This window comes from Passer domesticus, chromosome 9, assembly GCF_036417665.1.
Source record: "Passer domesticus isolate bPasDom1 chromosome 9, bPasDom1.hap1, whole genome shotgun sequence".
NCBI classification, from domain to species: Eukaryota; Metazoa; Chordata; class Aves; order Passeriformes; family Passeridae; genus Passer; species Passer domesticus.
In genome coordinates, this window is record NC_087482.1 from 35867134 (window position 1) to 36010958 (window position 143825).

The 143825-nt window shown below is 45.6% G+C and overlaps 5 long non-coding RNA genes and 1 other non-coding gene across 7 annotated transcripts; 5 read left to right on the forward strand and 1 right to left on the reverse strand.

Annotated features, from left to right (window-relative positions):
- Positions 1–19787: 19787 nt before the first annotated feature.
- Positions 19788–19870, forward strand: TRNAL-UAA (transfer RNA leucine (anticodon UAA)). The gene has a single exon. It is a non-coding gene; the product is annotated as a tRNA-Leu (tRNA).
- Positions 19871–24065: 4195 nt separating this feature from the next.
- LOC135308028 (uncharacterized) lies at positions 24066–46638 on the forward strand. Its single transcript, XR_010368589.1, has 5 exons — positions 24066–24289; positions 29833–30062; positions 34043–35063; positions 35217–35368; positions 45920–46638. It is a non-coding gene; the product is annotated as an uncharacterized LOC135308028 (long non-coding RNA).
- On the reverse strand, positions 45576–47200 carry LOC135308027 (uncharacterized). Its single transcript, XR_010368587.1, has 3 exons — positions 47146–47200; positions 46322–46640; positions 45576–45684 (listed from the first exon to the last, which is right to left on the reverse strand). It is a non-coding gene; the product is annotated as an uncharacterized LOC135308027 (long non-coding RNA).
- Positions 47201–59896: 12696 nt separating this feature from the next.
- LOC135308025 (uncharacterized) lies at positions 59897–64617 on the forward strand. Of its 2 annotated transcripts, XR_010368584.1 has the most exons (4): positions 59897–62955; positions 63671–63764; positions 64034–64177; positions 64276–64617. It is a non-coding gene; the product is annotated as an uncharacterized LOC135308025 (long non-coding RNA). The 2 variants fall into 2 exon arrangements; XR_010368585.1 differs by lacking the exon at positions 64034–64177 and having other exon boundaries at positions 64200–64617.
- A 4646-nt stretch (positions 64618–69263) lies between these two features.
- On the forward strand, positions 69264–71744 carry LOC135307370 (uncharacterized). Its single transcript, XR_010368073.1, has 3 exons — positions 69264–69439; positions 69848–70073; positions 71348–71744. It is a non-coding gene; the product is annotated as an uncharacterized LOC135307370 (long non-coding RNA).
- Positions 71745–128603: 56859 nt separating this feature from the next.
- On the forward strand, positions 128604–135402 carry LOC135308029 (uncharacterized). The gene is made up of 3 exons (XR_010368590.1): positions 128604–128633; positions 133324–133674; positions 134356–135402. It is a non-coding gene; the product is annotated as an uncharacterized LOC135308029 (long non-coding RNA).
- Positions 135403–143825: the final 8423 nt, after the last annotated feature.

The window sequence follows — 143825 nt, forward strand, 5'->3', positions numbered from 1 at the left end:
AATGCATAAAACAGAAGAGGGCAGGATCTCCCATTACCATGCACCTAAATATGGGGATGAGCCATTCAAAAGTGCACCCTGACCTTTTCTAGCTGCAATGTCCCAAGTGCTGGCTTCACTGTCTGTCTGTTCCCTTTATTCCCTTTTCTTTTCCTCTTCTCCTCTTCCCTTCCCTCAGCTTGAGTAGTGGTAATTTTAGGCTTTAGGTTAAAAATAATTAATGATGGTCCTGAAAGGAAAACTGAGTTCTATACAAAGATTAGAGTGGAGCTGGACCAACCACATGTCCATTCCTTGGCATGGAACCTGGATAACCTTGACACAGTTTAGGTACTCATGGGAAAGGGAGGGAGTAGACCAGTGTTCTCCTGAAGGAATATTCCATATAGGAGACCACACTGGGACTTCAAGTGGAGAAAGAAGGGCATTGAGATGAACATCTCCTGAAAGAGAATGCGTTGGGCCACTCTTCCACCAAGTGCTTTATTGATTATCTCCTTTTCACAGGAGAAATCAGTGATGTGGAGCTCAAGCATGTGCTCATTTCATGCTCCATGTAGCAGCTCCAGAGTGGAGAGGGACAGAGAGGAGGGGAGTTGATGCCACAAGCCTTGCTCTCATAACTCCAGAGCTTGCTCATGGGACAAGACTTCACTTAGTGCAGGGAGAAAAGCAAGCTGCCATGCCATGTCTCCATAGGAACAAAAACAATTGGAAAACATGGACTAAGCACTGTTCTTCAAGCAGAGCAGTTCATGCAAGGAGGTAAAGAATGCCGCTCAGGAAAGGCCTCCTGCCCTGCTCTTCTCCCACTGCTCAGCACATCATTGCCTGCACCTCTCTGTGGCTGCCAAATGTGACTGGATATGGCTGGGTCAGGGATGCCCTGATGCAGCAGGAAAGCTGATGGATGCTGCAGATGGCTGCAGTGGGGCTTGGAAATCCACAGCCTATGAATGGCCCTGGCACAATCCTTGATCCCTGGGAAAGCAGTGCTATTCCTGCTTCAAATCATGACCCTGCAGCTGCAGCTCTGATGGAGGACACACAGGGAGTTAACTAAAGAAATTGTGTGGACATGTACACTCATACCCCACACTTGGAAAGTTCAGATCAAAGGCATCTTCTGTGGAATTTCTCCTACCCACAATATTCTTGGAAATTGCCCCTCTGCCTGAAGAGTTTGCAAACAATAATGACTGGCCTTTGTTCAAAACACTAGCTGTAGCTGGTGGGAGATGGCTCACCACACGGCAGTCAGCGGAGCAGTCTATCATAATTCAGATGTGGTTCGATCAAATTCAAGGCACTATAAGATGTGGAACAGATTACAGGATGGATCATATAAGCCACAAACCACATTAAAAGCGTAGGGACAACAATAGATATTCTGCTCTCACACTTAAACATGATCCTGAATGAAAGGATTTCCCCTGCCTCCAGCCCTTGTTCCCCTAAAGCAGGATTTCTGTCTCCAGAAAATGCCATCCAGTTGCATGAAGAGCCTTGGGAACCGTGAGCATCTTTGCATAACAATGTCACGTCAAAGAAATTCCTGCCTGCTCCTTGTCTACCACCTGATGTATTGTGCCCCAAAATGGTTTTGACTACCTGCCACCTCAGCAACACCTGCTGGCTATGAAAGTAGCAATTGCAGAGGCAGCTGTGAAAATGAAAAGTAAAATGGGGTGGAGGAAGGAGGGGAAAAGCCAGCTCCATGGTGTGCTGAAGTGTTGGGACAATGGAGGGAAGAGGAAGGCCAGCTGGAAATGGGTTTTGTCCTCTGCTTTCCAAATGAGAGATGATGTCTCTCAAGTGCCTTACACATGAGCAGTGGTGTGGAAGGGCTTTCTAATAATTAGTGATTGAAAATCAGTTCATTAACAGTGATGGTCGGCATTTTTTAAGAGGGACGAATTGTTTTCCTCCAGAGAGCAGAGCCCTCTCTTGCTGCAGCCCTATCATTATCTATGGATGTGTGTATGTGTGTGTAGGGGCAGAAGGAAGAAAAATAGGGTGTTTTGGTACCCAGGGCCTGACGCTGAGGCTCCATTTTTTGTTCTGGCAGCACCCTCAACCCCACGGGTGCTGTGTGGAGTCCCTGGGAGATGGGGAATCAGGGCTCCCCTGCATGTCTAGAGCAGATGTAATTAAAGCCTTCCCTGCCTGCCACACAGCATATGGGACATGTTAGCAGAGTAATTAAATTTTGTGAAGTGAGTCTTTGCTGGAAAGCTGGAGGGTGGGTCGGTGGGACCAGGGAGAGCAGCAGTGCTGCCTCTCTCACCACCTCCGGCCCTCACTCCAAATTGCTCCTTGTGTGACAAGTTGAGGAAATAATTAAGTGGTGGCTCATTTGCATTATTTGTTGAGTTTGTATGTATTAAAAAATTCTGAGGAAACTGGTCAAGTTTTACAGATGTTGCAGATGAAACAGAGGCTATATTTGTGTGTATGTGTGAGTTCTAAGCAGAAAGGCAGAGGTGGGGACTGGAGAGCAGAAGTGGGAGAGAAGAGAATGGGGGAGAACAGAAAATCTGGTTCCTGCAGACATGGGTAAAATACATGCAGTGCACAGTAAATTTGCCAATTAGTGAAAAATTCCAGGAGGATGGAAACTGCTCATGAATTGGAGTCAGTGCATGTCTCTGGTGAGGGATGGAGTGAGGGGAATCACACAGGCTGGAAGTGCTGGTTTGCAGGTTTCAGAATAGGACACGTCTTTTCTTTACCAGGTGAAACTTTCTGAGGCAAGATCTTTACATGTTAAACTTACATTTTGATATAGTCTTTTTCATTTAAAATGAGAGCAGACCTCTTTTCTAGAAAAATAAATAGGTCAAGTAATAACTCACTTTAAACAAAATTCTTGTCAGGATTGAATGAGTCATTTGTAGTTGTCCCACATTGAATGTTGTTTTGTTTTACTTCCCCCCAAAGCTGAGATTTGAGGCAAATCATACTCAGTTTATGCATTACACTGTTTTCTTTGGTCCAAATCTTTTGGTTTCCCCTATTGAAGTTGGTATTCACCCCACATTGTGTTTGTGCAGCTCTTACAAAGGAGTGGTTCTCATAAACACTCAGCTTCCAGCAGTGATGATTGTGGCGCTTACTAATACATGGAATGGGTTTATCTCTTCCTGAGAACACATCTATAATGACTTACCCTTTTCTCTCTCTTCAGGATGCTCATAGAGCAAATTGTGGATTGGGAAGGCTGGAAAATGGTGACCAACCACTGACCTCTCTGCAATGATTGCTGGCTCCAAAGCTTTTGTTAGGGGCAGTGGTGAGGGAAGAGAGTAGGAAGAGGTTAGGTGTGACACTGTACCTGTGATGTGTTTTGGGTTTTGAAACACATCTGAGATGCACAAGGGAAGGGAGATGGGGTGGGATGGGGCTTTGTTTTGGGTAAACCCTCTTGTAGTGTCAAATCCTCAGAACTGCTGAGGCACAGAAAAATACATCCACAACAGCAATGTTTACTTGGTGTACTGGAAAAATTGCTCTACACAGGTGTCCACAGGACCTGACCACCTCAGCTAGCTGTGAGAGACAAACCCACACATACAGGCAAACCCATTCTTTTACCCTATTCTGAAAGTGGTGATGAGGCAGGAGCAAGGCTTTGGGTAAATGAGTGATGCTGAAAAGTGGGGTCACAGCAACTGTTTACCAGATGAACACTGTCTGGCTTCATATTTGTTTAGCATCTGCTTCAGCATCTGTATCACTCCTTTTCTGGAGAGCCCTTGCTCCAGGTGGAGGAGGTAACTGAGGGCATGAATCTCCTCATATCACTGCCAGTTCTCCCTGTCAAGGCATTTTTTTTCATTGAAAATGAGACAAGCTTGTATCAAAAATAGTCCTGAGCCAAAAAAAGCACCATTGGTAGTTTTGAATAGTGGAGAGTTCAGAAGGTTTCAGTGTTCTTTTCTCCTCATTTCCAGTTAGAAGTTATAGACTGGAGACTCCCCACAAGTCATTAAAGCTCCTACATTTAGCATCGATTCTTCCAAAATACTGTCTTCCCCAAAGGGTTTGTTCATCTTTTGGAAATGCTTCCCTTGGTAGTTTCTCTTGCCTCTCCTGGAAGTTGCTCCTTTATCTAATTGCTCAGCAAGAGCAGAGCTTTCCCTGCACCCCATCTCATCTTGGTGGGTTATGGTTTAAGATTGTCAGGCTTCTGAGTCTGCAGTAATAGTGGATACTTTGGAGATCTGCAGTCAATGGATCCAGATCTTGTGTGCTGCTCTGAACTTCCTGACCTCCAGACACTCACTAGTTCAGTGTGCTCAGGCATCCTTGGCCATCCTTGGGTACAAAAGGGCCAAAATATCATGGTCTCACCTGAGATCCATGGCAGCCTGCTGATCCCCAGTGCCTGCTGCAGGAGCGTGGTGTGAGCTGTGCCAGCCCAGCCTGACGTGTGCCCTGCATGCCACAGTGTGCCACAGCCAGAGCAGCTCTGCCATATGTTGGGAAAACCCAGGTGCAGGGCCTCACTCTGGGCTTGATGCCCCTCTGCAGTAGCACATGGGCGTATCTGGGAATGAGTTACAGCTGTCAGAGGGCTCCTGACTCTGTCAATAGACACAGTGAGTGGAAGACACCACCCTCTCTCCTCCTGATTCCCAACTCTATCAGAATTAAGGGGATCAGCAGCACTTGTGCATAGCAGCACCATGTCACCCCTATACTTGCTGGCTTTTTAGTAGTCCAGGGCAGGTCTATTTAGTGCAGCACCCATCCAGCAGCAGGGGCTGCAGGACCTTCCTAGCCCAAAGGAAGACTCCCTCACTTGAACTGCAGACCAGAAAGATGGAGAGAGTTTGTTTAATGAGCATGTGTCTCATTTGCTCAGGATGAAGCTGCAAATATCACCAGATTGTGGATAATTTCCCCACTGTGCCAAAAATGACAGGCAGCTGTTGACACATGAAGAAAAGATGGATGGGAAGGACATGATGTAGAGAGTCACCCTGTATAGGGTGATGTGGCACAGTCAAATGCCTCTCCTCCAAGGAGACCTGAGATGGTGCTGCTCAATATGTCCCCATCTACAAAGCTCCTGCTTTCTCCTTGTCTTGGCTTAGATGGTAGAAACTTCATGTACAATTTGCTTTGCAACATGCCAGCCTGGCAAGTGTAGTGAGAGAAATGGGGAGCGAAGAAGAAATATGTAACTAGGTCAGTCTCCTTCACATTACAGCTTCATCCTTTACCCAGGGAGGAGTTGTGGTCTTTGCCCGCCCCTCACTGTTCCCATTCAGTCACTTGATGGGGTTTCCAGCTACTTTGAGCCTCCAACCTTCAGATCAAGACTTTTTCTTTTTTTTTTTTTTTCCTTCCTTAACTTGGCTTTCACGTTCGACTTTGCTTCTTTCAACCTGTGTTCAGAGGCTCACAGTGGAAGAAACCTTTTGCTGTATTTAATTGTAAAAGTTCCTTCCCTATAAAAGTCTTGGCAAACTGGGCTGGCTCAGTGGTTAGTTCTTTGCTCTCCTCCTTGCAGGGGCAAAGTTCAGTTACTTAGCATCTGGCTGCTTGTTCCTTAATCCAAGAAGGAGTTTTTAATCACAGTAGGACTGGATGGTTTGGCTTATTCACAGTAGGGCTACAATGCCAATTGTCATTAGGTCTCTTGTTCAAATATGGCCTGGATTGCTAGCAAAGTTTTAACTGTTTTGTGGCCAGTGATGAGGAGTTGCTGGGTTCAGGCTATGTGCTGATGGATGGATGTGCCTGTTCAGTAAACATATCCACACAAGGAGCACCAGGGCATTTCCCATTGTTCTTTTTGTACAAACTCTTAATTTGTGCTATTTGCTAAAGACCAAGGAATGCATGGGGTAGACAAGGTCAAACCCTTGCAGATGTCCTTGACATCTGAGGGATACAGACAGGGACTGGTGTGTCCTTCCTGTGAATCCAGAGGCAGAGAGCACTCTGTCTCACTTATTCCTCTGCACACTCCCTTGTGGCCAGATGAGCAGAGCTGTCCTACTGCAAACCTTGCCATTGCCTTTGTGTAAAGCCCTCCCCCACAGAATTTTGGCTCCCTCACTGAGGCTACAAACTTCCCCTTCCTTGTGATAATCCTCACTGATGCCTTCCTCTGTTGTTTGTTGGTCCAAAGCTGGAGACAAGGCAGCCCAGCCAGACTGCCTTAATTGGCTTTGGAAACACTGCTGGCTTGGTATCATTAATACCATCACCAGTATGAAAGTAGAGATGGCACATATGGGCTGTTAGGAAGCATGTTAATTATGGAGAGGTGCTGCATTACTCACTGTGGGCTAGACCTGCCCTCTGGCAAGTGGCACTGTCATCACTCTGTCCTCCCTGCAAACGGGTGCCGCGGGCAGAGCGCATCCTTCCGCCGGTCCATATGGGCACCTGTGCCTGTGTGGGGAAGCTTTGTCCTTCTCTGGGGCTGCATCTGACAGCAAAAGGCAGTGATACTTTGAGTAAGGCACTGGAAATTATCAGGAAGAGGAGCTCTTCTTGTCAAATATTAGTGAGCATTTTAGAGGCAAAGCTGTTTTTTTCTTGTTCGTAATGATTCTAGTACAACTCAGGCTCAGACAGTATTTGCAAACCATGGGGAGAAAAAGATTTAAAAACAACAACAGAAGAGCATTAACAGGAAATAATCTCATCAGCCCCAACTCTCCAGCAGTGCTGAAGACAAGAAAATGATGCCTTTTTATTAGCCTTATTGTCTTTAATTAAAGCATTCAGCAGAACCTTCTGATAATGGACTGCAAGTGAGGTCGGCAGCATTTGTAATAACACAATGCAGAGTTCAATTAAGTTGCACTTTTGTAGCTTTTCATCTCCAGTTTAAACAAGCTCATGATATATACAGAATGATTACCTTTCTGAGCCAGAGGAAAAGAGGGGGGGCACAGGGGCTTGGGAGACAAATCACTTGTTGCTGTATAACTGATGTTATAAACCCCCTCCATTTCCCCACAGCATTTTCATGTGTTCACTCAGCTTGTAGGGCTGGTTGTAATTTGGCTGCTATACTGCAGCCATTAGGTATGGCTTTCTATACCACAGTTTCCTCTCTCTGTGGGTAACCACTGCAGGTTTCCTGAGCCTGAACCTCTAAAAAATATATTTTGGTGGTTGCAGTACCTAAAGAACTCCAAACAAACATGGGGATCAGAGATGGCAGAAGAAAAGGTCAGAGGTCCAGGTATAACCATGTGAGCTGAAAGACTGTGGATGATTGACAAGCAGTTGGTATTTGCTGCTCCTTCTTTTCCCTGCTCTTTTGAATTATTGGTCATAAAACACCCTGCAGTCACACTCTTGCTGTGTCAGAGAGAGAGAAGCCAAGAAAAGACCCACATGGCTAACACTTAACTTTATCTTCACCATTAAGTAATGCTAAATTAGAATGAAATCACTCTGGTAATACAGGTGACAGCTATATGGAGACCAAATGAATTCCCTATGATCGGGGCTGTTAAAGAGGAACATCGGCAGAATTCATGATGATGGGACACTTACTGTGCACATAACTCATATGCACACACAGGAAACTCATGGTGAATCTGGCTGGTGGTTTATGGCAGGCTTTATAAAAAAGAAAAAAAGTGGCTTTTAAAGCCTCTGCGGAGTTTCTCATGTCTCCAGCCCTGATTTGCAATAACTGAATTGCACTGCTAACCTGCTACGGTGGGGAGGAAGGGATGTGAAGGGGAAGCAGCAGAGACTTTATTGAGGCTTCTGGAAGAGATTCTGGATGCTTCCATCTCCCATGCAGAGGCTGCCTGGGCTGTGCAGCCTCGTGCTGCCACCCAGAGATAGTCCTTCATGGCCTGGTACAGGAGCCATCACCTGTGGGACTGTGCTCCATGGGTAGCAGTGGCAGCTCATAGCAGCCAACAGCTCCCAGTGTTGGCAAAGAGCTGAGTCTGACCTGGGATGCCTACAGATAGGGATTGCCATGAAGTTAGTGTGGGGCTGTTTCTGGGACAATTATGGCCCTTATTGATTGCTGTAGCTTTATATAAATGAGAGGATTGAACTGAGCTTGGTCTCCATCACAGCTGTCCCCACAGTCCATGTCACTTGCTGCTTCCATCACATGAAAAAAAGCAGCTTTTGGATAGGTGTCTATGCCCACAGAGCTTTAGCATGTGAGTTGTCCTTGCCAGGATGCTGGGGCCTGCCATGGTGGTATTAATTAGTCTTTATTTATGGCACAAGAAAGTCCCTTCCCTTGTGCTGACTCTTATGCTGTGGTACTCCATGCTTTGTCACACAGGGACAGTATCCTCTGCATACAGGCAAAAATTACAGCACAATATAATTATCTCTGCCTCCTTACATCCTGGTTATACCTGAATACAGTTATTTTTTGTGTTTTTACCATCTCTCACACTGTGCAGCTATGTACTGTTAAACAGCTGCTCAGCTCCACCCTAGAAAAATAGCTTCAATAAAGTGCATTTCCCATACAGGTCATATATTGGTTAATCCATTCTTTTGGGAGAACTTCCAGACAGGAAATGTGGAGGCAGAGGAAGTTGTCCCAGTAGAGCACAACAACGGTAAAATTAAATCCAACCCTGGCTCTCACTACCTGCCATTGTTACCGAAATTAAAAGAGAAAGCAAAAGGACTGAGCTGCACTGGGGCTGTGTCACTGCCACTGCTGAGTGCTCCATCTCATGGGGTAGCTGTTGGCAGTTTTCTCCAAGGAGAAGGTGAATCAAGTTTTATATGGCAACACCTTAACTTCTGTGATTCAACAACCGGTCTTTTTTTGCATTCTTTGGTTAAAACAGTAGAGCAGTGCCATACCTATGCTGTATTTAGTCAAGGCATGCTAGATGGATAAAGGGGGACACTAATGTGACCAGCCCCCTTCATTCATGATGTTAAATGAAACAGCAAAAGGGAAACAGGAAAACACATTGGAGTTATCTAGGAAAAGAGCTGACCTCTGGCAGATTTTAGAATCAAGCAGATACAAAAGGGGCTGTCTCTGACGGTTGCCCCTGACTCACACATTTCACCAGACCTGTTTGGGCCCATGGATATGACTTTGTGTGGTCATGGCAGGAATCACTTCAGTGCAGACCCAGTGTGTTGTGTGCTCCACATGGCTTTGCTGTTATTGCACCCTGACTGCTGCTGAGACAATTTCTTGCCTATTAAAATGCAGTTATGGCCTGGAAAGCGATAGTGTAAGAATGGCTTATCAGTGCTCCATAGCTATTTGCTCCAATCATCCGTACCAAAGGCCTGAGAATGCTCCCACAGAAGCCAATAAGACTTTTACCATTGACTTCAAAGGCAGCAGAGAGCAATTTAGCTGCTGCCACTAGACAAAGCAGGTTAGGCTACAGCTGGTACTTCCACAGCTAACTTGGCTCTGAAATCCTGACAATCTAAATGTATTTTTGCTACATGGGATGTTTAAAAATAGACAAGACAAAGTAGCGGGGAAAGCAGATTGCTGGGAATATTCCCTCCCTGGTAGGAGAAATGGACTAGCTGGAGCTAGCAGGGCTTTTCCATCTCCAATGTGTACGAGTGTATGATTTTTGTCAGCAAACTAAGCACTTCTGAGCCTAAGGCAGCACAGAAAGCCGCTAAAAGCAATTTAGAGGTGCTGGTATAATAATTTCTCAATCCAAGAGTAACTTCTGGTTTTGCATATATTGTAGGGCTCTGGAAGATTCCCCTGAATCCAGTAAAAAGCAGTGTCTTAAGTGGAGGTGATTCCATAGACAGGAAATGTAAGTTACAATATTGTGAAAGTCTTGAAAAGGCTGCTGTCCCTGCTGCCTCACAGGAGCAGGATATTGAATGCAAGATGTTGGAGAAGATCAAAGAGACAGCTACAGCTAATAAATCACCAATAATGGGTGACTTTGCCTGCCCACATATAAGCAGGCCAACAATGTTTAGTGAATCAATGTCTCAATACTTTAACTTATCCTCAGAACAGTTGCTTTGAAGGCATGAAAGACTACGGGTGTTTTGATTTTTTTTTAAATTTCATCTTAAGCATCATGGAGAATGTAGATCAGGTCAAATAGCTCCCTACATACAAGTGGTCATTGTCTAGCTGTTTGTCACCCTCATGGACTTCATCAAAACTTGGTCAGGGGCTCCAGTGTTTGGAAAGGAGAAGCTGAAAGAAACTGGAGAGTAAAAAAATGAAGCTCCAAAGTCAAACCCTTCAGATTATATATAAAGACAGTTTACTCAACCCATGTATGTACTGTGTGAATGGTAAAGGGAAGGGATGCATAAACTGGATAGGTACCATTTGCTACAAGTGGAGCCAGTTGGAGTATTCAGGAGAAAGGAGCACAGACCCGGCAGGGCTCTGCTTTCTGCACTCTCTCTCCAGTGTGGGATTATTCAGGAAGCAGAATGCCCTGGTTGAAAGCTGGAAGTGCCTCATCACTTCAGCAGGTGATTGCAGAGCAGCCCCTGCCCAGCCCTTCTCCTGCAGTCTGGGCTGGAGACTCACCCTTGTGGGAGACGGGCCAGAGCACCAGCTCAGCTCCTCAAAACGCTCTGCTGATGCACTGAAGTGGACTCAACACAAGTCTGAGTGTTTCATTAGCCAGGTTTTCCAGCTGGGAGGAGAGGCTCTGATTGCATTGACCTTAATGTGAAATTAGAGCTGTTTAAGCAGGTAACAGCCAGACAGCTGGGTGCAGCCATGCGCTGGAGGCGTTTGTCTCTATTTGCAGACAAGCTGTGCGTGTGTTTCCGTTTTGCTCAACTTTTGCTGCTTGTTTATTTAGTTAATAAGAGATAGCAATCTGCCTCATGGAGCCGTGCAAACAGCAGAGAAGAGTGCTGAAAGAAGGGCTTTTGTTCAACATTTGCTGGTCTTATGGCACCAGTTGTGTTTCACCTTCCAGGCAAGAGAGCTGGAGGGAGATACCTGCATCTAACAGAGGTTTTCTCCCTGGTGGATCATTTCCTGTCTTTTTCTATAACACTGGGTACAAGACTGCTGTGTTCCCATCCCTGTGCTGGGCTTAGTCACTAGTGTGAGACTGAGCAGTGTGTCACCATCTCCCTGCTTCTCACACCCAGCTCGATGTAATTGTACAGGAGTTGCCAAAATTTTGGGTGGCTGTCCCTCAACAGGAAGACAGAAGGAAGTGACCAGACCCTCCTGTCCATGTTAGTGCCTTAGAGAAAGAAAGCAAAAAGAAGGTAGCATGGACAGCTGCTACAAAACTTCTCCCTCATCCATCTCCACAGGAGGACTAATGTTGCATTTCAGGAAAATGCTCTGCCACTCTTGTCCTCTGTTTCTGCACCCAGCAGTCCTTTCTGAGTTTTTGAGTGCCAGTCTTACAGCCTCCTGCTTTTATCCATCAACCTTAAGTGTCCCAGATGCTGCTAAGGACTGAAACACAGCTGCTGCTTTCTTGAGTTACCAATCTTCCCTTTTGTTGGTGAGGTGTTCCTCAGCATCACCAGCTGTCCTGCCAAGGACTGGTGCTGCAGGTTTTTAGTAAACTAGAGATGGACTGAGATGCATGAACTCATTTTAGGGGATCATCAGGCAGGCAAGAGATTGACCCCTGTATTGTATGTTAAAGAACTGACTGTGCTTACTCACTCTGATGTAAGCTGTTGTCTCATCCCATGCCTCTGCTGCCCACGTTTCACAGTGTGTTCTTTGTGTCTGAATTGCTGGCCTAGGTGTATAATTTCTAGCACTGTTCCCAGAAACATTCTTTTTACAGAGCAGGTATTTGCACCTCTGTGTTCACTTTTCCCCGTGCCTTCACTGCTCATATCTGGACCATTTCTTTCCCCAGTGCTCTGAGTACTTTCCTGCAGTGTGAGGGGCTTGAATAGTAAGTGAAAGAGAGGGAATCTCCTTGGGAGCTCTCTGAAATTAACCAGGGAAGGCAGTGGCAAACATTTCCCAGCAGGCCTTGACCCAGAGACTGCTGGAGGCAGGAAAAGTCTCCAGAAAAGACTCTCTGCATTTTTCAGACTGGGTCCCAGCTGAGTAGAGAATGCATTAGGGAGCCCAGCCCCTCGTGCTGGGTGCTGTAGGGACACAGGGCTGGACAGAACGTGCACACACATACACACATTCCTCCTTGCATGTGTGCACATTAAATCAGATGCCTTTGAATCTTCAGTTAACTGTCTGTTCTGTATTGGCTGGTGCTCTTGGAACACAAATGAACACATACTACCTAGTTTATCCTGTGCTTAGCTGCTAATTAGGAGTTTTTTAGGACATACAATTGGAGGTGTTACCAATTAACTCAATTGTGGACCAAGACCAAAGCTGTTATTTGCCTTGTCATAGCTATTGAAAGCTAAATAAACAAATAGTAGTGTCTTTACAGTCTTTCCCCTGTGCTTTAGCACAGCTGTTCAGCAAAATAATAATAATTTTATTGTCTACTTTCCAAAACTTTATGTTTAAAGCAGATCATAAAAAATCTTCACATGGCTTACTTTGCCTAATTGTTACAAACTCAGGCTGTAAATCCCAGACGAAAGAATATATCTTACTTTCAAAACACCCAAACACAGAACAAAGTCCAACCAAAAGGAAGCAAATTAAGAATGAAATATGTTAGAATTTGTCTGACTGTTTATGATCAGAAGTTCTGAAAGAAGCCATTGGAGAGAAGTGCTTGATGTTCAGAGGGGCTATAGTATTCATTTCACTGTGGCTCTTCTGAAAACCTAGTGTAAAAAAAAAAATAGTTGCAGCAAATTAGCATAAATTTGAAAAACTACTTTTTTTCTATCTTTTTAACTCCAGAAGTTTCTTTTCCAGTTTCCCAGGAAGCCACCAGCCATGTGATTAGAGATAGCTTGCTTGTGTTGTACGCTCTCCTGGTGGCCAGTTCCTCTTGGAGATGTCCTTGCCCCTCCAAGGCCTCTGTTTCATTGGAGGAGCAAAGGCTGGGAAGAACAGGAGCCAGCTGATGGGAATGAAATGGATCAGGAAAAGCAAAATTAAGGGCGTCAAATGCCAGACAGAAGACTGACTATGGATCTGAAGCTGTTGAACTTCATAATTTTGCCCTCCTTCACCCCCATCCTTCTCTTTCAAAAGACTCTTTTCCTTTTACTTGGTAGCATGAGCATGAGTCACGAGGCAACAAATGGAAGCAGAAATGTTGTGGTCATGGTGGCCCCCAGCCGGCAGGGGTAAGCTCACAGAAGCAGGTGAGTGCTTAGCCTTCAGCAGTTCCCTTCAAAGGTCACATCTAATTAGGACAATCCTGGATTTTGACATTATTGATGCTTTTAGCAAGTTGGTCTCTTCCAAGGCGGCAAAGAAGTCCAGCTGGGAACCCATATGGAGAAAAATATATATATTCCATAAACTTGTTATCCCTAGAAAACTTCTTGTATATACTAGGTGTGAGCTCATTCTATACACCTACTCTTCTCCACAACCTGGTTTTAGACATTGCGTGACAGATAGCAGATATCTGTCAGCATTTTAATATTCCTACTTAGAATCCACTGTAAGGCAAGGGATGCTCTCTTTTAGAGCAAAATATTTTCCTGGTCTTCCCACAATCTTTTTGTCACCACAGCAGTCTCACTCATCGGTGATTTCCACATTGCTTTCATAGGTGGAAGATCTAATTCACTCTAATCTGATTATTTGCTGGAAAACACAATGCAGGTGCTTGGAGATTATCACCAGTGAGTTCCTTTAACACCCTGGCAGTGGCAATACTTGGGCATAGTCCAAGATTCAGTGTTGTGTCAGTTTGAGTTCTAACTTTAAAACAATTTAATTTAGCACAGCAGATATATGTCCAGTTACTTCAGCACAGATGGTAGGGAATAAGTTATAAAGGTATTGGAATGCTGCCTGGGGTAGGTACCCATATCCTCAGAAACACAGATTGGGTGAAGCAGACACATCTTTTCCTTCTTTCAGTTCTAATATAAGCAGAATAAGGTGGTCATGGGGGTGAATCCTGGCCCCAGGAATGCCTGATCCTTAGCTGAGGTGAAGCTACAGCTGTAGGTAGGCACATACTTTAGCCCACCAAGGGGTGGTAATTGGATGGCAAAACTGCATTTTAAGCCTAGTTCAAGGTTGCTCCTGGGGAGAGGCACTGCCAGCACTGCCTGAACAGGCGCCTGCATCTCATCCCACACAGGCATGAACTGATGTGCTCCAGGCTGAGCCTGCCCACACCCGAGGGCGGGTGTCCCAGCCCACCAGAGATGCTGTTACACTGCCAGCCGGGTGCTCTCTTCCACAAAACGGTATCCCCTCACTTCCTACATTCATCCACTTGTCAAGAGCAGGCTCATTTCAACACTGTGGATTCTAAATTTTCTCTGATGTAATTATTGTTTGACACTGCAGCCTTTCCAAGCACCTTACATAAGGAAAAAGGGAGAATTAAATATGAGAAGCCTAAAAATAAAACTATTAAAAGGAGGCAGAAGCTGTTTTGTGAGCAGCAGGAATGATGTGGTGCCTCTGGGAGATGGTATGTGGAGCCAAAGGAGATGTTCTGCTTTTAGGCAATCCCTTTTATTGTATTTCAGTGAAGTTCTGCACTTTTCTGAAGTTCTTAGGTGCAGAGCTTTTAGAAATGAGTCTGTTATTTCTCTTTGCTCTTGCAAAAACCATGACTTTCATGCCATTTCCCAAGTCAATCTTCTTGAACAGACTGCAGCCAAAATTTCCCTTCCCTAATTAACCCAGAATGGGTTTTGAAGAAGTTTTAGCCGCAGAGAACATCAAATTTAGCTCTTAGCCTGGAGCCAAGCTCTGGGCTAAAGAACACATGTCATTTTAGGAATTCATGCAGATGCACCTTGACATCTGGGATGTGATCTGTCGCCTGCACGCTTCCCTGCTGAGCTAACAAGCAGGAGTGGGCACTGCTGATGCTGCAGGTGCAGAGAAAAAGGTTTTTTCCCATTCATTCCAGCATTTTTGTCCAAGGTATGTGAATAATTGCAGGAGACCTCTTTGACAAATGTGAGTCTCTTCTACTGGTATTTGTCCACGTGTAACTCAGTCACTTCATTTTCCCCTCTGGGTTGATTCAGAGAGAGCTACTGCAGTATTTCCTAAGTTATGGTCCCAGAAGGGATGGAGTTCTCCACTGAGCTGTTGTTTACCAGAACTAACTCCTCTGTCATGTGAAAAGGCAGGCAAAAGTAAGTTACACATAATTTTTTATTGTGTGATTTTGCAATGCCCTTATAGAGCCTGGTTTACACACATCTGGTGATCAATACATGCTGAAATGCAGGCATGGAGAGTGGGGCTGGAAGGGATCGTGTGCCTCAAGTCAGGACTGGCTGAGTTTCTCTCTCTGCAGTGACTGTAGAAGAGCTGACTGACTGCATTGGGCAAGAGCAGACGAGCATGCAGCAAATGTCTTATTTACATCAGGCCCTTTTATGACTTCACGGTTTGGGCACTCAGCATCTGAGGCATCAGTACCACAGCACTGTGATCCTTGAAGTGTTCTTGAGCTTTCCCTTCTGCAAAGCTGTGACTCATTTTCTCTGCTTGGAGGACACATGGAACATTGACAGGAAGAAATGTGCCCATGATGGTATCTTTCACAAAATCTAATTCAGACTGAAAGAAGTTAAAGTCTTGATGCATCCTGTCCAGAACATCTTTAGGAATAATTGAATATGGGTGGTTGATGACTTTGAAATGCTGAACCACCACCACCACTACCACCACCACCACCACCATTCATTCCTGATATCTCCTTATGAGCCCACTCACAATCAAAGCAGAAACAATGATGCAAAGCCAGGTTACTTTGAACCCTCAAGATTATTTTTTTGAGAAAATGTCTGTTGTCCAAGAAATATTTATGGAAAATATCTGGGAGAATAATTTAGACTAGCCACACCTTGTGGAAAACTGTAAACATCTGAGACACAACTCTGGAGAAGGAGAAAGTAGGAAAATCTGTTATTGTGTGTGGCTTACTACTTTAGCTCTGGTATCTGCATTGCTTTTGGTTTGATGGGGGTTTTTCTGGTTTTTTGAAAGAACTTAAGAAAGAAGATGTATTTTCCCTCTGGGATAAATAACCTTCTGTCGTTGCACAACTCCACTGGTTTTTAATCAAGTCTGTGTGCCCAGAGTAAGTGGTCTTTGGTTTTCTGGCCAAACACCAGTATTTGCAAGCCACATGGAAAACCTTTCCTCGGGAGCTACACAGCACCATAAGGTTTGCAGTTCCACAGGGGCTGATTTGCGCCAACCAGCAGCAGGGCATCATGTCAAATTCTGCAGAGTATAAGCCTTTACCCACAGCAGTACAACATGAATTTTCTAGCCATCCTATAACAAAAACCCTCTGAATACAAAGAAAGGCTGGCTTGGTTTCCTGAATTGCCTCTCAAGAGGGAGGAAAGACAGGGAGCAAGAGTGATCTTCTGTGCTCACTTGCCTGTTTGTTCTTAAACCTACTGAGGCCCAGTTAAATAGTAATGCTGTTCAACTCTTCTTTTTGCCAATGAACTCCAGCTACTCTCAAAATGTGGTAGTTTCCAGACACAAGGGACATCAGTAGTATATTTTAAATCTGAGCTTCTCCATTAATTTCTACACAGACACAGCTATAAGCAACATGAAGTTTTCCCCCAAGCCTATGGCACAAGATGGAGCCAAGTTGTCATCTCATGCTTAACCTAAGATGACCCTTGCAGGGCTGCCAAAACTTCAGGTCACAGAGTTCCAAGGGGAGCGCAGTGCTGAGCAGCTTTCATAGCAGGAGAAGGGCACGAGAGGAGCACAGATGAGAACCCCATCCCACTTTTCCCCTTTTCCAACTAGTTTCTAAAGCAGTGACATTGAGAATATTTTTACCTCCACATTAACAAAATTGACCAGTTTCAGACTGAAATTCCTGAAAGTATTATTTTTTTACTCTTAAATTTAAGGCTTTGGATTTTTTTATTAATTACCAATCAACCACTCTTCAGCTGCATTATTAGCATGTGGGACAGAGTTGCCTCCAGAGGCTATTTAAATTAAACACAGACCTACTGAATAGATACCAAGTGCCAGAAGATCTCCTTTGGAGGGAAAAGAGAGGAGAAACAGCTTTCCAGTTAACACTGCCAATGTGTTTCTGAACCAAAGGATGACACCTTTCTGACTTCAGGACATTATTGTCTTTCTCTGGCAGAACATGTGTTCTGAAAGCCTATAGCCACTGTGTCATCTTCAAGCTGACATTTCGTGGGGATACTGCAAGCAAGGTACAGCCAGCCTGGCTTGGGATTGCACAGGAGACATCCAAGACAGTACATGTAATTCAGCTGATATTACAACCCTGCCAGAGGCAAGGCTGACTCCAGACCCAGCCAGGGCTCTGTGCAGGTTTGCAGGTGAAGCCAACCAGCCTTGTGGATGATGCACAGCCAGTGCAGACCCTGGGAAGCAGCTGAATTTTTAAATACAGGCAGGTTGTGCCTGTGACCCCCTTGGATATGTATCATGGTAAGTTTGAACCAGGCTGGGGGAGCTGAGCTGTCCCCACTCCTGCGCCTACTCCTGTAGGCTGTACATGGAGATTGTCTGAAGGTTGGGCAGCAGTGGTGCTAGAACAGGCTCATATCTCATTGTCCCATACCTTGTCCAACCCTCCCTGCACTAGCAGAAACACCAGCTAAAAAGAGGGCTCTGGAAAGGCTGAAAAGGCTCAGAGGCTTTGGAGGCAGGGCAATCAGTGCCCAGCAGCAGGTCTGTGCTCAGGCTGGTCCCTTCCCACAGTTTGACTGTGTGGCTGCCTCCCAGCTCAGCGCAATGGATCGGCTCAGCTCCTCAAATGGGTGCAGATGGGCTGCTGGCCAGGCACTGGAGGCTGTTTCAACACAAGGATTTATGGTGAGCTCAGGGAGGCTTGGAGGGGGTTGTGTCTGGGAGAGAGTGGCCCCTGGAGAGAGCAGCAGATGCATTGTGCAGCCCTGCTGTTCTGGGCCAGCATCTCCCTTCCCTGCCTGTGCTGGATGGATGCCACAGAGCAGGAAGCATCAGTCAAGCCTGCTCTCTCACACATCCATACCACTCCCTCCCTCCATGCATGCATTAAACCTTCGCTGGAGCAGAATTCCACCACTTTATTCATCCCTCGGGCTGCCAATTCAAGTAGCATTTCCCAGCCTGGACCCAAGGGGTTAAGGTGGGTTGTTAACTTCAAAGCTGGGCTCTTTGGGGATCTGAGCAGTGCGGGTTATGGACATCCTTGCGGGCAGGTCCCTTCTCTCCATGCTGTGAAGAGCAGATGTGGCGTAAAAATTTCCTTTTTGGGAGGGCATGATTAATCTTTGCTTCTTAGAGGATGACAAATATATTATATTCGCTGACATGCACACGCATTCTCCTCTGCTGACGGGTGACCCCTGTCTTAATGCCAAGCGTGTGAGATCCAGCTCTGTAAACGAAGAGGAGAGCTTTGCAAGCTCATTAATGCTTTGAAGTCGCTCATTAGGAGCAGATTCCTCGGGAGCTGGCGAGCACAACACCCTTTGTGAGCATGACTTCATTTGATATTAATGTGGGTGCTGCAGCTGGAGGCATCCAGGGATGCTGTGCTGTGATTCTGCACACACAGACCAGCACGGCAGATTGCTGTGGCTGTAATGAACAGGGTAAAAAGGGAAAGTTTCTGTCCCCTCGTGTGAGTTTTCCTCCTGCTGTCAGCATATGAATAGGTTGACCGAGTCCTCCACCGAGCTGAGGACGTGCAGCATTCCCTCATGAGATGTCTGGAATACTGATGCCTTTTTCCTAGTACCTGTGAACTATCTCTGGAGGCCAGGGCGACCCCTCCAGACTGAGGAGCTCTGTGCCACCCTCCTTTGAGGCCGGGAAATATCCTTTTTCAGTGCCTCTCACCTTTCCATCAGCCAATCAGAAGCCCTCCAAGTTGATCAGCTACCCCAGAGTGCAGCAATGAGTGGTCCCTGTGGAAGAAAGGAGGAAATTGCTCTCACCCTGAAGCAGGACAGGACCAGGAAAGCCTGGCTGAGAGTATCTCCAGCAGACAGAATGCTCTGGTGAAAGGGCTGGCAGGGTTTCTCTGAGATAACATCCTTGTGTGAAGGTGCTGGCCTGAGAAGATTGAGGATGGCTGAATTCAGAAACAGAAATTATCAGGCTTCTGTGGCATAAGGGCTAAAGACTTCCTTCATGTGGGCATCTTAAGGGTTGTGGGTTTGAATCCCATGAGGTTCAATAGTGGTCTTTGGGTTTTTTTCTTCTCCCTAGATGATAGAAACAAAGCTGCACCTCATCCCAAAAATAAAGACCTACCTATACCACTGTCTGTCCCAGCTAAATGCACTAGCAGGGTACCTTATGCAGACAGGAGGGGGTAAGGAGTGGCACCTGGGGTGCAGAGCCAGGGCTTTAACTGTGTGCTGTGTCTGGCTGAGAGCTGCCAGGCTGTCCGAGCTGCTCCCTTCCCCTGAGGATCCAGTGGGGTCAGGAGGGACCTCCCAGAGATGTCCCTCCTGCTCCAGGGTCCCAGTTGGCATCACCACCAGTGATTGTGGTTCTTGCATGAGGATCTAGGGTGGCACACAGGGGCTGTGGCACTCTTCATGGCCCATGAGACCTACTCTCTCCTGATGAGATGCTCAATCAGTTGCTGGAGACATTAAAGAAGGCAGTGAGGAGGGAATGGTGCCACTGGGCTTGGGAAGTGTCCTGGGTTGGGACCCCAAGGGCTTGGTGAGTTGCAAGCCCTCAGAGAGAAGCTGGTGGGCCAGGAGAGAGTCCAGAGCCCACCAGGATGGCCGAGTGGTGAAGGCGTTGGACTTAAGATCCAATGGGTGCATGCCCGCGTGGGTTCGAACCCCACTTCTGGTAGGAGACTCCTTTTCCTCCGGGTCCAAAGTTCCCAGCCCAGCTTTTGGAGCATCACTTCAGAGCAGGGAGGGGGTCTCTGGCACTGTGCCTGGGGAGCTGAGGCCATGACTGGGCCTCCCTGCCATCCAGGCTGAATATGTACAGAGACACAAGCCAGTCCCTCTAGCACACAGGCTGTGGATCTCCTCTTCCAGGCAGGGAGTGCTGAGACAGTCATAGGCTTGAATCCCACATGCTCCCAAAATAGTGACTTGTTTTTCCCATGGCAGAAATAGAAAAACCTGACTACCCAGGACGGGGGGGAAAAAAGGTGTTGAGCACGAAATATTTTGGGTAAGTCACAAGGGGAAACCAGTGCGAACAAGTGGGTTCAGGGAAACAGGTTTGGGGTTTCTGGAGTCAGTTCCTTTTATCAGCCCTGCCCCATGACCCCAGACCCATTGCAGACTCACCCAAAGCAACATTTGGCACTCTCTGAGGGGATTTGGCAGTGTCACAACCCCCTGGAAGAAGCCAGCATGGCAGGACAGTGTTCCTCATGCTGCTGCTTAGACTTGGGAAATGCACAAGGAGCTGAGAGCTGTTCCTCTGCTGCACAGGGTCACTATGCATGGTCTGTTTTGGGTCAGTGCCTCCAAATGCTCATGGGACTTTTGCTCCCTTCTTTGTGTGCATGGATGGGCAGCAGATATTTCCCCCAGCAGAGGGTTATGCTGCTGGACTCGCAGAGATGCTGTCAGGATTTTATTTGGCTGCTTTGCTCCAGCCCGAGGCCAATCGGAAATGTCCTACTGCTGGGACATGATTTGAAGTGATGGTGTTAATTTGGTTAATTAGGATTCCTGGGAAGCGTGCACTTCTTGCAAATCAGCTTACCATTGTAGTATCACTGCAAAGAGTTATTTGCTGGTGCATGGGGTTATGTATGAATTTATGATTATGATGTAGGACCATTAATTTCATGTTTGTGGCAGATGATACAGCTCAATTAAAAGTTGCACGTTGAGATCTTTGGCTCTCTCTGATATGTGAGAATCAGACAGTGGCCTCCAGGAAGCCTTAAAGGGCCTTATGAGTGGCCATATAACAAATGGGGCAAGACCCAGAGGAGAGGGCAGGGGAGGAATTACTCTGCTCCTTTCCCATTTGATTAGTGCTGGGATGGAAATTTTGTGCATATCTGCTATACTTGACTTGTTGCAACTAACCTCAGTCATTAAGTGACGCAAAGAATGACAAACACATCTCTGAGATATCCCAGGGGGTCTCAGCAGCACTGTGGGTCAAGTCCTTTGCCTCTGATGGCTTGGAGTCAGACTCCTGTCTAGTTCATGTGTCAAAGGCATTTGGTGGCTTCTGCTGAGTTCAAAACTGAAATCTCCTCATTTGAGCTTCTCTGTTGATCCATATTCTCAAAAAACTTGTGTTTTTACTGCCCAAGGGGTATGGGTTCTGTGTGTTTCAATCCCTCGAGGGTGCTTATCCACTTTACAAAAGCGTTGGGCAGACAGAGCATCATCTGGGGGCAGCAGGAGCTGAATTAACAGCCCTTGTATGGCACAGCCCACCAGAGTTGTAGGGATGGCTGGGGCCAGATGTTAATATGAGTCAGGACTGAGACCAAGTGACAAATCCCTGTAAGAGTCCAGGGCTGGAGATTTGGGGATTGCAACAGCAATGAGTGAAGTGACGAGGGTAGGGGAAGGCTGTGGGGACTGATAAGTGAACTGCCTTACATGAGGCCATAGCTTTCCCCCTTCTCACCCCATATCCTCCAAGGGTCTGACAGAGCTAAAAAAAGAGCAGCTTGTTCAAAAGCCATTTCCATGTATCATATTTATTGAGACAGTTACTGCAGGTTAAATATCAATAGTTTTTTGCAAATATATTTATTATAGATTAACTATGCAGTATCCGCATCAGTTATGTTGTGGTTAAAAGTAAGCCTCAGTGAAAGGTTTTTAATAATGAATTTGTGTTGAAGTAGTGTATAATAAGTATCTTTAGCAATCTTATTCTCAATTTCATATGACAGTTTTATGTTCAATAAATACCCAGAGATTATTAAAAACATATTTATCAAAGATTAACAGTGATGAAACAGATACAAATCTAAGCTGTTAAGCTCAATATGCATACTTATAATAATCAATTCCTATATTAAACCACAATAATAACCTTGTTTAATCTAAATGAAATGGTTTTTTTGTATCTTTGTAAGTCTGTCTTTTGCTGTGTGGTTCTCCTTGAAGGTGTCAGGTAGACCCTGGGATGTTTGGACATCAAATAAATCAAATACTTAGGTAAAAGCAAAACAGTCTTAGAATGAGGCAGGCTATTTCAGGAACAGGGAGCCAGATCTTCAAAGGATGTGGGTCAAAGCCAGTCCACAGACACCAGAGCAGCTGTCTAGCTTGCCTCCAATCCATATCCCTGAGAAATCCCTATATTCAATCTAACCTAGAGCTGACACCACCACCTGCAACCACAGCATTTCCAGCACTGGGAGTCCAGAGCAGCAACCCTCCACTTTACAAGCACAGATGCACCCACACTGTTTTGGATACTGAAAGCTGCCTTGCATCCTGTTGTTACCTAGCACTTGGAGGCAGAGTGCTAAAATGAGCTAACTGTTTGGGGGATAAACAAAACATTGTTTTAGTCCTGTATTGCTGCTGTTCTAATTGCTGGCTGCTGAGTATTGAGAGCTGGTACCTGTGCCTCTTCCTGTGCCTCTGCCTCCCCTGCCTGCACCTGCCTGCAGGTGCTGTTAGCTCTGTCCAGATGCTCACTGACTCTGAAAAGTGTCATGGGCTGTCTGGGTGCATTGTGGAGTATTGGTGGCCTTTGGACCACAGGAGGGTTTAGATTCCTGAGTCCTTCTGACAGCTGGCTGTAAACTCCACAAGGCATCTCCCAGCTGGTCTGGATCCAGTGTCCATCCCAACATGTGGTGGTGGTTTGATCTTATGTGTGAACTTGCACCTCTACATCCTCATCTGCCAAATCCAGATGAGGAAGTGAATCACAGGAACCCAAATTTGAGGGTAACACTGTGTCTAAAATGTGAGCTGTGCTATGACACAAGAGTGTAGTGGTGTTGTCCTTACATATTGAAAGGTATCTGTCTCTTCCAATTACAGAATCTCAGAAAACAATCTGAGAGGGATGGACAACTTCCCCACTGCTGCTCAGCAGTATCTCAAGTACAGAGTGATTTTCCATCACTGAATTGTCTGTTGATTTCTTTTCTTTAGGAGTTTGAAAACCAGGCTCAGGCACTGCTTTAAGAGAAGCTACTTCTCCATGTTAGATGGATGGAGCAGTTCTGTAGGATCAGCTGCGTGCATGGGGCTGCCAGGAAGCTCTTCAAAGGCAGAGCAGAGTCAGGAGATGATGAAGGCAGCTGGGCAGCCTTTTGGAGATGGACAGACCTGTTGGAGAGGGGGTGGCTGAGAAGAAGCAGGGAGCTTCTGGCCTGTATCAGACACTTGTTGTATGGAGAGTTGTGTGCTATGTGTATACCTCTCTCTCTATCTCCTGGCATGGGAGTCCCATCTGTGCTTGTGGCACCAGTGTATGGAGCATGTGTCTGACTTTGAGGGATGTGTGTGACTCGAAAGATGGCTCATATGACCAGGGAAGATCTTTCTGTGCTTATCTGGGCAAGGACAGTGCTGGCTCCATGGGATGCTGTAGGGATCTATCATCATGTTTTGTCAAGGTCTGGTCTGCATGATGCTTCCACTGACATCTGTGTCAGGAATCTCTGGCTTCACTTTTTGGCCCATCTGTGAAATGTGACCTGAACAGCTTAGAGGCTTTTTGTGTGCCCTGTGCAATATCTGTGAACATCAGAATAGTTATTTCTGGTTATATCCCAAATTAATTTGTCTCCTGCATTTGTTCCTCATCCAAACACTCCCAGTGGAGGATGCTGAGCTGGTAGGGCAGAGTTTCACATCTTAGCAATGGGCTGCAATTACAGAGGTGGCCAGAGAAAAAAGACAAGCAGGCATGCACCACTGCCTTTAATAGAAGGCAATGATTCTTGTGGGCTCCAGAGTAACATGAGAGATATGGTTTTAATAAATTAGCAGCCTACACGTAACAATCTCAAGCAATTAAACACTGGAATGAAGGTGTGCACTATGAATGTACTCTGGAGTTGACAAGAGGGTGGCAAAGACAGTTTTTGAGCAGTGGAGAAGACAAAAATATAACAAAAAATTCCCCGGAGAGCATAGGAGAGCTCTTCTCCCCCTCTCATTTCTATTGTGCATGCATGTGGAAGCCTCATCTTGCTCCCCATCACCTCTCCTCCTCCACTGGTTCCCAGGGACCTGATTTGGAGCCTCCCTGAGCTCATTCAAGTCTCTATCATCATTATCATCCTTGTGCCTGCTCTCACCCATGCAGGTAAGGAAATTCCCTTGATGGGGAGGGGATGGTTGGTGAGAAACATGGGAAGTAACTGGGAGTAGTGAAGATAGCGATGAGCTGAGGAGGGGAACAAACAAATATGAAATAAAACTGTTAATCTCCTTGTCTAATATTAATAGCCTGTATGAAATACTCTTTGCCATAGAATTGAATTTATTTCCATTTAAAGGCTGTTCTTCTCAATCAATGCTGCTAATAAATAGCTGCTGATGGCCATGACCCCCTGGGCTGAGGGAAGAATTTATCTTCTGAACCAATTAAAGGAATTGAACAATTCCTTTTTAATAATACTATGGGTTTTTAATAGAAGAAAAAAACCAAACCAAACCACCCACCTCTCCTCCCAGGAGAGGGAAAGAAATTCTTCCCCTGAGCCTTGCAGGAAAGGGTCAGGCAGGCTTTGCCAGGGTCAGGATTAGATGCTTTAACTTGTCTTGTGAAATTGGAAGAGGAAATAGAGTGTTTCCTGTGAAAGCACAAGAATGCTTTTCTTTTTCTGGTGTCTTTAAAAAAAAAATAAAAAAAAAAACAACCAGAAATCAAAAAGCATCATCGCAAATTATGTTCCCTTGTTTACAGAGCTGTAAAAGTCTTGGAGATGTTAGTGGGCTCCTCTAGCCTGGTGGGAGAGGAGGACAGGTGGGGCCAGCTGTGATACCTCTTGCATTGCTGTGATGGGCAGGACTGGGAATTATCTGGGTGCCCCATGGGCACAAGGGCAGCAGACCAGGGAAGCAGAACATTTCACCTCAGTTACTTCCACACTCATGGGGGTAAGACAGGCTCTTTCCATAGCTATTTCTGAGACCCACATAACTTTTTTTAATGCCAAAAAATCCTCACTTGTACATTTCCTCTCGTGGGATCATCCTGTGAGACACGTGGGTTCCCACAGCTGGTACTGGAGCCAGTGCTTGGTCAGGAGAGTGTTTGTGCCTTGTAAGACAGACAGGTGTGAAGCAGGTGGCAAGGGAAGCAGAACAGATACCTATTGAGTTTTCACAAAGCCACATAACCCCAAATGGCAGTGGGTCTTCTCTACTCCATCACTCTCCTGTCAATGAAATCTCATGACTCCTGTTGGCATCGGATGAGAGCATCTGTCAACCACACAAGTCTCCTTCGAACACTCCTGTGCTGTAGGGAAGTCTCTTATCTCCATGTTACAGATGGCAAACAGAAGCACAGAGAGGTTAATTGACTTTCCCAAAGTCAGCCCAGGAGGTCTATAAGTGACACCAGGTCCCTTGAATCCCTGTCCTCTGGCTTAATCATAAGACCATCCATCTTCATTCTCTTTCCCCTCAGGATTCCCCAGCATCTGTGACATCTTAGGCACTCATGTTGGTAAACTGCAGGTGGAGACAGAGCTGAGAGGTGGACATTTCCAGCAATGCTTTCCCAACCCCTTATCCCAACAGAGCATCAATTTTGACCTTGAAATCTTAGGGCTTTTTAAAACTCTAATCTGCTTTGGGAACTGTGAGACAAATGTGCTTGAGTGTTTGCTCTTTGGGACACCATTACAGAGAGTCTAAAGCAAAAGGATATTGCATCACTGCTTTGATAGAGAAAGGACCCCTTTCCTGGGTTTTAATGAACCCTCCACATCAAAAGGATAAACAGATTGAAACCACAGGTAGAAAACAAACAGTGATCTTTATTTGCAAGTGATCACCGGGTAATAGATCACTGAATGACTCTGGAGATTTGTCCTTGACAGCCATTCCCCATCTGTTTGAGCAAGTCTGTTCATGCTGGACCATTGAGAAGTGTGGCAGGGCCTGAACATTTCCATCATGTCTTCTGTTTCAGAAGTGTGAATGGAAGAGGTGGAGAGTTAGAGTGAGCCATTGAGGAACATGGAGCACGTGTTAAGTTCCCTTTGAGACTGGGAAGGCATCACAACTCTAAGTCAGCTTCTTTCAATTTGTAGCTTTTCTGCAACATCCCTGTAGTTTTTGCTCTCTCAGTTTCATTTTTTATTAATTACCCAGTGACAATTTTCCCAGAAGACTCTATTTTTCCATTAATTGTTAGCAAGACTACAGGGGAAATAAGCTGTTGGAGAGCTCACTTTAGGAACATCAAGTGGGAGCATTTTCTAATGCCTACATGTGTATCTTTTTGCCATTCTCCTTGCACAAGAGGCTAAATGACCTGCCTGGGATGCACAACAACTTTTTTTTTTTTTTTTTTTTTTGTTGCAGCATGGCACACTGAGCAAGGAAACTTAATTTAAGTGCTGGTTTGTTGGCCCTGGAGACCAACATACTGCTCGGGCAGAATCGATCAACAAGCTCTGTGTATGATTTATTATCATGTCCTGTGTGTAGAAGAATTCACAGACAGAAACCAGTGTCAGTGTACGACTGTGCTGCACTTGCATCAGTGTTTTCCACAGCTGAAGGTGTAGATATGGTTTGAAAAGCATTAATGCTGGGCTGAAATCTCAGGTCCAAGTGGAGACTGTTCCCAGTGCAGATGAATAATGAAGGTGTAGGAAGAGCATCTGCTTTTTCTCTCCTCCTAAGATCATGACTTTTATAGTTGTACCTTCCACAGTCCCCACAGAATACTGAGATTCATGGGAATGCCTTGAGAGAAAGCCAGGAAGCCCAGTGTTAAAATGGAAACCTCCTTGGTATGGCAAATCTGAGCACTACAGTCATTCAACTTCTGTTTGACAGAACAGAAGCTGATATTTTTATGATGGTGATCTGGGAACCTGCTCCTCCAGGTTACTGGAGGTTACTGAACACCACTGTTTCTAGGATGTCTCATATTTAAGTACTTCTGTATAATTAGAAGAGTGTTCTCCACACATGAACAAGCTTTGAAACAAGTCAAGAAGAGACTGAATTTCCTTCAGAAAAATCTGACAAGACTTTCAGTATCCTACATGTGCTCATAGGAGGTTTTGGTGAACACAGCCTTGCAGCTGTGTGGGGACATTGAGCAGAGCTCAGCATGACCCGCTGCCTTCAGAAATGGAACGAAAAATTGTGCAAGGATAATGGCTTTCTGGGATTTAATTTAAGAAATTTAAGTTGCATTGACGGTTGGTGCCATCCTTCCCATGGTAACTTGACATCCCTGCTGCAGCCCATGCCAGTGCATGGAGGGCTCCTCCTGGAGTGCTCTGCCCAGGTGCTGCATGGCAGTAGCACTTTATTTCACGTCACCTCATTGCTGTTTTACAACTCTGTTTCTATGGTTACCCACCACCCTCCAGAACCCACAGAAAGAGGCAGGATTACATTCCACAGCAGCAAGACCTGCCTTGTACAGTGATGGGTGTAATGTCTGATGAAGAGCTAACCCATAGCCAGGTCCTGGTTGTGAGGCTGCCGCCCTGGGAGCCCTTCCTTGGACTGGGAAGCGCCGGGGTTACGAGTCAGGGGTGGGCAAAGGGAGGAACCTTGTCCAGCCCCTGGTAATTGTCATGCTGCTCCCAACCACCCGAATACTGGTCTTCGTGCCAACAACCAGCTGGGATCTGGCACTAGCTGGAGGTCATTGCAAGGGTGGGATGGGGAGGAGTGGTTGCAGCAATAGGAGACTTTTTGCTAAGAAACACCCCATAATGGCTAACATGGACCTTTTTGGCCACAAAGGTTTTCTGGAATGAATTTACAAGCATGGCATGTAATTGGATTTGGCCTGTAAAAGCCTTTTCTTCACAGAATAATGGGTTGAATGCATTTCTGTTTCATGATCTGGCATAGCTTGTTTTAATGATGCTTGTGTGGGATATTCTAAGACATTTTTACAGAAGAACCAAGGATTTGAGCTGGATAACATGACCATGATGGAGAATGAAATTTGATGAGAATAATTATTTGACAGAACTCTTTACAGTACTTAGCTATCTGTCTAGTTGGACCAGATCATGCCCACAAATCCGTTACTGTAATGTGATATTTGCTTTTTGGTAAACCAGCCAAATATGTGTATGTGCAAGAACGCTACCCAAAAGAGTTGAAACAACTCACACAAAGAAGAGATGTGGAGGGTCTCAAAGTGAAGAAGACTAAAATCTTCTCTTGAGGAGAAAAGTGGATTTATTGTTGAAATACTTTTTAAAAATCAAGTTCCTTCTACTAGAAATAATCCTAAACCATAAGCTGCTTTCAAGGGGTCCCTTTCCCCTCCAACTATATCAGCAATTAACAGTTTTGGTAAGTTATTTTCCACAAGTTCCAGGTAAGGCTTGGGGGTCCTTGAAGTCCCAGTGGATGAAAAACTGGAGATCAATTTGAAGAAGTATATTATTGCAAATGAAATAGTATGCTTCCACAGAGGCAAATTGGGCCATGGGAAAGAAACAGCTCTTCCTTATTTGTTTCTGATTTGTCCTTGAAACAAATCACATTCTTGGGCCTGGCCACCATGATGTGACCAGCTAACAGGGGAGGAAGATAAAAGAACAGCAACCAGACCACCCCTCTGCCTTCTGATCACTAAATGATGAGATGTCTGGGAAAAATGATTTATGTGGGAAGGCTCAAACCACTAAACTAGGCTATGAGATGACAACGTGTAGTTCTGCATGTGGGAAAAAAAGGCCTAAAAATATCTGAAGGGTGTAAACATGACTGAGAGAGCTGTGGTATCAAAGGGACAGCACCGAGTACAGGACTCAGAGCTGGCAGCTTTCCTTGCTCTTCAGAGCAGTGGATGGAACATTACTGAGAGGCAGAGCATCATCACTTACTTCACTTCAGCCTGGCCCTCTGTGACTTGATTTGTCATTTCTGCTCCAGCCCTGTGTCTGCCATTAGCGCTTATCCCACAGAAATACTGCCTGGACACAAAACAAAGCAACAGAATATTTTCCCCTCCTCTTAAACCTGGTGACTCCCAACAACATGGGGCAAACCCCATCCTGCTGAAATAAAAAAAATCTTTCTCTATTGGGCTGTTAAAGCTGCTCTCACCTGTCAAATATAATCTGTCATTTTAGCATCTACCTTCCTTTTGAAATAATAATACAACATATGGATTATCACTACCAGACCTCAAGACTTTAAAGACATAGTTACATATTTCCTATGGCTCTCTTTAGATGTATGGTTGGATTCTCAGCTGATGGGAAGCCACACTGATTCATGGCAACTGAAGACTCAGCCTTTTGTGTTTTGTCTTGTCTTCTCATCTCACTGAACTTTCCAAGGATCTAAATTAATGCAAGGGAAATACGACCTTGCCTCAGTGAATTGTTTTGAGGGCTAATGTGCTGAGAGATTTATGGGCAAAGTGGGTTTTTTTTTTTTGACTCTTCCTTTAATAAAAAGTGCTTTCATTCAGCAGCTTTGATGGAAAGCCTGCAAGGACCCATGATAAGTATGTAACCGGAACAGACTCATATTAGCTATCACTGTTACAAATCTATTAGTCCCACACATTAGAGCATGTGCTGGGCCTGATGAGCTACACTAGTGGGAACAGGAGTAATTTTGTGAAATAGATGTAGCTTGCAAATCTTTTAGACTGTTATCCAATTCCTTTTGTTTCAGTTTAATTAGGATATAAAACATGGTCTTAAGAGCTCGGATGAGTGGAGGGAACTCCACGTGAAGGACAGGGAACCAGCTGCAGGGGATTCCCAGCTGCTCTGCTGCTGAGCCTGGCGGCTTTTGCCTGAAAGTTGGTTTTCCTGTTCTGCCAAGGACTGATGGAGGCAATGTTTCTTGAAGTGCTGCAGGAGGACAGAGCTGCTCTTACTCGAACCGATGATTCACACAAGGTGGGTTTGCCTTGGATTTTCTCACATCCCTTCCCTGTGCTGCCAGCACCCAGCATGCTGGGGGATGCTGGGCTGTCTCCCAGCGCTCAGAGCTGCTCTACTGTGGGGACACTGCACTCGTTGGGGCTGAGCCAGGCCCAACAGAGCTCCTGATGAGCCAGGCCCAGCAGAGCTATTGATAAGCCAGACCCAACCTCGTTCCTGATGAGCCGGGCCCAGCAGAACTCCCGATGAGCCAGGCCCAGCAGAGCTCCTCATAAGTCCGACCCAGCAAAGCTCCCGATGAGCCAGGCCCAGCCTCACATCAGGGTAGCACAGCAACAGCAGAGAGCAGCAACGAGGCAAATCAGCTGGTGGTTCTTTTCCAACCACGTATGCAAAGCACCTATAATGAGCAGAGACGAGCCCCTGAGACTGGTGATGCTGATGACAAATTAATATAAAATCAAACCATACACTTTACAGACAAGAGCATCCAGCCCTTCTCATAACTGATGCAGGACATGTTTCATCCAGAGCATATCTGCTAGCACTGGCGCACTTTCTGTTCTTGAATTCATCTGTTCTGTACATTTGGGGACTGGCATGATTAGCGTTTGCCTTTGTAGAATTCAGAACCTAATTCCTGTGAGTTTTCATGTCTTCCTTTTCCTTGTTTTTATTCTTGTTTGTCCATTTGTTAGTTTGTTTATCAACATATTTCCTGTTTGAAACAAAAATAGAAGAGATGGGCACTTGCTTTCTTCCTGGACAGATTCCTTTGTATACTGATTTATTTTGTTTTTTAAAGATGGACACCTGGTTTTCTTATAAATGAGTTTTGGCAGGCTGGGAAGCTTAGCGGGGAGGAGGGAGAAAAGGAAAAATGCATCTGTTTAGAACAAATGCAACACTGAAGGAAAGCTTTATAATATCATCTGAGATTGGCCTGATTGTCTGATGCTTTAAACATATGGTATGCTCCTATATATATTATGCATGAAAACTAGCTGCATGCACATAGCAGTCATTCTGCAATGCTTTACACAGTCTGCCAAATCCTGAACTTCTTATTCAAACCCAGCTCCCGGTGAAGACAATGAGCTTTTATCTAAGCCTCACTGCCTTTGGCATGCTCCATCCCTTCTCCCTTAATTCAATCTCAACTGCAAGAGGATTTCAACATTTCATCCTTTGGCACTGAGTGCTGACCTTCCTGCTCCCCAGGGCACGCAAATTTGGAGCTGGAAGGGTGTGGTGGTGTGGCAGTGAAGAAGTGCCACTGGGAAGGAAGAAAAAGCCTCATATGAGCTTGCTTAGCAGGCTCTGAGGCAGAGCTGACACACCTTTGTGTGTTCCTTGGCTCATGCCCATGTGTACATGGCATAGCCTGTCTTTGTCTAGGATCTCTAAAGCAGTTTTTCAGATCCACCTGGACAGGGAAGGCACTGGGATAGACTAGGCTAGGAGCTGAGGAAAAGCTGTAGCAAGTCCTGCTCTAACACAGATCTTTCCCTTCTACTTAGCTTCAATCTGGTTGAGCTTTCCTTTGTGGGGAGGAAAGTTGCTGTTCTGGGGGAAACTTCACATCAATCCTTGCACTGCTGGTTTTGCAAGAAATTGAACAAGGGAGGGATATCACAGTTATTGCATGTATTTCTTGGCTACCATCAGTGCTGTGCTTGGCCCTGTAAGTGATCATATTTTTGGGGGGTGGGGGAGAACATCTCCCTTTTCTTTTTATAAAGTCATTTTTAGGATTGAGAAGGGGAGAAGAAGGGGATTGTCTTGCCATGAAGCTCAGTATTATCATGTGTTTCCTTGCTGTGTTGAGGTGTTTACCCTTTAGTGGAGGTAACAGACCAGAGGAGCTGACTGGCAAGTGTCCATTTTACGACTTCATATTTCTTGTGCCTCTGTAAGTGGTGGCAATGCTGAAGTGCAAAGGATGGACTTGTCCAGGTGAAGAAAAGCAAAGAAGCTCCAAATTGGTTGGTCCCACACCACCTGTAGTTGAAGCAGAGCCTCCGGTTGCACAGCAAGATGTCATCATCCTGTCAAGATAGTTCCTGAAGGCCTGAGGCATCCAGAAATTATTGTGGAAGGTTTTGCAAGAGTCCCTCTGCCATTAGCTCTGCAACAGAAAATTTCCAGGAGTATGTTATCTTTGACAGGTGTAATTATGCCTAATGCAGTGTCAAAACTTTGCAGTTTTGAAGAACTTACTGTCAGTCTGAACCCTGTCCACCCACAGTTCCATCAGAGAGGGTCTGAAAATGGTCAATACTTCTTCTAAGTTGGCAATAGTTGGAAGCCTGCAGGAATTCTAGGAATTTAATTAGAGAGATTATCTTTCCCCTTTTTCCATTTTTAACACTGCACAAGAAAATCTGTTTTTTTCTGTCTTTGAATTTCATTTTCTTCTCCGCCCAAAATGTTATTGAAATCTCCTGGGCTCCATCATTTGATGAATTCCTGTCTTCTTCTTCCTGCCAATATACTCTGTGGCCCTGCTGCACTGTCACCAAAATCCTATGCAATTAGACCCCAAAGGATGATTCAAATTCAGATTTAATCTTGGGCAAAGAGAAGCCTTTAGATCAAACATCCCCACTACTGTGCAAAGCAAAGGCTCTGAATGCACCACCATGTAACAATCATTAGAGGAGCTGAAGATCTGAAATTTAACACTCACGTAGATGAGTGATGGATAAACATCACTTTCCTAAAAAAGCACTTTCTCAGGCTCTTTAATCCATCCAGAATTTAACAACTGGGTGCTGACTGAGGCACAGCTTGATTGGGGAGAGATGAAGGGACAGAGAGGAAGCTTAACACAGAGCCAGCTCAAAGTGAATGCCTTTAATGCTGCCAATCTCCAAAGCTTTGAAGAAGAAGCCCTTGTGTCCTCGGTGGTTCTCCGTGGCAACTTTTTGGCATTAAAGTTTGTGTGAGAGAATGATGAGTTTCCCATTATCACGTATGGAGATGTGATCCATTGTGCTGCTTCCCACGCTGTGGAGATTTAACATTCACCACACTTTGTCCTGCAGATATACTGTGATGTGTCCTTTACAAGCTACATTGAAATCTTGACTGACATTTCTTATCTGATGGGGGCTGCTTTTCCACTGGCTGCTTTTTAGAGTGATAAATGTCAGGAGTTTGGGAGTTTGCTTGTATCTAGGCTCTCCATCTGAGACTTTGGGCAGGTAATTATCCTGAGACCATGGGACTTTGTCATGAAATCCACTGCCATGCTCATACAGGGAATGGGTCAGCCAAGGGTCATGGATTTGGTGTATCTGGGAATTGGGAAGCATCCACAAAGATAAGGAGAGAAGGATAGAATCTGAGCAAAGATTTTCCCCAACCAAAGATGAAAGTAGATGTTTTCTGACATTGTGGAGTTGTCTGTCTTGATCATCTGGGAAGGCCATAAGTTAGGATTGACCCAGTAGCCTCCAGATTTGAGGCTTCAGTCAACCAAGCAAAGCAACTAACCCTTGCCTGCTGGTGTCACAGCTGGAGCAGAGTGATAAACCTCCTACGTGAGGGCACTGGTAAAGAAAGCAGAGATCTGTGGCAGTCAGGGGGCCCTAAACAGAAAGCTTTCTTCCCCTAGAAATCCTTAACACATTTTGTCCTGGTGGAAAGTACAAGAAAAAAAAAACATCTAGAGGCATGAAAATTTGTTCTGTCCCTTCCTTCTCCTTTCTTTTCCTCCTGGGTCCACTTTTTCCTTCAATTTCAGTATTTATCACCTGGAAGCTGAAAACAGGATTCACTGCAATCCAGGACCTTTCTAGTATAACATTTCTCATTGCTCACGAGGTCTGAGAAATTAGGGTTGACATTTATTGGAGGAAGGAAGAGATGGGTGTCACCTTGCTTATTCTTTTCTTTTCCCAGTGCCAGGATGTTCACACCAGTGTGGCTGGGATAACTACAGTCTCCAGCTGGAATTAATGTCAATCTGTTTTTTTCCCCTGAAAAAGCAGCACAACCAGTCTCGGTGAGCTCTTAGCATCCCCATACACCACAGAAGGAGGTCAGAGAAGTGTTTTCATCCCAGCCAGGTACAGTGACTCGTGAGGTAACTGTGAGAGGCTACCTGGCTCTGGCTGATGCTGCCAGAGGTGGGATGTGAGGTGAGCTGGGATGGCTGTGGGGTGGCACTAGATGATGGAGAGGCTGCCACATTGTTCCCCACTACTCTGGAGCCAAGTGCAATTTGCTTCCCTTAAGGCACCAGAGCTCTGCTGTGAGTTGTAGCTGTGATTAAAACATCCACTGCTGCTGTCCTCCTTCCCTCACTCAGATGCTTGTGGCCCTGCCTGCCCATTCCCCAGGAGTCATGGAGCTATGCTAAGGGAAACTGCCTTCCCCTTCCCCACCTCATAGCTGGGACAGTATTTTTGTGTGGGCTCACTGCCTTGTACCTGGGCAGCTTGACCAGTTTGGAGGGACAGGGTGGGGAATGCTGGCTCCTTGTTCAAATACCTGACTCAGTTCATTTAGATGCTTGGGGGTAACAGTTGCTTCATCTGGTTGGCTTTTTATTTTTCTGCTGTTTGTGCCTTTGTTTGCTTCCCCCTCCTTTCCCCTTAACATACCCTTTGAGCTGTTCTTTAATTGAAGTAAACGGAGCAGCTGCTATGGTGTGTGCTGTTTTTCCCATTTTCCCCCGTGAGTCACACATTTCCTTCCTTAATGTCTCTATCTTCAGTCGGTCTGTACTAATGAGGCCCCACATCTCAGCTGCTGAATGCTCAAGCTCATCTGCCTGGAATTTTCTAACTCATTTCAATTCATTTCCCACTTTCCCCTCTCATCCCTGCTGCCTTTCTCCCATTCCCATCCCACCTCTCTTTATCTCCTCTCCCTGACTTTGACTCTTCTCCCACTCTTCCCTCCATGTGTCCCACCAGCCTGCCTGCAGCCCCCTTGCTGCCTGCCGCCCTCCCAGATGGAGATGAGACCTGAGCATCATTGCAGATGCAGGATGGAAGTGCTGTGGAGGTACAGCAGGGAGTGGGCAGCATTGCCACAGATGCCAGGGCAAGGAGAGGCACCACAGCTCTCTCTGCTGCTGGAGAAGCCCCTCCTGGGGTTGTGGGAGTAAGGAAACACTAGGAATAGGCATTGACCTTTTTGTCTCTCCTTGCTCCACAGGGGAAGGAAATAAGAGTGCACAGTCCCATGCCAGAGACCCACTGGGGAAAGCTGCCCCTTGGCTCTGTGCCTTGCCTGGGTGTCAGCCCAAAGCACTCAGTGAGGAGCAAGCAAGAGCAGTGGCAACATCTCTGCTCTGCTTTGCTCAGAAGGTAATTCTTTGCACAGTTTTAGCTGCTCTGAGGGAAGAACAGCACAGTGCAGGAAGGGATTATCTGGTGTGTCCTGCATGCCCTGGAGGTCTGAGGCATAGAGATTTGAACCAAGAAGCTCGATCCTTAACAAAGTCAGGAATGTCCCATGGCACCATTGCTTGGTGCTCACTTTCACTGAAATGAAGGCATGTGCTGATGTCCGCTGAGTAGGGTGACAGTACTACTCCTGCTTGGGTTTTTTCCTCATTATGACTGTTTCTTGTGGGTTTTGTTGGGCAATTCTTACTTAAACTAAGTAATTCTTAATTAAACTAAGCCCTACTGTTCTCTGTTACATTTATATCCTTAGTTTTGCAGAAGACTGCAGAGACTTGCAGGGGCTGTCCTTTCTTCTCTTAAGCAGGTGTGGAACTGAGGCACAAAGAAGCAAGGACCCGATTTAAAATTTAGTCTCAGAGTTTATCACCTCTGAAATGTCAGCAGCCCTTGCCTAGAGGGGTCTTGGACACATCAGCACTGCAGTCTCAGTAATGTCAAGGAGGCCAGAGAGACCCACAGGAGCCTGAGGTTTTGATAGCAGTCCCCACAGCAAACCCCATTATCACAGCTGGATCAGACCCCTCCTTGGCTTTCACTCCTCTGTCTCTTCCACTGGGAACAGCTGTCTTTTCATTTTAGGAATATGCAGAACTGAGTCCTTGAGATTTACCTGCAGGAATCTGATTCCAGACCTTGAGCTTTGTAGGTTAATTACATCCTTACCACCAAACACCTGACTCCCCCAAAAGAAAAATCAGATTTAGATAATTTTAGAGCCATAATAGAGCAAATAAATGCAAATCTTTGCCAAGAATTAAAAAAAAAAAACAAACCACCATAATGGAGATCAGACACTGGCTTGTGTGCTCCTTGGAGAACCCATGGAAGAAGCCAGAGTTATGAGCTCTGGATGGCTGGAGGAATTTTGATCTTGCTTCAAATTTTGTTTTTCTGTTTTTGCTTTAAAATGCAGGTTCAAAGCAAAAAAAAAAAACCATGACAAAACAAAACACGCCAGTGCTTTCCTCTTTGGCTTCAGGGCCTCCTGTTGAGGTTCCCTCATCACCATAGAGATAATATTGCTTGTTAGGCCCAAGACTAGCAGTTGGAATTCAAGTGGAAAAAAGACCTAAACAAACCCATTATAAATCCCCAATTACTTTCAAACTGTCAGGCTTATTAAAAAATGTAAATATCCTTCTCATTCTTGCAGAGAGTGTATAAAAATGCATGAAGCTAAAACTCAGCTGAGCTGAAAGGAGTTGATTTGTGAAATAACTTTGCTGGGAAAATGGCAGTAGTTGCTCTTGGATGGCAGAGGGAGGAAAAAGTACACCTGCCTGAGCCACTGGTCCCAGTCATCCTTACTGTTGGTGTGTTGCTGGTGCTACCCTGCCCTAGACCACTGGGGTAATAAAACTTTTTGGGCTGTTTTTCAAGAAAAAGTCATGCAGATCCAACAGAGGGGATTTCTACCAGCTGATAATTGCTGCACCCCCACTGCACATGGCTGGAAATGCCAGTTTTCAGTATTTGCTACTCACTTCAATGGAACAGTTTGTCCATTAATGTTTTTATGCTTTTTCCTTTCTTCCCTTTTCGCAAATGGGAAGGGCACTTATCTTGTTCTCAAATTTGATCTTGCTCTAACTTCACAGGAGTTTCTCATGAGTCTGTCTTTAGTGCAAAGCCTTTCTTACCATGATCTACACCTGGATTCAACCAGGACTTGCTCCAGAGGCTGGGATTTCCCAGCAGTGCAGCAGAGCTGGTGTTAACACTGAAAAATGGTGAGGTTGTTTCTGGAGGGAACCAGACTTCCTTTTATTTTCTTCAATGTGAGTTACATTGAGGACTTCCTTCCCCACTGCTATCCTATTCAAGTTGACCAGGAAAATTTTCAGGAGGAATGTTATCAGATGAAGGAAGCTTAAGGTGTTAGTGCTAGGCAGAGTCAAGTGTTGTCATGCTGGTGGTAGGAAGTGTTGTCCAGTGCTCTTCAGTGCTGGCTGCAAACTGGGGAAAAAGAGCAATATTTCTTCCTCTGGTCTCAGAGCCAAACATCTGTGACATTGACAGAGGGTAAAAAGCTCCCTGAGGAGCCCTGAAAGGCAAACTGGTGTGTCATGGATGTACAACGTGTGGGCAGTGGAGTGGGATCCTGGTATGCACTGGAAGGGAAAAGAAACACAGCCCTTCAAAAGAAGAGAAGGAATTTAAACATCCATTATGACATTGCTAGTGCATATCAATACATGATACAGGACTGCCATATTTTATCCAATAACCTGCATATACCTCAGAGGTGTATGTATTAAAAGAGGAAATGGTTAGCTATTTAATTAAGGAAGCAAAATTGAATTGATAACATAAAAAAAAGGAGCATAATTGCTATTCTGATCAATCATCAGCGGGGACTAGCTTAAAATGCAGCTACTTTAAAATCTCACCAGAGACTGCTAACTTGGCACTTCTGCCAGTTCTCTCTGGAAAAGCCAGATAGTGGAATCCCCCTTTTCCACCCATTTGCAGGTGCTTTGGCACTAGTTATATTTTTTGTCTGGATGCTTACAAGAACCCGTGATTTTAATTTATGACTATTTGAAGGCATCCCCAGAGCCTTGGCAGCAGCGTTTTCACAGCAGGGCGTAGGGAGGGTGGAAGGGAGAACTCCTTTTTGAGGGAAGAGTGTTGTGGAAGATGCAAAGGCAAAGCCTGGCCTTCCCCTGCAGTTCTGTCTTCAGTCAGTTCCTGATGTGGAGCTGTTTATAAAATCCCAGTGAATGCCCTCTCAGCCTGGCAATCCTGCAGGGACCTGCCATCACCTCTGGCTTGACTGAGCATCTGAGAGGTTTTCTGCCTTGAGACTTTGGAAGACGTGTTTCCAGAGCCAAAGGACAACAAGAGTTGACTCCGTATTAATGCTGGACTTTAAATGTTTTGACTATAAAACTGAAACCCCATTACCTATTCCCTGCAGAGCTCCACTCTCTCCCTCTCTCTCCTTGCCTTCTCCTCTCCACACTGTAGCCTTTTGTATGTCTCAGGCATTAATCCCTCGCTGCTGGGTTGTGTAAATTAAAGAATAATAGAGCTGCAGAGGCATAAGCTCGCAATGATGGGGAATGTGTTTGTATGCTAAGAAGCAATTTCAGTGAAAATTAACTCAATTTCATCTGAAATAGTGAAGACCGGCATAAGCTGGCAGATCCCCGAGGATGGTAAAATTACTTTGTCAAAGCTCTGCTTGCTTAAATTAACCAAGCAAGCACTCCAGGTTATTGGCAAGATGCAGCTAGTAACTAGGTTTTAATAAACAAAAATAGCTTTTTGGATAAATAAGAAAAGTGCAAAGCATCTTATGTATTCTGCTGATGTGTTCATCTGTGTGTCCTCAGCAGCAAGACCTTCACATTCCTCCAGGAGCTTTCATCAAGTCTCTGTGTCTGGCTGGTCTGTCTTCAGAGCTTTTGAAAACAAGTATCAATCAGAAAATGCTTTTGGAGATGATCTTAGATAAGTCTTTTCCCAACAACTAACAGACTGAATGGCTCAGTCTGCAACACCAAAGTGTGGTAACAGCCACAGTTTCTAGAGACATTTTATTTTCAAATCAGAAGATAACTGTTGCTCGGTTTATGACTATTAAATTGCTCAAAATAAGATGTGGTGTCATAACAAAAATTGCTCTGCACTGTCTCTGATACAGCAGATTTTCCAGATGAATGCATTGCTGCCAAAGGCCAAGTCAGGGTGTGAGCTTTCTCCTCCAGCTGGGAGCTTGGGTCCAAGGGAAGTGAAAATTTCATCATGACAGCAAGAGTGGCTCAAGGACTTGCTCTGAGGGTTTGTGAATCAGTTTAGAACGTGCTGGTTTGTAAAGTGTTTTTTTTTTTTTTTTTTTTTTTTTTTTTTTTTGTAGTTTGTTTGTTTGTATTGCTGTTTAATTGTTTGTCTGAAGATCCTGTTCTGCAAACAGGATTTGTTGTTGGAGGTTGTGATCTTTATGAAGGACCCTCTGAAAATGCTTATTCTTTTGCCTCCCAGTCCACCACTTTCATGAAAGAAGATTGTTTCTTTTTGATCCCATTCCACCAGCTATTGTGATTTTGGTTTTTGTTCTAAGTTTTCATTAGAATTGTCATCAATTGGACAGAAGGATAAAGAACTTAGGAACCTCTCCATTGGAGGAGAATATGGAAAAGCTCAGAATTGCAAAAATACATAATCTCCATTGATTCTCTCTTCTCCAAATGAGCTCATCACTATTCAAAGAGCACTCCATATCTGAAGTCTTTGGGCATGTGTCATCAGTACCCTTATTGGAAGGACGGATTGCTCGTTTTTGCTTAGCCAAGTCATGATTTCTGGCACTGGGAGCTGCTTCCATTCCTGTCCCAAAGACCCCAGCAAATGGGACCATTAATGCTTTATCCAAGGAGAGTTGCAGAAGTGATCAGACCAGTCAAACTGGAACATGAGGTGGAACCTCAGTGCACAGGAACTGCAGTTCCCTGGTTGGTTGTTAACTCCCCTCCCTTCTTACCATAAATCTCAGTATCTGCAGCAGGGAAAGCAGCTGCATAAAAGATTTGCTGAGCCATCCACTCATTAAAGTGTTTCACTGGTAAAGAAATACTTTCTCTCACTGTTGCATATTTACAGTTTGGAGATTGCTTGTTAGGACAATCTGAGGTTGTATTTTTTAGCTGTGCTGCTTTCAGATGTCAGGAGGAGACACTTGGTTAATAAGCCACAGTTCCTTTCCATGAACTCTAGTGCCCAGACCTGGGAGATAGCTGGCAGCCCCTCTCCTCATAAACAAAAACACAGCCTAGGAAATATGGGACCAGCCCTGTGTAAAATTACCTCCCTTTGATAGGATTAATTGCAGAAATGCCACCAACCTGTCGTTAAATCCAACAAATGCATTTGGAGCAGGGAATAAATCGTGTGGGGAGGCAGTGGCTCATTTGGACAAACGCTCCCCGCTGAGACCTTTCATCACAGCACCGCTCCATTGACTTGTCCATCACTTGCGCTTCTTTTCCCCATTAATGCAGAGGCTGTGGTCAGAAAGGTGCCAGCTTTGAAACAACGGCCAGGGAATAAGAGTGATACCTTGCCCCCCCTGCACTATCAGCAGCCCGTCTGTCTGCTCTCGCAGAGCTGCTATCTGCTCCCTGCACGCTGCTCCCGTGTTCTATCTGCTCCCGCCGCTGATAAGACCCAGTTCATCCATTGTCAGCCCTGCTGAGCCAATCTAGCTGCATTCGAGCGAGCTGAATTTCGTTCTGCATCACGTATCAATGACAACTTCCAGGGACGGCCTTACTTTTAAAACCTGGCTGGTGAGGGTGCACGGAGCTCGAAGAGCAAAGCAGATCTTTAAACACAAAGGGAATTCAAAGCGGCTTAAAAAAGGCTTTGAAAATAGAGCAAATATGTTGTGGAAGCCATCAGGAGACACCAGGGTAGCCGCAGGCAGAGTGCTGCACTGTGCCACACCTGGAACAGGAGTGTTGGTGGGCAGGGAACACGGCAGTGTGCCTGCTATAAAAGCAGAAAAGGGATGATTTGTGACTAAGGAACAGCAGTGACACTGAGTGGCTGGAGACTGTTGCAAGTGATCTGAGCTCTGGGCTCTCTCTCCTGCAGTGTTCACAGTGGTCTGTGAGAGGAGGCTCTGAAAAGGCATGCCAAAGGTAGGGAATGTCAAAGGCATGTCAGACATGTCAAAGGCATGTCAGGAAGACAGGAAATCAACAGCATCCCACACCTAGAACTCTGTGCCTTCCGAAACCCCCCTGTGATGTGGGGTAGGAGCAGAAGGGACTTGCCTCTTGAGTTCTGAGCAGAGCTATGTTGCAGCCAAGGCCTCAAACTGCTACTGAGTAATTTGAATAATAAATAAAATGTAGCCTTCAACTATGCTTTTATTAACTTGATGACACATTTTAATATCAAATTACTTTGATGCTCTTGACTCAGAAGACTTTGAAGTGTCAAGATGCAGGGGAAAAGCCAATTGCATAGATGATTTGCCGAGTATGAAACTGCTCGAGTTCTAGTTTGTGTGTATTTCACCTTTAATGAACCTGACATTTTATGAGTCAGCACTGATGGGAAACGTGAAGGTTGTCTTTCAGGAACCCCTTACTCCTCGTCTCTGCCTGCCAAGATGTCACCTCCTTGCTCTTTGCTCTCTTAGGCTGCCATGCTTTTCTCCAACCCTTTTAACTTTCCCTACTCAAAAGATTAACCCTCCAGTCTTACACTGGAAAACTTACTTCAGCTGCAGAGAAACAGCAGTACAAGACAGATAAGAAAGTAATTGTACCCTGAGGAAGCACGAGGAGTGTCTGCATCATATACACTTGCTTTACAAAACAGCAGCTACTTATGCAAAGCAAGTGGCCTTTTAAAACCAAGACAGAGTACATAGAAAAGCCGTCATGGCAGATGCCTCATTAGACCTCTATCATGGCTACTTGGAGCAGTTTCTGTCTTATCCTTATTTTAGTTTTCCACTATGGGAAATGGTGTGTCTCACTGCTTGCCTGCACTGTGTTTCGGCCATAAACCTGGGTCAGGGCAGACAGACTGTGAAAATTCAGTGTGAGAATCCTGAGGGGAAGGGAAGGGAAAGGGGAGCTGGGGTGAAGCATCTTTGTGTGAGGAATTGGTGTCAGATCCAAAGTGGGATTTAGACCTGATCTAGGTTTTTTTCCCCCAAGACATCTCCCAGTGCTGCCCAGAAGAATCACATGCTTTGTTTCCATTCCCAAGGGTCTTAATATGGAAGGATTCAAACTATCACAAAAAGTGGCTTTTTAGGCACTCCTAGAGATCAGAAGTGCCTAGGCAGCAGCTTGTGTTGGTGTCCTTCAGCCTTACTCTGGAAGGGTTGTGATAGTGCAGAGAAAGATTGTGGATATGCAGAGAAAAAGATCAGAGGATGCCATGGAAGAAAATCCCATCAAAGTTTATTAACCACAGAGAGCAGCCATTATTTCAGGTGGGCAATACCTGACCTGAGGTCTGGCGGAGCAGGTAGCATACCCAGAAAAGCAGACTCAATATCCTCACCCTTTCTGTGCCCTTTCCTTGCTTCTTTCAGCAGCAGGGCAGCAGGCTGGATGGATGCTTGGCTTTGTTCACTGCAAAGCTCTCTTCTTTGAACCTCAAAGGTAAAAATAGCCAGAGATCTCTGACTCGGTTCACACAAGTGTCTTTGAGATGGGAAAAGCTTTCAATTGCTTCCAGCCCGGGGCCAGAGCAGTGCCAGTGACCATGAAGTAGAAGGCTCCACATCCCATATTAACCAGTCACTGCAGTCTTGTTCTCTCTTCTTTTCCTTGCCTCGACTTTGGTTTTTTTTAGCCTCTAATGAAGCACAAGTATCCGGAAGGAAGGCATGCCAGGGGTGACAGGGAAATGTCCTTCTGATCTCTCCTCTTGAAGGAAGATTTGGAACATTTTAATAAAGTGAATTAAGAACTTGGACACAAAAAGTAACCTGTTTCTCGGTGACTGGTGCTTTAATCTTCTCCCTGAGCAGCTGATAAAGGCTTTCCTTAAAGAAACCTCCGGAACACAAAAGGGAAAATAAAAGAATGGGAGAATAGACTGAGAAGTGCAAGATGTTTAAAGGCACCCCAAAAAATGAAGCTGCTTGGGTGTTAATTGTGTTCTCTTTTCCCAGAGCCTGTTTCTCTCTTTCGTTTCTGATTTTGGATCAATGCTAGAGGCTGCAAAGCTAAACCAAGGAAGGAAAAAGCCTTTGATTAGACAATCTGAGTGGTAAAAAAGGTATTGAACAGAAAGTGCAGTCAATGAGCTACTCAATACAACAATTAGAAGGTGAAACTTTTTCTTTCCCTTTCGTGACAAGAAACACCTCTGCTCTGCTGGAAGGAAGTGGGTGGGAGGAATTCTCCCCATTCTGGTCCCCAATTGTCTCCTGGACCTATTCCATTTCAAAGAAATATATGACCTATAAAACTGGCCCATTTTCATATCACCCAATACACTCTATAAAACTATCTGGCATTCAAGGGGACTCTCATGGTGTTTACAGTGACAAGATTACTGTTACAATATATTAATAAATATATGTAGGAAAAATGTTGCCTCTAGAAGCATTTCTGGAATATTTCTAATTATAGAATCTTTCCAACACTGCTGGCTACAGAAATGGTTACACAGCTGAAGCTTTGTCCAGACAGGGAACTGCACATGGAAATTACATGTGAATAAAATCTGAGAAAGCTGAGTGGATTGGTCTGACACACTAATGCAGTAATTTATGGATTTTTTTCCTTTCCCAATGGTCAGAATTACTACTATAAAACTGGGTATCTTAAAGGATAGTGTCCTTCCCCCAAGCATTTTGAAGCATGGGAGGATCTCAGGGTGCTGCAGTCAGCTCAGCATGTGTTATCCTGAATTCCTTCAAGCAGGTCCCTGGGAGCCAGTGGCACTTGGAAGAAAGTCCAGTTAAGCACCGTGTGGATCTTTGCAGAATCACAATTTCACCAAGGCCTCCAGCATTCAGAGCACTCTCAGTCTCTTGGGCTACATTTTCAGCTGAATTTGGTTCAAGGACATGGTGTCTCCTTCAGCCTGGATGGCATCTACTCCAACCCAAGCCAGACCCTGAGCTGCCTTTGCTGTGCCAGGGACAAAGGGGGTCATCAGAGGCTGTCTCAGAACATGGGCAAGCAGAAGGAATCTGTGACTCAATTCTTCTACCCATCAGGAAGCCTCAGATATCAAAGCCACATGAGTCCCAGGGGAGCCTTATTTATTCCTGATGCTTCAGTTTAAGCTTGTCTTTGAAGCCTAGATCTCACAGCAAAGAGGAACTGAAGGGCTTCTGCCTCTCTCTCCCTCACAGTTTCAGACACATCTACAGCCATTTTTAGCCACAGACCATACCAGTCAAATAAATCTTGGGTTCACATCACAGCAGCATCCAGTGCTGTAAGATAGAATCTCTCATTTTTGCCCCCTCACCTCTGAGAGGCTTCAGCTGGTCCCTCCAGTCCCTGAAGCAGTTTTGCTGTCTGGTTTTCCCTCCAACCACTGATTGCCCACAAACAGCTGGGGCAGGAAGGGTTAACCTCCAATTCCCTCACTCCTGACCACACAAAAAGTTACAAATCCTCCTCTATGCTGCTGCTGCTGCTCTTGATCTGCAGTGTAAAGGGAGAAAAAAACCCAACCAAACAAACCAGAGATTAAAAACCAGGTAGGGTTTATAGATCAGCTACAAAAGGAAAAACAGAAAGATAGAGCAGAGGGGCTGGGAGAGAGCAGCCCTCAGCTGGCACTACATAGGCTTTGCTGTTCACCTCTTTTACTACATTCTTTACTGTCCTAAAAATATGGCTAAACCTAAGCACCACCTAACAGCATCCTTACACCCCACAGAGCCCTGTGCCTCCTTTCTGGGAAGAACCAGACCTTCCTCTGCTGCCCATAAACTATCTCCTGTCCCACTGAGAGCTTTATAGGGCAACTACCAGCCCCACTGCCAAATAACACCTTCCTCACACAGCTCCTTTGGTGCTCTATTTACAACCACAGATTCACAAAACGCTCATTTTTCTTATGCCTTTTCCTCCTTTCTACTGACCCTGTCCCTCCCCATCTGCTAATATCCTCTCTCTCCGCACCTTGCTTTCTATTCACTGCTGCTCCCCAAATTGTGTTTTTCTTTGGGTGTTATTTTTTGTGATTGGCAAAAAAAAAATAGAATGGGTCCAGGAGCTTTGCGATTTTTGTTTTCAAGCACACATTTTGTTTTGATAAACTGCATTGTTTTGTCTATAGAAAAGTATTAACTGCTTACATCTATTTTCTCAAAGACCGCACATGAATATTAAAAGGGATTTATTCCTACAATGGCTTCGGGCAGTTGAGTAATCCATTATAGGCTGTCATATCACACTGTGGTAATGTGAAAAGCTGGGAGTCCCTCCAATAATATTTATTAGCAATACAGGCACATTTTCACTTTATATTTTTTTCTCCCCTTCCCGTGATAAGTTCACGTATAAAAATATTCATTAGTTTCTTTAAGCTGTTACTTGATTTTAATTATGATGGTGATAATGATGATTTAAAACAATAAGTGAATTTCACACAAGTGATACTGACCTGGTTTATTGCATTTATTTTAGCATGAACCAGAATGCTCAATTTAAGGCTTGCAGGCCACCTGGATGGCACATTTGGCCGGTGTTTCCCTCACAGGGTATCCTGTGGCCCTGCAATGCAGAAGCCCACAGGAGTGGGATGTAGGGCTGTAGAACCCACATCTGCTTTGAGCATAGGGCAAAGGGGGATAGGAGGGTGGGGAAAGGCTTTTCTCCTTCCCCCCAACACTGTAAAATGGTGATGAGTGAGAGCAGGGTGAGGCTCTAACCTCACCTTCTGCCTCCTGTCCTCACATGAGCTGCTCTGCAGTCATTTTATTTGCCTTTCTCTTGGCTTCTTCCACAGGAGATTTCAACCTTTCTCATATCTCCTCCCATCTGAGTCTGAGCTTTTCCTTGCTGTAATTCTTTGGCGACAGCACCTGGTCTTCAGCTATGAACCAGAGCTGGAGCTCAGCAGTTGTGTTATCTGCTGATATATACGTTCTGCACCCACGACCACTGAGACACCACAGAAACTCTGTTGTGTTCCCAGGCTGATCTCCCAGACAGGTGCTAAGCCACGAGGATGGGCTCCCCGAACTGCTTTGTTATTTCCCTGTGGGGCCAGCCAAGAGTCCAGCGAGCACAGCAACTGCAGTGACAGGGACTTTCTTTCCACTGGGACCCCAGCCAAGGCTGGCTCCTTATTTCACTAAGGCTGAGTTGCTGCCAGAGGCTAATGAATGGTGGTCAACAGTGAACTGACCTTCCTCTGAACTCACGATCCCAAGGTGAGCAGCTCCATTTATCCAGAGCCCAACACTGCCAATCAGCTTTTCTACATTCACCTTCAATGGGATCTGACGAGAAGGACAATCTGTGAGTGGTTTTGCTGATCTTGGATGGATGCAGCACATGGAGAAAACACTTGTCTCCATCTCTTGCTCCTGATTATACACATGACCCAAGGAGAGCATGACCTGCTGACAAACACATCCTGGAGATGGAGAATATGAGAAGTTCACATCATCCTATATGACAGTCTGCTGTTACACTGGACTAGGTGTCACGACCTTGGAAGCAGGCTGTAGGGAAAAAAGGTTTTGTCCAGAAAATTCTATCTTGATTGAACTGGGCTGTGAGGCTGAGGCAGTGGGGTAACCCACAAAAGCTTTGAAGAGTGAGGAACAGTAATGGGGTTGTGTAAAATGTTCTTTAGTCCCCATGGGTCACACTTGGCTTTGCAACACCTTCAGAGTCATTTTTACCAGGCATGTGTGTGGAGAGTGGCTCAAGAATGGGTGTGGTGGGAGTGGAAGGGGCTTAGGAGCATCACTGTTGGCTCCTGTCTTGCCCTTACTCCACCCTTCTCCTATAGTTCACCACTGTGTCTCCTGTCCCCTCAGTTATCACTGCCTGTTACGTGGATAAAAACTGCTTTGAGATTTTGCCAGAGTGAGTCAGCTTGTGTTTGCACATGGCCACATGTGGGACCAACATCTGCAAGTGGAGCTGGGCTTGTGTGTGGATGCAGATGGTCCGTGGTGTGAGTGGGAGGAAGGGAGTGTGCACTAAAACCACAGGGCTCACCTCCATGGCCCCTTTGCAGTTCATCCTGCAGCCAGAGCTCCCTGGCCTACACTTGTGACATAATGATTGTCTCCACAGCAACCAATTATGATTATATAAATAAACCCTCCACGATATTATTGCACTGCAGAGAGGGGAGATGGAAAGTGGTGAACAACAGGTTGGGGCTGGGGGGCAAGAAATAGTTGTATAGATAATCAAAGATAGCTCTAGCTGGTCATGAAGGTACTAATGAGCCTAAATTATATGCAAACAAATGGTATTTTCAAGATCCTTGTTTCTTACTAGAAATAATTAAGAAGAGCTCCTATTCAGTCTCCAGCTAGTTCTCCTGAGGATGCACATTATGGCACAAATAGCAGTGTACAAACTTGGACATCAAACCTAGATTTCTCTTTTCTTGATGGGCTAACAGCAAAATCTGCTGGAAACTGGTGGACAAGACACCTGTTCTAACTTTTGTGAAGATTTATTTATAAGAATGTCCTGGCTTTGGATGAGTGTCTTTGGCTCAATGTTGAAGTTTGATCATCTTACACAGACCGAGTAGTTTGGAAAGGAGTTGTCTTTGTTCCTCAGTTTATCCTTGAACATTTGTATATTGCTCTGTGGTGGGAAGGGGGTGCTGCAATGGGGCCTTTCTGTGGGGCATTGTGAGGATGAGGGTCATGGAGTCCCTGAAAGTGTCCTCGGGGGATACAGAAGAGAAGTGGAAACTTTCCTTGGGTTCTCATTCTTCCATGTGAAGTGAAATTCTGCATGTCCCTGATCTCAGCATCGTTTGCTCTTTGCCCATTGTATTGGTCTCCAGCCCTTCCCAGGTGAAGCCTCTCCACCTTGGCTGGCTGGTGGCAGCTGCATCCCTGCCTGACACTGAGTGGCTGCTGGAATCTCACTGGAATCAATATGCACATATCTTATACTTGGATGGTCGCAGAGGATTTCAGTCTCCTGCCCTCTCTGTAAAACCTGGCACAAATTTTTTTGGGTCCCCTCCCTCCCCAAGCATGGTGCTCAGCGAACTTCCCAAAGCTCCCAGACTGGGCTGGAAGTTGTGTTTTCCCTTCCTGTGATAATGATGCAATCCCACCATGAACAGGCCACACCAGTTCAGTTAGCTCAGCTTTAGTTTACTTGATCCCAACTGTGGGGGACCTTTTCCCCAAGACCTCAGGAACACTTTGAAACCTGAGGTCAGGGACCCTCACCCCACGCTGGGTGCCAGCCTGGGCACATTAGATATCACAAGGGCAGTAGCCAAGTGAGACAGCTCTTCCCCCAGCCAGCTGCAAAGGACTCATTAGCCAGCAGCTATTTAGGCAGTGCCACTGCAGCAACTCTCAGTCAGAAGAGGCTGATTTGTGGCTGCTCCCTGCTCACACTGAGACTGCACTGATCAGGAATATAAATACTGCTAATCCTCTGTGTTAATACCAGCAGCTTTGATCATCTTTCCCCATTATCACTCCCTTGCTGTTAATAAAAGTGATAACCATGGGGGAGAAGGGTAGGGGGACTGGACTAATCAGTTTGCACTTAGCAGTGCTGTAAGTAAACTGACAGGTCTGGAGACCAGGGAGCTGAGGGAACCCTGGAGATATGGTGTTAAATAAACACTTTTTTTTCATGCAGGATGGAAAAATGGGACATCCAAGGCTACTTGCCCTTAGTGACAGTGGTCCTGGACTATAAGGGGGAGCCCAAGACTAAATTTCTAGCAGGAACTTGCTACCAGGGCATGTTTCTCTTTCATCTGAAGCAGTTGGCTGGATGGCTTCCAAGTTTGACTTGGTGGGAAAGAGGCACTGTGTTCCAAAAGAGTAAAATATGTATTTATGGGTTTCTGCTCCTTCCATCTCCTTCAGATTCACAAATGCCCTGAGATCTCTTGTTCTGTTGTGTCTAGCTATTCTACTGGAGTCTCAACTACAAAAGTCATGCCCAAGTTTTGGAGAGACTTTTCTTGGGAGAGGACTGGAGACAATATATTTCCCTATGTGTATCCCTACTGATAGCTCAGGCAGACTGGGCAAAACAGATGGTGATTGGTAGTATTTGCTTATGATGGTTCCTGATGGCATTTTGAAGAAGAATGGGGAGGATAACTAATTTGCTCGCCAGAATCTTAGCTTTTGAACAAGATAATTGAGTCTCTTGCCTTCATACTGAAAAGATAAATGTGCCTTGAGAATGGCCAATTGTGTCTGATTGTGTCTGCAGAGAGCCTGAGAATAACGAAAAGCAGGTGCATCACTTGCACATTAGTTACCAACTTCCCTGATAAGCACTTAAGTGGTCACATTATTAACCAGCCACTGCAGGGCTAGAAGGGCAGGGACATCCCTGACACAGAAGTGCAAAGGATCTATAGGAAATGGCACCTCATTCAGGTTTTGAGTGCTCCACTTAGATCTGGATACTGAGCAGAACCTGGGAGAGTACCAACAACCTTTGGTTTTGGACTGGCTGTGGTTGATGGCAAAGCTGAGGGAGGAATACAGAGATCCCTGGACCTAGATGTGAGGGAATCGTGTCAGGTGTCTGAGGTACTGGGGCAGAGTGAGTGAAGAGTGGAGCAGGACAGCTCCTATGAGCCAAACACTTCCTCCACATTCCTCACTCACAGACCTCTTGTTTTCTTGAAGGGAAAAGTGGCTTCATTTGGTGTCACCTTTTCCCCAGCTAACTTTCCTGGTGCACCTTCTGACCTTTACTCCTGCAGAAATACTGAGCAAACAGTACCTGCCTTTGCAGAGTCTGTTCTCTTCTTGTTTTGCCTTCAGCTTGCCTGCTCTGCCCCCTCCAACCCCCACCCTTCCCACTGGAGTGCTGAAGAGTGGGATGGGGCAGGTGTAGCCCTTGTATTTTGCTTTGAGACTGCTCAGGCTGAGGTCCACCAGCAGGAACACAGCTTGCCTGGCCTGAACGGGGGCCAGGCAGCAGCTCTGCTCCGCCCCTGCAGAGGGAAGCTGTGAAAGAACAACATCCTGCAGTTTGAGGAAGCTGTGCCCACATCCATCTATCAGTGCAAGCCTCCACGGCTGGATCAAAGCACCAGCTGGAGCCTGCCCAGTGCTCGTTCCTGACTGCTGCTTGCTCAGCCCCATCCACCCAGAGCCCTTCCCCACTGTATTATTTTCACTCTCTCCCTTTTCTAGTGGCATCAAGCCCAGAGCTTTCACAGGAAAGGGCAAATGGGCTGGGACTCATTTTAGCAGCAAAAGGGAGCTAGCAAGAGATTCACAAACTTCTGGATGGGGCCAGAAGGTCTCTTTTTCTGCAGCAGCTGGTTGGAGATAGCAAGAGCAAGATTCGCCTGAACCTTTGATAATTAAACTCTCAGCTGCCGAAGAGCTGGCTGCCTGGCTGCCAGATAAATGCTGTTTCCCTTGAATTAGTGTGGAGCCAAAGTGACATCCAATGGCTGGTTAGGCTCATCAAACTGGCTGTTCTCTACAGCTATCCCAGGGGATGGAGCCCAGGCGGCCATTTGCCAATGGAAAAAGGTAACTACTAATTCCAGGCACGTATCATCCTGCTGAATTTATCACATCTGCAGTTCAGGTACTTTTAGACTTCCTGATGTCATAATACTCCTTTATACAAGAGCTTTCAGGGAAAGCTCCCAAATATGCATTAGACAGAGATGTAATAAGACAGGTCCTGTATATTAAAGAGCTACTGCCAGCTCAAATTCAGTCCCAAATTTAGGGTTGAAATGAATGAACTATTATAAAGCCTGACACCATCAGAAACATTCTTGTACTACTTATTTTTTGGACAGAAGTTGGAAGAAAAATTGTGGGGGTGCTATTTCTTTAGGGGAAAGCAAGTGCCACCTGCAGGGCCTGCAGACAGGGCTGTAAAGTGACAATCGAGGAGCCAAGCACTGATAAACATGAGCATAGTACTGAGCCTCATCCCCCACGCTGAGAGAAATGGAAAATGCAAACAAAGAGGTAGAGTGGAGAGCAAATTGGTTTTCAAAAACTCTTCCTGTTTCAGTCATCTCAGGTGCTGCTGGATGCAGAGTCCCAGAAGCATGGTGGTGGTTATTAAGTGGACAAGGTCCCCTGTGCTCCAGCTGCCTGTGTCAGGATAGCGAATTATTATTGCAAGGTCACCGATGCACTTTGTTATATGCTGGGCAGGGTCCTTGCTGGCTAAGAAAGAGCAGTTTTAAGTCACATGGACAAGGCTAAAGAGCTGTGCAAAAGCTGACACTGAAAAAACAGATATGGACATCAGCAGTGCAGAGATTTTTATGCCCACAGGATGATGGGAGGGGAACAGAGCTTTGTCTGTTCCATTTAGGAGATACCTTGAATGAATCTCCTTACTGAGCCCTGATGCTGTGAATCCTAAGAGGTCTCTGACATCAGCAAAGCTTGGTGGATGGGTGGGAAGGGCAGCAAGAACTGGGGAAGCTGAGCTGTGTGTGACACAGCTCCCACAACAAGTCCAGGGAGCAGGGAGAGGGCTCCATGTTTGGCATTAAACAATGGAGGAGCCAGGGTGGGCTGGCAGGAGATGGCTTCTCTCTGCTGTCATTGAACATCTACTCTCCAGGACTAAATTATCTGCTGGCATTTAAATAGTAAATATCAACAAATCACCTGGAAGTGTGCCTGTCCCAGGCCTGATGAATGTGTGCTGGTGAGGGCTGTGCTCAGGGCCACCTGCCCTGGCAGCTCCCACTGCTCAATCCCCCCACCACACACACACACAGAGCATGAAGGCTGCACGTGAACAGATTGTGAAGGCTACTTGCACTGATATTTTCTTTGAGAAAGAGTAGAGAAAAGCCCTCAGTCCAGGAAATTCAGCACTAAAACACCCATTTCAGCACAAACCACAAGCACCTTGGTACTGGGAACACATATTTGTCTGCAAAATCAAAACCTTTCAAAACCATGTGTCATTGACTGATCAGCCTGATTTGCTGGGCTTTCTGTTGTGAAGGCCAAGCTGGAGGTAAGAGTTTTGATTTCCTTTTTGAGCTGGGGAAGAGTTTCCTTCCCAGCAGTATTCTGCTTGGCCACCTGTACAAAGCCTTGCAGCTCAAAGCTATGCCACGAGAGCTGATTACACCTTGGCTGACCTCCCTTGACATTTAGTTGTTTAGTAGAGCCAGCTCTTTGTTTACAGTAGAGAGAACTTGTTTGTCTGACCCTATCAGGGATTGGAAGGGCAACTAATATTGACTAATGTCAAGTGGGTGTGCTGTACAAAAATGGGGTCCCCTGAGGCCCCCCCTGCCATTAGCAGTACTCACAACTGGGGCCAGCAAAGTTATAGGTTTTCATTAGCAAGAGTGTTTTTCTTAGTGAAGGACTTTGGTAGAAATCCAAACTAAAGTACAGAAGGTAAGGATGCTTGGCAGGGCTCTTAGAAGAGAAAAACTGGCAGCAGCTGGTATTCAACACACACCAAGAGCTTAAAATGGCCATTCCCTGGTTCCTGTATCTCATTTAATTCAGGCAGCTGTTGGGGGTACCAGCAGCACTGCAAATCAAAGGTATGACTGGCAGCTGTAGCACAATAGTTGCCATGTGCAGCATGAAAAATGAACGTGCTCATTGGATAACCAATCTCCTAAAAGAGCAGAAGCCCAGTCCTCTGTGGCCAGGGGAACCATGCTGAGCAACTGGCATATGAAGGCCGGCATCAGGCTCTGTTTTTGTTTAGCTAACTAATTTTAATCTCACAGCTGGGGATTCTTATTATAGCAGAAATCATTTCACATCTCTGTCACTGTATGGTTGGATGATGATCTGGTGTGTGGGATCTTATGTTTAGACCTCAGCTTCACTGCCTTTTCCTGGAGAGCTGAATTTCCTCTTGGTGAAAGTGTCATAGCTCCATGGAAATGCAAATGCTCTAAGGGCTGTGTTGATTTACTTCAGGCAAGTTGCTGGTTCAGTTTTCTATTTTATACTCTGGAGATATTTTTACTCTGTATCTCTGCTGTGGCCTCCAAGCAAATCCAGGTTTAAACTCCTCACGGCAGGGCTCTCCTAGTTACATCCCTTGATTGAAATCACAATTGCTTATGGTGCTACAGGGTTTTCCCATCATAGGTGATTTTGAGGGTAACTCCCCCAGAACATGGTGTGCAGTTGTGGGAAATCTTAGCTACCCCTTTTGGCTTTTATCAGTCCTTTTTCAAGTATATGATAGCTTTATTTTTCCAGGATAGAAAGACACCCATCTGATTTGTCTGGAAAAGCATTCAGCCAAGATAAAGCACAAAAAATACCCAGAAAAGTCTGACCTTCTCCTGGCCAGTTTCTTTCAGTTCCCTTGGTAACCATCACCTTGACATTGTGGTATTCAAAGGCAACTTCTTAACTTTCCAGAGAATATAACAAGGAGCTGCTCAGGCAGGGTCACCAGGAGCTGGGAAATGTGTTTCCTTTGCTCCCTGGAAAGAGGCAAGGTGTCAGGCAGGGAGGTGACTGGTAAGGGGCAGGCTGCTATTCCCTCCTCCAGGGACTGTGAGCTGGTTTTGGGGAGGGATGAGAGCAGATAAGGTGTTTTCTGCCTTCCCTCTCAATTCCTCTCTGACAGACCTGGCTGGGAGGATGAAATCTGGTTTGGGTCAGCTCTCTGGCACCTCTCAGTTGAGCACTCTGGGGGAAGCTTTACCCTTTGAGTGAAATGGTGTTCTGTCCCTGCAGTGGCTTCTTGCTGGGGATCATTTCTGCGTGGTGGTCACTCCCACACTGCTCTGCACCCAGGGCAGCACACAGACACTTCTTCTGGGGTGGGTGTTGTGGGAGAAGTGGTGCCGTCCATTGGGAAGCTTGGGAATCCAAAACGGCCTTTGAAGTCTGGCACTGCTCGTTGAACCATTTTGGATCAGTTTCCTCCCAGTTGTTGCTGTGCACCAAAGCATTGCAGTACAATCCCACACCCACTCAGCACCTCCAGGAAGACTTCCCAGGAGGACAATAATTTTCATGTGTGATTGCTTTGTTGTGTCAGTCTGGGAATACATGTGTAGCTCCAGCTCCCTTCATTTCCCTGCCTCAGGAGAGACCAAAGACAGGCCAGCATTGCTGAGTTTGCCAGTTCACAGAGAGGTCCTGTTGCATCCAGAGAGTATCCTGCCCACTCAGTGTGCAGAGTGGGTATCTTCCAGCTGCTTCAAGTGAGGGATGCAATGGGAACATCTTGTCTAGATGACAGTCAGGGATCCTGTTTGGCGTTGGAATACACTGGCAGCAGCCCACAGTTGCCAGTTCCTGCTGCCTTGTGTCCTCCATGCATATTTAAAGCACACGCCTGCACAAACCTCTACCCTTGTCACTGCAGATATACAATACATATAAAATATACTCCTGTATTTATTCATAGGTACATGCTCATTTATCAAAGAGACAATCTCTGTTGGCATCAATATAATAAAGGGTCTCTCAAAGCAGGACTGCCAGGAGCCCTTTTTCCCCAGGGAATGTAATGCTGCCATGAATATGACTACAAGTCAACATGGGATAATGCTGCATCAGAGGGCAATAATTCTGGGGACACAAAAGGTGTTGTAAGTGCAGGTTAAGGGACATGGAAAACAGTGGAAGTGCAGCGACCTTCACTTCTCCCTTGGGGGAGTTACATATTAGTCATTCTCTCTGTTTTGTACATGACCAGAGGCAGGTAGAGCACGGAGGAGATATTTGTCCTGCCTAGCAACAGCTATTGATAACCAAGGGAAATCAAACCTGTATTTGAACTGTTCCCGTGTGCTGGGCTCCATTTGTTGCACAAGCTTAGCACCTTTGGGAGCTGATCTGCTCAGAAGAACCAGCCAGACATGATCAAGCATCAAACTGAAAACTGTGTGATCAGGTTTGCTTGTACATATAAGTTTGTGCTGGATTCATTTTTGGTATCCTTTGGGTCCCATTGTTTTCTTTGGCTGGGGACTGTGAACACCCCTAGGGCTGAGGAGGATGGCAAACCAGTGCTGTGGTTGGTATTCTTCAAACAATAACTCTTCACACAAGGAGTCAGTGTGATCATGTGCATCAGCTGAGCATGAACTGCTTGATGCCAACTCCTGCATTTAAAGGAGGCCCCAGATTCCTGCTCAGCTACACAGAGACCCTTTATCTGTTCTCCAGCCATTTTAATGCTGTGGGTGATTTATGGTTTCATGCAGAAAAACACACAGAATGCCTGCATTCCCATGTCTGTGAGGAGGTCTGCTTCCCATTTGTCACTCGAATTCACCACTTGGAGTCTGTTTGGATGATTATGTCCTGACAATGAGGTATTGGCTGTGGTCTGGAATTGCTTCCCTGTATTTACACTATGGTCATAACCATAATTTTGTTCACAATTTCTTTTTGATTCCTCATTATATGACCAAGTGTTAGGTCTTAGTAAAAATGCTTACAGATCTTAACACTTCATAAACATGAATGGGAATGACAATTTGGATTATTTGGGTTGGTAAGGATGTACAATACCTCCCTTGTCCTTCCCCAAAGTTACTCTTTGAGACATGAAAACCTTTTCTTTCATCCCCAGCTATGTTTATACTGCCTTGTTGAAGCAAAGCTGTTTCTCTTAAGTGTTCAGTGGCCTTTGATGCTGGAGGATGTGAGAATCTTAGTCACTGGGGTATTCATCCTGACAGTGCCTTTGTGAGGTACAATGCCATTATTTCCCCCTATTTACAGAGGGAGAACAACACACCAATGGTTTCATGAGGCACTTGGGACAGTGTGGATTTAACCTGGTTACCTCTAGGTCATTGTGTTTTGCTGGCTGGATGTCTGTGAGGCATCTTGCTTTCCTGAGCATAACTGGTTCCATGACACAAGAAAGTGTTTTGGTGATGGTTCCTATGGTATCCTCCCATGGACCTGGCATGAATTATGAACTTCAGCTGACAGAAGACCATTTTAAGCTGCTGTCAGCTGGAAAAGCTTAGAAAAGCCTTCATATGGACTAGCCCACTTGCTGTGGGCAAGCCCTGGAGATGGAAGGAGTTTTTTCCCTTCCTTGTCATGGTGAGAAATGCATCACATCCTGGCAGAGCAGCAACATCCCAGTGCCAGCCAACCTCCACAGAGCAAATAGCATGTGGTGTCAGGGAATGCTTTCAAACAGCTGGCTGGCAGAAGAGAATTCATCCAGATGAGTCTGAACATTTATATGCACAGCTGATATTGCTGGAAAGCAGAACTGGCATGGGAATAGCTCACAAAGTGGGGATGCAGGGGAATCTTCAACTAAGGCTTTTATCTATCAAACAATTCAATCAGCTTGGGTGCAGCATGAAAGAGCAGCATGCACTGAAGCAGGGAGGGGAAAGGGGACTTCTTTTGCCTGTATTTATATACCTGAGAAGCTGCCCTAGCAATGAATAATTGCAAATAATAATCATAATATCAAAATCAGAAAGGGCAAAGAGAGAGCAGCTCCCTCCCTCCCCCTCTCTGGTGCTGCTGTTTGAGATGTCACTCGGGTATGAAGTTGAGCCTGCTTCCAGTGGAAGGAGGCTGGCAGTCAGTGTATCTTTATCACAATCTCTTTCATGCTCTGATGAGCTCTCTACCCCGTGCAGGAACAGCAGCAGCACAGACAGAGATGCCAACCTGTCTCTGAGCAAACAGAAAGACTTGGGCTGAAGCCTTGGCTAATTCGAAGAAGAACCCTTGTGTGCTTTTCCAAAGTTGGCTGCTGGCTATTTTTCATTCCCCCCCTGCTTTGTGCTGAGGCATGTGGTGGCCTGTGCCTTTCTCCAGCTAAAAGGTCATTGATTTTTCATGTGGAAGAATTATCAGGTTCATCATCTTCTGCAGATTATAATGAACAGTATCCTTTTTCTGCTTCCTGCAATCTCAGCACTGGTGTCTGAGCTTGGAAGGGAAGCTTGAAAGCACAGGGGTTTTTTAACACTGGAGAAACAGTGTCATGCTCTGGTGGAGTATTGCAGGGAGGTCTCTGGTCTGGTGCAGAAGTCAGAAATCTGTTGTGTTGATGTGCTGACCCTCTCTAACTCTGCATCTCTGGGCCAAGGGAATGGCCACTCAACCCAGCACACTTAAACTATTTCCTTTTCATTTTTGGCCAGATGAAAGGAGCAGCTCTGGGCAGAAACTCTGGACCTATCCCTTGTTGAACCACACTAAAGCAAAGTGTTGAATCACACTCTGAACTTTGTGATCACCAGGTTAATACATGCTCATTGCACCATTGGGAGATGCCCCTCCTTGGCAGGAGAGTCCTGGAGGAGGGTACAAGCTGTGGTTTCCAACCTGTGCTCTGAGACTTGCAGTGGGAACAGTGAGGGAAAAACCTCCCTTGAGCACAGCAGAGGCTTCAAAAGGAAGGATTACTGAGACAGTTCAGTGGCAAAGGGAATCCAGCTATGAGGAGAAGTCACATCCCAGAAGAATGAAACTGGACCTGTCCCTCTTCCCTCAACAAAATCTTTTCAGAATTTCACCCCATTTCATCAGTTTGAAATTTCTGCTCTGGTTTTGGAGGAACTGGAATCAAAGGCCATGACTTCAGGTGATGCATCATACATTGGGTCCTCAGTGGAGAAAGACTCATTTGTGAAACCAGTGAACTGAGAGCTGGGATGGAACTGCATAACTCCAAGACTTTTTTTTTTTTTTTCATCTGAAGACCCCTGTCCCCTCTTTTTTTTTTCCCACATCAGTGACTAGTCAACAATATGAGGAGAGATTAATTAGAAACTTCTGTAATGATTTTTTTATCTTTCATCCTCTCAGATTTCTGTCCCTGAATCTGTCCTGAAGTCCCCACATCCCTGGTGTTGAGCACGATGTGATCACTGCACAGAGCAGCTCTCTGAGCGGATTGCATTTAGGCTGAAACAGGATATGTGGAGGAAGGGAGGCAGGGCAATGGGGGAGCAGTGCCAAAGGAGACTTAGTTGACAAGGAGAAGCATGTGAAAGAAAACAAGGAGCACTTGGGACTTTGGATGAAAAGTAGTTCATCCCTTCTCATCCCATTAATAAGTTAATAACTTATCAGAGATTAACTTAACACCTTGAGGCACAGAAGACATTGCCTTGTTCTCACATTAGCTTGGCTCTATTGTAATTCCTTTATCTTACCTTTTTTTCCCCTCAGCTATTGCATACTCACCTGGGGCCACACTAATATAACAGCATAAGATTCAATTACAAAAGTCTACAATAAGAGTGCAAAATTCTCTTCCTGACATGCTGAATCAGTGCTCATAAGCATTAATTATTGAGTGGCTAGCAGAATTATTTTTTTTAAGTTGTAGTGGAAAAAAGAATAGACCTTATAGTATCTCCTCTGCACAGAGCAGCAATTCTCCCACTGGGATGTCCACGGCTTTGCCAGCTCTTGGGGCAAGGCACAGGCAGGAGGGACAGGGATGGGACTGGAGGAGCCAGAAAAAGATGAGAGGTTGAGAAGGAAAGGAGGGAATAATAGAAAAGAGTGCCAAGCTGGCACAGTCCCCTCCTGAGGAAGAAGAGCCCCAGGGATGTTGGGCGCTTTTTATTTCCCTTGCTCTAAGCACAAGGCTTTTTATCACAAAGGAAAGGAGGGAGACCATGTGGGGGGAAAGATAAAGGTCTGGCCACTGGGTTTCTGCTCTGCCTGCATGGGGAATATTCTTATCAGCTCATTTGATGTCTTCCTGAGAGCCTCAGCATTGTGTCCAGCACTCCAACATCCCTGTCCCTATCACCAGAGCTACCACCAGCTCCAGCTTATCTCTTTGTTACAGGAGCCTCCATCTCTAGAGTACCTAAGCACATTTTACATGGTATCAACACAGAGAACAAAGTAGCTCGTCCTTTCACTGCCAGCTTCAGAGAAGCTGGGGTTCGAGGGGACCATAGAGATTCAGCTCTTCTTGCTTATCAGCCAAGGTGCTTTCAGACTGGGACTTTGAGGCACAGCAATGGGAGATGCTTATACTGCTGCTCTTGATTTTGTGAACCAGGAGATGATGCCCGGATTCTGAGAGGTTAAAGCCCCTTCTTTTGTCCACAAAAAGTCATGGAGTGTAACATCTATAAATATGTCCTCATTTTCAGTTACAGATGGGTTAGATACACTAGAGCAAATGGAGTATTTTTGCTGCACAGATCCAATATTTGCTTCCAGATTTCTTGGAGCAAATATAAAGAAAAAGCAGAGCTCAGGGCATGGGCTTGCTTGGGATATCCCAGCAGAGAGAAAGGGCTGTCCAGTTATTTCAGCTGGAGCTACTCTTGGCTCACAGATGCCACTAGAGTTATGTTACAATGACAAACACCAGATGCAATTCCCTCATCCCTCTGTCATGCCTCTCCTTTTCTATATTTAAACGTACATATTCTGTGGGGATGAAGACTTGGCTTCGGAAAATGTGCAAAATTCTGCTGCCCCACAGGGTTTTAGTCTTGTGTTCAGATGCACCGTGACAAAATAAACACTGTGTGCGCGAGAGGGAGTGAAGAGGATGACATCAGGATTACAAGCAGTGTCAAAGGAGACAGACTTGCCTTTCACAGGCGATATTTGCATGTGTAACACAGGCTCCAAAGACTTCTATCGCCTCCCTCCTTTGCCAGCGTTGTGTGTTATGCATTAAACATATGGCTCCACTTAAACCAGGGGCCAGGCTCCCCGCGTGGGGCGAGCGCTCGCTGCGGTCGCCCCTCGTCCTCTGTGGATGGGGACGTTTGGCAGAGACGGCGTGGGAAGGGCTGATGGAATTCCATTAGTCAGCGACGGATCGGAGCCCGTAATCCAATCCTCCCCATGAGTGTCACACCCTGCGCTCCTGGAAAGGGAAGAGGAGGCAGAGGAGCAGCCGATCTGACAGACCTAGCGCTGGCACCATCACCTATCGCGTTTGCAGGGCGACCCCAGTGTCTGGGAAGAATGAAGAACTCCATGATATCAGAACTCCATGATATCAGAAGGCTAATTAATTACTTTATTATACTACATTATATTAAAGAGATTCATACTATACTATAACTATACTACATCATATTTACTTCTAACTAACTCCTGAAAAGCTCGTGACTGTCTGCCGACAGTCCCGACACACACACGTGGATCCAATTGGTCAATAAATCAAAACACCATCACCAGAATCCAGTCAAGCAACCCCTTCAGGTAAAGCATCTTCCAACAGATTCCACATGTTCACAAACACAGGAGCAAATGGGATAAGAATTGTTTTGATCATTCTTTTCTCTGCTTCTCTCACAGCTTCTGTCTGTTCAGAGGGCACGTGAATATCACAATCACCCATTCTGGGCTTTTTCCAAAGACAACAAAACACATGTTTAATCAGGAGTCAGAGATCTTAGAGGCCAAAGATCAGATTAAAGCTGCTTTTTCATGGGCAGAATAGACAAAAGTCTGTAATATCTTTAATTGGACTACAACATGAAATTGCATGTTACATGCTTGTGCTCACATCTGGAGGGATGTGATTTAGAATCATATAATCAAATGCACGGCGTGTTGGTAAAAGATAGCATGACATGCCTGCTTTCCATTCACACAGCAGCAGAGGCAGTGCAAAGGAACCTTCACCCTCCAACCCAGTGGAGATCAACACACACTGATGAGCTTGCTAAAATTTAATGATCTCATCTTTCCTGTGATCTCTGCTGATGCAGATGCAGTGCAATGTCTTATGGTTTGTTTTATTTTATTTTATTTTATTTTATTTTATTTTATTTTATTTTATTTTATTTTATTTTTTATCTATAAACTTATATTACATAGGATCTATCCAGTGATGGCTATTTCTCTTTGCACCTTGGGAGATGAACTAGATTTTGTCTGATAACTAAAAATGAAAGTCTCTGCATCTCATTTCTTATTCCCTGAGGCATTGATTTTGGTATTCTGTAAAGTTATGGATTTGAGTGGAGATTGCTCTGATGTCCTTACCCATTCCCCCAGCAGCAGACTCAGAGAAAACTGCAAGGTGCGACTGTTAGTGCAACAAATCAAAAATGCCTCTGCAAGCAAGTCATTGGAAGTACAAATGGCTCCCACCTCTCCCTTCCTCCTCCTTTTCTTCCTCTTCCCAGTTCCGGTCCCTCTCCCCTAAAAGAAGTTACAAGGCTTTGTGTTTAATTAAGACATATTGTCCAACCAATTGAGAAGCAGGAAATAGCAGGAGATGTTTTACAAATAGGAACAATTCTTGTTCATTATCCCTTAATTGAGGCAACAAAAAGGTGCTGGAAAACATCCATCAGATGCACATTCATGTACATCATCAGAGAGGATTGGATTTAGGAACTCACAAAAGCGACGTCAAATGTTCCAATCAAGAGTTATACAAGCAACAGGGAAACAAAGAATTGGAGACACAAATACATCAGAATTAGCCCAATTGCAGATTATATGCTTCTGGAAAACACATTCCCTGGCTCTCTTCCAGGATTTTCTTATTTCACACTCCTGTCATTTCTAGCTGTGTATGGAAGTCAGTGTCCTTTGTCCCTCCTCTGCTGGCCTTCTTCACATGAAGGTGTCATTCTGGAGGGTGTGAGAGACGCCCTTGTGAAGACACCAGAAACTGTCACCCCAGCTTGGACTCGGGATACTCTGAGGATGACACTTGGTGCAACTTCTCCATCCTCGTTCATTCACATTTTGAAGTTTGGCTGCTCTGCTAAGACACTATTCTTGAGCAGAAGAGATAAATAACACAAGAGATATAATAACAACCCTCCTGCTGAAGGAAATATTTTGTGCCTGGAAGGCCAGGAAATCCTGTTACTCATTTAAGTATGCCTTCTAAATCTTGCTTGGCCTGCTTCTGAGCTCATTTACACTCTAACACTGTGGACCAGCAGACCCAGCCTTTATTCCCACAGGTCTGTTAGACTCGAGTTCTCTGGCTTGTCATTTTTAAAAGGCGCTTTGAGTTTTAAATGAGGGACAAAATATGCCAAGGACCCTCAAGATACCTACTGAAATGTAAGCTCACCTCAATGCTTCCTGGAAAGAAAGCCATCACTAGGAAAAATGGCATCACACCTCACTGGACTATGGTAATAGACCCAAACATGACAGGGTATTGTTAAAAATGCTCCTGATCAGTACCCACATCTGTTGGGCTAATTATTCTCATTGTCTTGCCGTAGATGCTTATATGGTCTCCAGGGTAGCTGAGTGTTTCACAATCTTTAATCTAGGTCTCTTCACATGTTTCTGAGAGACACATCTCCACCATCACCTCCTCCTCTCCTTCATCCCCCTGGGATGGCTGAGGGACCTGGTGGTTGGTAGCCCATTCCAATTCTGTGCACTGTGGTGTTTGCCCTGGAACAGCATTCATCTCACCAACTTCATCTACCCCAGCTTAAGGCATGGAATTTAAGATCCCACCATGGATTGAAGGAGGTGGAAAGCACCAGAGGTCAATTATACTCATCTGAAGGTGGGGAGCCTTAAGTGGGCTAAATTCCTGTATGCTTATGGGGGGTGAACCCAGGGATAAGCACCCCAAGCTGGACCATGCTATGGAACCACTATGATGCAAAGGGAGTGTGGCCTTATGCTTTATGAAACCCTGTGTGGAGGCAGAACATCCCTCCAGCAACCTGGGGATGGCTGGGAAGAACCTGAACCCAAACCTGAAGATGCCCTTGAGAGAACTCCTTGAGCTTCAAAGCTGAAGAAGGAAGCCTGTCAGTCCACTGCTCTAAAGGACACCATACAATAGCCAGGGGAGGTCTTCCTCCTTAGGAGGGTGGAGCAGGATTCTGCCTATGTGCCCTGTTTCAGATGGGAGCCCTGTGGATTGTCTCTGTCTTTGCCTTCAGTGAGAAATTCTCCTTTGATGTTGCCTTGCACATCCTCCAGCAGATGCAATTCCTGTGTTGTTCTCCCCTGTCACCCCCACAAACCCTCTGTGCCTTTCTTTGAATCCCGGCTTCCGACCATGGAAAGTGTTTGCATTGTAGCTGGCATTTGTTGATTTTCTTTAGGTGGCTCAGGGCTGCAGGCATTCCTCATTACTTTTTTATCAGCCAATTTGAATACTCATTTAGCCTCTCTAAGCGTGTGGTGGTTTTTAATTCCTCCTTCAGAGGCATTTGTGTAGAGCCTGCTTGTTCTTGGTCCTCAGTAATAGCACAGGATCCCACCAAGGCAACTGAGGTGAGAGATGATAACTCATGGCACAAGAGCCATCAGTCTGGGCTCGTTCCATGCAGGTGACAAGGCTGAGGACTCTTTTTGTTTTGCCCTTTGTTTTCCTGTGCAGTGGGACTGCCAGAAATCACAGCAGTACAAGATGTAGTAGGCTGACACAGTATGTTGTACTGGACAAACAAGTCTCCAAAATACTTTGCAAAATTAAATAATTAAAGTGGCAAGACCATAAACAATATAAATTATGGAAGTGGTAGTGTGGTAATGAGTAATAATTTAAATCATTCAACTATAAGGCTAATAAGAGCTAGAAAAAAAATTACTATAACAATTACATATTTTAAAAAATGACCAGCAGAGAAATATTGTGTTTTGACATCCAGCTCCTGTGCACTGCTTTGGACCTGCTTTTTAGGTATGCTGAATATCCAGACCTAGACAACACAGACAGCAAATTTTTTTTTAAACTCAGATCAGGTAAGTAGGAAGGGAATAGATGGTGGGAAGAGAATTGGTCCTGTTATTTCTCAGGTTGCAAGGCCAAATAAAAAAACGTGACCCAGGGTCAAAGAGTCACTATGCAATATAACCACCTTTGAAGGCAGAGGGTTGGTTGGGATTCTTCATTCCCCCTGGAAGGCTCTGGAGCCATTGCTGGGGTGGCAAAGGAGGGAGCATAGGCACCATGTCTGTCTGAGCTGCCTGGCTGTGGACAGATACAAACCTTTGGTCTCTCTGCCTATTAGTCCAGCAGTTTGCTCAAGCCCTAAATCCAGTTCCACACAAGAAAGGTACATTCTGCTGCTTTTTCAAGTGTCTTGGATTCTATTGTGTACAAATTTCCAAATGAACTGCTTGAGTGTTGACTAATGCTGCAGCCTGCAGTCAAGGTAAGAGCCCATTTATTTATAGGCTCTTCAAGGACAAGGAGAAGCTGTATTTGTACAATCCTCCAGCACACAGCCTAACAAACAGTTACCTGCCTCAGCCACGTTTCAGGAGGACGATATATGAGACCCTCAAGGAAAATACACAGCTCAGCCATCGTCTGCTGGCAGGAAGGTCATGCGACGCCACCGGCTTCTGATGATGGCAGAACTGCAAATGTATAAAGAAGGATTTTTTCCCTGCACCATCAGTTTGATTGGATGTGTGTCCAGGAGGTTACTCAGGATATCTAGCTGGAACTGGCTGGGGGCAGACAGTCCTGGCTGCTGTGTGTGTGCAGCACCCACTCGTTTAAATGAGGCTGTGTGTTTGCAATCGATGGGACTGTCTGATCCCTGGATGCTGGGGAGCTCTCTTTTTCTATTTCCTGCTGATATTTACTTCAAAGGTGCATGACCACACAGATCACTTTAATAACAAGAGCCCAAAAGAAGAATTAATAAAACTCTGAGTGTGTTTTATCCCGAGATCTCTCAGTGCTTGACAAAGGAAAGGCACCATCAGTTCTTTTCATATGGGGGCAGAAAGAGGTGAAATGATTTATTTATCCACATTCATGCAGTGAATTGGTGGTAAAGCAGTGAGCTGGACCTCTCCAGCTGTGCTTTGAGGCTTCCTGTAATGTCCATTGGAACAGTCCTAAAGCATTTATCCTTCAAGAGTGCATCTTGCCCCTGCTGCTTTGTGCAGAAATTAGCCCAGTGAAAAAAAGTTCAGCTTTGCTGTGGCCTGGGCTAGAGCAGGAAAACAGCAGAGTTCTGGTGTCTTACATAGATGTAAATTCATGGTCAAAAAGGTAGAAAAGACACACAGAAAGGTCACTCATGAAATGGGCACAGGGGAGCATGAGATGTCTGGTGGATCTGTGAGGGAAATTATTCAAATTCACTCCTGCAGTGTTTAGAGGAGTTTGCACTGGCTTGCCCAGTGGATATGCCCTTGGTGACAGTCAGAAGCAAGGGCTTCTGCTCAGCTGGAGGGGCAGCTGGGTGCTCTCCTAGCCCCAGGGTCCTTGGAGGCTTCAAGCAGACGTGAGCAAAGAGCCTTTCTGGCACGTCTGTGTGTTTTTCTGCATTCACAACACACAGCGTGGCTGTCATTAAGGCTACAGGAAAACAGCACATCAGGGCACATCCAGAGGACAGAGATTGTTGACCACTTGAGCTGAACAGAGCAAAGGTCTGTAATGAAGCCCAGTGGGATGTGGTCCATCTGGCCTCTCAGCGTGTTCATCAAACCCTTGCTCTCCAGGGCAGCACTGAAAGCTGCCTGGGGCTTTGCCCAAGCAGCAGCCTGTGGGACAGAGAGATCCTGAGGGATGTCTGCCTGCACTGCCCTTTGGCTGCAGTGAACTGTGCATGTCTGGGGGGCTGGGAGCTCTGAGAGGGCACAGGGAGACAGGGAAAGGAAAGACCAGAATGTCCCTGTGCTCTGCATCATTTGGTGGGGATGCACGTGCATAGGGACAGCAGCTTTGCAGGTGCCCAGCAGACACTGGGAACCTGGGGTATTTGCCTGGAATATTTATCCTCTGCCAAATATTTAATTATGCAAGGAAACATATCACTTAGGCAGAGATGTCTTGGCTTCATTAAAGAAGCTGCAGAAATTATTGTGCTTTTCCCCTGGGCTCTGTGAAGGAAAATCCTGCTGATGGAGTCAATTGAATCTGGAGGGGCCACAGAGCTGTTGAGCCCCGGGTTAGCAGAGGATTTTGAGGCAGACATGCCCGTGCCTGGGCCTTAGAGCATCAGTGTAACCAAGCTCCCAGGCAGTTTTAACAGGTGCCGTGAGCTGATTACAGAATGTTCTCAAAGCAGCCCAGGGCCCTTGCTCCACGTGCCCACAAATTACATTCCTGCAGATGAGACAGCAATGAATTTGCCATTCATTAACAACAAATAATATCTCTCAATCCGTCTTGGGTAAGCGTCATTGTGGAATTACTCTTTCACTTTCATTTTACAGGGTTCCCTATGATAAATTTAGCTTGTAAAGGGTGATTAAGACACTTCATTATGTTTTAATGTGTCTTTAGGCCTATGTCTAACAGTAATGCTTATTCTGGATCTCCCTGGAATTAGCAGGCTGTTCTAGCCCAGAAAAGCCTGCATGTGGGGTATGACTTTAGCTGGGCACTGCACCATTGGTCCCTGCCTCATAGCAGGGAACTCCAGGAATCCCAAAATGTGTCTCCACTTCTGGAGACAGTCCAGGTCACATCAATCAGCTGTGGGTCTCACAGGAGTAGATTAGGTTGTTAATTTCTTACCCTTACCACCCAGTTTGTCCACCTCAGAGCACAGGTTTGCAGGCAATGGTAAGATCCCAACCAGCTCCGGCTGCCAAAACTTGAGTTTACCACCAGATTTGGATTTTCTCTCTAATAAGCAGCTCCTCAGAGCCTCGTGTGTTGAAGCTGGTTCAGCAAAGTGCGAGGGGGTATTTGTATTTGCATCCCAAAATGCAACCCAGAACCCTCCATCCCACACTGATAAACCCTGAAGGTGGCTAGCTCCTATTTTGTGCCTTACTCAGCTGAAAACTTTATCCAGTGACACGTAGGCACAGAAGCGCCCTGGTTTGGGAAGGCAGGCAATTATTTCCTGCCTGAAGGGAGAAAGTTCACACTGTGCTGTGCTTTGTGTTTTCTACAGAGCAGAGCAGAGCAGCTCTGATCGCTCCCAGGCTTCCTCAGCTGTTTGTCAGTCACCAGCTCTCTTCATGGGCTATGTGAGGAGCCCAAGCTCCTCATTAAGATGTTTTCAATTGCTCTCTGCAGCCCTGTGCATAGCATTGTGTAAAACCTAAATTAGGCAGTGTGAAAGACTCCCAGGAAGATGTCCATGCTTTCAGCATTGTATTTATATGAGAGGGAACATGGTCCGATCCCAGAAAAATCTTCTGCCCCATCACCTCAGGTGCCTTGCCCTTTTGCTGTCACCCTGTTTTGTGTGACTGGGCTTTGGGCTGTTACAAGGTAATGGAAGTTAAGTTATTTTCATTCTTGTTCTCTCACTTAACACCTCCATTACATACCTAAACTATTCTAGTTTCAGGCTCTTCTCTTTTAGAAATCTGAACACCTATTGATAAAACTTTTTACATGTTCTGAGAAATTTTATATGTTCCATCTTCTTTCCCTTTCTGTTGCTTTCTGTGCACACCTTATGAGGACTGAACATGTTAGTGTAGATAACAGCACTGGGAATTAAGTGCTTAGCTGGGAAACCTCTCCCATCCCTTCTCATACAGATTTAGTTTGGGGCAGGATGGCAATCTTTAACACAGGCAGACAAAATCTTGCTTGCTGGTTTTTAGGTGAGCATTAGAGCCTCGGGTCCTAAATCAGCCATGACATTCAGGCTGGTGAGGGCTGGGAGGCTGTATCCTGTGGGAAGGTTAGTGTTGGTATAATTCTTTCAGGCAGTTTGAGGTATTTGTGGCAGCCTTCCTCCCCCCTGTGTTGAATTGCTGCATGGTGTTGCCACATACCGTTAAGCAGTAGCATACTGGAAATGCAGCAGTGGACATTTCAGAGGCAGGCCACACCATGGGATATGTAAAGCTCCCCAGCTTCCTTCAGGATGAAGAGCTGCTCAGTGGCCTGTGTGTTAGTCCCTGGGACATGCAGTTTTATGGTCTCTGAGAAGAGCAGGGCAGCTGGCGCAGTCCCAGGGAGTGCCCTTCTGGTCTAGTTAGAGTCTGTGAGCATCAAATGCTCTCATTCATTCATTGGAGGGTGATAAACAGCCTGGGAAATGCCTGCCTCAGTCAGGTCACATCCTTGCTCTTTTATGAATGTGACATCCTTAAAAGCATAACTGCTAATGTCACGAGAGGCCCAGAGGAAATCCCAGCCTGGTCAGCTCGGCGCTGTTTCCTGAAAAGCAGCTGGGTGCAAAAGATGCTCAGGCTGCTTTTTTATAGGACTATTTCTGCAGAAAATAAGTGACTTAAACAGCCTTCTCTACTAAAAACAATAATCTGCACCATCTGGGACAAAGCTCTGCTCTTTAGGCATGGGTATAACGCATTCATGATTGCAGCAATGGAATTTTTTTTGCCATGTTTTTGTCACTGGCACAGCTGAGGCTACGGATCAAGCAAAAAAGCCACAGTTCTTATCACGTTGTCAGTCATCTTTGGGGTGGGAAGTAGAGGGTCCCTGCTGCAACAAAATGGGCAGAAATCTGCCTGATTCAGGCAAGTGAGGTGCTTTGTGCCCTGAGAGCCCCTGTTTGTGTGGCCCTCCACCAGTGGTACTCAGGCTCTCTGGTCTTCCAGGAAGCCAAACCCCCTCCAAAAGACCCTCTGACAAAAGGGAAAAACCTCAGTCCCCTTGCTGGCCTAGACCTTGCATTTAAGGCACTGTATGCTCCTGAATAAGGAGTGCTCAGGTGAATAAGAGAATCACACAGAACCACAGAATAACGAGGTTGGAAGAGACCTCTAAGATCATCGAGTCCAGCCTATGCCCTAACACCTCAACAAGATTACAGCACCAAGTGTCATGTCCAGGCTTTTTAATAAGGTGTGCTCAGTCTGTTTCCTACCTTACTTGCCCTTCTTTCTCATAAAAAAAAGACCCAGGAGCACATGCAGCTCCCAAGAGCCACGCTCACCAAGGCTGCTGGAAGCTCTGGAGCTGCACAGGTGCTGCAATGACAGAAGCTTGCAGTCTTGCAGGGATTTGCAGCTGGGGTCCCAAAGAGGGGCCAGAAGCCTCCTCAGTTCCGAGCTCTGGTGCTGTCACAGCCTTCCTTCCCCTTTGTGACACCGGCATGGCCAGGCTGTCACATCCCCTGGGGACGGTCCCAGCTGGGCGGGCACGCTCTGCCACGCCCGGTGACCTTGGGGAGGGCTCGTCCTGTCCCCAGAGTCCTGTGCAGCTGGGGATTGGCATCCCGAGCCATATGGACACCAGGAACGCTGCCTCTAATTGTAGCTCTCAACCTGCCAAAGTCCAAAACAGGGAGAGTAACGGGGACAGAAGCTGGGGGTGGGGGGAAAAAAAAAATTTAAAAATCAAATATTTGCCTAAAATAGACTCAGTAACAAGGAAAAGGCAAGGAAAAAAAAGGCATTCCTAAAAGGCAGAGGGCTTCATTACTCCAGTAAAAATTGTCTTCTCTGACCTCAGGCGCCTGACTCAGCATTTTCCAAGTCGATATTTTACAGTAATAAAAGGGAGAGAGCACCAGGTGTGTGGGAAATGGTGGCAAATTCGTGTCTAAAAAGGCAGGGACACTCCTTCTAATGAAGGACTGTAGAGAATATGTTCCTAATCAAATGGCTAATAGTAACCTTTTTTCTATAATCTGCCCTTTTTCCCATAAAATGGGGTTATGTGTGACAGAGATTTAGGGACTTTGGAGAGGAACTAGGCAATGCTTTCAGTTTGCTGGTTTTATTGCTAACATAACATGAAGGAAAAGCTGGTCCTGATCCTCCTTGCCTGGGTGTTTTGTCACTCTATTCCCAACAAAACTGATGCAAAGTAATTACCAGGACAAGATGGAGATGCTTTTTATATGTTCTGTAAAGATTTAAATGCACAAGATTCAATGCAAAGCATTGTTATTCATGGTTTATTCGGTCTCTTTCCCAAGGAGGAAAGGCACAAGAACAGCCCCTCTGGTCAAACACAGGCTTAAGGATACCTCTCCTCCCTGTGAGGGTCTGGTGCTGTGTCCAGAGCTGTGTTCAGATGCACCACGTAACCCCAAGAGTCTGCCTCCCTCCCTGGAACTCCCACTGGGAAATCTGTGTGCACAGGAGGAGCTGGGACCCAGTACAAATATCAGAGCTACCCTGACATGAAATCAGATCCACGAGGTGGGAACTACTCTCTGCATTTTGCCTTTGGTTCAGCAAGGTCAGGAAAGATCCCTACAGCCCTTGCTGAGCTGCTTGCTCTGATGGGTGACATGAGGGCAACATCTCCCTCCACATCTCCCTCCACATTTCCTTCAACAGCTCCAAATACAGCCAGAGCAACCCAAAAGGTGGTGGGGACTGCTAAGGCTGGGTACTCACCTCCTCCCCAGCCCACCCAGGAACAGGGTGTGTCCTCGTGATCCACCTTGCCCTGGGGTCCCCAAAACTTTGGAGGATGTAGAAAACCATATTTCAGTTCCTTCAAACGGAAAATTAATTAAAACTCAAGGAGAAAAACCTCCGTTGGGAACAAGGAAAACAGCAAAACAGGTAGACACCTCTGACTCTAATTTACGTGAGTTTAAAAGTAGTACCAAGATTGGTTTAATTACCTGGGAACAATGTATATCTCCTGTATTGCAGATCAGCTCGTTAGTGGTGCACTTCTTTTTTTCCCCCACTTCCAGTTGAAATTGATAATACATCCCTCACTCAAAACATTGTCTCCCAATCACCATGGTTACTGCCAGGTTTTTCCACAAGGACCAAGCATATTCATCTGTCAAGTATGCTAATGGGGAACGGACCCTGTCACACAAAGGAGCAGGCTATTCAAACATACACTTGCCAAATAATTGTACATGTCAAAAGAATGATGCTTGTTATTTGCCTAATATTATCCCCCAGAAGTGGGAAATAGTTCAGCTCTCAATGCAAAATGGCTTGCCCTTATCAAATAGGCAATTTGCTGATAATTTAGACTATTAGAGATCTTGGGGTGGGGAGACAAAGAGGGGGGGTGGCAAATGTAAGTGGCCTTTTATAATTGCACTGAAAGCAAAATGGTGCATTAAGTGCCCCAGAGGTGCAGTAACGAGGAGCATTGCAGGAGTGCTGATGGCCAATGAGAGGGACTGCTCACAGCCTCCCCTCTCACCTCTGTCAGGTACCTGCTGGTGGGTGGTTAATTATAATTTAGCAGTAACACTTTTCTCAACTGCATTTTTTTATTGCTATTTATCTTCATGATGGGCCAATTTCCCATTTGTCTATTTCGGTGATTAAGGCAAAGAAAAATGTTACTGTAGGATTCCTCTAACTTTCTGAGCTTCGAGCAGCTAGAGTTGTTGAGGCTGTGCTGATATATCTGGTCTTTTTGCTGATATATCTACCACTTTATAAAAGTGGTCTTTTCCCTCACTTTGAGGCACTTAAAGGCTCTTCCCATGCAGAGCAGGTCATGGAAAGGCAGAGACAGCCCAGGGACTGAGTGATCTGCCAGAGACAGGGGCTGTGGTTGGTACCTGCAGACACTCCTGCCCCACCATAGACAAATGCCCAGCAAACCACAAACCTCACATCCCCTGTGTGGAGGAGGAAAATCCTGGAGCACTGTCCTCTCAAGGTGAAAAACTAATTAACTTCTCTAAACTGCCTGAGATGTCTACAGTGTAAAAGTGGCAAATATTCAGACATCTCTGTTGCTTTGAATGGGATGGGCAAAACTCCCAGTATCATCTCAGGGCTTTCAAACACTGTTGTTTCTGTCTCCATAGTTTTTTTAAGGAAACGAGAGATCACAGAATTTATTTATTCTTCCCCCAACTCTGCTTTTTCCTTTCTTTTTCCCAGAAGATCAGCTCTGTGCAGTTACAGGGTGCTGGCTGCAGACCCCAGGAGCACTGCTCACTGCAAGAGTGCAGCATCAGCCTCCTGCCTGCAGCCTCCTGTGCTGTGTCCAATCTGTGTACATGGCTCTTGGCTTCACTGCTGTCCTCTGTGCCACGTCCTGTGAAGAGGCAGCTTACACCAATCCCAAATGTGCACCAGGCACCAGTGGCTTTTGCCTGGGTGAATGTCATGACCTAGGACCAGCAGGCACTGCAGCTCCTTCCCTGAATGTGTGGCTCCCCTGCAGCCTGCCTGGTCTGCAAAGAGCAGTGCTGCTGCTGGCAGGCTGGGAGGGTGCAGTGCAATCTTGCCCTCAAAATGCGATATTATTTGCTGGATGTGGCTGGATTATGACTCTCCATCCCTGGAAGTGTTCAAGGCCAGGCTGAACCACCTGGTCTAGTGGAAGGTGATCCTGACTATGGAAGGGGAGCTGAAACTAAATAATGTTTGAAGTCCCTTCCAACCCTAAGGATTCTGTGATTCTATGATGATTTTCCTTGATTGTGGGTTCTGATTGCTGAGCCCCTTGTGCTTGCTGTATGAGTGAAATGCAGTATTTTGCCTTGAGGAGGATGGGGAGACTTCCCTCCAGACAGTAAAATCAGCTTCTGTTTGCACTGGAGAGGCAAGCCCTCAAAATGAACATGGGGAAGGCAAGGAAATGTGTGATAAGGAAGCTGAGTTTAGGAGGCAACCAGAAAATTTTGTGGAGGCTGAAAACAAGGAGGGGTTATGGTTTGCTAGCCTGTGGTGTTTCTTGTAAAAAAGACTAATTTTCTAATGAGCAGAAAGAAGAGAGGAAAAAAGCATCAACTCACAAACAACCTAATCGGCTATTAAAATATTTCCAAGCAGTGAAATTAATACAATTCCCAACTCATAACTTATTTGCCTCTGTACAAAATTAACATAGATAAATAAATTAAAAAAATAACCTCACCCAAACTGCTTCATAATAAAGTGTGATCATAGCAATAATAAGATTCTTCAGTGCATGAATTTGGTTGTATTAATTCACCTCTGGTGTAATTGACAGCTCTCAGCCTTCAGCTTTCCTCTGAACAGCTCACTACAGCTGAATTATTATACCTGGCACTTCAGACTCTTCCAAATCTCATTGCTTAATTGCGTTCTCTTCTAGTAGGTGAGTGTTAAACTCAGACATTAAAGGATCTCTGCCAATTACCTGAAGCTCAACATTTGATCTGTCTGAAAATCTCAGCGATCCGTGGGGGACTGCTCCTCTGTCTGCATCTCGACTGCTGCCTTCTCTCCTTGCTTGGCGCAGTGCAGGATGAGAGTAATTCTACTCCTGGTTTTAAGGGCATAAAAAGAGTGAATAATAGAGGGAATTCAGGCAAGAAATGCAGACCCCCCTCTATCCATTCAAAATTAGAGCTAGCATTAATCCAGCAGCAGCTGCTAATTATGTGGGATTTGTAGGAAAATTTGTTCCCTTTGTCTTCCTGTTGCTGGTTTTGCGGATACCATCTGACCAGTGCCTCTGTGAGATACTCTGTGAAAGAAGCAGCTTTTCTGGGATTACATCCCCATTGCATTGCTTCTCCTGCTTGTAGTTCACTGATGTGTTTCAGTTTGTGGTCACTGTAAAGTCTGTGCGGTTCAGCAGTGCTTTGGAGACCCTTGTTTGCAAACCAGTCAGTTAAATTAAGAAGCTTGATTCTCATTGCTGTGTGATGACATCTTCAATTTAGCCGGTGCCCCAGTGAGGAAGTAAACAAACAATAAAAGTGTCACAATTCCTTCTAGTTCCATTAGACAAACAAGAAGTTTATTCAGTGTTTTGGCAAATGAAAATTTAAGCAAACTGTCAAGGGAGACATTTTCCCCATCAGATGCTTTCTGAGAGGGGATTATAACAAGAAAGAGCTATCACCCACCATGTCATTAAAAACAAAGGCTCCTGTGAACCCCTTTTATTAAAGATTAGCAGCACTGATTACAGTCTTGTAGGCTGAGCTGAAGACAAATTAGAATATCTTTTGCCATGGGATAACTTACAGTATCCTCCTGGGCAGTTAGACTGTTGCAAACAGTGCACTCCCGAGAAGATACAATTTTCACCTCTGGCCATTCATTCTCTGCCATTTAGAAACAGCCTGGTAATCTGTCTAGACCTATTTGCTGCCAAACACCAACACTTCATTACACCTCCTGCTGTATTATTCCAGGTGAGACCAGTTTTTCATGCAATCAGGAACACAAAATTTTTGACTTTTCTCATAGATAGCCCTTAAGTCTACTTAGAAACTCTTACCAAGCCAAGTGCCAAGGAGCTCTGTCCCAGCAGGGGCAGACAGGGATGCTGATGCAATTCTTAGCAAGTCATGCAGGTTCAGTCTTCTGGTGGCCACAGGTTTGGTGCAGACTTAAAGACCCATCAGATTAGTTGTGAGATGCAGAATTTACTGAGTAGTGAACATGGAGTTCCTGCTCATGCCCAGCTCAGTCCATGCACACATATTCAGATGAGTGTGTACACCCTTCTAACCAACAGAGAGATTCTGGGCAGCCCCAGGGACTGAAACTGTTGCAGAAGGGATGTTTGACCTGCCTAGGATGGCTGTGAAATCTTCCATGAGATGGAGACAGCCTTCCTGGGCTCCCAGGTTGTTGTCTTTACACTCAGCACAGGAAAAGTATGTCTTTGTGGGTAAAGGAGAAAATAACTCTTGAAATGGTCCCCTGTGAGATACTGTGGTACCCAAGGGTACCCATGGATCATGGATATGATGGTTTGGATGTCTGGATCCAGATCCATAGACTGATAACTTTGTGGGTGGTGTAGGGATTAATTCTGGTCCCTGGGCATCTCCCTGCAACACTCCCTCCTTCATACCCCTGTCCCTGCAAGTGTGCACTGAGCCCTGGGACTGAGTCCCCTTCACCTGTGTTTGTGCACAGGAGTGGAAATAAGCTACATTTTGCACTGCTTGGGAGAGAAGTGATCTCTTTTCCATCTGTGTCACAACCATGCAGGAGTTTCAGCTGCCACCATAGGAAAAACCACTCCTGAGAGAGTAAGGGATGTTTAAGATGGGATTCTTCACTTGGTGGTCTGGACTGACCTCTCCTGGATGTGAAGGACCACAGAGCCACTGTCCATCTCACCAAACAATAATACTGCTTCCCCTTCTCTCCCCTTCCCTTTCTAGGCTCAGAGGGGAATGATGGCAGTGAGGAACCAGAGCAGGACCTGTGGTAACATTTCAAGAGCAACAAGCAGAGTCCTGTGCACACAGGAATGGAAAAAGGGATGAAGAAGCAAAATCCAACAAAACAAATAATAATGTCATGCACAGGATTCCTCTCCTCTTTTCAGAGGTTTATAAATGTGATCTGAGTTCTCAGCTGTCTGTGCCAATGTATTTCCAGGTGACACCTTCAGATGATTGGGTAGGATGAACTTGTCTTCATGTGAGATGGATCTAGATCCCTGTAAGAAAAGAATAAAGTCTATGTGTGGTTAACCTGTCATTTCTGTAACCCACTCACAATGCTGTTTATTCTCCTCCAACCCTTACCCATCCCACCTGATAATTCTGTTCCCTCAGATTCCTTCAGACCTCCAGCTTCAGGCCTGTGCATATTCTTACACCTCAGCAGAGACACTGCTGGCATTGCCTCCAGTCCTCTGGGCATATCCTAACTGCAGGATGCTCCCACCCTCAGGCTTTGCTCTAACAACTCTGCATCAGCTGCTCCCAGTGCCTGTAGGTTCCTGTTCTCACAGAAGCAGAACCGGCAGAGTTTCAAAACACCAGCCATGAGCTGCAGTTACCAAAGATCTGCTGTGAGCCTTCTTGGGGCTGGAGAAGGGATTGCATTGGAGATGAGCAGAGGCTGCAGCAACCCTGCTCCAGCTGAACACCTCTATTGACAGGAGGGAGCACAGCCATTGCAGACCCCCGCTCCTTAGGTCCACGAGGGCCACTTGGTTTTGCAGGGAGCTGTTCTCCCAGACACCTTTTCCTCCTGGGCAGGCAGGGTACAACACACAGGGAGAGCCTTTTTTTAGCAGCAAGAAGCTCATGGTAGAATGAGACCTGCCACTTGCACAGTCACAGCATCAGTCTTTGTTTGTGTACTGAACTGCTGAGCAATTAACTTGGAGACAAGACATTATATGCAGAGCACAGGCCTGTAATGTGCTTTCTATTAGGGCTGCCTCACATTCCCTATTATTATATGCCACTTTCTGTTGCACCTTTCCCCAGCTGTAACCACTCAGGCTGAAATCTTCCCTCCTGGGTGTTGCCTCAGGCTGGACTGATCATATTTTGTGAGGAAAGTTTATATATGCCTTCAGGGGATCCCTAGTAGGGTTGTGCAATCTTTGCTAATGGCTCTGAATGACACACAGGGAGAAGAGGACATGGGAGAGGCAGGAGAAAATACTAATGCAAAGCTGGGAGTGCAATTATGCTGGGATGGAGCTAAGCTGAAGGCAAAGGGGTCTTGTAGAGAGGCCTCTATGATTTCCTGCTGCATGTTCTTTGTTCATAATAACTGAAAGAGTGATCCTTCATTGTCTGGTCATGTCTGGTTACATTTTCCTGGATGTAAATTACAATACAGCTTGTCTGACCTCAGTGTCATCATCCCCAGAAAATTGCAACTGGTTCTCACACTGTTATTATGGAAAGCACTGCTATCCAGGGGAGTCATTCTCCCTCCACCTTCCATCACCTATGCCTTGCCATGCTCCTGAAAAGGCTGAAAGCTTTTATTACCCTGTGGCTTAAAAAGTGCTGTGGGTTAAAGCAGTAAAAGGTGTGTGCTCCTCATGAAAAGGGCAACAGGTGTGGCTCCAAATACCAGTCTTAGGGGCATGGAGAGAACTGGTCAGTTGAAAAAAAAGGAGGAATTTGCGTCACTTTTTTCACTGTTCATCCTTATTGGGAAAAGCACTGAGGCAAGATTTTATAGCAAGATCCCATCAACTTTACCTGGGATATTTGGCACAATTTGTCTGGAGCAGAATGATCCCCTATGGCTCCATCCAGCTGCTTCTCCTCCATGTCCCAGCCAAGCATCAGTCAGCAGAGGGGATACACAGACCTGAGGCTGGGCAACACAGCACTGACAAATGTAGAAAGTGTCACAGTGGAAGAGATGCTGGTTTGGCTGTAGGGCTGCTGTGTTGAAATGCATTGCTCTGGGCAATGAACTTGGGCTGTGCTAAGGGCAGAGAGGATTTCAGGTACTGGGGAGGCTGATCAGGAAAAGCAAAGAGCCTGGTGAATGAGATACCCATGGCAGACCTTACTGCTGCAAGCCCCTGAGGTATCTGGAGGAAGTGGTCTCCTAAGAGCAGCCTCTGGATGGTTTCTGTTGGGCTGCTGCCATCAAGTTTCCATTGCCCCCCCAGCATGGACAGTCCCAGAGCTGGTGATCCCATTCCCAGAGGTCACCTCACTCTTATTAATCTGATCTTCCAGTTCTGCAACAGACCTGCTTACAGAGAAGGTAATCCCAGGACCCTCTTTTCTTTCTCTTTATGGAAATACCTCTGAGCAAGGAGGGTGAGGACAGAGAAACCCACATTGTTGTACACAAATATGAAATCAGGTGCACCAGGGAAGGAAAAAAAGCTAAATTATTCCTGCAGCATCTCTGCTCCCTATGTGAGGCACAGCCTGTTTATGTTTCCCATACTTCCCACCTCCCTCCCCAAACTAGATGAGAAACAAATCCATTATCTGAAGGACATTTGTCTAAAATTCCCCTTTTGTGCTTTGGCTATCTGGGACCTGCAGCTGTCACTTCCCATTCTTCTTGTAATTGCTCCTACTACAGCTAATAATGCATTTATCAAGCAGAATTTACTTATTTATTTATTTGTCTCCCTTTATTATTTTTATTATTTAGGTATAAAATAGGTCTTTTTTCTCGACACTACTTCATAAAAAATCTATAGTCTTCTGAAGCAGCAGTGGCTGCTCTGTGATTCTGCCTGAGCTGCAAGGAATTAATTTATTAATATATATTGTGCCCCTGCAGCAACCTCTGGGACGTGGGGTTTTCACCTGATTGTGTCACCCCTTCCCACGATAGCTCTGATAGTTAAGCTCTCACAAGGGGACAAAAAGCAATCCAAAAAGCAATTTGCTTGGCTGACAATTTCCTCTCTCCCCAGAGGTGTGGTCGAGGATATTTGAGCCCTGGAAGGAGTGAGGAGCCAGCCCTTGCCAAGGGTTTGCTGCAGTGGGGCTGGGACCAAGGGGCTGCGATGCTGCAGCTCAGGGTTCTGGGGACAGCCACATCTGAAGGCTCATGGTCCAGCAGCCCAGGGCAAGCAGGACTTGGACACCTTGGAGGGGGCAGCACATGACTCTGCAGGCTCAATTTGGACAACTCAGTTCCTTGTTCTTGCCTCCCACCTTCCTTCTCCCCTGTTCCATGGGGAGCCTTTGAAATGCCTCTTTTTGGTGGGAGCACCAAGATTCTGTGCACATTTTGGAACAACCACTGAGGGTTTGAGGGAAGAGTTTATCAAACACACATGCATCTTGCTTTGTTATTTACCTTCTTCTCTGGGCAAATCAAGGCTCTCTTTCACTGTTATTTCAAGGGTTGATAGGAAAGGAGCTGAATCACTAAAACTTCAGGTTTCCTACTGCTTTATTAATCTCCCCCATTCAAGGATTATCTGCAGTGCCTGCCCCAAAAAGCAAAATCTTCAGCTACCTCCTACTTCTGTCCCTGGGATATTTACTTTGGAAGTTGTACACCTAATGAGCAATGGGACAGAGGTGAAAGGCAAAAGATTGTCCTCTCATGCACTTTGCTCTTGCAAATTAGGCAACAGAATTGCAAAAAGAAGCATGGGGATGGATGCTGAAAGGACAAAAAAAATCATTAGGTTGCAAAGTAAAACATCTGGAGCACCAACTGCCCTTTTGCTTAAAGGAATGTTGAAGCAGGTGTTTGAGACCTCAAGGAGAGATGAAGGAGAGAGGTGTTCTGACATCTGTATGGACATTGTTGAATCTTCACCTCTCTGGGGCTGAGAGGAAATTCACTCCTTTTCTCCCTTGGAACAGCAGTGTATAAACTTGAAAAACACAAGGGTCTTTCAGATATTCCTCTGCTTTTGTCTCCACTCCAGAGTTGTCAGGATGAAGTGATTGCTGTGACCTTTTCAGGTGTGTGTGCTGCAGGGCAAAGAAGAACAGAATTCAGCCCATCAGATTTACAGGTACAGGGGCTTGGCCAGTTGCTCAGAGATGCTTCTGACTTCGCAGTCTGGCTGCTTAATTCAGGAAGCAGTTGGAACAAACAGCTAATCTAGACTTTGAAATCTTCATTAACCAAAATTTTTGTCCAGTGTCCTGGATGAGAACTGGGTGGACCCATAAAAACCTCATGTGTATTTGGACAGCTAAGGGATCCAAGGTTTGTGAAAAATTCCCTCTGAGATGAAGGCGAACCAATTCTCTCAGGCAGTGAAAGACCTCTAAAGAAGATTTACCTCAGTTGTACCAGCAATGCTCTGCAATCCAGGTTCCCTCTGCTTGGTGACCTGGGAGTTATGGAATCACTTTTTCAGAGGGAAAGGGCTAGAAAGACTAACTCATTCTGCTGTAAGTGACAAGCATTGCCTTGCTTACCAAGCTGAGGGTTTTATCTTGCCAAGCCATGGGGACATTTCCCCCCAACTGGCTCAGGTGTTTGTGCCTGACACTGCAGACATGGTTTCTGGGACTAAACCCCCTCTGCCGCTTCCCCTCCACTGCCAACATGGCAACAATTCTCTCTAAGAGAAGAATTGTGAGAGATGTTCAGATGTGTTATCTTCCACCCTTTAGCACCCTATTTTGTATGGAGTATAGATCCCATGAGTAATAATATGCCTCTCCTCCCTACCAGAGCACAATGGCCACCACAGGGGAAAGAGGAGCTCCATCCTTCCTCACTTCGTCACTTCATCACTTCAGGACTTAACCTTCCAGACATGCATATGTCCTGCAAGCATCATCAGCCCTGCTCAGCAGAGATGCCACTTGCTTGTGCCACATTTGTGTAATGCAGCGTTTCACTTGTCCTAAGGGAAAGCAAAAATCCAGAGCTTTGAGCTGAAGAAGTGTGTGTGCCCTGGATTGCTAAATGGCTGTGGACTGGTACAGGCTGGGGTGGCTGAAGCAGGTCCTCACTGCTGAACAATGGATTGCTGAAGGGACAGGAGAGGGGCTCCCTGTGCACTCTGGTGCTCAATTTTAGCTTTCCTTTCCCCAAACGCAGGGAAAGAATTGGGGAAATGTTGGTGTGTTTGTTGGTTTTGATTTTAGTTAGTTTAATTTGCTTGTTCCCCCTGCAGTCACCATGGTCCTTATAAAGCTAATTCTTGGATAATTTTTAAAGAAAATTAGAAAAAATGTCTCTTCTAAGCTCTGTAAAATCCCACTGGAAAAAGAAACTTAAATGAGAAGCTTACTTTCCTTTGATAGTAGAGCTGGATGGGCTAGCTCATAATCATTTTATTGAATTGCAGGCATGGGTTAGCCAAATAATTTTGCAGCTTTGTCTGTTTTGGTGGACGAGTTCTCTTTTAAAATACTTAAAAAGTTTTCCTCAAAGTAGAAAAAAAGTAACCTAAGTATTTTTATATGATGTTTCATAGAGCTACAGTAAGTTTCCCAAAACCTAAAATTAAATTTTTTATTTCTGATTGAGTAAAATGTTGCATTTGACCCAGAATGAGTTATGGCTAAAATTCCAACGACTTTGGACCAGACAGTGAAGAGCCTCCAGCACTGAGAGCAAGCAATCAGTCCTCTCTCTTTTCATTTTTACTAGGTTATTTTATTTTCAGGAACACCAATTTCACCCAGAAGTGTAACAAAGCAAAAGAAGTGCTTAATCAGAGGTCTTTTGTCATGGCCCATTTAGATCCTAAAAGGCAGATTACAGGGAAAGAAATCTTTAAAAACCAATACAGAGTGGAGATCTCTGCAGTTGCTCAGGATCCGTTCATGCAGTTTGTGATGTGCTAAGGAACTGCCCTGCTCAGTCAGGGTGGGTTTATTCCCCTCCACCCTCCTCTCCTGCCTCATTTTCAACAGCTGTAGAGCAGATAATCTCTCACTTGCCTTCCCATCCAACCCTAACTCGACCATTGTCCCTTCACACTCTGGGTAAAGTGTCATCACAGCTAAGTGATGGCCATTAGACTCTATAAAATTAGGATTAGTCAGGATGACTTCCTACATTAGATCAATTTAAGTCATTGGCTGGTGGAAAAAAAGAGTGATTCTCTCCTCTGTTAGCTGGGATATGGCTTGTTTTTTGTGACAGCATGGGGTGCGATTGCAGTTTTTCTCTTGGAGTCATTGATTCTCTTCTACCTGCATCCTCTATTGTACCTGCTGCTTCCCAGTCTGAGCTTTTGGCTTGCCCCGGGTAGAGATCATCTGAGGTGAATGTCTGATGGGCAGATAGGAGTTTTTGGGAAGGTAATTCTGAGGCAGAAACTTCTGTAAGGAACAGGAGCAGGCTAAGGCAGGCACCTGGGGACTTGTTCTGGCAGCATCCCAAAGGCTTTTTGTGTTTGTGACTGGGGACAGGAGAACACAAACCTGGTGAGCCCCAGGGATGGGTGGCTGAGCACAGGGAGAGGAATCATGTCTCCCTCTGATGCCACCTTGGTTCTGGAGGAACCTTGTTGCCCCAAACCAAGCCTGGTTTCATTTTGCTTGAGTGCACAGATTGCACAAACCTGAGCACCACCCATCAGGTGATCCTGTTGTGGTCCAAAGGGAAGCAGGTCCTCTCTGAAGGTGGTGCAGACATATTCCAGGTTAGAAATCTCTCCTAAGCAGTTCATGAAACATCAGCACCCTGCTCTCCAAACCTGATCCTACCCAGATCTCCAGCTCATGAGGAGCTCAGTGAGGAGCCAGTGTCCAGGCAGCCAGGGACTGGGGGAGCAGAGGGGGAAGGCTGGGAAAGATGTGGGCTGCTCAACACACCCAGGGCACTGCCAGGCCTGGCCTTATTCAATCACAGATTTACATGCATTTTATTAAATTCATAAGAAATTTAATTAAATTAAATTCCCCATGTCCTCAAGGAAGGTGACCCGTGTGCCTGGCTCAGTGGCCTGCAGGGTCCATCTGAGCCTTTGTTGCAGACTGAGAACACTCATCACCAGGGTGGTCTGAGCCACCAGGGACTGGATGGAGGGCTTGGGGTCTGTATCCAAGGCCTGAAAGGCTGTGACTGAAAGAAAGAGGAGAGATGAACCCCTGGGTGTGCAGAGAGCCCTCCTGCACCCTCCCAGCCCATTCTCCCCACTCCCTGCTGTGGATCTGATCCAGCATCTCTGTGCTCTGGTCCCACAGGTGCTGCACGGCCAGAGCTCTGTGGGAGGGCTGCAGAGGGTCTGCACAGGAGAGAGCAGAGAGAGGACATCTGCCCTCTGCTCATCCCTGTGCCCCCTTCCCTGACCCAGCTGGAGAGTGCCTCTCTGGGTCCCCTGTTCCCAGTGTCCTGGGGAAACAGGATCCTGGCTTTGCTCTGGGTCACCTGTTCCCAGTGTCCTGGGGAAACAGGATCCTGGCATTGCTCTGGGTCACCTGTTCCCAGTGTCCTGGGGAAACAGGATCCTGACATTGCACAAGGTTCCAGCCCAGCCCTGCCCAGCCCAGCAGGGCCCCTCACTCACCAGGCTGAAGTGCCTGCTCTGTCACACCATGCTCTCCTGGGGAGCCCCATCCTCCTGTCCCTTTGGGACATCCCTGGTGCCTTCTGGTGTCCCAGAGCCCTGTGTTCAGATACCCCAGGACATCCCTTTCATCACACTGCAGAGCCTGGTCTCTGCCCCTCGCTGAGGCATGCTGCAGAGACCAGTCTAGTAAGTCAAACTCATACAAATTTTTTAGAGCTTGAGACATTCACATCCTTATCAGACTCCAGACTCAGCAGCTTGGGTCTATTTCTAACACAAAGCAGAGAATTTTGCCTAAAAGCTATTGCTGTTTCTTGGAGAGGAAAGAAATTTTGCGTCTTGACAGTCCCGGGGCTGAGCTAATGTAGTTATACCAGAGATTTCTCCTCCCAAAGTCCTTTTAAACTCAAGAGTCTGTGTTTATACAGCACTTAGCCCAAAGGCAGCTCATTCTGTGTTGGCCCTTTGGCACTGCAGCAATAAACAGGATTAACAACTGGAGTCAGCAGGGCTTGGTACCTGTTAGAATTTCCTGTGGACTATGCAGAAGGTGCTGTTCCTACAAGCATCCTGGCAGTGAATTATTTATGGGCAGCATAAGGCTCGCAGTGCTTGCCAGTTTATTAGATTTATAACTAGCTGTGCTGGGTCCATTGAGTGTGTCTGTGCATGTACGAGTATGTTCTTGTTCAGCTGCTCCTTGCCAATGCCCTACTAGTTAGGGAAGATCTGCTCGCACACATTTCCAACATAAACACAAAACTTTGTGACTCAGATGTGAGAAAATCTTGGAGAGGCAAAGGATTGTTACTAAGGAAAAGAAAAAGAGCTTGTTAGGATACCTCAACTGAAGATGTAAACTTTCATTCAAGCACAGGTTGAAAAACAGAGATTATTTGGAGGGTGAAAAAGTTTGGTTTTCTTCCCAGCTCCACAGCTTGTAAGAGACCTACCTCTGTGGGTTTTATCTGGAAACATGTGGACTTCTAAATTCTTTTATGGCTTATGCATCTTTTTGGTACCCAAAGGTGGTCAGTTCACTGTGTGAGTGTTGGAAGGATTTTAAAAACAATTTTCTCTTGAAACCCATAGATGGGAGCACTTGCCTTGCAGCTAATGTCTGCTATTCCAGATCCAACAGATCTGAAAATAGGTGTTATTAAAGGCTCATCTTTTCCTGTGCTCTCTGTTATATCTGTGCTGTGATGTTGCCAGTAGAGTCATCACTGCATGTGAAGGTGCTGGCCTCGGGCCATGAAGCTCTACAACACCTCTCTCTAAAGAAGCACAGGTGACTCTTGCTAACACCAGAGGTTCTGCTCTGAGGCAGGAAAGGGATGACAGGAGCAAGGCCTTTATACATGCAAATGATCCAGGCAAGGGAGCAAAACTTGCCATGGCTGGAGCAGAACTGGCTGAAAGCAGAACGTTTTGCAAAGTTTTCTGTGAGCCCTTGTCAGCTCTGACTGGTGCAGAGAGAACCTGTTTGAGCTGTTCAATAAATTGGATGGTTTAAATAATGTATGGACTGTCGTTCTGGATTCATGAAAACAGCTGTGTGAAGCACTGACTTGTTCAGCTGCAACAGGTTTCTTTCCTCTTTAAAAAGTTCTCTTCACTAGGCATCAAAATCTCACCAAAAACTTTTGGATTCTGCTTTGGAGGGCTTCTAGTTAGACTTGAGCAGACTGGTGTGCATTTCACAGCTCTATTTTCATGCTGTCGAGCTTAAGTTTGGCTGCTCTTTTCTTTTCTTTTCTTTTCTTTTCTTTTCTTTTCTTTTCTTTTCTTTTCTTTTCTTTTCTTTTCTTTTCTTTTCTTCTCTTCTCTTCTCTTCTCTTTTTCTTTTCTTTGTGAGGAATTTTGTTTGTCTCAGTTTGGTGTGGTTTTTTTTAAATCTAAAGATCAGTTAAAGAATCTCCTGGCAGAGAAAGGAAAAAAGCCTTTTCCCCCAACAAAATGACCAAGTGAATCTATTTCACATTCCCAACTAAGCTCTCAGTTTCTTCCTCCATCTTCAAGTACTAATTCTATTGCTATTTGGAAAGTTGTGTATCAAGTCCAGAGATCAACAGCTCATAGGCCATGGGTTTACACCTTCATCCCCTATCACCTAGTAAGATGATAAGAAATTCAAAATCCAAGAGATAAATCCAAGGAGGGGGAAAGAAGAGACATTTATTTTAGTGCCACAGGAGGGAAATGGAGTCACAAGAGCAGTGAACTGCATTCCATAGCAGAGAAAAAGGACTGAGCTACAATATTCTGGTGCTTCAATGGTGTTGTCATCTGCTTTCTCTCTCGGTTACTCCAGGTTGATGATGATGATGATGATGATGATGATGATGATGATGATGATGATGATATGATGGTGATGATGATGATGGTGATAGGTGAGGACTTCCATAGGTCATCTCTGATTGCCAAAAGCTGCTTTCAGAGGACTGCTCCCCCTGCACAGGGCTCTCTGGCGTATCCAAGATCAGGATAACAGTGTCTTTGGGGCACCATCTTTCCCGTGTTGCTCTGCCCTGCTCTCAGTGCCCTGCGAGGCTGCCTCAGGGTTCCTCAGTGAGACCTGAGCCTTTATCCCTGTATCTCCATTGCTGGACCTGCCTTCTTTTCCAGGAGTAAGCATGGACAAGAGCAACCCCTCAGCATCAGAGGTGTCAGGGGAGAAAAGTGGCTCACAGAAGCACGTGAAGCACGGAGTGGCACTGTGCAATGGAGAGGAGCCACTCAGTCAAAGCTGGTTTCAGTATCTACAAGTGATTTAGTCACGGTGGGATTCTTCTGCAGTCAATGGGGAGAAGAAAAACTCTCAAGGGTGTGATTCATGTGACCTACTTTAGGCATCTACTTTGGAATGAGATGAATTACACCTCTGGCTCCATTGACTGTATATTGATGAGATGTCTGCCTACTGTAGGAAAGGAGCTTTGGGTGACTAGCTTAAACTTAGAAGCCTGAATTTAATCAGATTAACTCACCCTATATGTCTACACATGCTCCAGTTCTCTCTCTTGTTGCTGTGTAGACATGAAAGCAAGAGCCTTTTCTTTTTCTTTGTGAGACACAAATAAATCAAAAAGCACTCAAAAAAGAGCAGCAATGTGAGGCAGGGCTAGCTTGTGCAGGAAACTGGGTAGGGAAAGGTATTAGCTTCTCTTGTCTGTCCTTGGAACAAATTCACAGGAATCAAGGGAAAGAAAGGTGATTTTGTGCCTAAATATAAAAAATAAATATATATTTGTGAAGTGAGGTTTCCTGGAGTCTTCTGGCCATTTGTCACAGGAAGGAAAAAGGTCCCCCCCTCACTACAGAGACATTCTTACTTGAAGTTTGGACAATTACTGCATTTTACCTTTTCTACCACAGCGTGGATGCTTTTCTCTTGTTAACAGTTTGTCTATGAGCATTTTAGTTTCAGCTTAATAAGACAGGATTGATGTTTGCACTCTGTGGAAAGGTTGTATAGGGTGGTGTTTCTGCTTTTTGCAGTAAGAAGACTATTGAAAAAGATGCCTCAGACAAGTGGGTGGGAGGGATATTAATAAAAAGTAGCATGTCCTCTTCTTCCACTAAAAAAACCTCAACAACAACAACACCCCCATCCCCCACCCCCCAAGAATCCCCCTTCTCACCTTCAAAACCCAAACCCCACAACTGGTTGCAAAGAAAGGCTAAAAAAAATATTGGTGGTGTAAAATTGATGGTCATCATGAAAATTGAAGTCCTACCAAAACAGAATGATGAAGCTTTGTGTTCAACCCTCCCACTGGGTATAAAAAGGGATTCTCACCTATTTGCCCCGTGACTCTGACAAAAGTGACTCAAGTGCTTCAGTCGAGTTCTATGAAAGAGTTCTGCCCACCTCCCTGGGCAGATCTGAGCTCCTGGAAGATTTCATATGCCGCCTTGAGGAGGTACAATAACTCCCAAATAATAAAGTAAATTTCAAAGGACACTGTCACAAAACTATTTATTTTATTTTCACAGTGCTGCTTTGCAGCTGCTCAGCAAACACCACGGTGGGAGCCTGACATGAAGGCAGCATTGCCCTGCAGGGCCATGTTCAATGGCTGGCAGGGACAGTGTCTGAGCAGCTTCCCTTATTCTGTAGGTTTCCTTCCAAGCAAAGTGAAAATTGTTGCTTCTTTAGACACATATTGCCACTTCTCACATTCAACCACTGATTACCAAGAGAGACAATTTTCTCTGCTGTTGTCCTGTGGGAATCCACAATGAGGAGAATGAGCTTTTCTCCACCAAAGTGATGGACTTGATGTTGGTCTTGTTCCCTCAGACTTTGCAGAAGTTGCAAGGCTAGGGTTGGACAGAGCAATGGGCCATGCCAACCCTCTCTTAAACTCTGAACACTCTCCCAGGTCTCTTCAAGCTGAGACACAGAGAGGCCTCAGAGTTTAAGGTCAGTGGTTTTGTCCCTGGAGGCAGAGATCCCAGGTTGGCTCTCCATTGAATACTAAGGGGATGTGAAAGGCAGCCAGGCTCCAAGTCAGGAACATGAGTGTCTCTTCTAATCATCCCTCACCCATGCAAAAGTCACTCCTGGCTGAAATCCACCTGCCATTTCATTTCTCCCTGTCAGTGGATTAAACTGGACCCCCTCTGATTTATCTTGGTGTGCAGGGTCATAGGAGGCAGGGAGTGAAAATGCAGGATTTTTTTTTAGCAGCACAGTTTTATAACAGAAGAATCCATGTTCTGCAAAAGCGTGGGGTCTGCTTTTTAATGGCTTGTTTCTTTGTATCTATTTTTATATATTTGATCTCTTTCACTTTGAAAAATATCAGCAGCAAAATACATCAGGGCTGGCTGCATAGTGAAATGGGTGGAGGGCTGCAGAGATGGATTGCTGGTGCCAGAGATCTGCCTGATAAAATGGGTAACTGCCAGATAAGACAGAAGGTTTGAACACAGATCTGCAGATCTCAGATGCAGAAATTTAGCTTTTTCACTTTTACTCATGCCTGTGTAGGTGAACCTGGTCAAAAAAAGGTTGTGTTTCCAAGGACCCTTGTGAGTGTGACTTCCCCTGTCTACATGAATTACTTTGCAACAGTCAGCTTTGATCTTCTAAACGGCTCCTCAAGGCCATGGACAGTTCCCTTTAAGGCTTTCTGAAGATTATTAAATGTAATGTACCTATAATTTTAATATCACATCCTGCTCAGAACTCATTAGAGCTCAAAAAGGGCATAAGTAGCAGTGAAACTCTTGTTCTCATCTTAAACCAGCCAGTAGAATTAAATGATTTAGATGTAAGATTACCTTCTAGCAAACCAAAGCAAAAACTGCAGAGAACTGCCCATCCCCATCACCTGGAGAGGGAAGGGGACTACAGGGACCCATGAAAGACACTGCCACATCTGCTGAAGGACGAGCCAATGCCCAGGATCAGCCTTCCAGCCTTGCTATTCCATCGTCAATCCTCAGTGGCTCCATCACTGGGATGACGTTGCTCCTGATTGATACCCCATGTCATGGGCATGAGAATCTGCTCCCTCTACACTTTATGAGAAGCCAGGTAAAATAATTCCACCATGCCTTCCTTTTTATGAAAATGGAGCAAAGCGTGGCACACAGACATTCAATCTCCCATCGGAGATAAAGTGCCTTCATTTACTAGCTCAGAAAATCAATACCTGTGATTTGATATGAGCATTTATTTCCACTTAACTCCTTTCTATCACTGAGCCATTGGGGGAAGGCAGGAAAGCTTCATTTAGTGCAGCAGGATTTGCAGCGAATGCTGCCGAGTGAATTGCATTTTTCTGTGTGTACACATTCATCTGTCTTTCTGATATTCATCTTATGTGTCTCTGCCATTCCCAGGAGGATCAGGGAAAGGTTGTGTCCAGAGAAGGGGCAAACCATGGACCTTGGGCAAGTCTCTTGTGCTGTGGCACTACTGCCCAGCATCTCTTTCAGTGTGAGCCTGTGTGACCATCCCCTGAGCTGGCAGGGGACAGGAGGAACCTCAGGGGCTCTGGGGTCATTCCTGGACTCACGGAGTTTGATCCCCAGAGGAGAGACTCACATATTTAATTCAAGAGGAGCAGTGGAAGAAATTCTATGTGGGAACTAAATGGGAGAAGGCAGGATGAATAAGAGAATCTGAATCAAGTCCTTTCCACACGAGGACAGCAGAAGCCAGGGATGTCTGTCACTGGTGTGTACTGCCTGTGGTAGCCTCTGGCTGTGGCAGCTGTGTGTCCCATTGGGGACAGTCCCTTCTGGCCACTTCATGGGAACCAGACTGGTTTCCAGAGCTGTCTGTGGCAATTTCCAAGCACCAGAGGAGTCCTCCCAATGGAGTGGTCATGCTCCTACACAGCACTGGCTGCTGCTCCTGGTGTTGGTGTGGAGGCATGTAAGTGGGTGAGGAAATAAATAATATACAAAAAAGTCAGCTTGTCAGTGTGTGAGGATGGAAATGAAGAGCACTGACCAGTGATGACCTTTTGTTTACATTTCCCTCAGAAAGGGAGAAATAATTGCAGTTTCTATGTGATGCTGCCTTCAAATTACACCCTCTCTCCCTGCTCTATTCAAGACCAGCCAGTGATGACATTAGAGTCTTGAATCAAACTAAGTGGTTACTATGGTGTCAGGCTGAAATTATGAATCTCAGAGACCGCCAGCTTGGAGAAGGAGCAGTGGCGGACACATAATTAAAACTGGGAGAGAGAATAGAAGCCACATTGTATCTGAATAGCAGCGAGATTGCACTTCCGAGGAGCGGTTACAAAAAAAAAAAAAAAAGAAAAAAAAGAAAAAAAAAGGGATGTGCGATGTGCTTAGTGCTTAGCAATGCAGTTAAATGCATAATCAGGGACCAGGAACAATGCTCTCTGCTGGTATTTTACTGCTGGCTGTACCTCTGCTGCTCTCTCTCCAGTGCCTGCCTAGAGCCATCCCTGGCATCCAGCAGCACCCTCAGAGTGAGAAAAGGCACAACCCCAACAGCCTCAACACTGCCTCCAGAAGAACACCTTTGCATGGCAAAGACAGGGGTGTGGATGCTGGCACCGTCGCTTCCCCTCGAGCAGGGCTGCAGGCAGAGCTCTGGCTGACGAGGGAGGGAAGGGCAGGGTGGTGGGGAGCAGGACTGATTTGGTAATTTCAGCGGTCATTAGCGGAGCTCATTGTGAGTTTGATAGATCTGCGCTGCTTTGTTACAGTTAAGTGGACTGATTGTGGAACACAGAAACGTTTCTAGTGACATGACAGCTAATTTAGAAAGGGGGGAGTGGTGGGAAAAGAACATGCATTATTCCATAATTATATCTCAGCCCGTCCCAGCCCCATGCCTGGCTCCCCTGAGAACATAACTCTGGTTTCTCTAGCACAAGAGTGAGATATCAGGCTTCTTCTGTTAGGCTGCTGCACACTGGGTCCCAACCTGCTCGTGGCCTTTTATGCATTGTGCCACTGCTGCACTTGTTAAACGCCAGCGTTATCCCACTGCCATATTTGTTACACACTGCTGACAGCACCATTCAGCAAACCCTCATCCTGCCCAGGCACCAGTGAACCCTCAGCACAATGAACAGGGTTTTGTTCCTGTGTCCCGTTTGATGTTGGGACACAAGATCGTCCTTTGTGGTGATCCACCTTTGTGGTGTCTGATATGGGTTAGAGGAAGGTGTGAGCAGGGAGAGCAACTCACCCCAAAGCTGCTAATGACCCATTTTATTTAGAGTTGGAGCATTCCTGCCAGAGCCCTAGGAAGGAGCAGGGCACTGCACCTTCTGCTCCAGGCACTCCCTGCTGTGCTGGTTCTGAGGGGAGGTGTACAGACAACAGGTGATAAAAAGTGTGAGTGGGGTGCGTCATTAAACACAGAGATGAACCAGCAGAAGTTGGTGCTGAGGTTTGTCAGCCCTGTCAAGAACACCATTTACCACATACAGATGCTCTAAAGAAGATTTATGAATTCATCTTTTATGTAAGGTGTGACCATTGGGCCAAGCTGGGGCCCTTGATCAGTGAAATCCTTATAGATGTGCCTGGGCATTTAGACCCTGTGGAATTCAGGAGATCAGAGCCTTAATGATCTTGCAACACAGAGCACAAGAAAAAACATGCAAAAGGGGGTTATTTTTTATCACTAGGCTCAAAACTCCTGAGCTAAATGCTGTCAGGGACAGATCAGCTGAAAGAATAGATGCTCTTTCCACCCTCTCCCAGTCTTGGCTCCACTGATAGATAATTAAAGGCCTGCAGAGTTGGATCCCAACACTGCAAAAGAAAAATATCCCATTTTTTAATTGACTGCCTGTTTAGGTAATATAAAGAAAACAAGACTATGGTCAGTAGGAAACACAGAAATTGTCTTCTATCTTTCTTCTTTCAAATCTTTGAGTCTGCATTTAAGGAGAGAGAAGGAAAAATAATTGAAATGCAAAGCAGAGGGGTGGGGAGCTGGCAGGAAAGCTGGGGGGAGGGGGGTGGTCCTGAGAGCTCTGCATTGGGAAAAGTCCTCAGATGCAGCTGCTGCCTCATGAGAGCAGTGGGCTATTTTTAATGTGCCACGGCTGTATTTGCACTTTCAATTGCTGTCATTAAGAAGGCAATACCCACTCTGGTAATTACTACGTCAGTGGGGTTCACTGGAGTCAGCAACTCCTCCTTTCCAACACCTGCTGGATGTCTTGCTGTGCTGTGGTGCTCAGGTGAGACTGTTCCATTATGCCAGTCTGGCAGAGTTACTGGGGCTTGCTGCAGATGTGCTTTGGATGGAATCTTTATGGCCCAAGGATGGCAGCAGCTCAGCAAGCCAGACTGAACCTCTCCAGGCAAGAGCTAAGGAAAGTTTCTTGGCCCAAGTGGAGCATCTCTTTGCAAGTCTGCCTTTGGTTTGAACACGTCCCTGGCATGAACGTTCCTTCCTTGGAAAAACACTGAAATAAAGAATGAGTCCTAAAGGAGTGTCCTTAATCAGGAAACTAAAGGAATTCTGCCTCTGGAATCACTCAGGTTTCACTGGTGAGAGTCTTCACTTTTTGGGTCTCTTAGCCAAGGCAACCCATGGGATGCTATTTGCCCTTCCTGTTGTGATGAATGCAGGTCTTAAGCAAGGGAACAGCAAATGGTGATCAGGGATTGCCAGCATGAAGGCTTCTGGGCAAACTTAGGAGGAGGTGCAACTTCTTGCAGTTATGGTTTTCATGACAGTCATTTTTAAGAAATAGCAGAAATACATCTGTCAGAATAGACCTAAGTTAATCCTGTCTTGAGGCAGAGGGGAATTTTTCCTTGTTCCACCTCATTTTTTTTCAGGTTAGAAAGATTTTAATAAATTCACTTCTCCTCAGTGTTAGTCTATCTATCCTTCTTTCAAGTTCTCATGGTCAGACAAAGTGCTCCAGGCCTTAGTTGCTACCAGAATCCCTGTTTTATCAGAATATGAATTATATGATTAAGAAAAATATTCAGAAAATAGAAATATTTGGCTAACTCTGTTGAGCTTTAATTAAAATTAATATAATACTTTATTGGAGCTGAAATTCTGAAGCATCACATGTAACTGAATATATTTAACCAATTAACTAAGTCAAACAAGGCTGTCTAAACTTAATCACAGACCTCTCCATTCCCCTATTACGTCAAGTGCTACTAATGCTGTTATACTTTTGACAAGTGGCCCCTGGCAAATGAGCAAATCAATAATGTATTTGAGCTAGGCACTGAGCACATTTGCATTTCTGCAGTGCCTTTTGCTGAGGATCCCAAAGCACTGTGGGAACTTTCAGTTTGTTAAACTTCCAGCAGAACCAGGTGCAGATCCAGGTGGTTGAAGGGGTCCCACATGAGGTGGAGGGACAAAGGTCTAGGTCTGGGCAGGGCTGGAGATCCCATCCCCTTGGGTTGGGACAGACTCCTGTCCCTCCCACAAGGTTGGGACCTCAGTCCACCCCTTACTGGGGTCTGCCACTGGGATGCTGAATTCCATCTGCTTGCAGTTTGTGGTTTCCCAGAAGTGCAGAAGTCTGTCTCCAGGGCTGCACAGACCAAACTTTGGCTCCTTGAAGACTGAGCTCCACAATTACTCTGCTACTGCCTGCACTTCCTTGTGGTTCGTGGTCCTCATTTACTGGTGACAATCTCCAGAGGTCTCTCCATCATCTGTGCTGGATGAGGCACTGCCTGTTCTATAGCCCATTCAGGCTGACATGAAGATGCAACACAGCTTGGTTGGCCATCCCTGCTCTCTTGGAAAAGAACAATGCCTTCCAAAAGTTTGGAATTAGTGAAGATCTAAATGCTCTGGAAGAACCAACATGCACTTTTCAATTGGGACCTTTTTGCAATAACAGTCAATCTCATTGCTAAGAGACTGCTCTTGATATTCATCCTGCATTTCCCTATTATTGAAACAGAAGACTAGGACCATATTTAAAATATCCCTGGTACAATAAGTAAAATAAGTATTTATATAGTCACAACACTTGACTGTTTAGCCTGAAATTTGAAAGACCTTTCCAAACACTAAGGCAATAACCCAGATGTGGAGAGCAAACATTTTTAGACACACTGTACTGAAGGAAATAGAGGCCATGAGAAATCCATGCATGATTTGTGTACTGTGATATATTGGGTCTGTGGCTGAGCTGAGCAGAGAGTTTGTGGGATTCATTCCCCAAGCCCTAGACACTTTTCCTGTAATTTTTTAAAAAGAAATGCTACATGTACGTGAGTTTTGTTCTTTTTTCCTCTGGGAAAAATATATGTACAAAATGGGTTTCCGATAATGGATCATTTATGTTCTATCACATTGTGATTAATGGATCTTTACATCCCCAGAGGGGAACAGGCTAGTGACACTGCTGCCACAGCACCTCTTTGGGAGTCGGAGCTCAGGTCCAGTTTTGGCAGCTGTTGGATGAGCTGGAGCAGTTTCTTTGACTCCAGTGGGGTCTCTTGGGACCAGCGCTGGTCTGGAGCCTGTGATGGTTGATGTCCAGGAGGGCTTTAGTCCCATCACGCAGCAACAGGAGGGTGAAGAGCAGCGATTGCACTCAAAGCAAACAGGCACTTAGAGAATGAAAGGCAAAGATGACTGTCCCCGGAAAGCAGCGACGTCAAAGGAAGTTTCAATTGTAGTAGATAAAGCTGTTCCACATGAAAAGGAACTTTTGACTACACTGATGCTGTGAAGTTGTGTTTAGGGGCTCAAGGTGTGGGAAGGGGATATAAATTAATACTGAGAAAAGGTGGGTGAGGGAATTTCTATTATTAAAGAAGGAAAGAGGCCCTGAATGGAGGCAGAAAGGATGGTGAAGGCAAACACTCCACGAGTTCCTGAATTTTCAGGGTGGGAAGTTGGAGCAACTTTGTCAAGCTGCTGAAAATCCCAGAGTCCCTTGGGCAACACCTTTTGTGCTCTGCCTCTGCGGGAAGACGGCTTTATGAGATAATGATGTTATTTCAGCACAAACTCTTTCATTCCTGCAGCAAATTAAAAGAGGAAAAAGAAGGGGGGATATCTGGGAGGGGGGGCAAGAAACCAATGTTATTTACTCCTCTGCAGCTGACATTAAAGGCTTCTTTAAGGGCCAGTGGGTTATTAACTTCCTGTCGCCTGCCACAATGATATGCTGTGACATATTGTCACCGCATTCCAGCGAAGCCTTAAACATTAATTGGGAAGTAAGATGAGTGAAGCGGCTTTAATGAGATACCTTGTTGTAACTTCCAACTTTACACATTATTTACAGTGATTCCACTAATGGTTCCATCCATCAGAGGCAGGGAGAGGGATTGGGGATGGGAGCAGGGGAAGGAGGGGTGAAAAGAAGGAGATAGATATCGCAGGTTGAGTGAGAGATGCAGGGAATAGGGAAGGAATAAGCTACAAGATGCAGGCCAGAGAGAGAGGAGTTACATCCCTCTGGTGTTTCTCACCTTGAATTTAATTTCCTTCAGTCATTTTCCAACTACACAGTTCTGGAGCAAGAAGATGGGAAGAGAGTTTATCCCATAACACAGTCCCACTGATTAGCCTGGCTTTACCATGCCTTTATTGCTCCTCCCTTCTCTCCTAAATCCTTCTCTCAGCTTCCTTCCTTGGGTGTTAACTGGAGTTGCACAGAATTCATCTTAGTTTTCCAGGGTGGATAGAAAGCCCTGGCTGGATGGGCAGCAGGATGCACATTCACAAGGTAGCTGTTAAACTCTATGAGATAGGTGTTTAATAAGGTTGTAGGGAGTGGAGTAAGCCAAGCAAGTCCTGTGAGGGCATTGCAAGGATCATTGGAGGGAGTTTGTTTAAAATTTTGCTTGAAAACTAGCTTAAGAACCAGATTGTCAGCATCACCTTATTGAAGCCACCCCAGACAGGATGGTGTAGCTGTTAAATCTGATGGCTGTTATTAATGCTGTCCAACTTAAACCTGCAGGCAGCAGGTAAAGTCACTGAGAGACCAAAAGTTGTGACAGATGCAGATTTAAAAGGCAAGCTGTGGGGAGGCTGAATTCTCCAACCTGGACTGCCTGGTGTGATATCCTATCCAAACTTGCAGTTGTGTGATAGCACAGAGACCCCATGTCAGGACAACCCTTCCCATTAGCAATACAGCTCTGCCCACCTCTGCAGGACCAGCACCAGCCCTAAGACTGAGAGTGGATCACAGCCTGATACCACAGGTGACCTTCAATTACAGCCCTAAACCAGTAACAGGAAAAATGCTGGACTGGCAGCCTCATAGGTCTGAAATCCTTGGAAGAAGGGTGTGAGGCCAGGCTGGGTCCTATTAACATGATGTTCATCCTCCATGCAGCACTGGGGTCAAAGCTGAGCAGGTAGCAGATGAACACAGTTTCCACGCTCCCATCAGCTGGCCTTGAGATTCAGGTGGGTCAATACTGTAAGGAGGAAGATTTGACCCTGTTTTAATTAGAAGGAGCAGAACGAGCTGAGGGAAGACCATGATTATAATAACATGGCCTGGCAGGAAAGTGCCCAGGGCACCAGGCATTCATTCCCAGCTAGAAGGCATGTGGATTTCATGGTTTCAGGATGTTCTGTGTAGCAGCAGGTTTATGCTCCCTCTTCTGTTTTCCATTATATCATTTCTATCCTTGTTAACAGCAAAGTCCCACAGCAGCACATGCAATCACAGCTAATGGATTCCAGTTTTACTTCTGGATTTAAAGAACGTTTCTCTCGCAATACTGGGCTGGATGGCTGTTGAAATGGAGCAGACAAAGAGACAATTAATTGCAAGTATGGGTGTATAAAAAGCACCTGGGGATAGATCAGCTGGGGGAAACACATGGAGTTTAAGAGCACATGCGCATGCCAACAGCCCCTTTTCCCATGAAAAGTTGAAATTTCCACTCACAGCTACCTGTCAAGGTTGGCGTGCCTTTAATTATAACGTCTGCGTGCTTCTTTAGGCACCATTTAATTCTCTCTGACAGCCACCCATTTAAAAATAAAGGCAAACACTCAGAACTTGGTGGCAGATCGGAGCCAGGCAAGGGATGTGCTAATTGCCAGATGTTGTTCATTTGACTCTGATCCATTACCAAAATTAAAGAAAGAAGAAATGGAAGTAGGAAAGGGAAAAATGCTGCCCCGCCTCCCCTCCACTGAGCTGTCTGTAGGTTTGACTCGCTGCTCTTGGTGAGCAGAGCACATTGGGGTGTTTGAGCATTAACAGCATCACAGGCCAAGCCACTTTTTGCAGCAGACTGTGGAGCATCTCTCCTGGGATCCAGTGTTCAGCGAGCTTCCAGGGGTAGCAGGGAAATATTTCCCCACTGTGCAGCCAGCTGTAGCCTCTCTCTGACATTTCCAGCAGCTAATCTGCTTTATCAGAGATGAAAAACCTCCATAGCTGGTGGCTCAGGAGAACAGGAGGAGAAGTCAAAAACTCAGCCTGGATTTAAAGTAACTCTTCACTTGGATGGTTGCTAACACCTATTCCCAGCACCTCTTGTGCTATTTAGTCTGGGAAAAAGGATTTTAAGTGCCAAGGGAAAGGTAACAAGGTCAAGGATGAAGACAGACAGATTAGATTTACTCCTAAGGCAAATCTGAGCAGGATTTGGACTTAGCCCAGTAGGTTCCCCAATGCATTTTGTCTCTGTGAATCCTAAGAGGAGATTCATTTATTCATTTTTTCGCGGTTGATTCTTGGGGTGAGACTCAGATGCCAAAAGTAGGAATTTAAAGCCAGTTAAGAAAAAGGGATCTCTCAAAGGGATCTCAAAGAGGGATCCAGAGACAGCTTTCAAAGCAGGGAAGCTAAGGGAAACCTTACCTTCCTTGAGAGTTTATCTCCTTCCAAGAGGTCACTGCATGAAGTGTGGTCTCTGGAGGGCAGGAATTTGATAGTCAGCAAGCAGCAGGGCCATCATTCCTGCCTGGAGCTCTTGGGATGGGATGTCTTGGTGGGATGTCTGTCCTGCCTCCCACAGCGGCAGGGTGATGAGCTGGAGGGCATTTCTTTGTAAAAGAAAATGCTGTGGAAGTCTGCACAATATTGAATACTCATGGACACTTTTCCATTTGGGAATTCTTCAGCATTTGCTGTAGTTCTCAGGCCACACCACTCTCCTTGGAGGGTCTTGTGCACAGCCTGGCCAGCTCAGGGGGCAGGGCTGGGTACAGGCACCCAGCCTCATCTTGTGGCTGCTTCTAGAGACACAGCCACAGAGGGCTTCAATTTTGCTTTAAGATGAAAGGCCTTCTCTTTCAACTGCCAGGTGGATCAATTCATTAAATAAAACCCAAAAAATTGCCTATGATTCTTGTTCCTTACAAACTGCCTGGGGTTAGCCAACAGGCTGGGTATTTCTCGTGAGCAGAGGTCAGCTGTGAAACTCTCCAAGTGCAGGGCTTCAATATCCACTTTCAAAATAAAATCAAAGAAAGAATGACTGAAAATTGGGATTTCAGCTTATTACCCTCTGAAAGGGGGCTGACTCCCCATGCAGTCAAACTGGCATCCTCTTGGATGGTCTCTACCTTTCTTCTTTTCTGTGGTGTATCAGATAATCCACTGAGTCTTCTTTTCCCAGCAGTTCCTAAAGCTCCTGTCAACAGGCCTGGCTTAATGCAGGAGTGAACCAGAAAAGGGGTAGAACTCCTGACAAAAATGTACCTTCAGAACAGGACATGGCCCAGTCCAGGAAAGGTCATATAACTTCATTTTGAGCCATCACTCTTCCCTCCAAGTCAAGGCTTTCCTGACACATTCAAAGAATTACATATTTGCCTAAAATATGTAATTAGGCTCTTGGCTCACATACAGTCAGTGAGTGTAAAAGAACCAGAGCATCCATAAATATTGGAGGGTTTTTTTTTTTTAAATTACTCATTCCTTTAAAAGTAAAAAGTAGGACAGATGAGCTGTGAAGGAGGGAAACAAGGCAAAATTAGTCTTCTGTCATTTGTGGCTGCTCTAATCCACATGAAAAAGGTTCTGAACAGCAGTGTTTGAGTTTTCCTCCCTCGGTGGGGTAAATGCAGAGAATTCATTAAACAGACAACCTGGCTGTGCCTAAATCCTTCATCTATCATAGGGATTTGTTTTAGAAAGCTCTGCTCTTGCATGAGATATATTTGGATTTGGAGTACAAAGAGTAGCTTCATTTAATAGCTCTCCATTCTCATCAGGTTGGCCTTCCTTGGGGCTGTCCTTTCAGTTGTCTGGGAGTTTATTGTCATAACAAGCTCATCTATTCCTGTGTCAGATATTTTTTCAAAATGGCCCCTGTGCAATAAATTGACTGAATTTGGGGAAATTCCTTCTTTTAGTGAGTCCATATGGACAAGCAAAATCCACTATAAATTGCATAGGAATAAAGTTTTACAAGGATATTTCTGGCTTTTTACCTGCTACAAATTCACTCTAATTTTGACAATATTTTTAACCAGGTTGCAGGATGTCTTGTTCATACTTTGCTAAAGAGGTCAGCTACCTTGTACGTGCCCCCATTTACAATCCTCCCATGTTTCTGATCTCCAAATACCATGCACAGACCACCTGGAGTGGGCAGCCTCCTGTTGCCAGGCTGCAGCTGGTGGAAAGTATATTCTCTTTGTTGGTTTATTTTTATTTTTTTTTACTATGTGAGCTATCCATAGGGGTGAGCTCACTGCTGCAGCACCACTCTGCTTTGGGACCCACCTGATGGAGCACGTGGAGCTGGAGGAGTTTGATCTTTTGGACCCAGAGGGGAAGGGCAGTGCTGCATTTCAAATCTCAGATCCTGAGTGCTGCAGAGGCAGAGCTCCAGCGTGAGGCAGGTGACAGCCTGTGCTTGTGCAGTGCAGAGGCGACCCCGACAGGCTTCTTCCTTCAGCACCTGTGCCTTGGTGTCCCTGCACCTTCCTCACCCACACACGTGATGCTGCTTGCAGCATCCTGTGTTATCCTCAGGGCTTTTAGATGGGATGAGTCCTTTTGCAAGCAGGCTGCAGCAGTCCATTGCAATGCTCCTGACATGAGCTCTGGATGGATTGCAGGGTGAGTGGAGGGGAGAAAGGGAACTATAGTATCTTTTTTTCCCTATAAGAAGTGCTACAGAAAGAGAATACAGTATACAGTTCACTTAACTAATTTTCTAACCAACAGTCACTGCAATGTTCTCTCTAGGATCAGAAGGAACAAGGCAAGAGGCAGAATAATAAATCCAGACTGCCTTTTTGAAAGCTACAACCATATCATTATGGAAAGAGTTTAAGGACATCCACTCTGGGGAGAAAAAATTGAAAACAGAGGCCACTTCAGCCCACCCTTGGCAACATGATTAATTAAAATTAAATTCAATAAAAAATAACTTTCAGATGCCATCTGAATGAAATCTGCCATCTAAATAGTGTTCCCTGCAGACATAAGGCTATCTGTGCTGGTGAGCTGATTTGAATGGGAAGATGCATCATCTTGGGATGCAATATATCCATTTCCTACCTGCCTGCCATGCCAGCCCACACCTGCACTCAGCACTCTTCTCCTACCTGAGAGCCAAGGGCTCTGAGGAGCCACACTGTGCAGGGCAAGGTGGAGAGCACAGCTGCACCCAGCCTGGCTCCTGGGACACCCTCCAGCTCTGGCTAAGTTTGCTCCTTGCTGAAGTATGAAGAGTGTATGTCAGACCTGGTTTAGCTTGAAGCAAGTGAGTGTCACAGCACTGTCTCCTTTCTGTGTGACATTGCACCAGGAGCAGCACGTGCACACAATGGGCTGGGAAGGTTTTAATGTTTTAATGTGCTTTGCTCCAGCATGGAGAGGCAGCTGCCTGCTGCAAACCTGCTCTCAGCCTGCCCTGCTGATCGCCAGGGCTGCCTCCCTTCCCTGCTGTATCCCTTCCCCAGAGCACAGCCTGCCCCGACAGAAAGGCAGAGCCTTGTCTTCTCACATTTCTGCTGGGCAATCTCCCTCCAGGGCAGCATGAGAGCAGCGATGGAAAGTCAGTCACCACTGAAAAGGAAGCAGAAATATCAGCTGTTTTTTTGTTTTTTCCTTTTTTTTTTTTTTTTAAATTTCAGGGGACTTTTAATTCCTTTCTGTAGTGTTCATTTACACACAACTCCCAGAGGGTGAGGGGAGAGCCCAGATCATCCAGGCTGTGTTGCATTCTTATTAGATTAGGCAGCATCAGCTTCCCCCAGGCCACAACCCCAAGGACAGGGAATTACATGAGTTTTCCATCTCTCCCTTCCTGTTATAATCGATAGTAAAAAAGTGAATTGCTGATAGGGGAGGAGAGTTATGTCCCTGGAGGCACATCCCACTCCAGAGCACTTGGTCCCCTTTGGTTGCTTATAGTAACTCAGACTGTTATCTCTCCTGGTTCCAGCCCTGCAGATGTGTGGTGTCATCTCTCAGAAAAAAAATCCCAAGGGAGTAAACCACTATCTCAGAGGTTTGCCTCCCTTAAATCAGTATTACCCTTCTGTCCATACTGGGCCTGCTTTCCCCCTGCCTCAGGTTCCAGTCAGTCAGTGAGAGCTGAGGCAGGATTGCTGATTTTTAGCCACCAGAATAGATATTTGCCACTTGCATATCTCTCACCACCACTTCACTGTGTAATTGCATATTTAGTGATGTCAAATATGCATTTAAGATTAGAGGAGACAAAGCCGTGAATGGCTTTGAAGAAATGCTTAGGAAAGGATTGCTGTGATACAGATACACCTGAAGAGAAGATGGGGAAGCTTTTGTTTCAGACAGGGTCTCCAGAGGCTCTTCGGTCAAGAAAATGCAGTGGCATTATTAAAAATTATAATAATGTCACAAAAATTTAAATGGCAGGTGGCAAGCAGAGTTTAGGATGGAACAGGGAGATGTGGATTGTTTTACTGCAGCTTGTGGATATTAAAACAAGGCATTTAGAGACTGATCCAAGAACAGTTAGCTGGCATCTCACTGACTTCAGGGAAAGCTGGATCAAACTTAAAAATCAGAAGGATGCTGAGTTCAACACACTGGAACTAATCCTGATTTACACTAATATGCAGGAGATCAGCTCAGATCTGTTGCCTAAAAATGTCTAGACCTACCTATTTGGATAGTTCTGCAGGACAGAGTAAACTCAACCCTGCATTAATATTCCTCTACCTATATTTCAAGGGACCAGAAATATCTCTGGATCTTCAGCTTTGCATGATGCCCCAGGACACAATCCTCTGAAGGCTCTGCCACCTTTGTCCAAACTGTCCTCGAGGTACAGCTGACACCTCCTTGCACCACCATCCTTCATCTCCCTGCTCTGCCAAGGCTCTCCCACTGTCTGCTTCACCCCTAGTGCCCTCCTGCTCTTCTTTGAGCCTCCACAGATTCATTTTGTTCCTGGTTCCAGCCAGGCTGGGAGGCAGGGCTGTTGAGGTAAGAGCTGTTGCAGTAAGAGCTGGAGAGGCTAAACTGCTTTTAAAAGCCACTTAATAAAGCTCAGCAGAAAATCTAAAATGAGTTAAAGGAAACTAATGTAAATCTCAGTTTTTAAAATTCATAACATTTATCAGTGTCCATGTGAGGCAGCACAACAGAAGTAAACATCAACTCCCATTGACTCCACTGGCTCCCCGCCCACGCTGCTGACAGCAGAATCAGTCCCTCTCTCTGTGCCTGGTGTTACTGTCTCAGGGCATGTCAGATGGATGTCTGAGCTACCTCAGCCAGGATCTTTCCTCTTGTAACAGGCAAAGATGCTCCCCAGTCTAAAGGAGGGGAGAGGCATGTCCCAGTGTTCTGGGAAAGAGGGTTTGATGGAGATCTTTTAAATGCTGTACATCTCTGACATCCCCTGCAAGTTTCACCACTCCTGAAGCTGCCAGGAGGGGAGGGATAATCACCTCTGTGCTCCAGCCCTTCCTCCAAAGCAAAATGTTTCTAAAATTGGCAGCATAGAGGTGCCAATTTCATTTGAGACATGCCTTGAAATGCTGGTGAGGGTCAGAGAAATGACTCTGGAAATGGCCACTTGTTATTGCACATCCTTGGTTTGTGGGCAAATTCCTCCCTGAGACAAACCTGCTGGGCTGGCTGGGAAATGAGGCAGCCCCGAGTGTGCCCGTGCCTGCTGGGAGTCCCTGCCTGCAGGACTGCCATGGCACTCCTGATGCCCAGCAGTGACCCCAGGGCTTCTGCACCCCCCAGAGCACAGACCCTTCACACCTGTGCTGCTCACCCAGGGCTGCTCCCGAGGGCTTTGCAGCTCCATGTCTGGTGCCCAGCACATGGGTGCCCCATACTCCAGGGATGGGTGCCTGGTGACTCCACGTACCACCAAGTCCAATGCTGGCTTATTCTTGGGAGTGTAAAAATTTATGACCCCCTCGGCCTTGGGTAATGACCCTTGTGACTTGCCTCTGACCATCCCCCTAAAAACACACTGCTGAATTTTTGTTTTCTGAGCTCTTTTCCTCAGCAGCATCCATCAGACCACTATCTTTTCATTCCTTCCTTCTCTTACAAAGTCTCCGCTCCAATTCTCTCCTCCAGATGAGACCCAAAGCTGCTAGCATTTGTCACTGTCACCAAAGTATCCCTTTCTTCTGTTTGCTGACACTTCACCCACCGATCCCAATTACTGGCTGTCTTTTCTTCCATTCATACAAATTCCCCATGCAACTTTGGATCATCAATTTTCAGCAAATGGGCTCTTGGCAAGTGCCAGGCCCTGCCTCATCCCCCTTGGCTGACTTGTTGCTTCCGACACATGGTGTCCCTACTGCTCCCAGGCCAGATGAATGAAACTTTGTCAGGAGAACAGTGAATGAAGAAGAAAGACCTTGTTTCCCTTCCCACATTCCTCCTATGGTCACAGGAATTCAGCTCTTGGTGAAAAGCATCAGGCGGGCGATCACAGAAGTCCCAGCTCCAGCACCTGGTGAAGCACTTAGGTGGAGACCACGTGTAATGAGGCCCAGAGAATGGCCCTGTGAACCCTGAGAAAGGAATGCAGGATGTGCATTTATGTGGCCAGGATGGCATCGTTCCTGGTCACACAGATCTCATCAGCAGGTCAAAGGGGGACTTCAGTGCAATCCTTCCTGTGCTGAAGTCAAACATTTATTTAACCCCTTGGGAGAGACCTGGCTAGTCCTTCTCCTCCCCAGCCTGCTGTTGGGTTGCTTTGGAGTGTCTGGGAGCACTGTGGAGATGGTCCCAGTTAAACACTTCTCTGTCTGCAAGTGTCTGCACTGTGCTCCTGCCTCAGCATGGGCTGCACTGTGGCATTTCCAGATAAGTGATGAAATCAAATGAATAGCTTCTCCACAGCCTTTTGCACCTTCCAGTGCAACCATGTGTCACTCCTCCACATCCCTGGCTTATGGAATTGGTCATAGCTGAGGAGGGAGAAATTTGTATAGGATTCCCTCGTAAAAACCCTGAAAGCAGGCACATTGCGATGCTAGTAATAATCCTTCTGTTTCTTAGCATATGATAACTGCCTCCTAAAATATTAATCAAATCATGTCATGTGATCCTAAAAATAGGCTTTCCAATTCCACTCTGTTCTCTCCTTAAGGTTTCTTGTCTGTTGTGGTTTAACCTTTTCTGGCATTTCACTGATTGTAGCAACTGCTTTTCCAGAGTATTGCAAAATCTCGTGCCCTTTCCCAGTGTGTACACACCAATGTACATCCCTCACACACCACTCAGCTTTCCCATCACTTTGGCACAAGAATCTCCTCACCAGTACATACATTAATGCACCCAAGGGCACCACAGAAATTTATTCTAATACACAGTGCTGCATAATCCCAACATCTTTTTAGCTCAAGTACCACCTCAGCTATCCTGGCCCCTCCAGGACAAGTCAGAAGATCCACACAAACCTCAAGATTTTGGTGAAGCCAATCAGCATGTGTACCCCTGGCAGGTCTTGGAGTACCCAGACTTCATTGCTTCCTTTCTGCTGCTGCAATGCTAATGGATGGAGTTCTATAAATATTTGATTGGCCTGTCACTGCCATGCTGCTCTCATTTATCACTTGCTCGAGTCGGATCCGAATTACTTTGGAATATTTTGTGCTGTCTCTACAGAGTGTTCAATTCTTCTGCTGCCAACCCCACCGCCCCTTTCTCCACAACTCCTCCAAAGTAGCACAGCACACAATGGAGCAGCTCCTGAAAACAGCCCTTCCTGGGCCAGGAAATGAAACAGAGCCAAGGGCTTGGGACAGAGAAATTGAATCTAAAAGATGCAGAAATAACCCAGACAGGGCAGGGTGATATATATATATATATATATATATATATATATATATATATATATATATATACTCACCCTCAGTATGAGGGAGCACATACCACAGTGTATGAGATCAACAGCCCCTCTCTGCCATTTTCACAGTGCTGTGTCCCAAAAGTGGATCACAGATTTAAAAGAAATTCAGGTAATTTGCTCGTCATGTTACCCATAGGAAGTGAGTAATTCTCTTCGCTCACCACTCTAATCAGAGCCTGGGTATTTTACTGGCAAGGGCTCAGGAATAAATTAGGATATATAGTCCATACAATCAAATTCTATTCTGTTCATTTTCACTCCTGTCTTCTTTAGATTTTTACATTTGGGATGAAATCAGCAGATTTTAGGGCTTGTGAAGATTGAAATGACTGTGTTTAGTGATGCAGACCCTGCTCATGCAGAGACCAGTGTTGCTGTGCTCATGGTAATGAGCCCCCCAGGGTGCTCCTAGCTGCCCTGGGCTGACACAAAGGCCTTTGCCTTGATCCCCCTGCAAACCCTCACTTCATCTGCTCCAGCACTGCCAGTCCAGCCCCAGAGTGCTCCCCACTGATGCCACATAGCTTTTTTCTGTGGATCTGTCTGCAAATTCCCAGGGCTGAGCCAGCTCTGGAAGCTGGCGAGGACTTGTGTTGGAAGTGGTCTATAAATCCCACGGACTGAGTTGCCTCTGCACAAATAAATCCTTCTCTCAGCCTTCAAAAAACAAAAGCCTGACACATTGAACTACTTCTATCATTAGAATTACCCCTCTCATTAGCTCTCCCCCTCTGCCTCCCCCCTTCCACGTGTCAGCAGTATGCCGATCCATCCTGCTTACACCAGCTCTTACCTGCACTCCAATTACTTTCCCATCTCCCCCACTGGCTGTTTTCAATACTATTATCTGCTGCATTTGCTGGATCTGGCTTTCAAACGTTTGACTGATGCCTGATTCCTGTAACCAGAACATGTCTGTTGATTGGACTGTCAATGGATTTCTTGGCAGAAAGGGCACTGGGCCTTGCAAATGTGAAACTGTATTTCAATCTCATTTAGGAGGAAAGAGAAAGGAGAAAGAAAAATACCCAAAAGCTACATTTTCACTTGTTCTCTTTGAACAAGTGCTTTAGGTAAACAAGCATTTTACCTTTTTTTAATAAGGTCATTTGTGACATCACTTTCTTATCAGAAAAAGGAACATTTTGTGTTTTGTATTTTCAGTCCATCTTTATTTTTCAGCAAATGACTTCTTACAGATTGTCTGTAGAGGGGAGAGAAAGAGTGGGGAGTGGGGTGGGGGATATCCATCCATCCATCCCTGTCTCCTGGCTGCCTGCAGTGACACCTGGCTCCAGCAGGAGTAAGCAAAGCCATCTCTGGTCAGCCCTCCCCACGCCTGCTTGCAGCCAGAGCCACTCTGGAAGAATGCACCTTTGACTTTCCTAAATAACAATGCAATTACCTTCGAAAGCTGGCAGCCAAAGTACTGCTGAGAGATGGCCACCATTAAGAAGAAATTATCTGCTCTCAGGGAATGGCCAATTTGTTAACTTGTGAAGGAGGAGAAAGATCCAAGTTACAGACCACGTGGGTGGGAGGATTGCTGCTTCACCTGGGGGAATCTCCTGGGGATTGAAGGATGAGTCCTGGGTGAATTGGGTCTGGTGCACTTTGCTCCCTGTGCTGTGCAGGTGCAGATAAGCAGGCCTGCACCATGCAGCTCTCCTCCCTGCACAGGGCAGGAGTCCCATGGAATCATTCCATACATGGAAGCAACTCATGTGGAAACAACTAAGTGGTCCTGCTGCTGGAGCTCTGAGCTCAAACACAACTGACCTGTCACCTGCCTGTGGCTGAAGGAGGCCACCAGAACTCCTGGTATCACCTGAAGTTTCCAAAGCCTCAGGGTAAGGAGCAGCATTTGCAAAACAAAAGCAGAGAAAAGACAATTTTTGAGACAGGAAAGACTGAGGCATGAATAAATTACTTAATATTTAAATAAAACACTTGAGGTTGGCTTCCAACGAACTGTACATTTTGGGCTGGACAGGTGAGCTCTCACACACTAATTTTTTTTCCATTGCCTCATCAAGGACTCTTTGATGGATAAAACCAGGACAACTAATCTGTGCAGAAAGACACAGATCCTGCTGAACGTTGGAGGTAAACTTTGATATTGCACCATCTCTGTGGCATTTTCACATCTAAATGCAACCCCAAGAAGCCCACCAGTGAGTTAGCTGGGAATAAAGCTGAAATCACTGGTGTTGACAGGACTATCTGAAAATATCAGAATGTTCAAACTCAGAGGTTTGCTTGAGACTTTTCTGGAAGACAAAAACGCTCTCTGGTTGCTCAGAAATGGATCTGGTGGGCTTATAGTGCTAAATAAAGAACACCAGAATCAGTGAGCTTTGAAGATGACAAGATTTTCTAGGTCATGTTGTCTATTTTTTTCCCCCTTGGCCAATAGAGACTCTTTTGTAGATTGTAGCCTTGAGACCTCCTTCCAAACCAACCCTACATGTTACAAGCAACACAGTTTGACAACTGCTTAGTGGATACACACAGGCATCAGCTTGGTAGGTGCTGAAGCTGTTAGGGCATGGCTGGTAATCTAAGCAAGTATGTTTTGAATATTTATTACCTTTTTAAGAGGAATGAGCTGGGGAAAAAAAAAAAAGTAGTCTGGAAGAGAGTTGTGCAGAAAAGCCCTTCCTGAAAAGGGATGAATAATCACTTTTTTCCCTCCCAACAGACCTGATCTACTGCTCCCATCTCTCCCCCTTGCCATGGGCTCCTGGCTAGGGTGAAGCAGCCCAGATGTGGAGGAGGGGATGGCCATGAAACTAGTGCCTTCTCAAACCTGGAAGAAACAGGTAAAACTGGACTTTGCTGCCTAAGCCTAAAAGCCAGAGCAGAGGCAGAGCCTGCCATGGGAGATGGAGGAAGGAGAGGGTTGTCAACAAAGGGCAGAGAGTGGTGCTGGGATTTCTGGAGAGCTAGGTCCATTTCTTCTCGTAGAGAGAATTAATCTTCTTTTTTATCACTCCTGACTTTTCCAGCAGAGACATTGCGCAATCACTGGGGCCTGTAGTGAGGACAATGTAAATGTGTTGGGAATAGAGACTTAGTATAGGCTACAGACTGTGATCCCCTCTGGGTCAAGCAGGGGTCTCAAAGGATGGGTCATCCTGTTGTGAACTCAAAGAGGGTGAGCAAGCACATCTGCCAAGAGACAAGTCAATTCCTACAGAGCTCTCTAGGAGACGTGGGCTTTCAGCTCAAAAATCCCATTCTGGGGAAGTGAAATAGGCTCAGGAAGCTTCTTGGCTCCTTTAGTAAGACTTGAAGGAAAGGCATGGCTTCACCAGAACTGATCTGCAAAAATCCAGACTATTTCAGTGGGCTTCTGCATTTGGCAAATGTTTATGTCCAAGCCAGAACTTTGTTTCTCACAGCCCCATTTAAGATGCTCCATCTTCAGGCAAACCTACACTGAGGCTCTCACTGAGCCCTGAGGAAAAGGAAATGGGACAGGAGGCACTTTTGGGTTCTATATGGGCTTGTTGCTATGATCCAGGGACTCTGGGCTCAGTGCTGGGAGCCAGGGAAGCTCCAATGGTGACCACAGGCACCACCTCGTTGCACTGCTGGCCTGCCTGTTGCATGGTGCTGGAGGAAAGCACAACTGGGGAAATGCTGAGAGAAAGGAGGGAGAGCAAAGACCAGAGCAGCCTGAAAAGCAGCAGCACTAGCAGCAGGCCAAGAGGAGGTTATTCCCCTGATACATCTCCTCTTCCCACTCCCCATCATGCCAGCAGCCTCTTTAGCTTCACAGGGAGGTTGTGAGGATTCATTAGTTAATGTTTGTGAAGCTCTGTATAGATGGAGAGAGCTATGTAAGTGCTAAGTATTATTATTATTATTACAGACAGTCGCTGTTAAGGCAATGGATATGCTCTTAAGTGTCATTTTATATTTAATTAACGTACAATAATTGTCTTCCTAAACCTGCAGGTAAATCTTTATTCCTGACACTTCCTTTAAAGAGACATTGCAGCAGAGCTGCTGCTAATGGGGCCTCCTCCCTGCTGGTCTGCTGGGGAGGAGTGGGAATAGCTGGGAGCAGGGGAAGCAGAGCCACAGGGAAAGAAAGGCAGCCAAGGCTTTTTGTTCTCTCCACCACACCTCTGAGCACACACAGCAGCCCCACAGTGAGCTGATCTGACCTGGAAGGTTTTCTTGGCCAGCCCCAGGGGAGGTGGATGCTGTCCCTTGGGGGAGGGCAGAGCTCCTGGGTTTTCCCTGAGGTCAGGCTCCTGGCAGCATCAGCACAGCACTGCACGTGTCTTCTGAGTAACTAAACACAGCTGCAGCTGTGCACCTTTCCATTATCAGCAGAATTAAAGAAATTTTAAAAAAAGAGGCTAGAGAAGCTTGAAAGTAAGGAACTGGGAATTTCCCTGCTATTTTCCAGGGACATCTTTGCCAAGAAATGGTATTCTCAGAGCTAGGCTGTGTATCTTTTACTGACAGAGGGAAGCAAGGAGAAATCATCTGTGGGGCCATCTGCTCCTCTAACAAACGGGAAAGGGAAGCCACTTCTCCCACCTCCCAGTGATGTTTGCATTTTCAAGACAGACAGGGGAAGTAAAAAAAGAAGCATTCCATCATTAGCTGAGAAATAACACACCTACAGGAGACACAGGAGGATGCCTGGGCCTTCCGTGCCAGTCTTTCTTACCCAAACACCTCTTTTCTCTAATATTTGTTGACAGATCAGGGCCCACTATGGGCATATCCCCAGAAAGCCCAAAGGACAATTTCCCTGTGTTTGCTCCTGGGGTGCTCAGGGGGGTCACACATGCTGTGGAGGGAGTACCAAGCACTGCACCTTCACCTTTTTGATCCCCTTTCTCGTGACAGGCAGCTGTCCCCCACCCCACATTGCTCTGCCCTTACTCCCAGCACACACACGCCCTTCCAGTTCCCACAACAACCCTAATCTTATCGTCTGAATGTTCCCCACAACAACCCTAATGTGATTGTCTGAATGCTCCTCATCAGCACTAAGTGCTCTGGAGGTCACAGGTGATAAAGCTCCTGCTACTGCCAAGGACCAGGCTTTGCTCCAGCCCCAGCACCAGCCCCAGCACCACCCTCCCTTTCTCTCCCTATGGCCTCGACCCCCCTCCAACCTCCCCCTTTCTTCCTCTGCTCTCATCTATTGCATTTGCAAGGCAAAGCCTCTGTGGCTTTGGGCATCAGCTGGGGAGGGGGAGAGGAGAGCAAGGAGGGGAGGGCAGGCAAGAGGAGAGGGATGCTGTCAAGGTGGAGAACCTGGGGAACCCCTGAGAGCAAGGGTGTGTGGGCAAGGGGGGTTGCAAAATGCAGGGGAGACAGTGGCCACGGAACAGCTGGGCAGGAGCTGCAGGGAGAGGGAGGATGTCAGCTGGCAGCTCATGGTGAGATTTAAAAATGTAAACTCAGATGTAAGGTCAGACGGGGGGTTGCAGGAAATCGGTCAATTTTTTAGTCTGATTTCGGGTGTAACCTCCTGTGGTTCAGAACATAACAGAGGTCAGTGAATTGGCAAAGTGCTGTCAGGCCCTCAGGATGCTCTCGTGGCATCTCAGGCTACCACAATTGACTGTTTAATTGCCAGGTCGGGGGAAAGAGGCCAATGTGTGCTCAGGGAGAGGTGGAACTGGAAGGGCTGGGGCAAGGGCCAGGCTGCTGCCTGAAAGGGATATTGGTGAAATTCATCCTCTATGCAGGCATCACATTCCTGTGATTTGTGGATAAAGGAAAAGCACCTCTGTAACAACATTTCTTACTTTCTCTGCAGCCCACGCACTTTTCAGCTTTTCCTGGATTCCCCAAAGGCTTCACTTGCTAGAAATGCCTTTCACCAAGTCTCCATCCTAGCAGACACAAGATCTGCACTCATCACCTCCTGCTGCCCTTCCTTTGACTGTGTCAGCAGCCCTTGCCATGCAGAAGTTTTGTACCAGGCACTGGGCAGTCCAGACTGGCATGACCCTGGTGCTTTCCAGAGCCCTCCACCTCTATGGTCCCTCACAAATGCAACCTCAGGTACCTTTCCAGACCCTGTAATTCACAGACACAGCCCATGATGTCCATGGCACTTCTATCCTTAAGGAGTCAGATGGATGTCTTTTTTACTATCCAAAAGCCTATTTCCATGATTTCTTGTCCTTTATGTGTCTTCAGCAGATCTTTGGGGAGATGATTTGCAGGGTCTGTTAACTTTCATTTCCTTCACAGTGGATATTAGGAACCCCACAACTTCTTCTGGGTTGGTTTTGTTCTTTCTACTCAGTGGCAGTCTAGAAAGGAGAAGCAGTGGAGATATACTTGAGGAAGGAGAGACCTAAAGAGACACTTCAAGTTAGTGTATAGAATCAAAACCTAAAACCATAGAAAGTCTCAACAAATAGGTGAAAAATAATGTATACTTACTATTGACATGACCTCCTATCTGATATACTGAAAAATGGCACAAATTTTTAATCCATCTATGGAGCAGAGATTGAACTCTCTCTAGAAATACATCTCATACATTTTGGATATTGCTAATAGTTAGTATAATCAATGCCCTCTTTCTCCCAAGAGCTTTCTTCAGCAGTCATCACCCTGTGTTGCAGGTTATCCAATAGAAAATTGGAACAATGATAAAGAAGAAAGAAAGAAAGAGAGAAGAAAGAAAGAAAAGAAAGAGAAAGAAAGAAAGAAAGAAAGAAAGAAAGAAAGAAAGAAAGAAAGAAAGAAAGAAAGAAAGAAAGAAAGAAAGAAAGAAAGAAAGAAAGAAAGAAAGAAAGAAAGAAAGAAAGAAAGAAAGAAAGAAAGAAAGAAAGAAAGAAAGAAAGAAGAAAGAGAAAACTTCAAGCACACATCACAGCAGATCTTAAGAGCAGATGGGACATAATGTCATCACCAGTTCTAAAGGAGAATACAAAAAAATATCATTAAGGAGCCTGTATTTCAACATATTGTCTAGAAAGTGTTCTAGTGTCCAAAAATACAATAACACTCAAAAAAATTCTAGCATTTTCAGGATTCAAGTGTGTTTCTACCTGTTAAAGGGAAAGGCAAGAGAAAGAATCCAGTTGCTATGGAAATCAGGCCATCTCCATGGGAATTCAGAAAGTAGAGTATCCTCTTGGCCAGTAATTCAGTCACTGAGCAGCCATTACTTGGCCATGGCATTGAACAAATCTGAGCTGCTCCAAGGTTATATCATTTCCCCACCACTACTTCCTTGTCTCAACATCAACTAATTTCATGGAGAATTGGGTTCTTACAGAAGTAAAGAACTTGTTTGGTGGGTTGCTTCTATGAAGATGTGTCTACAGCTCCTGTTATTGGGATACAGATTTATGTGGGTGCAAAAAATAGAAATTATTGGGTTTGCAGCTCAGTAAATGGTTTTGCTTTCACATGTGTTGTTGTGGAATAAAAAAAGGTCAGGTTGTTAAGTAGGGAATAAAAGAAAAAAAGGCCACATTAAAGAACAGCAATAAGAAGAGCTGACACATGACAGTGCTGTGCAAATCCAAGCCTTTTTCAGGGCTCCTCCCTTTGACTAAGGAATATTGGTGGTTTATCTGGGGGATCCCATCCCTTGGCCCTAGGCAGGGGTCCCTGGCTCTGCTGCTCCTGGGCACAGGTGGCTGCTCAGAAGCTGTGACCCCTCAGGGGACCCCATGCGTGGGTGTCCCTGAAGGCCATGGGTCCCCACCTCTGATTCTGCTCTGCTGTCACAGCAGAGGAAGTCAAGTCAAGGAGTGCCACAGGGTGCTTTGCTGCAGTGCTCTTCTCTTCATGGTTAATCAGAGACATTTGGTCATTTAGCCAGGACATTTGGTCCCTAGAGCCCAGGAGACTGGACATTGCCTGCTGAAGTTGAAGGAAGCTCTGGATGGCTGATGGGAAGCAGGTGATGGATTCCCAGTGCTGAAAGCCTACTTTGACTGCTATGAAAACACCATATATTATATCTCTAAGTCCTGTATAAGCCAAGAAGATTAAAAAACACCTTATTGGAAAGATCCTTGGTCAGATATGCTTTTGTTCAGAGGGATGGCTGCATTATGGTAGAAATGTATGGATGTCATTCAGCACTGGGGACGTTAATGGGGCTTTATTTGAATACATCTCAGTGGGTAAGTGAGGCTCACAGACAGAAATGTCTATCTGGTGTACGTGTGTCAGAGAACACTGCCTGACAGTGATGGAAAGCTGTTTGATGTAGTTTCATCTTTCAATACTTTTAGATTTTCAGAGCTCAGGCTAAGTTGCCCAACTTAATTTGCAATCATTTTAAGTAAGGGTTAAGTGAAGGTCACAGGCTACTCTCATTTAGAGTGAAACCCCTGCAATACTTGCATGCTTTGACCTTTTCAGTGTTTTCCAATTCCACTGACCAGCTGCACTCTTTATAGCACTGTTAACCTGTGAGCAGTGTGAGGATTGGTCATCTCCCATAGTAATGCAGAAAATTTAAAAAGGTTAAAATAGTAGAAAATATTCCTGGCAAGAGTCTGAATCCCTAGGAAGAGATTTTGTGTATGTGTAGCAGGAACATCCTCCTCTGCAAGGTTTGCATTAGAAGTAAAAGGAAGAGAATGCAAAACAGGGTTGTACATAGATGGAACCAGGTCACATAAGTTCAGACAGCCCCGGCTGCAGGTTATCTCAGCAATCAGCTCAGTGGAGAGTGAGATTTAATAAAATAGGGATCCATGCTGTCTCAGGGCTCTAAAAATAATGCTAAAATAAATTCCAGCAATAACGCAAAGCTAAGGACTCGTGTCTTTTCCAAACGTCACACACATAACCCCAAGAAATGGGAGGCTTCAACATAACTGGAGTTAATGGCAATGAGCACTGGGGATGGGATGTCCTCTCTCACTTCAGAAATGCTCAAAAAATAAACTTCTGGTGATCCCCTATATTTTTTTATGCTCTACTTTTTTCTCCCCAGGCTTATGATCCAGTTCCTAGTTTTGCAACTCTCCCCTCTACCTTTCATTAAGAGAAGTGGAAAAATTTTAAACCCAGACTGCCACAGTAAGTCAAGTCTCTTCTCTTCCCAGTATTGTGCTTTCCATGGCAGTGGCTGGTCTCAGATACTTCCTGATCACAAGCTATCTCTTCATACACAGAGCTTTTCAGTTTTTCCCAATGTCACAAATATTCCCTGGAAAAGGGAAAAGCAGATAGTTTATTCTGAGCACTGAAGGGGTCTTTATTTCATTGTGATACACTCCAAATCTACAGAAAGGGTCAAAAGTCTCAGCTTTTGCCCTAGGAGTTCTGACAGCCGCAGGCTAAGCCTCTAACTCTGAGATCTGTGTAAGGGAGCAGTGGGAATTCACTCCTCATTAAAAATTCAAGTTGTCCAATACATTGGTCAAGGTCTAACAGAGTTTTCAGTCTGCAGCTCTGAGAAAAAGAAAAGAGCAGAGTGGGAGGTAGAGACCCACCCTCCCTCCTCCTCCTGATATTGCCCATGAAGGTGCATGGGCTTCTCCAACTTTCTCCATCCTGACAGAGCCAGGAAGAGCAGGAAAATGCCATTTCCCACCATTTCCCATGCCAGAGCCCTCTCAGCGTGGCGGGGAAGGGCTGGAGCTGCAGGTGCTGATAGCTGTGGTACGCGATCCGCAGTCAGCAGTTTGCTGCAATCAGAGCTTCTGCTGAGCACGTCTAAAGCCTGCCCCTTTCCTGTTAATTGAATGTAAGCCCTTTGGTACTCGTGTGTCTTTGATCTCACTTCCAATGAGACGTAAGGCTATTAAGGCAGAGGAATGGGGCGAGCACAATGCTGGCAGTAATCTGTGTCAGGATGAAGGTGCCGTACGCAGGAGACGGGAATGAGAGGAGCATAATTCCCCCCCTTCCTCAGATCCAATACCAATGGGAGCTTTTTAATATTCACTGGGTATCAGCTACAAAGCGATACAAGTGATGGACATGAGGGGGGAAAAATCATGCAACAAACACATGTGAAAAATCCCGTTTGCACCAAAACACCCCAGCATCTCTAAAGCAAAGACTACCTGCTCAGCAGGGGATATAAATGGCTCTTTGAAATAAATGCACATTACTGCATTCATCAGGCAGCTTTACTGCAGGATTTGAACACTATGAAACACAGTGCTACAAAGAATTGCTGATCATATTGAAAGCGAAACAATAAAACCATGCAAATTAAAAATATTTGGAGTTAATTTCTTCAATACATTTTGTGCCTGGAGCAGTTACTGTTTGGACTAGGGATGACTTGTAGGTCTAATAGTTAGGTCTGCGATAGCAAAACCAGACACAATTTTAATAGTTAAAATGTTACTGTTAAGCATCATTAAAATAAAAACTCACCTCCCTATCATGGTTCTGCATTTTATCCCAGGATCACTAAAGTCAGTGCTTATATAACATGCTACATATTTCAAAGCAAATTTAAAAATTAACTAGTAAATGCACATAATGCCTATTTGAAGAGCTGGAGGTGAATGTACTGCACCTTTCAGTCAGTGTCACACTTATAGTAACATCATGCTTTTCAGATTTAGGGATCTAAAATTATGAAGTCAAAGTATCTGGTTTTGGGACCTTTGAAAATGTTTAGTTTTAAACTGAAAGGACATCAAAGTTGGGTATTATTTAATGATTAAAGTTCATTGGGATTTTTCTGAAATATGTTGTTAAAAAATGGAATTTAAAAAATGAAGAAAGTAGAAGACAAACTGAAACAACACTTTGATCTGTTTGTTTTCTGATTAGAAATCAAACAAGAAAAAATTATGCTGAACAGTTTAAAAAAAATAGCAAATCTTGTGATAACAAAAAGGTATTTTTAAACAGCTCAGACCAGAGCAGAGGATATACAGACAACAGTGACAAAAATCTGACAATGAATTTTAGCATTTGCAATCACTGATCCCATGGTCCTTTTTATGCTTGTCCACTCAGAGAAGATGGGTGGTCTGTGGTTTTGCTACAGCTTATTCCATATTCAGCAACCTCTGCAGAGACCCAGGTCTCTGGTGGCACATTTTCAGCAGGAAAACATGTTCCTGAAGGTGCTTTGAGAGGAATGAGCTCTGCCACAAGGCAGCAAACCCTTGTTCAAACCCTCGCAGCCCCCTCCTCCTGCAGCTGTGTGGTGCAAAGTCTCCCCTTGGCTGTCTGTGGAGAGTCTGGATCCTGGGCCAGTGTCCCCGAGGTCTCTGTCCTATTGCTGCTGACAGACAACAGCAAAACCTCCTCACCTGAGGCAGGACCATCCTCCAAGCTCACACCAGCAATGTGTTTGGCTTCATGGACTCTTGTGCCAGCCCAGTCATCCCCTCCTTGCCGATGCATGGCAAAACCCACCTACAGCAGCAAGTCCTGAGCCTTCCTTCAGGAGACAAAGGTTCCTGATGGACAGCTTGACTGTCTGTTTTCAAAATATAGTCACAAGCATGTGAAAAATAGGATCAAACTGACTTGCCTCCTATGAAAACAAATTCCAGTGCTTGGAAACTGAACATAATTTTAAATGTTATCATCCAACTAATCATGTTTTACCTCTGTTGGTATTCCATTTTTCTGGTATGAACCTGGGTCAGTTTTGCATATGTCCAATCTATTTTATATATACATGTTCACTCTATTTGCACACTCAGATGGGAGACATATGCCTCTTCTCATTTGGGCAGGCCATAGTGTTATTAAAATGGAAATGTGCAGGCTTTGGGATCCAACTGCAACATATGTTTAAAAATGAAAGATAATTCTTTACTTGTAACTACCAGTAGAACTCAGAGCTTTTGACTCCATGTATAATTACCATGAGACCTTAACAGTTTAATTCACTAGGTAATTACATGGTTATTTTTTGTTCTATAAAAGGTAAAGAGGTAACATTTAATTTACAGGGTGCTGCATAATCCTGTAATTACTCAGTAATTTCCGTGTCGTCATACAGTGAAAGTAGGGGCCTTTCCATGGCCCAGATATGACATGAAGGAAAGTCAAACTGAACTCAGCATTGTCAGGAAAATCGGGGGATTTCTTGGCCTCCTTCAGTTATGAAATTGAGAGAATGAGAGGTTGAGAAAGTGAAAGACATGGGCCTTTAGTGCAATGGCAGCCGTTTGCAAACAGGGAATTTCCCTCTGGGTCAGTGCCATCTCTTGCCCCCTAGGATTTTGGGGAATCAGCATTGCCATGGGTTCAGGCCTTCCACACCCCTCTTCTCTTGCTCCATGCCTTTGCAGCCCATCTATTAGAGCCAATGCCTAGATGAAGGGGCTGTGATGTGGGTTTTCTTTCTATAACTGGCTGATTATTGTTTCTATTGCCCAATAACTAGTTTGGCTGTGAGGATAAGCTCTCCAATTCTCCACAGAATGGAGTAGCAGTGATTACAAGAAAGATGGCAATTTCTCTCAGAAATAAACTCAGAGCCCTTGTTAAGAGCCCTTCTCTCAGTCCTCTGAGTTGCTTGACGTGGAAGTGACTGGATTGTTTAAATGACAGGTAGGACATTTCCAACACTACAACATCATGCATGTTCTATTTGCTCCTGCCACACTGCTCTCAGCATCCTTCTAGCCCTGCTCCCCTAGCACAGTAGTCAGGCCGCCATGCAGGGTGTCTGAACATGTTATACTGCCTTTCTCACTCCTCTGCAGATTTCAGCATGATGTCCTGTCAAATGGGGCTTTGGCAAACACATATATCCTATTTACCTAGAAAAGATCAGCCAAAGTCTTGTTACATCTGCATCACTTTCCTCTGCAAACTGTGATGTGTTCAAAAAGGCCTTTGAAAATTACAGGATCTGTCCCTTGACCAGCACTGGGCACCTGCAGCTTCCATCACCTTCAAAGGCTCTGGTGCTACCCCCACACCTGTGTCCCAGCCTGTGGTGTGACATTTGCTCTCAGGCAGAGAAGCAGTGTGAGAAAGTTTCCCTCTCCAAAGTCCCATGGGAGGATTCATCCTGGGCTGATGCCACAGTGAGGAGAGCAGTGCACATTTATATAAATAAAGGCAGCACCTGCAGTTCCTAACAATAAAAGAAAGAGCCTATTAATCTTCATGTTTCAGGGTATTGGTGGCTAGTGCCAGGAAATCATCTCCCCACAGCCTGGGATAGCAATGTACAATTGCCTGGCTACAGGCACCGGGGTCTTTTCCTTTCCCTGAACTCTCTCTTTTCCTCTCTGGCAGTTTCATTTTTTCCATGCTGTCCTCTGGGCTGCAGTGAGATCCCACATGCTGAAAGAAGGTATGAGAGGGCAGTAAACATGATTTCTAAGGTGCAGCACTCGCAGTGCACACCACAGCCCTGGTTAAAAAATATCCTTGTTCTGCCAGTGTACTCTAGGCATCCACTCCCCTCCTCTCTTGACACAATAACCCATAAAAGCTGTGGTCTAATGCATTAATAATCTGCCAGTAAAGGTCCCAAAGTGGCCATTGACATTATAGCCATTAAGGTGCAGTGTGTCAATAACAATGCATAGCAGGAGAGCAGACACTCTGCCTGGGTGTGTGAGCACACATCCCCTCTGCTGTTTAATCCTGCGCAGTGATTTCCAAGTCACATCAGCTTCTCTCTGATCTTGGGGGACTAACATGACAAGAATCCCCTACCACTGCTACCCCGTGCATTTAGCAAGAGCTGTTTCAGCACAGGAAGGATGGAGAGATTCTGAACCTGCCTCCTCTCACACATACAATAATTTATTGGGCTGACAGAGCCTGACCACAACAGTGTTCTTGCACTGTTAATTTCCGTGGCATTTTCTGTTAACATGAACAGAGCAGAGCCCTCCTCTGGGATGCCAACACTCATAGATCCAGGCGTCTTCCTCAGAGATGGAGATATTCCACGTAGGCCTATAAAAAGGAAAATTAATTGTGTCTACACACCCACACACTTCCTTAAAATACCACTAATATTTTACATTTCTCCAGCGGCTTTCATCCTAGAAGTTTAGGAAGCACTTTGAAACCTTAAGTCTACAGATATCACCCCCACTCCCTGAGAAAAGAGCCCTCAGTGCTGTGCAAGGCAGCAGCTGCTTGGCAGCATCTCAGAGCCACCAGCAGATCAGGACAGGACGTGAAGATGTCTGTTCATCTCTTAAAGAACAGCTGATGAGCAGAAGGCAATTTAAAAGGAGTGAGAGAAAGGATCAACTCTTACCATATTACAAGGGCATTTAAAAAGAAGGCATTTTGGAAAGGAGCAGCTTTCTGTAATATGTCTAGACTGCCCCAGAGAGCAGAAGAGCTGCAGGGTGGCTGGGTTAGCTGTGCCATGTGCCAGGAACTCAGCAGAGCACACTAGACCCCTGGATCATCAGGGGATCAGTATGCACAGATTCATAATTTGGAGTGCTGTTACTACTCCTCTTACTTTTTCTACCCTTCTACATACCCTTGGCTTTAAGCCCTGGGCTCACCCATTCTCTAAGTGGGCTTAGAGATATAAGCCTAAAAACAGTTATAAGTTACAGGATTCTTCTCCTCTTCCCTCCTTGGAGGTGGGGAATAGCTCCAGTGAGCACTCCTGTGAGGTTCTTGGCCAGGGCATCTGGTGCTCAGTGCTGCTTGCCCACACCAGACCTCAGGACACTGCTGAGGTGCCCCTCACCTGGCATGTTGGGCACCTCCTGGAGGTGCAGGGAAGGGCCTGTGAGCCAGGACAACCAGTGTGGCTGCTGCCAGGGGCTGCAGGAGTGCAGAGCCATGTGAGCAGTGACCAGAGGCTGCCAGTGACATGCAGGCTCCAGCTAACTGATCCAAGCCCTGTGCACGCTCCCATCAAGGCTCCCTTGCTTACACAGACCGGGAGCAAAATGTAGATGTTGGCTGTGAAAGGCAACAGGCAATGCTGCCCTCCTGAGCGTGACATGAGCTGGCTTGGGGAATCAAGAACAACTTCAAAAGTCATTCCTAAAACTTGAAGAAAGGCTTACAGGTTGCCCATCTAAGCATGAATGAGCACTGCTCCATACTGAGGATGGGAGCTGACTGTTGGAAGGAATGAGGAGCAGGGATCAGACTGGGGCAGGTGAAATCAGAGCAGCCTAGCAAAGGGGAAAACTGAGCAGCTGTAAGTGAGCTCCAGAAACAGAACCGGATAGCCCTGTCAAACATAGTATAAAACTATCTTCTACAGGGTAATCAATCTTCCCAGAGGGACTCTCACTCAGGAAAAGAGATAAACATCTCAGACTAGAGACATCAATGGCCCATCTCAAGCCTCAGTGACACAGGAGCCATGTGAAGGTTCCATTTGCTCCTTACTGGGCCAGAAACTGCCAGCAGAGCTCTGGCTGCAGAGAGGCAGACACTTTGGGCACCCCTGAAATGGGCATGGTGCAGAAAGAAACTCTCTTTTGCCCCTCTGAGAAGGCTCATACATATATCTGGTTGACTGCCCCTCACCTGGTGTTGGAGCAAAGGGAAAACTGAGCTGACTTCCTAAAAGGACCAGAGCAAATGACTGCAAATATTCTGCTCTGCCCTGAGGTAGCAAGGAAGGAGAAGTACATCATGTTGCTGACCCACAGCAGAAGAGACTGACAGTGAAAGAGGGATCTGTCTGGCTGCCCTGTGCCACTGAATTTAAAAAAGAAAGATTGCTTAGTCCAACCAAGCGAGAAATCTTCTGCATTTTCCCAGAATATATTTTCACGACTTGGTTAACCCTACGATTAACCCTAGGCCTGACATCAGAAACTCTGCTCACCAGTGAAGGAGGAAAGTGAAACGTTGCTTATTTCAGTCTGATATAGAGAAAAGGCCAAGCTACAGGCATATTGACATGATCAGCCCACTCTTAAATTTTAGGGGAATAATGGTATGCTGCAGAAAGCCTGAATCAGACTTTCAGAACTTGAAGAAAGGTTAGCAGAAAGCAAGAAAAATGCTTAGCATAAAACATCCCAGTTTCATCCACACAGGCTGCCAAAAAAGAAGAGGAGGAAGAGGGAGAGCAGGGGTTTGAATCATGGGTTATCTCTGTGTGGGAAGCAGGAATCAGGTGCCATGCACAGCATCTGGCCCACATCCTGCACTCTCAGTGTAGCCAGTGGTATTTTAAGCAGATTGACATAGATGTAATCAGGAGCAGGAGCAGGCAATGTGCATATTTGCTATAGGGAAGGCAGTCAAACACTTGTTCTGCACATCAGGGGAATCAGTGACTCCCACAAGTGGAACATCCTCCACACAATATTGCTATTTTGAACTTTGTGGGTCTCAGCCCATCACTTCTGAACTTAGTGAGGTTTTATAAAAACCCAAGGATATTGAAAGTATTCTGCTCCTCAAAAATACAGTAACAGTAAAATCTGAAGGTTTGTGATTCACTCTGAAGAACTAGAAACAGAGATCTCAGCTGGGTCAGCCCCTGGCATGAGATGTGTAAAACATAGCCAAGCTGAGGAATGGGAAACCATAGAAGCTGCTGTGTGGAAGCAAATGCAAGTGCTAGAAGTGAAAGGCAGTGTATTTTTTAAGTGTATTTCCAGGCAAGTAGGGCACAAGTAGTAATGCAGCTCTAAAAAAGGCTAAACAGGTGTTTCATGGCCTTCAATACTGGGCAAGTTCTCTGCGCTGCTCGCTGGGGCTGCCTGAAGTGAGCTGGTTTGCCTTTGCAAGGTTTCTTGTTTTAGTTCTTGCACAGATGCCAATGTCAGCATGATGTTTGCTTTGAGATCACACCAGAGGGTAAAATTGCTCCTTGTGTTACACACAGGGGACTTCCAAGGGGGTTTCAGTAAAAATTCTGTAGACCTGCAGTTTTTTTCAAGTTGTGGTGACACTCACATTTGACTCGCACCTCCTACCCCAATTCTGTGAACAAACCCCATCTGAACTTTGAGCTAATTGCCCAGACACAGCTGGCCTGGCTTGCAGTGCCACTGTGCATACTTCAAACGGCAGTAATTTCTAAAGGAGAAAAGGGAAGCTGGATTTTGCTGAACGTGCCATTTTTTTGCCGGCTCGCTCAATCCCCACGTCACCATTTATGAGAAGCTCTTGCTAAAAGAGTTTGGCACATTGACACTCATCTGGCCACAATGCCAAAGGACCTTGGACACCCTGTGACTGCTGAAATACTGCTCAAGGACACATCCTCCCTGCTCCCAAGGCTGTGGCTGTTCTGAAAGCATTCACCCACAGACAGGGTGAGACTGGCTTCAGCTACACTCCATTTATGCATACAAGGGCCACTTTTGTGGTTTGCTCCACACACTTCAAGGCCTGCTCTATATTTCTCTTTCACCTGTTTTCATGGATGCTGGAAAGACCAAAGAGGTCTCTGTGGAGCTGCATCCTCTCAGGAAGCACAGCAGGTGTGCTTTGGTCTGAGGTCTGTCTGCTCATGCAGAGTTTGAGCCACATGGCAAAGGTTACACGTGCAATCCTTGCATCAGAACTGCACACAGAAACACTGGAGACGGGAAAGGACCTTTAGATGCTTTAATCACCTTTATATTCCATCTCCTAATATGTGCACAAGGCATAGTGAGATTCTTTGATATGAGACCTCAGCTGTTTGCCACAATCTTTTAGTTTTGGAAGAAGTATGCAGGTCAAACCCCAAATACTAGTCCACAGCTATCCTTATGGAGTAAAAAATAAGACAAAACAGAAGAAAGAATGTGGGATATCACAACCTTTCACCCCAGACTATCCTGCTTAGAGCTATCTAGTTACAGAGGGACAAAGCAGAAGGGAGGCAGCGGTGTGGTCAGCCCTGAATAACTTGGCTTCTCCCATCTCTTTTAGAACTCTCCCTCTTATTTTCATGTCAATTTTGTTGATTAATTATAAATTATGCAATCAAGGCCAATTCCATTTATGTCTGTTCCAACAACAGAGGTCACTGGTCAGTGCCCAGAGGACCCTGATTTCTGCCAGCCCCCGTGTACCTCTTCCCTTCACCCAAATGAGGGGCAGCAGCCCCAGCTCCACAGACCTGGCCAAGGGAAGGGCCTTTCCCACCTCTCAGCAGCAGAACACTTCAGGGAAGCGGGAAAGCACAGTGTGAGTCTGATGAGAAATGACCATGCCAAATGGGATTGCCCAAAGTGAAGTTCCACTGGCAGAGAGCCTTGCATTTGGGAATTGTCTCCCATCGCTAGGGAGTGTATTCATGAGGATGCAGAGAGCAGCTCAGATGGCTGACTCCCTCGCTATGGAGAGCTGGCAGACTGCTTAGTTCAACTATTTGCTGTTGTTTCTGCATGGCACACGACTGGGCACATGGAAATCTTTCTCCTCTGTGGCTGCCTGACAGACCTTTTAAAATAACAGCACAAGCCAAACAATCACGCGACCAACAAAGCAGGAAAGAAAATGCTTTCCATTTCCAGAATGAATAGAAGAAACTCTGCCCTCTTTTTTTTTTTTTTTCTTTTGTGAATACCAAAGGACCACTGAAGTTCAGCAAATCAGATTGGAGCAGTTTAATGGTATTTGTGCCACTGTGGTGACCCGGAGCTCCAGGCAAGAGAAAGGCTAAATGGTGTGTAAAGCACTACTCCCTGCCTGCCCAGCTCCTGGCTCAACATGCAGGATGAGGCCATGGCATGTGCAGTGGGATGCTCCCCCTACCTGCACACTGTCCTGAATTCTTTCCTGCAGGTCCCATTCTCTGTCCCCCTACACTGGTGGGGAGGAGAGAGATTAAGCCCAGGAAGCAGGGAGGGGTGGGTGAAGATCATTTTAAGATTTGGTTTTGTTTCTCATTATCCTGCTCTGATTTGATTGGTAATAAATTAATTTCCCCAAGCTGGGTCTGTTGTGCCCATGATGGCAGCTGAAGAGTGATCTCTTCCTGTCCTTATCCCAGCCCACAAGCCTTTCATTATATTCTCTCTCCCCTGTTCTGAGGAAGAGACTGACAAAACAACTTTGCTGGGCACTTGGTGTCCAGCCAGAGTCAGCCCACTACAGTCTCCAATTAGCACCAATCAATCATTTTCATGAGCTGTTGGTGCATTGTATGAGCAGATGTGCTCCTGCAGACTCTGACAGGTCTGGCTGTAGGTCAGGTTGTGAAAACCAGGCACATCTTATCACCAAAAAATGTTTATTTGGATGAGGTGGAATGAAGACTCTGGACTACCTGGGTTTTGATAAGGTAGACCAGGAGTTCCTTCCAAACTGGGTGCCCTTGGGAAAAGGTACCAAAGTGTTTAGAAGAATGTGGGAAAAACCAAGGAAGGAGGCTGGCACACCAGAGCAGAGAGGGTTGATGACAAAATCAAAAACCACAGCTGGTAACTGGGGCTGTGGCAGTGCTGGCTTGTGGTGCTGTGGAGATTAGAAACTCAGGATCAAAGGCAGGGAATTTTACAGCAACAATCTGATTGGACCTGAGCAGGGATTTGTTCATGAGGATCTGGAAGCCACAGCAAAACTAAACAGCTTTTCCATTACCCTTCTAGCTCCCAGTGGTGACTCATGGCTCTGCAGAAAGCAACTTTGGAGCACTTTTGCCAGCCTCTGTGAATTAGTGGCAACTGACAAAGGTCAGTGACACAAAAACCAGATGGCTTCACCCAGACCAGGAAAGGAGGTGACCTTAAACCTGAACAGGACTTAATTCTCTGTCTGACAGCAGGAGCAATGCAATCATCATAACAGTGCTCAGGATCTGTGTGGCTTCACGTCCCTGATGTGAAGGATGATCAGATCCAGAGATGAGGTTTGGCCAGTGCTGGCAAACTGGGATTTGGCCCTGCACCCCCAGGATTTGTCTGAGTTTACAGACCAGGGTTTTGGTGTGCTCACAGCCTGCAAAGGGGATGGTAAATAGATAAAATTACATGGCAACCTGAGCTCTTAGCATACACCCATCAAATTTGTTAACACTCACTTAAAAATTGCCAGCCCTCAAGGAAATAACTTGATACTCTGCAGAATTTTCAGAGTCTCCAGCACAGCAAAGTCAGAGCTCTGGTCTAAGACCAGATTATAACAAGTGTTGAGCTCGACAGGCAGAGAGGGGCTTCATTTTGACAGGCAGCCTCTGGCAGAGCTCTCTGTAACAGGCTACCAACCCAGCTGTCTCCCTGCCCCTCTGCCTGGGATAAGCACTCACTGCCTCTGTGTTAACTTATTCTGTCAGTGTGGAGACTGATGATAAATCACTGTCTGGGGAATGGAGAGCATCACAGCACAGACAGAAACACCATACCCAAATCTCAGCCTCGGAGGTCACTTCCTTTGGCAGGGGAGCTGTGGGCACCTTTGATTGCTGCAGCAGGTTGCAGCAGTAAACACAAGGGCCAGAGCTCAGATCATGCCCTTTTATTTTCCAGCACAAACCTCCCCCTCTTTGTGCAACATATACCATTAAAGTGAACCACCTGATCCATGTACTTTGTTTTATTGAAAGAAGAGAAAACAGAAGATGGCTGTGACTTTCTTAGATAGCTGTGACTTTCTTAGAGGGGGAAGGAAAGGGCTGACTACCCAGCTTTCCTTCTGAACAAAATTGCAGAGCAAAAGCACTCACGTTCCCCTTGCTGTGAGACCACCCAGCCTGCACTTGCACAAGTATTTTGCAACCTGGGAGCTCCAGGTGCTGTGCCAGGTCCCTTTGCAGGCAGGCTGGGATCTCACAGCTCACCTCCCTCCTCCAGACGTCTCTCAGCAGTGGGAACAAAAGCCCACAGGTCTAGACAATTAAATCAAAGTACAAACTGAGGAGGTGAGTGTGCTCCCACGTTCCTATTAAAATGTATTAGCATCACCCGAGGGGGCTGGAAGACAATAGGCTTTGAGGAGGAATCCTGATGGGGAAGGAAGATTGTGTCTTATTTGAGAAGGATGGAACTGAGCAGATGTGGTCAGTCGATGCAAAGGGTTTAATTTCAAACAATCATCATCATCATCATCATCATCATCATCACTATCACCCCCAAACTTCAGGGTTTTCTTAGTTGAGAAATGATGCAGCTCATTTGGTGTCCGTAAATCTAGCTCCTGAGTGGAAAAAAAACCCTTAAATATTTCAGCACTTTGGGGCTGACTCATGCTGAGCTTGAAATTCAGAGGTTTGCAGCAGGAACTCCAGCTATGCTTGAGCTTAATGAAAAAGTACACAGGCAGTATCCTCAGGAGCTAAACTGGCTTCTGCAGCCAGCAGGTTGGATTTTCAGCATTGCCCCAAACTTTATTTTCTCTGCTACAAACCAGAAAGTACTCCCCACCACCTCGCATGAAGACAGGAACTTCTGAGGCTTCAAGGCTTTGGTGTTTTCCCCCAGGGGCTCACTGATGCAGGGCATGAAAGCAGGAGCCTGCACACACTTAAACAGCACCAAAACAACATCCCTGCCACTGAAGGTCCCTTCTGTCTGGGAGGATTGCATTGCATGGGCTCAACATCTGCACTGGAGTCTGCTGAGTACTGTGGAAGGTGATCAGAGACTGGGAAGATGAGGTATAGGATCCTGCAAAAAATTAGAGATTCTCAAATGGCCCATAGGAAGGAAAGACCATGAAACCCATTGTGATGGGAGATAAATGGGGCCAAATCAGCCAAGATGCTGTGGCTGGACCTAAGGACAGTGTTCAAAGGAGGGATCCCATACTGGACAATGGGACTTTGCTCAGTAGGGACAGGGCTGGTATGAGCCAGCCCTGCCTGAGAGGTTAGCAGCAAGACAGCCAGCAGGTCCCTCAGAAGAGAGCCCACAGCAAAGGGAGGGGAACACCTGGCTCCGAGGCATTTCCCATCTGTAGGGATTGTCTTTTTCCCATGAAATGTGGGAGCTTTCTCCACCATAAAACTGACATGCTCAAGGGGATGTTCAGCCCTGCCTTAATGGTGTCCTGGTGTTCTGCTGGTTAAATATAAGGGAGAATCATGGGATAAGTTTCCTTGGTTTCTATTTGACCATGATTTTTTGCAAGCTGACTTCCCAGATGCAACAGGGGAAAGCAATGGGGATAAGGATCCAGCAGGTGAATTCAAAGCAGACGTAGATTACCTCAAACACATTGAGGTCCCAGGGAATATTTGGAGCTGTTGTCACTGACCAGGCTTTGGTAATGAATTTTTTACTCTAGGGATCAGATGTTCCCCTCAGTTATATTAAATTGATTTCTCCTTTTGATAAAGCTGAATTTTCTTTCTCTGCATCAGAAGTTTGGCTGGGGGAGAGGCAGAGATAGGGAGAAGGTCTGGTACCTCGGGCCAGACTGGAAAGGAGGCAGTGGGAATCTGGATGGGGCTGAGACCTCAGATGATACTGAGATTAAATGGAACAAAGACACACTGGCATCAACAACAATAGGATTTGTAAAACTGCATTTTCCATACATTTCCTCTCATTTATCCCTTTCCTCCTTGAAAGATGGGGACAGAATAAAAAATATAAAAGACAAAAAAAAAATGTTAGGCCCTTGCAGCAAGAATAGAAAAAAAAAGAGAGGGAAGGAGAGAAAGGGAGGGCCTGCTGGAGAGCATCTCTTTCCTTTGGGCACTGAAGTGTTCTGACATCAAACCTTGTGTCCTCATTAAGAAGCCCTGTGTCTACCGTTGTGACATCTTTATTCACACACCCCAAGACTTCAAAGACTTCAGGAGATTTCCTTGGTGGATTTAACAAAAAAATATCAGGAGATGAAACAGAGGAAAAGGCAGCCTGGTGCATTCTTGTTTTAATTAGACCTTGGGTGGAGGAAGGGGGGTGAGGGAGGAACAGAATCACTGAGATGCACATTAAGGTGTGAATGCAAACACACAGACAATCCTGATCGTTGGGACTCAGCTTCTCTTTCACAAGCTTTTGGAATAGCAAACAGACCCTGAATCTCAGAGTAACGATTTTTTTCCAGCCTCTAAAACAGATCCACATTCATCTCAGGAATACGGAAGCGCTGCAGGTGAAATACATGTTTCTGTTGCCTATACAAAAAGCTTCAAGTGTAACTAATGCAAAATTAAGAGCAGGGACAATAAAAAAGGCATGGAGAGTACAGGAGAGACGATCTAAGCATTTATTAACAATGAAACGTGTGTCTAGGGAGAACCACTCCTGTTTTGAGAGTTATCTTTTTTTTCTCCTTTTATTAAGTATACTATAGTCCAGTGAATTTCCAAGCCACTGGTTTGACCTATGAGTCATTGGTGCTGCTTGAAATCTGCAGTGTACCCCTTCTGGCTTGAGTAGGTAGGTGCTACCACGTGTTTCTTGGCCCCAGCAGGATGGCACTAACTCTTCATGCTCTACTCTGATCACGGCTGAAACTGCCTGTGATTTCAAAGTGAGAAAGTTGAGGGGGGGTAGGGGGTGGCTTGGCAAATAATCTCAACACTTCTGTGAAATTTTGTCTTTTTTGGTTACTGCCTCACCTAGCAAAACTTCTTCCCTTGAATGTCCGTGGGAAGCAAAAACCACAACGAATTGCTTTGGAATTAATTTAGAGCAGTTTTAATGCATATTTATGAGTCCTTCTTCTCAGGATCTAACCAGTTCTAGGACCAAGACAGCTTCTTCTAGCAAAAAGAAAATGTCAAATAATAATTAAAAATGTAATTAAAGAAAATAAAAGTCCACCTCTCTTCAGCTGAGATGGCTCTTGGGCCATCTCTAGTAAGAGCCAGGGAGACTCCCAGCTTCTGATTCCTGCTTTTCAAGTGTTAGAGCCCAAATTTCACAGGGTGTCTTTAACTGACACCAGCATTGTTTTCAGCCCTCGGGACACAATATGCCCCCGGGGCCAGGTGGGTAGGAATAGGGACACTGCTCTTTTCCTAGATATACTAGGCATGTTCCATGGGTAATCCATTATGGAAGCACCCACAGAAACCACGACTGCCCTGGGGGGCTGTCCCCACAATTCTGGCACGTGAACAAGATGAGTGCCATCTGCAAAATGTGAGCAGCATTTCATAAACAGCTAAACACAGCTAAAAACAAAGAGAGAGGAAAATCTCTCGGCAGCCCTGCTCCTGTGTCAGGGCCCGATAATCTACTCTCAATTACAGCATTATTAACTGAGCCCTACACCTGGCCCTACTCGTTTGCAGCTATTCCTGTTGACAATGGCACTGATTAGCTGGTACAGCCCTGAACTGGGTTTATCCCTCCATATCCAGCACCCTCCTACAGTTCACATCTCACAGGCAGGGCTGGTTTGCTGGGAGGGAGCAAGGTTTGTGCAGAGGCAAGATGAGATTCAGGAGACACCAGCAGCAGGAGAAAGCTGCCCCCCATGTGCAGACCAAATCTACCCAAGGACAGGGTAATAACTCCCCCAGCAGGTCTGGATTCCAGTTAATTACAGAACCAGCTGATGGCTGATAAAAACAAGGCAGATCCACACCTCTGCTCTCACTTAGTAGCCTGTGGCTGCCAGCCAGTGAGAAGAGTGTGAGTATTGATTTGATTATCTTGTTTGTCCACCTAGACCTGCTAGTTGCATCTGCTCTTCCCAGTTCAAATGAAGTGTTTTCCACTGATTAATTAATTTTAATTTGTTTTTGCTTCAAGTGCAAGATTTGGTTTTCATTGACAAGGGAGTGCCCATATTCCAAAGCTGCCACAGTTAACAGATGCCCCTGCGCTGCTCAGAGCTGAAGTTCTCCCATTTTGCTAAAAAGTACTTTATGTATTGACTGAAACTTCTCCTTTTTGCCTGTGTGGTTTCTAGAAAAAAACAAAACTGCATCATTGAACAGCTCATCTCTAGGATGCCTGGAGTGCTATGGGAGTCCTTTTGTGCCAGACCTTGGGGTTTCCTCACCCCCTTTCCCCAGGTTCTCTCTGGTGCAGGTCCAGCCACGATGCTTTTATGGCCAAGGAGGGGGATTTCCCCCAGCTAATGAACCCTTAGCTCCTGCCAGCACTCCCAGTAACACCCATGGCCACAGCCCTGGGGCTGTGAAAGGGAAGGCAGGTGAGGTTTCACTCCTTTTCCTTCTGTTAGTGCCACCAACACATTTGCTTCTGCCCAGTTCGTTAGCAAGTAGCACTGTGCTCTGTCGTTAAGGCCAGGGAAATATGAATAATAAAATGCCTGACTATCAGTATTTTGCCTAATGCTCCTAAAGCACATGAACAAGCTCTAAATGCCAGTAATGCCAGGAGAGTAGTAGTGTGAGGGGATTTATGGGGTAGCAACACCCATGTCTGGCTCGCTCCTGCTGAGGGGACAGGCTTTTTCTGTGCCAGGAGCAGCTGTAAAAACCTGAGCCCTCCCTGCACATTAGCAGTGGTTTACAGGGGATTTGCAAAGGAAGGAAATGATATTTACCTTTCTGGCAATAGAGGGAAGCTGGGGGAGGAGGAGATTTTGGAAATGTCCCAGCACAGACCAGGATCAAAGGCAGGACAGGAATGCAGCCCAGCAACCCGCAGCTCTTCTGGGACCCGTGGCACAGTGAGAGCCATCAGAGAATCATGAACACTCCCTCAATTTTCCTATTTACCCAGAAACGTGCAAAAATGGACAGCAGTCTGTTTTGAGCTGCCACCTTTTCCCCAGTGTCTTCCCTGGGGAAAGGCAGCTGTGGTTTGTATCCTGCCTCCTCAGGCAGCAAAGACAGATGTTGCTGTGATGTTGCCTGAAAACACTGCGCTGCCCAAAACTTTTCATCCCACTGATGAATTAGCTGCTCAGTGGAAAAGAATTGAGCCAGAAAGAGATCTCAGCCAGCCTTGGATATCATCAGCTAAAGATATCATCAGTCGAGCAGGGATTGCTGGCCAGGTATATCTCAGGATTATGTCTTTACCAGGGATTTCTAAATTGCCCCGGGACATCCATGCAAATAAGGCAATCTGGTGCAGATGTCTCTTTAGAGGGGTGGTGACTCTGCTGATGGGCCAGGGTGCTGCTGGGCTCTTGTGTGATGCTGTGTTGGGACATCCCCTGGCTTTGGTTAGATCCATCCATGGCTCCCACCAGCAGAAAAACTTCTGGATGTGTTGTGGGTGCGAGGGATGGGCCAAGGGAATTAGGAAGTTAGAAGATGAGGTGAACAGCAGGGCACAGAAAAAGACAGGAAGATTAATGGCAGGGACACAATCAAAAACAAAAGTTAAAATGGAAATGTTAATCATTTAAAAGAGGGCCTCAGTGGAATTACTTGCTTTATGGCTTAGAATAAAAAATAGAAAGGGGAAAAGAAGGAGGAGAAGTCCCACTAAGAATAATTTAGTGCTTTGTGTAATGAGCTGCCTTTCTTTTCGGTAGTTCCCTCTGGTGTCTTATCACTTACCCTGTGATTGACTGAGTCCTCTCTTTGCCTGCTCCTGCTAAATGGTGATTTGCCATCTGGTAGTCATAATTTCTTTTCTTTTTATTTTTTTTCTCCTATCCTATATTCTTTTGTAATTAGAAAATAAATTACTTTCTTTTTTTTTTTAAACTGAAAAAGAAACATGTCTAGCATATTACTTACAGATGACAGTTGGTGTGAGCTCAGCAGCGAGGCAGAGGGAAGGGACTTGACTCCTGTCTCATTTGGACAGATCCCAGCTGACATGCCAATGGATGTGTCAGCTTTTCTGCTGAGAGAAGGGCTGGGTGAACCAAGCAGTGGCCAATGACTCCAGTGAGATGAAAAAGCTCCTATCTGAGGAAGAACAGGAAAGATGAAGGCTCTGATGGGCAGCATGATTGCCTGAGCCTGCTGCTCCGTGCAGCTCTGCACAGGACCTGTGTGAGACTTGAGCTTTGCACTCTGTTTCCACCAGCTGTGGAGGGAGCCTTGAGTCTGCCAGATGCTGAGCAGCCTGTCTGAAATCAGCGTGCAGGATCTTCCCCTCAGGGCCAGCAGATGAACACTGCAAATGCCTAATTGCAACCCCATTTCTCTTCATCTTGTTTCAGCCCCTTCTCTGCAGCCTGTGTGCTCACCCTGCCACACTCCCATTATATCTTTGTACAGCAGCAGCTCTCTCTGCTCTCATTTCAGTTGCCTCCTCAAGGTGCTCCAGTAATTCAAGTGATAAATAATAACAATAATAACACAGAAGTCAGTTGAATTGAGCTTGATTACTCAGTGACTGAGTTTGGGCTTGATTGACTGAAAGCAGCACATATCCCCCCAGTTGTTATCCCGAGAGCCTCATTTTCCCAGTGCAGTGTTGCTTCTTGTAGCCTCAAACCCATCGGGCCTTGAGGCCTCTGCCAACATGCAACCCCATCATTTCCAGAAAGACCCCACTCCACGGCACTGTTTCAATTTGCATTTTTGGCACATCACATAATGAGGCAAGAAAATGACAGGGAAAACATCCCATTTCTGTACAGTGCCAGCAGAGATGCATTTTCCCTTCTTTTCTAGACAAGCTCAGTGTTTTCTGGGAGGGAAGGCATTGGTTTGATGTGGCTTCAAAAGGTAGTTTTTTCCTGGTTAAACTGGATGCATCCACACATTCCTGAGTATTACACCACGTGCCTGATGGGTTATGTATTTGTGTGCATTAACTTAGAGGGAAAGAACCACAGCTTCTAAAGCAGGAAAAGACATAGTGGGCATGTGTTCAATTGTTGGATATCAGTCTTTGCCCCAACTTTTTCCCTGCAGGAGCCATGAGTGGTCAGTTGTTGAGCTGCCTGGTCTTCCATCCAAAACTGGAGAGAAAGGGCAGTTCCCCAGGGACAGCCTGTTTTTTTTCCTTCCTCTTTTACACTAACTATGCTCTGCTCTGGTGCTGACTTCTGTCCCTGGTGTGGGTCTGTGCTGTGCTTTCAAGGAAGATGATGGTATAGGTAGTGGGTGGAGCATTTGGTAACACCTTTGGTTGAGCCAAAGAAAGACAAGGAAGGAATTATCTCTGTGAAGTGGAGGGTGTGGTTTTTTGTCTTAATATGGATGAATGAAGAAAAAAGGAGGGAAAGCAAACAACTCATTTTTACTCATTCTCTAAGCAGCAGCCACTGTAGTGCTATAGCCAGGAGCATCTGAGAGACAGAAGGAATTTGAGTAACAAGAAAATGCTGTTGTACAGAGCTAATTATGGTGATTGCACCTGTTAGAGAAAACAATAAGCAGTAAAATGAATAAACCTTCCTGGGACTCATTTTATCAATGAAGCGTGACCATGTGAAAACTCCACAGAGAAAATCTACAAGGAAGGCGTAGTGTACTCAGACCTCCTCCCCTCTGATCTCCCATCCTGTAATCAGATGAACGAGGTAACCAGAGTAAGCCTTGTGCTCATCTACTGGCTGTGTGCAGATGCAGATGTCCTGTTGAAAGGATACCTTCTCTTTTTCAGTAATATCTTCCCACTCAGGGCATTTACAGACATGTAATCTGCAATCTTTTGACGCTTAGGACAGAACTGTGCACAAGTCCTCGCAACCCTGCGAAATTTGACAGTTATCCTAAGGTGGTGGGGAAGTCTGTTGATTCTCCTCAGAGTCAGTAGATTGGTCAGGGATGCTGTTAAAAAACGGTTCCATCTGTGGTGATAACAAGCTCTTGGGTACAATCCCAGAGTCACTAGGAGTGGTGTGGAAAGGACTGTGTTTTATGTGTTTTAAAAGTGTTAACAAATCACTCTTCATGCAACATGGTGACAAATTGCTCCTGCTCCACTGCCTTCCCACCTCTCGTGATCCCATAGACCTCATCTCATCCCTCCCTCAGGATCCACAAGATCCTCCTTGGTGTCTCCTCCTACTGAAGCAATTCCCTGCTCCTGGCTGTCTTTGCCCCTTCTCCCCCGTACTTTTCCAAGCTCCCAATTATAGCTGCTCTGCACTGCAGAGGCACATCTAACACTGAGCTTTGCATGCTTCTGTGGTTAAAGCACACAAAGAGGATTAGCCTCTTTAAAGAGTTAATGCTGGGTTTTTGCATCCAAAGATCTCAGAGCAGGGGAAGTGTCATTAGCAGTGTCTTGTGGATGGCAAAATTGAAGCATGAGGAGATGAAATGAATTTGCTTATTGGATGATTATTCCCTTGCCCCATTTGCCTCACATCTCAGAGCCCACGTCCTGGGCCAAAGCCCTATTATATGACATACGGCCCAGACAGAGGCAAAGCCAAAGAAACAAGGAATCCTGTGATACTAAATCTCATTTCTTCTTTTCTTTTTCCAAGAACGCTGGCATGTACAAAAGGACAAAGAAACATCCCAATCTTTGTAAAATGTCTGAGTGACAGCCCTGGTGTCTGCAGTCCTTCGGGCACTTTCTGAACGTGCTGAACAATGACGCCTCCAAAATATTGACCCAACAGCATGCCTCGGCCCTGACTCGGGGGGAAAGAGATGAATACTGTCTTTGATAACTGTCACCATTGAAAATCAGCCTGTGTTATTGTCAGCTGGAACAAGAGAGCTTGTAAGAGTCACTTGGTGATGCAAGCTTTGAGTTACCAGCTTCTGGGAGCTGTCTTCAAATCACTGCTGTGGAAAATGGTTTTTTCCACTTCTCAGCCAAGTCTGCCCTGGTAGGTAAAGGTGTCCATAACTAATTGGTAATGACTTAGGCCAGATCTAAAGGAAACTGGACAAATAATTCCTGATGAATAATTTATTGGATGAATTTAGCCTCTTTTTCTATTTGTGAATTTTCTATGCTTGCAGTGTTGATTTCTCCAGCTAATTGGTTGTTTGAAATTGTTTGCTGATGCAAATACTTCTTGGTCTGCTCTTTTCTCTCAGAGAAGTTCATTAAGAGTATCCCCAAACCAAAAGGAATTGACTAATTTTAATTGGTCACAGAGGCCACATGGCATAAATGCATTTTGTGGCATGAATAGATATTTTTTCAATTCACTGACTAAAAGTATTCTTTGAGACTGTTGTTTCCTTTCAAATAAGCTGGTTTTGTGAGCATCCCTTCTAGTCAATATGCCTGCTGGTTATTCCTGCTAAAGAAACTCAAACAGATTCTAGAAGATGGTGCAAAGATTCTAAAAAAAAAAAAAAAGAACCTGGAAAATGTGTTTGAATGGAACTGGATGTGAAGTTACTTCTCTGCATGTAGAAATGCTTGTATTTGTGTACCTGCATAAGCACAGATATTGCTATTTTATTCAAATTAGTTTAAAAGAAACTTGAATTTGCTTATGGTAAAAAGATAAACAGACACACAGAATTAAAAACATTAAACTCTGCCTCTCTTCTAGGTGACACTGTATTATTATCCCTGCTTTTGGCCCAGGCAGCATCAGCGTGTGCTCCAAGACAGGTACCAGCCACCACAACATTGATTTGTTGTCCTAAGGACTTCAGAAGGGCTGCCTTAAAGAAAAACTGAACCTTTGGCCTCTTCCACTGGCATGAAACTCCAAGCTCACGTATTGTATCACAGCATCTGTAACATGCAGCAAGCAGCAAAGAGGTTCAGACATGGAGCAGGGAGGGTGAGAACAAGCCACCCAACCTGATAATGAAAAGCAAGCACTTGGCCTTGGTGTGGAGCATCTCAGATAAGTAGTTTAATTGGCAAGCTCTGGTGCTGGAGGGAGGGAAATCTAAGCTAAATTAAAAGATTAAAATGATATTTTTTCATCAAGTGGCAAAATGGAAGAAGTGGACAAGTCTGCTCAGGAGAAAATGAGCAGAAAGGAACTGTGAATGTTGTGAAAATATATCCATTAGACCTGCCTTATCGAAACGTGCTTTTGCCAAGCATCCAGCCCTGCATCTCCATGGCAACATGGCCTCGTCAACAGAGAAGAAAGTGTTTTTGTCAGGATGGGCCCAAACACGTAAAAGCCATTTCGATTTGGGGGCAACACGATCTTCTTCAATCAATACTGCACACATAGTAATGACTCCTGCCACTTTTTTCATAAATCCCCACTTTCTGCTTTCATTTCCTGTGGTTTGACATCACTGTGAACTGGAGCTAGGTTTAAATTTCCTACAGTTTTCAGCCCACCCTGCCCTCATCTGCAACGCACGAAGCCTCCTGCAGCAGCTTCCTCCTTTGTGAGACACTCGATGCAGTGTGCTCACAGGTGGGGTTAGCCTGGTCTGAAATATGAGACAGGCTTTAAAGAATGCCCCAGTGGCACTATCCAGGGATGTTACAGCTGGAATTCTGGTTATGGCTGAGATGAGGGGCCTGGCAGAGGATGGGGACTCTTTCTCTCCAGAACTTACCTCTAATAGGATGCAAAATTTAATGCTCTAAGCACCTTAATCCCAAGACATTGTGGTTCCCCTTCTAGGCATGGTTGATAGGTCTTTTCTCCACACGCTGTGAGTAAAAATGGGGTTTCTTCTCCCTTTTTCCCCCTTCATTTCCAGTTTGAGATCTCATTCTTGCCTGCCAGTTGAATGCGTTGGACTTTCCAAACAATCAGCTCAGCAGTCCGACCACAGAAACCACCACGTGGCCAAAGGGATTTCCATGTGCAGGCAAGAGTCTGCAAGGATGTGTGCTGGGAAGGGAGAGATGGAATATGTAGGAGATGTAAATGCCTATCTCTACTTTTCATTTAAATTAGTGGGTCTTAAGCATATGATCCAACATATTGCAGTAGGCTGCTAAATGCTTTACTGTGGAATTTACTAAAGAAATATAAAATATCTTTTTTCATAATAACTGCAATCTAGCTAGACTTAAAGCAATGCCCTTTTTGTTGTTTTATATTCTATTTTGCCATTTGTAGAGGGATTTTTGAACATATCTCCAATTGAGAGAACATATTTAAACCCCATTGAGCACTGTGATTTGGTGAAAAAAGAGGCAAAGCGAATTCCACATTTGTGTATTTTACAGGCAGAGGGAAGTTCTTTGGACAGACAGGTATTGCTGCTTCTGAATGTTGCATGAGGGTCAGTGATTTGGATCCTGCCTGTTCCCTGGAGGCCTTCAGGTGCTGAAGAGGGGCCATTTGGTGATTGACATGTTTGATTCTTAGATGAATTTCTCAGCCCTGTAAGCACACTCTGCATGTTGGTGTGACGCCCTTCATTGCTGTGGCCACAGCCTGGAGGAAAAGAACAGAGGGACATATGTTTAAGTTACGTTATTGCTATTAAATTAATGTTATTAATTTAAGTTACATATACACTATTAAATTAATGACTTGAATTAAGAAAGAGGCTGCCATTGCTAAACCACACACTGTTTACAAATGGGTTTATAAACTTTGGGCTTGAGTCATCCCCAAGTGAGGCAGATTTCTCCATAAGGGTCTGTCATCAGTGCAGCTCTACACAATCTTTGTCACTCTCTACCACAGTAAGCCCTCAAATGACCTGCACTTGCTTCAGGTACCTGGCACAGGGAAGAGAAACCCCTCTGAAATGAATGATGACACCTCCCTGCAGGAAACGGTACGCGGGATGGGGTGCAAATAAGGATCTGTGTATTCTCTGTTTGTCTGGCTATGTGTCTGTCTAACCACTCATCATGGGCTGAGTGGTGGTGTCACCTGGAAGTTGTCTGGCAAGTTGTGTTCTGAGCCAGAAGACTTAGAAAACACATACCAAAAATTGTTATTTTGGTTACTTCATTCCTGAGTAGAAATTGTCATGGTAATTTAATGATCTGGATGACTTTCCTCCTTGGGGACTGCAGTAATTGGTAAGAGAATTGAGAAGGATTTGGGCAAAGACAGTTTTTATGAGCATCTGGTGTTGACATGGGCTCATCCTTTCCAGCCACTGACAGAACAGTCCAGAAAATGGTTCATGCACTGAAAATCATGAGCTGATCATATTCTGACAGTCGTTTTTCAGAATTTTTCCAGACTGATTTTTTGGTGAAGGTGAATCTCTTACCAAGCTTCTAAAATGAAACTCATCTATTGGAAATGAGTTTGCTACCACTTGAAGGTAGCACCAAGGAAAGAAAGAGATCATTTTCCTCCTGGCTTCTCTTGGAATGGGAAAGATGAAGGTGGTGGCAGCCTTCAGCAAGAGAGCATTTATTTTCTCACACCCTGTTTTCTGCTCTTTCTTCTTGCAGAGCAACACCTTTCCTGTATTTGGTGTCCTGAGGGTTGAAGAAGGACTTTGTTTTACAAAAGCCAGATTAGGACTAGCAAAATGAAGAGAAAAAAAACCAATTTAACTCCTTTCCCCAGTTTAGTGATTTCTCTCATTCAGCCCTGCTTTTGAATTCTTCTGAAATTGGAGAGTTCAAGTGAGACCAGGAGCTGTCACTTTACGACAGTTCAATTTCAGTCCATCAACTAAATACAGCTCTTAAGAGGTGATTTATGCTGTGTCCCCTCCCAATTCCTCTTCATCTGCTCTGGGCAGGGGTAGCCCTTTTCCACTGAGGTTTGGGGTAGGCTTTGCACTATCAAAATCTGAATCTGTGGAATCCTGCAATCAAAAATGTCATTGCAGCACAGTATGGGGAGGAGGAATTAGGGGTTAATGTTTGGGTAAAAGCGGCTCAAAAGCAGCACACCACAGGGAGGGTTTACTCCATTCAGGGGAAATCCAGGACTTGTGCAGGATGCAGCAGATTGAGTTCAGTCTTTTTGTCTTTGAACTGATTGCTTCCAGTCCCTCAACACAGATGGGCTTCACAGGGCTGGTGGAAAATGCATCCTAAAATCACTGGAATCTGGAGAAAGGTTTTTTTTTCCTGCCTGCAATCAAGTCCAAGGATATTAATTAGATGCTGTGCATATGTTTGGTTCATTGAGACAAAAGTTAAGGCAGCCTTTTCTCAGCAGTGAAAGCCATCCCACTGGAATACTGATTAAAAAGAAGCAGGGTTGATAGGAGTAGATGAAAAGGAGGTGAGTGTATGAGGTGGACCAGTGAGCTGAGAACCAAGATGGCAGGGTTTATTTCTGCTATTAATTCTTTCTGCAGCCTGCAGAAAATTTGCAAACCTGTCAGTGCCTCCATCTCCAAAATGAGAACCGCTCCAAAGTTGTGGTGGTGTTGTCATATTTTTTTTTTCTTTAGTGAGAATTAATTACTGTCTAAAAAGCACTTTGGGATCCCAGAATGAAAGGAGCAAAACAAATGCAAAACATTCTATTGTTTTGATATCTCTCCTACAGACCAGGATGGAGGCACCTTGCCACTCACACAATTACCTTCCTGCAGCTGCAGCCTCTTAGGCAGTTAATATATGCTACATCTCTGCATCTAGGTCTGGAGAAAGACCCAGACCCTCCCACCCATCATTTACTCCCCCTCTCCTCATCCTTCCCCTCCCTTGCTCCCCATTGCATTAAAAGAAGAGATGGCATTAAAGTAACTTTATCTCTTTGGTGCACACATCTACAAACTCAATGGCTGGCAGTGTTATGAGGCTTATTGCTGAGTGCGTAATGACTGCTGCTTTTTTGGATGAATGAATTCAGTGGGTGACAGGTATGTAATTCATGGCTTTGTAAAAAGCTTTGAGAGGAAGTGTATGAAATGTACTATATAAATGTCAATACACTGCACACTTTAAAGCCTGTGGGTTTAGTCATAGGGAGGGTAGATTTAAGGGGGAGATCATAAATAGCAGAAGAACAGCTGGTTTCCCTGGGTAATGGTGACTGAAGATCTGAGTGGTGACTGCTTAAACATACCTGCTTGGTGGAGGTTCTTGCATAGACCTCTCTTCCACAGCCTCCAAGCACCTCACACTCTGCAGTGCATTTATTCTCCAGGTAGGGGAGGGTGTTATCTGTTTCTGGGGAGGAGAACAGGACTGGCAGAGAGGGGACCCCTGACCCACCCCAAGCCCTAAGCGTTGTGCCTCCAGACATGGTTCCTGTGGTGCTGCCCCCTGAGCTGAGCACAAATGGGAGCTTTGGTGAATCCTACGCCCACACCAAACCCTCTCTGCTCTCCCAGCACTGGCAGTGTCCTGTGCCTCTCCTTACACAGAGAGGAAGAGCCTTGTCCCCAAGGGATGGGGACACTGACCCCTCCGCTTCAGAGACAGCAAATATTGACCAGCTTCTGTGCAAGGGAGCTCTACTTGTTTATCCTAAACCAGTACATCCACCCTGGAATATAAGGGCTGCCAAGGAAGCCTTCAGTGAACTTGAAGGAATGCCTGTGGGTGCCAAGGCCTGATGAGAGGTTCATATTTTTTTTTGGCCATAAAGTTCCTGCAGCAGGCAGCTCTGGCATTAATTGTTTCCCTGTAGTATTTTTGTTATATATATGTGGAGTAATGCCTGAGGGAGCTGCATAAAAGGGCCTTTGGGGCTCTTGATTCTCTTGTCTAACTTGGGAAACTTCAGCACCAGTATTTATCCCCAATTAATGTCTTTGCATGGCTGATACTTGTAAAGTGTTTTCTTGGCTAAACAAGCGCTGCTTTGTCCAGAAATAGGATAGAGATACATAAGAAAGTTACCAGCATAGGCAACAAGTTACTACACATTAGCAGATGATGCAAAAAAAAAAAGCATTTCAAGTTAGCTTGCTGCTTTTTTTTTACCTCCCTCCCTGCAGATTACACTGCCTAATTACACTGCCACATGAGAGAGAGATTACACATCCCTTTCTTCAAACATGATGTGAGAAAAGACGCTGAAAACCTCCAGTTCTTCTCATTAAGGTGTGTAAATCCACTTGGGTCTAATCTGGAGAGAGGATTCCTCATCACACAGGTTTAATTTATCTCCCCCCTTTGGTTGTACCTTTGTGGGGAGCTCAGCACCACGAGTGCAGGCACAACCCAGGATGCCTGTGGGCTCCTGCAAGGCATCCAGCTGCAGCATTAACCCTGCCCATGGCTTCCTGCTCTGCCACATGCTCTGCTCCAACCTGAGTGGGGCCTGCAATTAAACCTGGAGAAATAGTGCACTGCCTTTCACGAGCAACTCCACAAGCAGCAAAGGGCACTGATGAAGAGGATTTATTTAGTTTCTCGAGGAGCTGGATATGTTAAATGTTATGACTTTTTAAGACTTGCTGCAACAGAGGCCATAAACAATGTGTAGCTGTAGAAACGAGCAAAACAAAAGTCTAAATCCCAGCAATACGAGTGAGAGCTCAGGACTGCTGCTTGCCAAGTGCATCTGTTCTTTCCAGGGCAAAAGGTGTGAAACACAACTTGTTCTGCCAAAACCTCTGCAGGACAGCAGCTGCTTCAGGTACCACAGTGTGGGGTGGATATGGACTCCCTGCCACAAGTGAGCACCAGGAGACCCTGCATGTCAGAGCTGTCTGCCCCAGAGGGGACTGAGGCACAGAATCTCTGTCACTGACTTTTGTGGGAGTATTTATACCTCTGACTCTTGCATCTTGGGCATTGGGCTTGGGAAACCAAACCAAAACAACACATGATTTTTACTTTATTTGCACATACCTCTTAATGTGGAGGTGCCCACCTCCACCTTCACCTTTCTTGACACCTCCAGTGTGCAGCTGAAATACCATTTCCTTGGGAAGAACCCAGCCCAAAGGTTTTTTTCCTGCCATGTGCACTTTGTGGCCTAGTGACTTATTTACTGCTCTCTGCATCTTGCACTTAATAACAGTTATAAATTTCCTCGTGGACTTTTTCCTACAGTGGCCCTCACCTTAGTGCTTCTCAAAGATTAAATTATCTTCCTATGTTTGCTCAGGTTCGTAGCAGAGCTGCAGGAAGAGGTCCCAGCATGGGATCCATCCATGGAAAGGCTGAGGAACACTTTCCTCTCCCTTACTTAGAGATGCTGAGTAATACAGGGAATCAGATTTTAAGAGGCATTGCATTTTCTGCTTTCTCTGTACTCAGCATCCTTCTTGGCAGTGAATGAATATATAATTTTGGGGGTAAAAGAGTGCAATCTTGTTTCATGAATCTTTATTCTCCTCTATTCTTTATAAATCTTTATTCTGCCCTTTCATTTCCTTTTTCTTTCTTTTTTTTTTAATATGGTTTTCTTTCTTTTCCTACTGTCTTCCCCCCTCCCCCCCCACCTTTTTTTGTCTTTATCTTTCTTTTCTTCTGATGCCCTCCCAGCTTTTCATTACTGTCATCTTTTTTCCCAGCCACTGAACCCTTGATGTTGTTCTAATTGACAGACGGGGTTTAAAAGCACATTCGAAAGCGCCTGTCTTTTTAAATAGACTCCTGTCTCATCAAAAGATGTACAGCAACATTCCATTAGAGCACATCATTTGAAAATAGATTGGGCTTTTAGCAACTGCACTCATATTTTTATAGTTAGGCTGTTCTGCTGGGATCATCCCTCCCCCTTGCCAGCCCCCACCATCTCCTCTTATGGGGAGGGAAAGGGGAAAAGATACATTAAAGAGAGATAAATGAATGTTTTGTTTTGTTTGGCTTTTCTCCTCTGTGTGGCTCTTGGGTGCTTGTTCTGCATGTAATTTCTCATGGCCACAGCCCTGAAAGTTTTGGAATGAAAAGGAGGATGCCAAATGCACGGATGCTGACGTAAATGGAGACACAGCTAAAGAGCAGCAAAACTTTGGCTCTTGTTGCACTGCATTGTCTGGTATTTCATAAATGGGGGTTCAGCCATGGCCTTCTCAAACAGTTTGTGCTAGGGAGTGCAGAACCTGCTCTGCAGTGAGGCAGACAAGGAGGTGGTCACTGGGAGGTAGCTCTGCTCCACAGCCAAGCCCATGTGAGCTTTTGGACAAAATCTCCTGGATACCAAACCCACAGGAACTGCTGGAGCTGAAGAGGCTGTGTGGGGACAGCAGACTTCTGGAAAATACCTGAAAATACCTGGTGAAAAAGCCCTGAACCCATGCTGACCTTTGTCAGCTGAAAGACAAGTTGCCCACAACTGCTGTGGCCTTTGAGTTTTGTGGAGCTGGAAGGGGAAGATCAGAAGCACCAGTGAGGCCGGGCTTTGGGCTTTGGGCCTTGTCCCAAGTCTGATGTTGTTCAGTGTCCCTGTCCCCATGCAGCCACCTGAGCAGCTGTGATCCTGAGTTGGGTGTGAAAGTAGGAAGGCTTTAGGTGTCCTAACAGAAGAGAGTGAAAAGTATGAGGGAATTGGGAGCCAGGGAAGGTACAGAAACCCTGGGTTTCTCCTGGTGGGACAGAGAACTGAGCCAAGTCTACACTATCCTCCCATTTTCTTCTGGGCAGCTGTGAACATCTGCTGCAATGTGCATTTTTCCTTATTGCTTGGAGTGATGGCTCTGCTCAGTTTTTACATTTAGAACATCAAAGAAGATGAAGATGGAAAAGGTCTTGCAAAGGTCTATTAGATTATGTAGTTCCTTCCGTTACCTCTACAACCCCTCCAAATATTGTGTAATGAAAATTATTGTGTTCCTGAAATTGCTGAAGTTTAATTACCATCTACTTGGTAATCATATTGAGATGCAACAATATACTTTATGAGGTCATCATTTATGAACTGCAGTTCCTTGCTGTTCAACATCAGGGCTACTTCTGTCACCACCAGCACTACACAGCAATTGCTCTTCCTGAGCCTGAAGGCCCCTGTTGTTTTACATGCAGAAAAAAACTGGTCCAGACTCGGAAGTTGGATCCAATTTTAACTTTAAATCTGCTAGAAGTACTTAGACCTGGGCATCTGGTGAGTGCTGAGAAACAAAGAGGAGATCCCCTTTTTAGAGTCAGAGGTGTTTTTTGTCCAGAAGTAGGAGCACTCAGAGGGCATGGCACCCATCTCTGCACTGTTTGCTCCCAGTTAATGGCATTTTCCATGGCATACTCCATTCTCTTAGAGCCCTGCTGAGGGAAAGAGAGATGGCCAGTTCTGACTTGCAAAGGAGATGGGTGTGCAGGATATTTATTTACTGATTTTTCCAGGTTCTGAAGATCTGCCTTCATATAAACTGTCCGTTCAGTCACAAGACTGTCTGTTTACAGCTCCTCAATATTTCACCCAGATGTGTCAGTGGAAAACATTGTTTACCTTGGGGGCTAAGCTTTCCTTCCCAAGCATAGGTAGTCAAAAGCTATTCCTGTTCTAAACCCAGCATTGATCAATACCTGGGTCTTAATGATCCCCTCTCTCCACACCCCTGCCCAAGTTATTTACTCTTGCTACGCCACCATTAAGTCTGACAGGTACAGAAGCAGTAGGCACAATTTTCAGTCCCCACAAAGCAGGAGCTCAATGCTTCCCTTTTGCTTTCCCTGTCCCTGTTTCACGTGTAGTAATGATAATCTCTGTGGCTTTGTTGGATCCTCACAATAAACGGCTTCTCAGATTGATTAAAACCTCTACACTTAGCTCTGGCTGTGCATTGATTTTGGCTGCTGCTTGTTGTTTTGTGTACAGCACATCATAGAAATCAGAGGTGGAAAAGACCTATTTAGGTATCAACTTAAATGTCTGAGTTTCCCCATCCCCCTCAGTCATCTGTGATCTACCAGGGGATTATTCACTGCAATGTATTTGTGGCAACTTTTCCCAATCCCTTTGCAGATGGCCCAGGAACTGTCCTTCCCACACAAGACCCAGCCTTCCCTAACTGCAGAGCTGGCATGATCAGGGAAGCTGGTTCCTGGCCTGTTGCTCCTCTGTACTCAGTACAGAATGTCTCTCTGGAGCCTTCTAAATACAGATACTTCCTTGGGGCTCTCTTCTCTCAAAGGAAGACAGAAACAACCCAGGCTTTGAAGCTCATGGGTGTTTCTGTTACTCTCAAGCAGGATGCTTAGGTTCATACAAAGAGCATCCCCACCCTCCCTATCATTTTATACCAGCCTTTTGAGAACCAGTTTTCC